At 39.6% G+C, this 144,179-nt stretch overlaps 1 protein-coding gene across 5 annotated transcripts; it reads right to left on the minus strand.

The window, feature by feature from the left end:
* Positions 1 to 16,663: 16,663 nt before the first annotated feature.
* On the minus strand, positions 16,664 to 119,951 carry RBPJ (recombination signal binding protein for immunoglobulin kappa J region). 5 transcript variants are annotated; one of them, XM_042936751.1, is made up of 12 exons: positions 119,565 to 119,785; positions 83,636 to 83,818; positions 58,538 to 58,576; positions 43,792 to 43,887; positions 36,594 to 36,759; positions 31,318 to 31,492; positions 27,426 to 27,563; positions 27,157 to 27,269; positions 22,731 to 22,871; positions 21,523 to 21,678; positions 21,074 to 21,177; positions 16,664 to 20,916 (listed from the first exon to the last, which is right to left on the minus strand). In XM_042936751.1, the coding sequence occupies exons 2-12, from the start codon at positions 83,650 to 83,652 to the stop codon at positions 20,601 to 20,603; spliced, it is 1,461 nt and encodes a 486-aa protein (XP_042792685.1). In that variant the 5' UTR covers positions 83,653 to 83,818; positions 119,565 to 119,785; the 3' UTR covers positions 16,664 to 20,600. The 5 variants fall into 5 exon arrangements, with proteins under 5 accessions (XP_042792685.1, XP_042792688.1, XP_042792689.1 ...); XM_042936754.1 differs by lacking the exons at positions 83,636 to 83,818; positions 119,565 to 119,785 and adding an exon at positions 119,798 to 119,951 and having other exon boundaries at positions 16,664 to 20,787; XM_042936755.1 differs by lacking the exons at positions 83,636 to 83,818; positions 119,565 to 119,785 and adding an exon at positions 119,798 to 119,951.
* Between the last annotated feature and the right edge of the window lie 24,228 nt (positions 119,952 to 144,179).

The following is a 144,179-nucleotide window of genomic DNA, read 5'->3' on the forward strand; positions in this document are numbered from 1 at the left end:
CTTTTCTCAAGATTTCTCTGGCGCTTATCATTCAGTTCAATATCAGCTATCGGTGACCTAGACAGGCAGTCATGAGGCCCTTCAAGAACATAGCACCCGGCACATATTTGATCCTAATCAGAACCGTGCAGGTTTATATAGGTCAGCCTTCTGGGCTAAAGGGGAACATGTTTCTGCTTCTATCCCTCATCACCTTTGACCCGCCGACCAGCTATAGGTTGGGGGTTCCAAGAACTCCGACTTGGGGTTGATTAATTTCCTAGAGCAGCCCACAGAACTCAGAGAATCATTTAATTACTAGCTCACCAGCTTATCATATACAAGGATATAACTCGGGAACAGCCAAATGGGTACAAAGGGTAAGGTATGGGGAAAGGGCTTGGAGCTTCCATATCTGCCCCCACCCTCTCTCTTTCTCTCTCTCTCTCCCGCTCTCTGATTGCACCACTCTCCCCAGATCTCCTTGTATTCACCAACCTGGAAACTCTTTGAACCCCTCCTTGGGGGTTTTTATGGAGTTTTTGTGACATAGGCACGACTGATTAAATCATGGGCCATTGGTGATTGAACTGCACCTCCAGGCCCTCTTCCCTCCCTGGGGGTCCAGACAGGGGGACTGGCAGGGGGGGTGGGGTTGGCTCACACCTGAAGGTTCACAATCACACAGTTGGCTCCACTAGTAACCAGCCCCCGGCCTTAAGTGCCTTCGGAAAGTCATCTCATTAACAGAACAAAAGAAACATTTACTTCTCCTATCATAGGAAATTCCAAGGGTTTTAGGAACTCAGCGCCAGAAATGAGAAGAGGGCCCTTGGGTGGCTGAGTCTGTCAAGCTTTGGACTTTGGCTCAGGTCATGATCTCACGGTTTGTGGGTTTGAGCCCCGTATGGGGTTTGATGTCAGCCCAGAGCCTGCTTTGTCTCTTCTGTCCCCTCCCTCTCTCTGCCCCTCCCCTGCTGGTTCTCTCTCTAAATAAATAGATAAGTAAACTTAAAATACACACATACACACACACACAAATGTCCAGTTAAATTCAAGTTTCACGGAAATGAGGACAAAGACCAGATATATATTTCTTATTATAAATCACAATATCACACATAAGCAAAGACCACATACAAGCCAGGTCTAGAGTCCCAGGGCGAAACTGAGGCATAAAGTACCCATGAGAAGAAATCTGAGCCTAAAGAATCAGTCTAAGACAAGCCAGTCGGCCTCCAAAATTCCGGGAGGGAAGGGCATCGAAGGCCAAATGCGTCTGCCTCACATCCTAGTGGTTGGGGTACGTTCCAGATGAGGCCCCTAATGTTTGACCTGGAGCCCAGTGTTTCCAAGGGAGATAGCATCCCATGGGAGTCCGTGGACGTGACCCACAGCCCCCCTAGCAGCCCTCCAGCAAGGTCCTGTGACAGAGCAGGGGGGTCACAAGGCCATTCACCCCAAGTCTCATTGCCACAGATTTAGACTTCCAACGTGACTCCACAAAAAGCTGTATGCTATCATTGTTTTTATGCTGGGTGTGACAAAAGCGTTGATTTGATCCGTGCAAACACTCTAAATACACCACAGTTTTGAGGGGCGCCTGGATGACTCGGTCGGTTAAGCGTCCGACTCTCGATTTCGGCTCAGGTCATGATCTCGTGGTTCATGAGATGGAACCCCGCGTCGGGTTCTGCACCGACATTGCGGAGCCTGCTTGGGATTCTCTCTCTCCCTCTGGCCCTCCCCGGCTCACGAGGGCATGCGTGTGCTCTCTGTCTCTCTGTCTCTCTCTCTCAAAATAAATAATCATTTAGAAATAAAATTAAAATAAACCACGATTTTGAGAACGGTATTGTAGCATTCCTTCACTTTTTAAAAAATTAGATGTACTGAGGTAACATTTACATTCAGTGAGATTCAATCTTTTTATGTGCATAGTTCTATGGGTTGGATGAAGAGATGTGTTCCCCTGCTCATGCTCTGTCTCTGTCTCAAAAATAAGTAAGACATTTTAAAAAATTAAAAAAAAAAAAGCGGGGGGGGGGGTGCCTGGGTGGCTCAGTCAGTTAAGCATCTGACTTCGTCTCAGGTCACGATCTCGCAGTTTGTGAGTTCGAGTCCCGCGTCGGGCTCTGTGCTGACAGCTCAGAGCCTGGAGCCTGCTTTGAATTCTGTGTCTCCCTCTCTCTCTGCCCCTCCCCTGCTCATGCTCTGTCTCTGTTTCAAAAATAAATAAAACATTAAAAAAATTTTTTAAAAATAAGGTTATCTGTGACCACAATCAAGATGTGGAGTATTTCCTTTACCCCCCTACGTTCTCTGGACCCCCTCAGTCCCCAACAGCCACTGCTTTGATGTCTGTCCCCAAAGTTTTGTCTTTTCTAGGTCATACGATGGAATCAGAGTCTGTAGCCTTTTGTGAATGGCTTCCCTCACTTAGCAAGGGGCATTTGAGATCAATCCAATTATTTTATGTTATCAGTAGTTTGTTCCTAAGTAATCAGTATGATTGGTTAGTATGATCTGATTAGTATGATCTGTTTATTTCTTATAAAGTTTTTTACAAGAATTTATTCTTTCACAATTCTGGAGGCCTCTGGGAGATTCAGTTTTGTTTTGTTTTTCAGTGTTTATTTATTTTTGAGAGAAAGAGAGAGAATAAGCGGGGGAGGGGCATGAAGGGAGGGGGTCGGAGAAATCCGAAGCAGGCTCCATGCTGACAGCAGCCAGCCAGATGTGGGGCTCGAACTCACAAACTGTGAGATCATGACCTGAGCCCAAGTCTGATGCTTAACCGACTGAGCCACCCAGGCACCCAGGGAGGTTCAGTGTCTTACCTCCTCTGGCTTCTGGTGGCTCTCGGCCTTCCAGGGCTGGAACCTGCATCACTCCAATCTCTGCCCCGTCCCCACACGGCCGTCTCCTCCCTCTGTGTGTCACTTTCAAGTGTCTTTGATTTGGGGACCCAATTCGGATCACCCAGGATGATCTCAACTCGAGACCCTTATTTAATTACATCTGCAAGGACCCTTTCTCCAACAAAAGGTCTCATTCACAAGGTTCCAAGGATTAGCGTGTGGATGTAAGTTGGGGGTGGGGGGAGGGGCACCATTCAACCTACTACCTATGGACAGACCACTTTGTTTATTCTTTCGCCAGATGATGGGCATCCGGGTTGTTTCCAGTGTGGGGACATAAACGCAACTGCTCTAAACCCCCACAGGTCTTTGCACAGAGCTCTGCTTTCATTTCCTCGGGCGTGGGATTAGGGGGTCATTCCTTCACCTTGTAAGGCAGGAGCTGCTTCAAGAAGAGAGGTGGCCCATCTCTCTGTCCACCTCTGGGTGGCCATGCCCAGAGGCCCCGGGCCCCAGCTCTCACCAGTCTTCTTCTCTGCCCCGGCCTCATGCCAGTTCAGGTTTGGTCTACCTGCCCCGTCCCCTGACCCCAGGCCCCTGTCCTCCCAGAGTCAGGACATGTATATAAATGGGCTTTTAGAGAGGAAGGAGCCCGAGCAGGGCCCTGGACGGAATCTCATTCCCCCAGGGCCTGCTTCTTCTTGCGCCGGGCTCCCGGCTCAGATGTGACAGTTTCTCTTTCTGTCACAGGGCCTGGCTGGCGAGTCCACAGGCAGATGGGTCCTCGGCTGTGCGCGCCTTAGCCAGCCGTCCCCCGGATCACAGCCGGGCGGGCCCAGACAGACCCGCGGAGATGCCCTTCTACAATCCACCTGTAATCGCCTTGTCTCAAAAAGTAAGTGAACAGTCCATAGCGCCAGTCCCCTCGGCCTCCCCCGCCGACACAGGAACTCAAACAGCCCGGCCTGTTGGACTACACGTGTCCTCCTGTCGCTTCAAAGGAGTCTTCTGTTTAACGTCAACATTTGCTCTTGCAACTTTTTTTGGTTTGTTTAACTATTTGCTTCTGCTTTGTCCTTGCCCGGCGTGGGAACAGCCGGATGCCGGGGCCCTAAGCCGGTCCGCGTCTGTGAGGTCCTGCACACCTGTGTGACCCTCAAACAGCCGCTTATCTCACACTGACGAGGGGACCTTCGAACGGCCGGAGTTGTAAGAGCCAATGGATTGGTTGGAAAAATGGCTTTGCTGGGGACTTACCTGCTCTCCGGGGAAGGCAGCCTCCTACCCTGCAGGTGAGGAAGCTCTCACCGCGGAGCCCCATACGGTCTCCACCTGCTGCTCCCATTGTTGGCTCAGAGGCTCTGTGATTCCCACGTCCTTGACCTCCTGGCTACACCGCGGCGCTAACTCAGCCCGTCACTGCTGTGCAGTGGTCACGACGTTCCCCTGGATCCTTTCCCTCCAGGACTCCTTCTTTCCCTTTAAAAAGCGCCTTGCTGGGGTCACCTGGGTGGCTCAGTGGGTTGTCTGACTCCTGACTTCCGCTCAGGTGATGATCTCATGATTATGGGTTCGAGCCCCACTACGGGCTCTGTGCTGCCAGCGCGGAGCCTGCTTGGGATTCTCTGTCTCCTCTCTCTCTGCTCCTCTCCACTCGGGCGCGCGCGCTCTCTCTCCCAAAAATAATAAACTTAAAAAAATAAATAAATAAACACTAAGAACCATCTGTGGGCCGAAGTGCCTCCGTGTTTACAGGAATTCAAAATCCTAACAGAAGGTCTGTTTCCACAGCAGAGACGGAGAGGTCTGCCGAATTTCCTCCCAGATCCGCGTCTCTATTCTCTGCGCCTCTGAATCGCGTGCAGCCGAATTCAGGATGACAGACGTGGTTTCTGGGAGGCTGAGAACAGGGAGCATTGGCCCTTCCTCCCAGAGAATTCACAAGGCTGTTCCGACACAGGTAACTCCCTCCCCCGCGCCCCCACCAGCTGATAAATCTCAGTGGGAGGAAAATCCAGTCGGCTTCAAACATAATGTAGGTCTGTCTTTTTTCTTCCAAGCGGCCTGCCTTCCACCTAAAAGCGTGGCTGTTTCTACGTGACCCAAATCAAATGTGGCATCACCCGAATGCCTCCTTTATGCCAACCACTTTGCATAGTCAGCTGCAATTTCACGTGTATCAAGAGCCTCAGGGAGGCAGCTCTCGTTATCCTCATTTTAGAGACGAGGAAACTGAGGCTCAAAGAAATCAAGTGAGGTGTTCAAGGCTGTAAGCTAAAAAAGGACACGGAGCCTGAGTCTGAGCGCAAGCCTGTGCTCCTGTCCTCACCGTGCTTCCTTCCCCAGCTCTGACATAATTGACCACCTGCTCTCGGACATTCAGCGTCCTCATCTATGAAATGGGAATCGTAAGTCCTCTGCCCAGAGTTGTCGCGCGCTTTAAACAGAAGACCGGGCAGGAAAAGCGCTTGGGGCAGTTTATGGCGCAGGAGTGTTCAGCAAAGAGTGCTGACGTCTGATGCCCGGTGGCAGCATTTCCAGCTTCTGGTGATAGTCAGGCCATGGAGTCTTCCAGCCAGAAGCACCTTCAAGACCACCTATTGCAACCCCCCGCTCTACAGCGGAGGGGACAGAGGCCACAGAGTTTAGGGGAACTTCCTGGGGTCAGCCGATGTATGAGCGACAGACTGGGACTGACAGTGCAGGTCTCCTGAATCCGTGTTCGTGCTTTCAGCTACAGGTTCGAGTTCATCAAAGCCCACTTTTGGAAGAAAGGAAGGTTTTATGTCTTGGCCTCTAAGCTTCTTAGATGCGTTCCAGGTCACTCCCTCCCTAACCCTTCCTTTCTTTGGTACCAAATGGAGATTGAGGAAAAATTACAACGGAAAGACAGATGTGGCCGATACCTCTTGACCTTTGGTTCCAAATATGGGGTCCCTGGATCCTATCAGCATCACCCAGAGACTTCTTAGAAATGCAATTTCTTGGGCTCAACCGAGACTTCTGGAGTCAGGAGCTCTTTTAAAATTGACCTTATAATAAATACTTCAGAGAGATTAAAAAAAATATATTGTACCCATCAAATGCACTACGAAAAGGATGTTATGAAAAAACAAGAAAGAGCTTTTGAAAATGGGAAAAAAGCAAAGAGTTAAGTAAGAACATAGAGGAGAGCTAAAAGAAAAAGTAAAGGAAGTCTCTCTGAAAAATGAAACAAAAAGACAAAGGAATAAAAAAAGATAAAGGATAAGAAAATTAAAGAACGAATGGGGGTGGTGGGGTTGGGAGGGTCATCTGACTGGATCTGTCTGACTGGTAGGAATTCTGGAAAGAGAGAACAAGAGACAATGGAGGGGAAGGAACTTTCAAAGAAATCACACTGGAGAAAATTCCACCAAAGCACCAAAGCTCTTAAGTCTTGCCCACTTCTTTTTACCGAATAAGGAACTCTTCACTGAAAAAGCAAACAAACAACAACAACAAAAAACCCACACAAAAACACTATATCCGTCTTTTACCATCCCGTGTTCTCGACTGCCCAGAATCTCTTCACTCCCACTGTTTATATTCTTGTCTCTGGTCTTGAGCATGTCCTGTCACATCTAGATACTCTGTCACTGCAGCAGTCCAGAGTAAGTCATTCTTTATCAAGCTTCGGAATTAAAGCGTAAGTCTGGGTTTTCAAGGTAGATCGGACGCACCATCCCAACGGTGTGACGAAGAAACACTTCATCATCCATTCAGCAAATATTTATTGAGCACCTACTATGGGCCAGGCACTGTGCTAGGGCCTGGGGAGCACAGCAAGGAACAAAACACAGCTCCCGGTCTCAAGGAATTCTCATGCTGGCTGGAGGGCAGAAATGAACCAGCTGACAAGGAAATTAATCCACAAAGTGCCAGGTGATGACAAGCACTGTGAATACAAAACAGGTCAGAGGTACTGAGGGGCGGTGGGAATAGAAGCACAATTTGCATAAGTAACCTGCAGACAGTGAAGGTGGAGATCCTGGGGACAACAGAGGAAGAGTGTTCCAGAAGGAAGGTTTGCGGTAGCTTCACTGCTAGGCGTCTTTGCCGCAAGCGTTTTTGCCACAGAGCTAATGGCCGTAAGGCAGTTTTGACAGAAGAGATAAAATCATGAAAAATCAGAGAGGGACATTCATTAAAAAAAACCAAAATGAAACGTGAAAAGTGAACAAGGCAAAAAACTTCATTGCAAAATACAAAAGACGGGAGTACATTTAAAATGTGTGCGGGTTCATGGCAATACCACACGAAAATCAGATTTTATGCTGTGGGTTCTGCCTAAGCACTTGTCTTCGAAGCCTTTTGTTCATCGCACGTTGCTTTTTGTTTGTTGATTCATCTCATTCAGTATTGCACTTTCTTTTCCCCATTAAAGTTCCTTCCTTCATTAAGAGAGATACCAGTTCAAATACTAGGATGCATGTTTGTAACTGGTTTTGTATGGCATTGTGAAAACTCTCTACACTGTTTTGTTCTTGGTGTACTGTCGTATGTCCCAAAGATTTATGGGAAATGCGGGTTCAAAACTCTGTGCCACTGTATAGACCATTATGAGTGCTAAGATTTATATAATATAAAAATGGGAGTCAGGGCGCCTGGGTGGCTCAGTCAGTTAAACATCTGACTCTCGGTTTTTGACTCAGGTCATGATCTCACTGTTTGTGAGTTCAAGCCCTGTGTCAGGCTCTGTGCTACCAGCCCAGTGCCTGCTTGGGATCCTCTCTCTCTCTCTTTCTGCTCCTCCCCTACTCTCTCTCTCTCTCTCTCCCTCTCTCAATCAAAATAAATAAATAAATTTAATTTTTTTTTAAACGGGAGTACTAAGTCAATGGGGAAATGAAACCAAACTGTCGAACCAAACTGTCAGCCACTTATTAATTTTTTTTTGGAAATTTATGGCAAAATTGCTTTACAGCCAATTAATTGTGCAGCAAAGACATAAGGGCCGCTTTCTGGACCTCTCCTACTTGGCTGCTCTCTGCTCAGCTTGAGCCTCCAATTCTCTCCCCTACGGGGAACTTGCGTACGTCTATGGCAAAGATATTTATGGCAAAAATACCAGATACTGTTCCAGACATGGGAACGGCCAATGCAAAGGCCCTGAGGTGAGGGCCCATTTGGTGAAATCTAGGAATGAATGATGAGGAAGTCAGTGTGCCTGGAACACAGAGGACCCAGGACCAAGAGGTGGCAAGGCTGGTGAGGGTCATGGGGAGGGCTTTGGGTTTTGCTCTGAGCAAGATGGGAAGTCAATGGGCGGCTTTAGGCAGCAAAGGGACACATTTTTCAAAGACTCACTCTAAGAGGGCCGGGGAGGAAGCAGGAGGAGCAGTCAGAACGTGACTGTAACAACCCGCTTGACAGCCAATGGCGGCTTGGCTCACAGAGGTAGTGGTAGGAGGTGATGAGAAGTGGTCAGAGTTGGGATACATTTGGAAGGAGCTGTTGACTGGCTTTACTGATGGACTGAATGTGGGATGGGAGAGAAAGAAACGCATCAAGATGGACTTCCAGGTTTTTCCCTCAGCGGTTGGAAGAATGGAGGCACCATTTACTGAAAGGACAAGACGGGCTGGGGAAGCGGGGGAGAGGTTTGGGATTGGGGCAGGGAGGAAATCACGAGTTAAGCCTTCAGATGCCAAGGAAGCAGTTACATCTACAACTCTGGAGTGCAGGCAAGAAGTCTGGGCAGGACACAGGAATTGGGAAGTCATGTCCACATAGATGTGAGATGGGGAGATATCACCATAGCCGGGCATGTAGCTGGGGAAGAGGAGGGGACAGGACTTCGTGCTGGCGCTGCCCCAGGTTTGAAGGCCGAGGGGGGGGGGGGGGGGGGCGGAGCCGAGGAGGAATTAGTGGTGCAGACTGACAGAGAGCTGCTGGAAAGCTTGAGTCCCGGAAGCCAAGTGAAAGAGGGTTTCTGAAACCAGAGCCATCGTCAGCCGTGTCAAGGAAGTGAGTAAAAAGTTGCGCAATACCTTAAGGCCACACCGTAAGGAGGCACCTTCCATCCAGCTCAAAAGAGGTGGGTTTGCAAACGTTCTTCAAGAGCTCAGAAGACAAAGGGTTTCGGATGCCTCAGTCTTTTGCAACAGCTCCCCTTCGGTGACAAGGCTTAGAAAGGAGGGCATCGAAAAGCAGAGAGCTCCAGGGCACGCGGGGCTCCCGCCTGCCGTGCGGCCGTTCTCCGTTCTCCGCTTTGGCCGGGGAGCCACCCTCCAGCCCGGGCCCGAAGCTCCGCCCCTCACACGCTTAGCCAGCGCTTGGGTCACGTGACAGCAAACGTCACCCATCACCTTCCAGAGACTCCTGGTCTCGTAACGCATTCGGAGCAGGGCTGTGGGGACAGTGGTGGCCCACCCTGGCTGGGTGTGCGTGGGTCTGCCTTTGGGCCGCCTTCTGGACCTCTCCTATTGGCTTCTCCCTGCTCGGCTTGCGCCTCCAATTCCCTTCCCTACCGGGAACTTGCGCATTGTCGGTTTCGCTGGGATCTGCAATCACAGTGGGAAGAAAACGCGGCCTTCTGAGAGCCAGGCCGTCAAGTTCCCGCGCGGAGCCGCTTGGCCACTTTGGGTGAGGATGCCGCTCAGGTAGGTTTTTGTCGTAACGTAGTCGGCCTCAACTCGCAGAACTGCTCTCACGAGTCAAGGAGCTTAGAAGTGAAGGGTGTTGGCCTTTTTTCAAACCAAAGATTTTTTTTTTTTTTTAAGTTTATGTATTTATATTGAAAGAGAGAGCAAGAGCGGGGAAGGGGCAGAGCGAGAGGGAGAGAAAGAATCTCAAGCAGGCTCCGCACTGTCAGCACAGAGCCCGACGCGGGGCTGGAACTCACGAAGTCATGAAGCCGTGACCTGAGCGGAAAGCAAAAGTCGGCCGCTTAGCCGACTGAGCCACCCAGGTGCCCCCCGAACGGATTTTTTTGTTTGTTTGTTTAAACTCAGGGTTGTTCCAATTTCCTCTAACTTCTGGGTACAGCGGTTTCATCTTGGGCGTTTCAAGGCTTCTGACACAGGGTTAGGTGATGAAGTCTTCTGTGCATCCTGACCATGCCTGCGTGAGAACATTTCCATTTTTAGACAGGCCCCACTGGCAGCCCTGTAACAAGCATCTGCCTTTTGGTACAGAACAACTTCTCAAGTGTAAAGAGAGATTTTAATTCTGCGTAAAAATCAGCAAGGCTTGGGGCCCGTGGCCGGCTCAGTTGGTAGAGTGTGTGACTCCTGATCTTGGGGTTGAGCTCAAGCCCCACGTTGGGTGTGAAGCTTACTTAAGAAGAGACGCCAGTAAGGCTTATTCTCAAACCATTACGAGTTCATAATGAGTTGAGAAACGATGATGTTAAACAACCACTGTTACGGAGTAAAGAGGCACTTGAGTCTTTCCGTCAGTCACTCCCATTTCTGTCTGGGGATAAGGCCCTTGCTACTCAAAGTGGGGTCCCTAGACAGCGTCCTGGGCCCGGGTGCAGAGCCGCATCGGGGTCCTCACAGGCCTCAAGCCCCCCTCAGTCTCGGCCTCCATCCCTGCCTCCAGCTGGGTCGGCTCTTCCCTAAGGAGGGGCGCTCTGTCTGCAAAGTCAGGGTCCCAGGCTGCTTCCTGACGGGCTTCTCACACCCCTCTCTCCCCATTCCCCTGCAGTCCCCCTGCACCTCCCCCTGCCCAACCAACAGCACCCCGGGGGCCACCTCAACGTGGCCGAGACAAACCCTAAGACCGGCGGGAGAAGCACAGGTTCCTCAGGCGGCTTCCCATGACTGTGGTGCATGCACAGCACCCCGCTGCGGTCCAAAGTCAAGTACTCATCGAAGACCACAGATCTTTACAGTGCACGGAACTCAGTACCTCTAGGATACAACAGTGATTCTCACCCGTACATACCCCTGGACGCTGCTGGGCTCTTCTGATGGTCAGTTTCCATGACCTCTGAGCAATAAATGAGTGACATTTTCAGTATGAGTCCTTATTAGGCAAATATGTGTGTGTGAATAGATTTTTATATATACATCTAGCCTCTCTCCACTAGCCTTTCTTCCACATAGAGAAGGAAAGCTCTATGGAAGCGGAGCTTTATTTGTTGCCATATCTGCGGTGCCCGGCTATATAGAGCAAACTTAACTAATTCAGCACAATTATTAAAGCTGAGTAAGGGACAGAGGCCAAGGATACTAACAACTTACTCATGGAAGGTCACTCCACCCCACAAGGGGAGACATGAGGCACAGAGATCTGTTTTTCCCCTAACAGACATAGTTGGGAGATTCTACCCATCTGACCCTGGGAACCTGTTATATTTATACAATTATATTTATACAATATCACGTACTAACCAATTCCCAGTGGTCCAGTAAGTACCCTGTGGTCCCATTACACTGAAGGACCTGCCCTTGACCCAGACATACCAGACCCAGGAAATACCCAGACCCTCCCAGCTCCTTGCCTTCTTCCATTAGTCCAAACCCCAGCGTGTTTTTACCCGTTGAAATCCTCAATGTCCTCATTCTCTGAAGCACTAACGAAATGCTACCTTCTCGACGCTCTCCTTGATGTTCGTACTGCCTCCAAGCCCTTAACTCCCCCAACTAATACAAATCCAGTGGGCCTGGGTTTGAACCATGGCTTTGCCACTTTACACTGTGGAGTCCTGGAAATGAAAATTGCCTTCCTTTTTCTTAATTTCTTCATCGGTGCAATTAAGGTAACAACAGCAACACTTACCTGTTAGGACGCCAGTTACAAGTAATAAAATCCTATTCAAATTAACTCTGGCACTGAAGGGAAATGGTAAGGATAATGGGTTGCTTCTAGGAACCCAAGGGCAGGAATCTAGTTGAGCATCAGTAAGGGGTTAGAAATGGGAGTGCTCTCATTTTAATGGGGGTGTCTGTTTCGTTCTCCCTGCAAACCAGTTCACGTCGCAGGTCAGTTCCTATGTGAAAACAAGGCCCACGTGATCTCCTATTTCCTTCCTGCGCAACTTGACAGGAAGCTTTTTCAGTGGTCCTATCAGCTACCATGGGGGTAAAAACAAGCACACAGCTCCCAAGAGCCCATCTCATGGAAGGCGCTTTTGTCAAGAAGGCTAAAAGGCCAGAGATGGGAGGGCTTTTCATAATGTGGCTCATGATCTGAGCATCCTTCTCAAAACTGCCTATTAAATGGGCTCATAGGAATTTGAGGAATAAGAAATGTTTGCATGTAAACGCCTTGGCACATAGAATACACTTAATACGTTTTATTCCAGAATTTATGGTTTGTAGCCCCCTAGAGTGACTTGCCTAGCGTCTGTTCCCCATCGTAGCAACCTCAATTTCCTTTGTGGGTAATGATCTCTTTCCCTATTGGTTGTCAATTCAGGCCTCAGCACAGGAACCAAAAAGCCCCGAGAGGTTCCTTTTAACCGACACTTCCTGTAAATGCAGGGAGTGGTAGCGGGCTAGGCTCCCATGACCAGTTGCTGTTATCCGCAAAACCGAATCTGGAGCAGGTGACTTAGGGATAAGAGAGGGAATGCACAAGGGTAGGCGCTCCCTGAGCAGACCGCTCTTCCGAAGGAGGCTCCTTAATCCATAGGGTTCTAGTCCTAAACATGATTCTGGCTTCCCTTCAATCCTGTGGGCTTCCGCTTTTCTTGCCAAATCCCCTTTCCCTAGTAACCAGCCTTGCTTCCTGACTTTAAAACCTATTTTAACTCCAATAATGACGATCACAGTGAAGGTGTACATTTCTAAATCTTTGTGGTATTATATGCAAAACAGTCACATCACTGTTTTCTTGAATGAATAAGCAAAAACCAGGCTTGAGGACTAAAGTCACACTGACCCAGAAAGACCAAGCTAAATGGGCTCCTGAACCCGACTGAGGACACCAAAGCACGTATCTGGGTTTTGAGGTTAAACAGAGCCAGGACCACAGCTAAGGGCTTTTCCTTAGTGGCTTCCTAATAACTATGTTATTTCCCCCACCTACAAATGGGACAGAGGAAGAGTGGAGAGCTGCAGAATCCACCACCCAGATAAATCCATGGCAGAATGGGGTTTACGATTTGAGCGCCACTCAGGTCATTATTTCACACCCTGGTCTCTGAGCCCTGGTCTTCCTAACGCTCACATAGAAGGTCCAGAAACTCCTGAAGCTACAATTGGCCCTAAACCTATGAAGAAGACTCATTATCTTCATCTGGAACATGGAAAATGTTTTGAAGTTTACAGGATCATTCCCTCCAGGATTATGAAATGTAGCGCATCATTTACATGGAAGGCTTGGCTAGGGGGACTAGCCAGGAGATATTAACATGATAATAACAGCAATAATAAATAGTGACAATAATTAATACCTAGCAACGGAATAGCACTTTGGAGTTCATAAAGCATTTTCAACCTAGAACTACATTTGGACTTTTCACCTTCTCTAGGGCTGTTTTTCTCAACTGGAAAATGTGAGGATTGAAATGGAAGGGCTTATGCCCCATAAAGTTCCTTAAGACAGAACGTGTCACAGAAGCACTCCCTAGTAACCGGTGTCCCTCAGATCCTTTGGTGACTGTGACTTGGGAATTCTAGTGTGGCACTCAGAAGCAGAATCCTGGGCCCCTGAGGCCGCATCTAAATGGCAGCTCTGCTAAATTTCACATGACTTTGGGCACATCCGGGCCTGTCTCTTCATCTCTAAAACAGGCATGAGCTCATAGGGTTGTGGTGAGGATTAGACAGTGCCCATCGAACAACTTAGAAGTGGCCAGAGTGACTTCTCCCACAATCTTGCCTCACCTCTTGTCCCTCAGTCCAGTCCATTCATCATCTTCGCTAACTATTGAGAAACCCCAACCGGGACTTACAACGATGTAAACCCAAATACCATCACATAGGTGGACATCCGCAGGTCATTTACACTACAGCCTGGAAGGTTTTTAGGATGAGCTTTGCTATGGACTGAATTGTGCCCCTACTCCAGTCACGTTGAAATCTTAAGTCCCAGGGTGACTCCATCTGGAGATGGCACCTTCAGGGGGTTCATTAAGGTTAAATGAGGTCCTGAGGGTGGGGCCCAAGTCAGATAGGACTGTGGCCTTTGAAAAGACCCAGCTCTCTTTCTCTTGTTCTCTCTCTTTCTCTGGGCCATGTGAGACCACAGCGAGGGTGGCTGTCTGCAAGTCAGGAAGAGTTCTCACCTGAACCTGACCAGGCTGGCTGGTGCCCTGATCTGACTTCCAGCTTCCAGGACTGTGATTAAGTTCATTTCTGTTGTTGAAACCACTCAGTCCATGGTATTTTCTTATGGCAGTTGGAGCACACTAAGACAAGCCCTTAGTGGAAATTTTCAGAAATAGCCACACCCTGACTGAGCTCAGAGCCTAGAATGTTCCTGGCCATTTAAAAATTCCCACTTATGTCCTAACAAATTCTAACTTCCGGCATTACCCAGAAATAAGGATGGGTATTCATGTTTCCAAGCAAATAGCCGCATATACCATTATTCTTCAGCTGAAGTTCTTCCCCCCAATCACACCATTTGCACCTTTGGAATCTACCAGCAAATTCTCAGCTTGTGAAATCTCTAGGACATTTGGTGATTAAAATAATCATCACTGTCCGCCAAGTCACAATTATTTTTCCCCAAAACTTTTGTTGTATCGTCTAACCATCTGAATGCCACATGAAGAACAATAGCCAAATTATGGAAAGAGCCTAAATGTCCATCAGCTGATGAATGGATAAAGAAACTGTGGTTTATATACACAATGGGATAGTACTTGGCAATGAGAAAGAATGAAATATGGCCTTTTGTAGCAACGTGGATGGAACTGTAGGGTATTATGCTAAGTGAAATAAGTCATAAAGAGAAAAACAGATACCATGTTTTCACTCTTATGTGGATCCTGAGAAACTTAACAGAAGACCATGGGGGAGGGGAAGGGGGAAAAAAAGGTTAGAAAGGGAGGGAGCCAAACCCTAAGAGACTCTTAAAAACGGAGAACAAACTGAGGGTTGATGGATGGGAGGGAGAGCGTGGGTGGGTGATGGGCACCTGTTGGGATGAGCACTGGGTGTTGTATGGAAACCAACTTGACAATAAATTTTATATATAAAAAACAACAACAACAAAAAAGAACTTAGTCATCATTACTCTGTGCTGTGCGGTGAGAAGAACAGAGAGGAGGCGTGCAAGGAGAAGCCAGTTCTAGGTAAAAGGAACCCCTGTCAAGTCACCGAAGAGGCCACCGTGGAGACCACCCAGTCACGCTATTTCCTCCTTTTCGTGACGAAGGTGGGTGCTTCTAGGTCGACAGTGTGGGATTTAAATACATACCAATAACCCTACTTGTCCAGCCCCAGCAGAAATTATCAACCAGGTAAAGGTGCCAGAAATGACTGACCTACGTGTCTGTACTAAAGTGAGGTGGGCAGAATGTAAGGAAATGAAAAGCAGGGACTACAGTCATAATGCCAGAATGAACTTGACACACACCCAAGCTTCATACTTACCTTGAGACATTTTTTCATAGAACAGCACAGTTTAAAGTGCACTTCCTCAAAGCAAACCATTCTGTAAGTTCCAATAGTTATAACCTATTTGTGTTTGGTATGGATGTTTCTTGTAGTTTAAACCCTCTCCCTCTCTGTAGTCGAGAGTATTTATCCGCCTTTTCAATGAACTCCACATGTGTGAGAGTAACAGCTTTGTGCCAGGCACTCAAGCAAGTTTATCCTGAACACAAAAAACTACATGTATAAAGTACATTCTTACAGGTTCTGACTGGGCCTGTGACTTACAGGGCCATCACTTGACCTTATGCTTTAGGCTCTAACCCTTAGGTCAAGGTGAATAACCTCTTTATATACATCAGCTACATCGGTCTCCTTCATGATTTCCTAGCACTGAACTTTTTTTAAGGATTTCTTTTTAGTCTAACATTCTAGATTTTTTTTTTTTTTTTAAAGGGAAAGACTCCCTTCTGTGACCACTTACTGCTAGAACCTGATGTCGCCTGCCCTTTCCATCCCCGTAAATGGCAATCATCTGGAGGTGCCGTGACAAAAAGAGTAAGATACACTTAATGGATCTTTGGTAAGATTGCTTGGAAAGGGCTCACATACTGTTTATGGCAAGGAATACACATTTATTATTCTCTTCTGAACTCTAAATCAAGTAATCACTATCAATCTCGAGCCTTAAAAGCTTCCGACTTAAATTGTCTCTTATTTAACAATCACTATTTTTAGAGCAAGATGTCTTTAGAAAAATTCTGATAACATGTTTTTCTTGGAAGGGGGGAGAAGTCAGATAAAAAACAAACTTGCTAGGATTTAAAAAATATGTAACGTCCCCTTTAACTCTGTTTCAGTACTAAACACAGAATCTTTTCTCTCCATATCAGGAGGCCCCACTAAAAAGCACAAACCATCATTGTATGTTCTTTTGTGCATCAAACCAAATACCAACTTTATATTGGAAAAGCAAGCTGCTGTTAAATAATACTCGTTAATCTTGTTGAGATTAGCTTGAAATGCTCCTGGATTGGGAGATCTGCCCCGTGGGTGACAAAGCCCCTTTCCTTATTTATTATGTACATGGAGAAAACCCCCAAAACTATCTCTCTGGAAAGCATTACACAGTTACAAATACTGAATAGGAAATGAGCATAGCTATCGCTTTGACGTGATATAGACAGCAAGGTAAGATTTTTAATACGCAAACTGTGATACGTAATTTAATTCTACTTCATGAACTATTCAGAGAGCCAAGACGCAAAGACGTGCATCAGGCACAGCCAACAGAAGACTTTACAATGGTTTGCGTTTCCTTTTTTATTTATTCCTTGAAACTGCCCGTATTGCAGGTTTCTCATGGGCGAAATATGGAACTGAGCAGATTCTTTTTTCTACAAAATTATGGTATAAACTTGCTCAATTTTCTATCTTATTGCTAATAAACCTTACAGGCGCACAGTTTGTAAAATAAACCCCTTAAGGACTGAATGCGTACAGCATGCTGCAAGGTACAAGAAATAAGCTAAAAATGAGCATATAAACCTACGTCTGGACCAACACAGTACTGAATGCCGGCAAACATTTATCACGACACAGGGAAAAATTAATAGGAGATACAGTTCAGTCCTGAAAGGGTTAAATAGAAACCCTAATATATTATTGTTTCTAATCATCCAGCCCACATTACAGTGCTTGAAAACAAAATCAGAAGTACCGAACACACATTTGTTCAGCACTCATTAGAAAACACAGCTGCTTTTGAAATCAAAAGTAAGTAACTTGGTTAATAATTGAATAGCATTTTGTTTAAAAAAGGAACCCCCTCCCCCACCCTGTGGATTATCTGGTTAAACAGGACGAGTTTAGTTCTCAAAAACTGCATGGGGAATATTCTGTGAGGGCACAGATGGTACCAGTTTCATTAAAAACAAAAACAAAAACGAAAACTAACCAGTTATGATCGCAAATAAGTCTGTGCAGAAGAGGGATAAATATTTCACTAACACATATATGAGGATGCCTTTAGTTGCCACAGCTGAAGAAAAGTCAGCAGCAGGTTAAATATTATACTAGTGTTCGATTCTGAAATCATTCAAAATCAAAAGGGCATTCTGCATTTAAAGCCTTTAACTTGCCTTCCCAATCTATGTGATCAATTCGATGGAACTAAAAAACAGACTGGATCATGGACTCAGCTTCTAGCATATTTTTAGAAATTGCGTAGCTCACGAGAGCACAAGATACCCTTCTAAAACAGAATTTTAAAAAACCAGAAACAACCCAAAACTCGAATGTTTTCTAACTGAAGTGGTCACCATTCTAAGAAGAGCATCTAGCATCTCTAATAATGCCATCGGAGGAGGGGCTGTATTCTACTATAACCAGAGGACAAGGCTCCTATAAATTATACACTGAAAATGATTTACAAATCCATAAAGATTTTTTTTTAAAGCAGCTGACAAAAGAACTACTGATAAAAAAAATAAGCTACAACAGAAATCATTTCAGTCTTTAGTTTGTGGTATGCAGAATGGCATAAAATAGCAAGGGAAATGTCTGTAGAAGTACATTCTTGGACTTTTCAAACAAACAAAAAACAAACAGGAAAAGGCTTTACAGTCTAGTATTTCAAAATTATCTTATTAAAAGAAACAAACAGCCAAAATAAGGTATAATTAAATAGTAAAAAAGCAAAGTTCATTTTAACAAAGCCATAAACTTGAAGAATTAATTTGAGCTGCAAAGCTACGTAAGGAATAGTCTGTTCTTCAAAAGTATCTCATCTGTTATCGGTTAATTTAACATAGTTTTGTATGTAACTAAACACCAAACCTGGGAAGTGGAGGAAACTTGTGGCCCATTGGAAGTAAAGCGGCACTGAAAATATATTTCCACGCTCCGAACCAAAAGCAGTGTAAAGATTACTTCCATGACTCAACAGAGAAGAATAAATACTACTCAGAAATAAGCAAGTTTGCAAGAAAGAGCTAGTAAACAGTTAAAACAAAGAAAGGTAAGGCCACAATTCTGCCCTTGATCACTGGATCAGATTTGAAGTGTGAGGCAGGGTCAGCTTACAAGAGAAGCTAGTGACTGGAGCAGATCTGAAGAGAAGGCTATACATATAGAATAATGCAGCCTGTGAGTAATTAAAAAGGCTTGCAGTACGATAAAACCACAATAACTCTGATTTAACCAGTAATGTGTTTTACAAGTGACTTCCTCCTTGAAAACTGAGGAAAAGGTGATTTAGAGAAGTTAGGAATTGTATTTACAATGACACAGTCTGAGCAAAAGAATGAGTTGACGAAGATAACAAAGCTGGGGAGAGGGGGAAAGCTACTAATGTTTACAAAGTCTACCGATGAAGACGTTTTCAAAACAGCCCATGACACCAGAAAGACAATGTTCTGTATGGCAACACTGTGGGAAGTTAGTTTTGCATTCATAAGGTACTTGTGGCTCCTGTTTTATGGGACAGTAAAAGCTTACCACACTCTAGAGGTAGTTTTGAACTCTAGAAAGAATGATTGTAGTACTAGACTGTGTCCAGAACATCACACACATGGTTCCTGTACTAAATGTAGCCCAGTGAGTCAGCTGCAATTTCTAAGAAACTGAACAAAGGCCTGACCAGAGTGCAGGAATGGAAGCAAGGAAAAACCGGTGAGCCTATAGCATGGAAGGGCCAACACACAACCCGAATGCAACGAAATCTTAACTGAATGGAAAAGAAATGTCTTCTGAGTAGGAGACATCTGTGGAGACACTCAGCACTGGGGAAGAGAAGACAGAGAAGTCAGGAGAGAGATGAAAAGATTAATTGCATTTGCAGTTTTACAATCTCACAACTATCTGTTCTAAAGTACTGTCTTCCAAGCTATTTGAGTTGGTCATCTAATAAAAGCATCTTGTTTCAAGGTTACAATGATGTTTTGACCTAGGCTACCAAAAAAATAATAATAATAATAAAATAAAAAAAAATAAGTAAACAAACACATGCTTTTGCTGAGATTTTCTCATTATACAATAAGGGCACCATCTACCAGCTGGTAGCAAATACTTCTCATGATATTTTTTTTTTTTTTTTGTCCTATGCTAACAAGGCGGAAAACACCCTGCTGAAGGAGATCACTGGGAACATTCCAAGTTCAAAATAAAATGTTTAACTTACACATAATACAAGTTATGTACAAGATTAGGAGTGGGGCGGGGGACCTGAACGAATCTGGAACATGTAGATACATTTACACATGGGCAAAGGGGAGAGAACACTTCAAATACCAACATGTTCTGCACCATGAATTCATTAATGACTAAATGGCCACATTTAATTCCACGGAAATTTTAGAACCTCTTGGAATACCACTATAAATACATTTAGAACAACAACAACAAAAAAAGGAAAACAAGGAAAGAACTACCAACAGTGTCTGAGAATAGAGACTAAGTTAACATACATTGCATGTACTGCAGGCAAGGCAGAGGCATTTTTTTTAAAGCTTTTGCACAGACTTCATATAATCTTAAAAAAAAAAAAAAAAATAGGCGGGCCTTTACAAGATTTGACTTGCTGAAATCAGAACAATTTTGACTCGTGAAAAGTCATAAGACATCAGCTTTAAAAAAATAAAATAAAATAAAAAGATCAGTTCCAGCCTTAAACCAAACAAAAAAAACCTGGAAGAATATGGTAATTAGGTTAAACAAGCATGGTCAGGCTTGGAACTTGAATGTACTGTAGAGCAAAAGCTCAGACGGGGTGGGGAGGAGAGGGACCTATTTGGTAACAAAGGTGTACTATATACTGTGATATAAAAAAAGGTATGGTGAAAATGTACCTTTTGCTAAAGCTTATACAAGTTCCTTGGTCCGTAAAAACTATGTTAGATTTGTGTCTTCTAGTTTGATTAACTTTTATTCCAGCCACATCTCTATTTCTTGCCCATTTAAACAAAACCAAACAAAAACCAACCAAACAAGAGTAACAGCCGAAAACAATCGATTCCCAATAGTTTGTACATTTCGACGTTTTGTTTGTTTGCTTTACTGCGGCTTCTGCACTTCAGATCAGCACTTGTAGGTAATGGGGTTTCTGAACAGTATCACCTGGTATGAAAAGTTTTCCCAAGAAACCACAAAAGATTGTTCATTTTTTTTTCTTTCTTTCTTTTTTTTTTTTTTTTGTCAACATTTTGCCGCACTCAAGTCAGTTTAAGTCCCAGCAAGAAGCCGGTAGTTAGGACACCACTGTTGCTGCAGATGATGTGACACTGGTAGAATTTGTGCTGACATTTGTGTAACTTCCCTCGCTGTTTGTGTTTGATTCATTAGGGGGCACTTGGCTTGAACTGGCTCGAAGGATTGCTCCTGCCGCACTGCAGTGTGGCCGTGGCCCTGGTTCCGGTGTGTAGGTAAAGGTAAGGCTGGTGGAATAAATGATTCCATCATTACGGACCAAAGTTACTGGAACCTGGACTGGCTGCCGGACCCATCGCCAGCCCTCCCGGAATGCAGAAATGTCTGGGACAACACAGAGCATACTCTCTCCACATCTGAGGAGGAAATATAAAGCACTTAAAAGGAAGGTAAATTTTAGAACTGGAACTTAAAACAAGGTTGCTCGATACATTACGATCAGTATTAGGAAAGAATCTCATGTACCCAACCCCATCAAAAACTCTGGATGACGTAAAAAGTTTCATTAAGTACCTGTACATAGTTTCAGCTTCTACATCCCCAAACCACACTCGTAAATTTGGAGTGAAATTCTGTCCTGTAAGTTCAAGCATTGCTACGTCCCCACCGCCATTCAACTGAAATTCACAGAAAATCAGAACAATGTTGAGAAAACTTTTCATTTTCCATTAAAGTACACATATTAGTTTTTCATTTGACTATGATTTGTGAAAAAAATGGAAAAATAAAACTCTTCTTTTAAATAATATGATTATAAGGACAAAATGAGCTAAAAAACATCTCAAGATAATATAGTTAAACTTAAATTTTCTTATATAAAAAGTATGCTTTTATTTTTTTTAATCAACAAACAATGTATTAAAATCTCCAAATCTTATGATTAATTGTGAATAAAATCATGCTAAGTCAGAGCAGAGAAAGCAACTGCAAAGAGCTAAAAGTCAACTTGTAAGGGGTCTCACCTGAAGACTTTCTACGACAGGCACAGGGGTGACTGGGGCAAGGACAGGGCCCATCCCCTCGTAAAATGTATACTCTGCCTTATCCGTACTAATGATTGTCCAGGAAGCTCCATCATTTATCATCTCTTTATTTGGTTCTTTTGGGCATGGAGTGGCCTGATGAAGAAAGAAATGTTTAGAAATGGAAGTTTACATACACTGCAGTATAAAGACAATTTTAACAAGGTAACATTCATAGACTGGAGTTAACAGGCAGACAATTTACTACAAATTTCTGAACTTTCCAAACATGGCGCTCTGCCAATCCCTAACTAAACACAGAGCATCAATATGACAACCTCACATCCAGTAGTTTTTTATACCATGAAATATTTCAGGGACATATTAAAAATAATACCTTTCAGAATACCCATTTAAGAGCACACCAGTACCTGCATAATTTCTTTAATAAAAGATAGTATTCGTGATGTAAATAGCTACTTAAAACTCTTTATGGGTCCCTAAGAGAATAAGAGCCCTTCAAGCGTCGAGAGCAGTTAAACCTAGGTACTCCCAGCAGGAGGAAACCAAGATGTGAACTGGCAACCCCCCACCCCTACCTTCAAACACCCAGGCCAGTCCAGCAGTTCTGGGCTGAGGAGGACGGCTGTATGTGGCCATCTCTCTGAAACAGGGTCTTCAGGTGTTTACAAGTGCGTTTCACACGAAGTGTTAACCATCCCATTAAATCATCTGCCCATGTCATAGACGTCTTCGTGAAAGACTTCTAGTAAACGCAGTTAAAAATCAGCTTTCGAAACATTTCCTCATTACTATCTAGGAAGACCTCGACGTAAATCTGATAATTATGAACCCTCCCCAGAAATGTGTGTGCATCTATATACAACATCTTCACACAGTTTCAGAGGACTCAATGAACACCCAAAATCTACTTTTGGATGATCTGAGAACCTTTTTTGATTCCCAGAAATCGATATTAACTGTCTCTCCAAGAACATGTTTATGGATTTGAGTTCTTCCTTGAGGTGGGATGACTGCCATGTCTCAGGATCAAGTAGGTTAAGAACTTTCAGACTTGAGAAAAATACCTGAAAACGGCTTTGTGTCTTTGGGTACAATTAACATTAAACAAGAGTTTTAGGTTTCTGTATGCTGCTAACCGAATAGCTGACACTTTTTTTTTTTTTATCAGTAATTTAAAAACATACCTGAAACTGGATTATTCTTTCTTGAGAAAGGCACAAGTACATTCTTTCTGTATCCTTAAGGTAAAATGCACATTTATGGAGTTGTGATACAGGATCATCTGCATCCAGTAATGCGGTTTGCTTATCCACTTTCCTAATTATCTATAGTTCAATAATTAAGAAAGAAAAGGTCATCACATATGGAGAGCTTTCATTCTGGACACTGCCAAGGGCACACGGAAAGAATATGCTATAACAACACATCACAGTGTATATACAAAAACATTTACAAACACTAAGGCTAGGTATAAAAAATACTTTCAGATCACAAGCATGGCAGGATGTGGAAATGGTTACCTTCTTCTGGGAATACCTGAAAAACAGGGCAGGCAAGATACTCATTTTCTAGATCACTGCCTTTCAAGCTTTACTGTGCATACAAATCATCTGGGGTTTTTGTTAAAAACACATCTGTTCTAATCCCACAGATTTCACGTGGGCCTAATAGTCTGCATTTCTAACAAGCTGACAGCTGGTGTTAACCCTGCTGGCCAATGGACCGTATTTTATGTAGCAAGTTCAGTTGACTTTTCCAATGATATACAATCACATCAGAAGAAAATCTCTGAAGACTACTCTCCCTCCCCGCTCCCTCCCTCTCCGTGTGTGTGTGTGTGTGTGTGTGTGTGTGTGTGTGTGTGTGTACATATACATATAATTAAAAACCTGGGGCACCTGGGTGGCTCATTCGGTTGGGCGTCCGACTTCGGCTCAAGGTCATGATCTCACCGTTTGAGTTCAAGCCCCGCGTCAGGCTCTGTGCTGACCGCTCAGAGCCTGGAGCCTGCTTCAGATTCTATGTCTCCCTCTCTCTCTGCCCCTCCCCTGCTCATGCTCTGTCTCTCTCTCTCAAAAATAAACATTAAAAAAAAATTAAAAAAAAAAAATAAAACCTAAGATAAGTATCATTTTGTAGATTAGGAAACTGGCTCAGAGAAGTCAGGTAACTTGCTCAAAATCACCTGGTTAGAAGCTGAATGACCAGAATGTGATTCCAGGGCTGGCTGCCTGCCCAGACTGAACTCCATTACATTTTATAATCCAAATATTTCACAAAATATGTATAGGTGTCTGAAAGATAATCCTATCAAGTGTGAGAAGTCCCTTAGCCCATTGGAGGTAATCACTACGTGTTTGATGATTATGAAGATCACCTCCAACAGCATACAAACATGTTACAGAACTATTTCTCATCTAAAATCAAAAGTAAAGAAATTCCTTCCTCGACGGTATGTCACTCTCCCTTCCTCTCCACTCCACGGGTCCCCTTTATACCAAACTCTTCTTCCTCACTGCACAGTCCCCTTAAGTAACTCCAGACTTTTGTCTCTAAGTCTCCACCAAATTGCCCCTGTCGAGGGCCACCAAGGACATCCAGAGAGATGAATCCATGGGCATCACGAGGCATCTGTCCTCACCTTATTAGCTTTCTCAGAAGCACTGACACAGATGTCCTCCTTTTGGGGACAGCCCTGCTCTAACTGGCCTTTAGAGTGTCCCAGAGCTGAGTCCTCTTTTCTCCTCCCTCCATCCTCTTTCCTTTCTGCACTATTTAGAGGTTGGCAATTCCTGAAGTTGTATCTCCAGCCCCAGCCTCTCTCCTCTGGCACGCAACTTGTATATTTAACTACCTACTCAACAGTTCTACTTAAGACATTTAATAGGCTTCTTCAATCTCGATTAAAACCCAAACTTTTAGGGACAGCTGGGTGGCTCGGTTAAGCGCCCGACTTCGGTTGAGGTCATGACCTCACAGTTTGTGAGTTCGAGCCACGCATCAGGCTCTGTGCTGAGAGCTCAGAGCCTGGAGCCTGATTTGGATTCTAGGTCTCCCTCTTTCTCTGCCCTTCCCCCATTCACCCTCTGTCTCTCTCTTCTTTCAAAAGTAAGTAAACATTAAAAAAAAACAAAAAAAACAAAACAACAAAACACCCAAACTTCTAACTTCCTCCAACTCACAGCTCAGTAAATGGCACCACCACTCACTCAAATGCAAAAACTTTGGAGTCAGCCTTGACTCCTTGTTTTCTCTTATACCTAATCATCCAAACTGTCAACAAATTCTATTAAGTCTACTTTCAAATAAATGTGTCATCTCTCATCACCTTACTGCTACCATCCTGAATTATGACCAAAGTCCAACCACTGTCTCTCTGTTCCCACTGCTACACCCCATGTTCTCCTCCTCACAGAGCAGCCAGAATTATCCTCCTAAACATAAATCAGTCATCATGCCCTGGTTAAAACCTTCCAGTGGCCTCCTGGCATATGTAGGTAATATAAAGTCCATACTCTAGACACGGAGAGAGACTGTACAAGATGCCATCACATCTACAAGGCTGACCTTGTAGCCTCATTTCCCACCCCTCCCCAGTTCAGACTACAGCGCCTTCCTCACTAGTCCTCACCACTCCGGTCTGACATTCTGTCTCCACTTGTGCTGTCTGTCTGAAATGCCCTTCACAGTTTGTGGTTCCCACCTTCGTTCTGGTCTCTGTTCAAATATACCCACTTTGAAGATTTCTCCGACCACTCCAAGCACTCCCCAAGGTCTCTAGGTCTTTACCCTGTTTTAACTTACTTTCCTAACATTTGTGTTAACCTTTAATACGTTAATATGGTTATTTCTTTAGCTAATGTTGTCCATCTCCCTAAAACTGCAAGCTCCATGAGGAAAGAAAGCCCATCTTGCTCACCACTGTATCCAGCATCTAGACAGTGTCTGGCACATGGAAGGTTCAGGACTATTTATAGAATGAACCTGTGCACGTAGGACAGTAACACATTGCTCCACAATGAACATCCTTCACAGTAACTACTGAGTTTTATGAGGATTAAATCAATATATGTAAAGTGCTTAGAACAATACTATTAATATCATGCAATAATATTGGCTTTTATTACTTGGTTTACATCTCAATATCCAAAGATTTTTCTTTAACTAAGCTACAATTGTATAAAAGTCCCCATGTTTAAAGTTAGCATTCTTCATGTTTACATTTTTTAGCTCTGCAGGTCATTTAGTCAGAATATCTTCCATTCTACTAACACCACACCCATTTTCGAGTTTAAAGGGAGACAGCACACTTTAGCGATGAGAACTTCTAAGAAGTCTTCGAGACTGACTAAATTCAAGCAAAATGTTTCAGTCTGATGCTAAAGTCTTAGGGCAATATTTAAATTTGAGGAGGTCTGGATTTTAGAGAAATGACTGAGTTTTGAATGACGTAAGCCTTCAGCACTCACTCATCCTTCTCCTCTACGTGAGAGTCATGACTCGTCTGCAGCCCTGTTGTTCGTGCGCCCCACGGTTTCTGCACTAGCTAGTGAGAAGCACATCGTGAACGTGAGCCATGTTTGGTTCCATTTTATCCCCACAACAGTTCTCTGGACAGAGACCCTACTGAACGACCTCTCACCAATAAAGAAACCAAAGATGGCCACTACTATTTGGCATCAGAAACTTGCTTTGGTCATTTCTAATTATCAAGAAAAGGAAAGAAATCTGAGACACCTGGCAATGCAAATGTTACAACCTAAGCCACGTGTGTGGTGAATTCTACATTCCTAAAACATCAGGGAGAACTCCAGCCGGCGCTCTCTCCCGCGCTGGCCCTGTAGCTCGCTGGTACAGTATCTACCGTATTTCTGAGATAAACTGGATACAGCCCAACACTGTGTCCCTACCCCCCAACCCCCGGACCTTGAATCAGACATACTCCTAAATCCCCTCCGCCTTTAACATAACTAACTTTTCTTTCTGAAAAGGAGGGGGAATATAAAGCGGGAGTATAAGGGGCTTTTGCGTTCATTTTGCGAAGAAAAGCAGTTTTTACAGTTTCAAAATCGTCCTAGCGAACAAAAAGTCCTAAACACCGTGCTTCTCTCTCAGAGTATGAAATAACAATTTAATTTTTAATAACTCTATCTTCTTGTTGGAGAGTAAACTAGTAAAAACTATGCTTATATTTTTAAAGAAGTAAGAATTTCTATGCTTCTGAAACTTGGTCCTGTGGTGGGATATAGCAGGTACCACAAAGAATGAATATAGTATATCTGTACTGGTTAAGGAAAGAAATCATAATGCAATTATTTAGTGCCCTCTATTGAACATGTTCAGATATGCAACCAAGAAGCAAAACGCCACCAAAATTTATTAGAAACAGTGTAACAGAAAGTCATTAATAATGCATTCACAAAAATTGGCTGTCTGCCTTAAATCGGTTTTTGAATAAGGTGGGTGTGATTGTCAATAATCAATAGCAGTGATTATTGACACGTCTTCTTAAGTTAAAAAATGAAACCGAAGCATATTTTTACATCTGAACGCTGTGCCTTTTTGGTGTTCTTAATTTTCACCACACACAGCAGCAAGAGCAGAGCATACCAGTCTGGGGAGAGCCATGCCGGTAACCGAGCACACAAGTTTGACTGTCTGTCCATAGTGGATGTAGCCATCACGAACTGTGAATTCTTCTCCTTCTGATTCATCATCATCCACTACAGTGGAATGACAAAAGAGATCGAATTATTATCTTTTAGAATTCTTTAATATACTTAGGAAAATGATAAAACTTAATAGATCTGTGTGTCTTATTATCAAAGAATTTCAACAGCTTCACACTAAAAACATCAAATACACATTTTCATACTCACAGAGATGAATGTAAAATGCTCCCCACTGCTGAGAACTGGCATGGAAATTACCTCCTTCTACATGCAAGTATCTGGTACTAACTGTCTGGGATCGAAGTCGATTAAACAGAGCCACCTTTGTTCCTGAGGCAATGCACACTGCAAAGAAAAAACAGCTTCTATTTATGTGACTGGGGGGAAAGGACCTGTACCTGGCAAGTTATAATTATTCTTTACTATTACTTAATAATTAATAGATTCTGCTAACAAATTGATACCCTAAAAAAAAAAAAAATCAAGGTAACTCTCATTAATGATGTCGGGCTAAAGATGTAAAATACGTCCATAAGATATTTTTTAAATGAGAACTATATAGTATATTTAATGCAGTGCTGTTCAGTAAAGGGATATTCTTAAATATCCAACAATAGGAAAGTGATTAAATACATTATAATATCATTCACCTATTAAATAATGTGTATCAAAATGCACTGGTTAAAAAAAAAAAGTATCTCCCTAGTATATCACTGAGTGGAAAAACGGGCTATAAAACCCTCTCTATACTGTGGTTCCATTATATATGTATTTATGTGGCTGTACGTGTGTGCCCACGTGCTCACATCCAATCCTATGGAATGTACTCAGGAGTCGAGAAGAATGTTTAGCAAAGTTGAGGCCAAATGCCCCTGGATATTGTGATTTTAGAGATTTTGATTTCTTCTAAATACCCTGAAGTATATAGCATTGCATGAAATTTCTTGAAAAACCAACCACATCTATGTAAGCAGGAAAATATTCTGAAAGTGAAATATGTTCTCTGTCAATAAGAAACTTACAATCAACAGAAAAAGTGACTTTAAATAAAATCCTATAATTTGAATTGGAGATGGTGTGAATCCATGACATTAGCAAGAACACCCAACTCCCATTATGAAGTAAGCCTTGTCCTCTAGCAACAACAACAAAAACCAAAGAACAAATTTAAATCTGAGCAAGCATCTAAATGGACTACAAAGATGCTCTCCTTGACCCAACTTAAAAAATTTTTAAGTTTATTTATTTTTGAGAGAGAGAAAGAGAGAGGGAAGGAGGGGGAACATGAGCGGGGGAGGGGCAGAGAGAGGGAGACACAGAATCCAAAGCAGACTCCAAGCTCTGAGCTGTCAGCAGAGCCCGACGCGGGGCTCGAACTCACGAACAGCAAGATCATGACCTGAGCTGAAGTTGGACCCCCAACCGACTGAGCCACCCAGGCGCCCCTCTCCTTGCCCATACTTTAAAGACAGGCTCCTCTTCCCTCTTGGCCTTCCCAGCCCAGTTACTGCAAGATTCCCTAAGTCTTTCTCCCACCCCTGACATCTGATTAAGTTCCTCATGCGCCACCCTGAGTATCTGATCACCAGAGAGAGGCCAGCCTTTAGCAAAAATCCTGTTAAGCTGGCTCCTCTAGAGCCCCTGTACCCTTAATGTTTCCTCTTGGTAATGTTCTATCCACTGCCCCCTCCCCTCACTCTGTTCCTGGACTAACAATCCACTGAGCTCAGCTCCACACTGAAGTCTCTTCTCCCTTCTGTGACAGTACTGAATACAATCTGTCTTTACCACCTTTAACTAGTGTCTGGCTCTACTGTGTTCTCTTTGACACTACCAGTTTGTAAGATACATTAAACTACACCAAGGAAATGAAATTAGCAAAATCCAGTATGTGGTAATCTCTCAGGGCCAAATGACTCAGTCTCTTCAATAAATACATTGCAAGGAGAGAGAGCCACGAAGAGGGAATCCAAAGACAAAGAGTACTCAAGGTGGGGTGCCTGGGTGGCTCAGTTGGCTGAGCATCTCTTGATTTCAGCTCAGGTCACGATCCCAGGGTCAAGGGACAGAGCCCTGCAGGCATCAGGCTCCCTGCTGAGCAAGGAGCCAGCCTATTTGCTGTCTCCCCTACTCCCTCCCTCTGCTCCACTCACTCTCTCTCTCATTCTCTAAAAACTAAATAAAATACAAAAGAAAATAAGTAAGTAGACATGTTTACTTTAAAAAATACTCAAGGACATGTCAATATAATATATAGTGTAAATATCTGATGGGGATTCAAAATTTGAATTCTGATTCAACCAAAGTACTAACAAAATGGCATTTTAGATAATTTTAAACTTGTTTAATTAGACATTTGATAATATGAAGAAATCATTTCTTTTTATACTTGTTTAAGACTGGCCTGCAGTTAAGATCAGTCTTGAAATTAGAGGCTGGACACAGAGCTTTCGTATAATTATGCAACTCTGTCTACTTTACTATGTTTCAAAATTTCCATAATATAAATGGTTATAATAATAATGACTGAGGGAACTAAAACCAACCAATATATAAAAACCGAGTAAGTTCATAATAAAACAAAATAAAAACAAGCAAACTAAACAAAACTCCTAAAACCTTGAGCACTTTCAAAAAATACTACTGCTGTTCTGCAAATTAGTAAGCAAGTGTCTATCCTGCCTTTTCTCTGCAGACTATTATTTGAAACAAAACGCTAACAAGTTCTAAGTAAAAGAATATGAAAAAGCCCTTCATAAAACACTAGATTTAAGCAGCCATCGTCAGTGGCTAATGGTTGCTGAGGAACTCTGTACCGATGGATTAGGCTAGCAACAGCTCAACTTACTATAAACAATCTTAACAGGACAAGACGTGGGTATCATCTCAGGTATCATCTCTGACTTCTGATTAGAAGAAAACAAACATATAGAGGACCAGCTAATTCTAAAATACGTCTTTAGGTCTAACCACCAGTTTATGGAAAATATGAGAGACAGAGGCACAAGTAATCAGCCAGATCCGGAATATGGAAATTCCAAAGGAAAAATTACCCAGTTTCTTCAGCAAATGACATGGAAAGATTGGAGGGGGAGAGAACACACTATTATAGGTTAAAATGTATGGGCCTTATTTGGATCCAAGTTTGAACAGGCCAACTGCTAAGAAAAGAAACACACGCACACACACACACACAACTGTAAAATAACACTTCAGAGACCATGTAATAAGTCTGCACACGGACTGGTTTTTAGATGGCATTAAAGCACTACTGTCAATACTTTTAGGCACCACTACTGCAGAAATGATGGTTGAAAGAACAGGTCATCTGAGATTTCCATTAAAATATTCCAGAAGTCAGAGGAGGAAGGACCATGGAAAAAATGAAACAGAACTGGCAAAACCTGTTGAGGCCAGGGGGCCGGTCACCTTACACAAGTGTCTCCCTTTTAGGTAAGTTTGAAAATTTTCATAATAAAGAGTTAAAAAAAAAGAAAAAGAAAATTGGGTGCAGGGGTTGCAATGTGTAACTCAGTCAGACAGCGTTTATCTTTGGTATTTGGTAGGTCTAAAAATCTGCTCATGAGGCAGCAGTCTTTGCCAGAGCAACTGTGTTAAACATTTTGTTTAGGTTTTCAGGAAGGACTTCCACAGCCCATTTGATAACAGTGTTTCTCAAAGAGGAGCTTTTGATGTTCTTGGGGGATCAATTCTCTGGAATGAGAACGAGGACTTTTAGCGTCACTGGTCTGATGCATCCAATGCCATCAGCACTCCCTGTGGTCACTGACAGCACAAGGAATAAATTCCCACTTCCCATATGCTTCTGGGGAACAGTGCAGAAGCAACTCTGGTTGGGAACCATCTCCGTAGACCGGGCATTGTCCATTTCAATTAAAAAAAAAAAAAAAAAAAAAAGATGACCATAAAATGGCAATAATACATGTGACGGTTTCAGATTAAGTGGAGGGCCACAAAACCATTACTAACAAATGAATTTGCTATCAAAAAGCAATTTTCAGTTAAAAAAATAGTTGAATTTGTCTTATTAATCCATCAGGGGAATTGGTGACAAAAAAGAAAACTCAAGGATACGTACAGTCAGCATTCTTCAATGACTGCTTCTTTTTGGAAGGTTTGGAGATGACTTTTATCCGCTTGCTGAGGAACACACCAATATCATCGCTGTTGCCATAGAACATCTTTACAGACAACATGAAGTGCTTTCTCTTGTCTGAATCAGATATGTACAAAGTTTTGGCTGTGCAATAGTTCTGTGAAAAAAAGGGAAGTTTCAATAGCACCAAAAGTTTGCTGGTTATGTACTTACAACTCAGTACAGCCATGGCTAGGTTTTCGATGAATGAATTAGATGAATAGCTGAAAAAACCAACTGTAACAATTACTGACATTGATCCTGGAAGACAAAGGACAGTCTTATCAAATCTATGAAATACTACATTACGATCCATTTTATCCATTTTAAAACACAGTTTTTTCTTGTTTTATATAGCTCTATACCAACATAAAAGAATTATAAATGCTGTAACAGTAATTTTTTAAAAATAGAACTTAACAGGGCACCTGGTAGCTCAGTTAGTTAAATGTGTGACCCTTGATCCTGACTCAGGTCCTGATCTCAAGGTTAATGAGTTCGAGCCCTGCGTCAGGCTCTGTGCTGACAGAATCCTGCTTGGGGTTCTCTCTCTCCCTCTCTCTCCCTCTCTGCCCCTCCCCCACTTCTGCTCTCTCTTTCTTTCCTTCTCAGAAATAAACAAATAAACATTAAAAAAAAAAAACCACAGAATTTTACAGTTCAAAAAAAGCCCATGACTGTATTTCTGCAATGAAACAAAATAAATAAAGCTATCAGAATTCAACTGAATCTGTGTAAGATTTTTAGATCCTTTTCAAAATAGTGCACAGTTTTTCTTTACATGGATGAACACTACAGAACCACCTATAAGTCTGATAAAAACAAAGTTAGAGTAACTGGAGAATTATAAAATGTTTTATGCCAGAAAAGGTTAGGAGCATACTTTAAAGAACTCTTTATAAAAAATGGTAAACTTTGCCAAATGGGATAATTCATATTATATCATCAAAAGAACTGATTGAGGGGCCCCCGTTTGGCTTAATCAATGGAGCATATGATTCTTGATCTCAGGGTTGTGAGTTCAAGTCCTACATTGGGGGTTGTGCTTACTTAAAAATAAAAAAAAATATGCAACTGGATTGAAAGGTAATAGAGAAGATAAACATAGCAAGGTGTAATGCCAGTCTACCAGAAAATAAATTCTGGTACCTGAAAAGATAGCATCCAAGAGTTACAGCACTCACAAAGTAGCAGCAACTATCTCAAATATATATGACAATTCTATTATCATTCCTATTCCCCTGATCCCTATGAATTAGGGAAGGAACTATATTATTTTTTTTAAATGTTCATTTATTTTTGAGAGAGAAAAAGAGTGTGAGCAGGGGAGGGGCAGAAAGAGAGGGAGACACAAAATCCAAAGCAGGCTTCAGGCTCTGAGCTGTCAGCACAGAGCCCGACACAGGGCTCGAACCCACAGACCGCGAGATCATGACCCGAGCTGAAATCGGACACTTAACCGACGGAGCCACCCAGGTGCCCCTAAATTATTGATCTCCTTTTCCAGATTGGGTAAATAATGCTCAAACACAGCTTAAGTATTTAAAATATCTAAATTATATTTTGTAGAAGATCAATTCTCTACCTTGTAATTAGGCTACACAAGTTTCCTTGACTACCTCTGTTGTGTGTTTCTTTTAAAAATCAGGAAAAATGCCACTCGTTTAGGAAACAGCTAATGTAGTCTAAGTTTTCAACTTTTTAAATTTTAATCACGTGTAATTTTAGCACAACAAAAATAACGCCAGGGTTTATTTCATTTCTCATAGCAAAGTTATGTAAGACGAAGTAGGTGCCACTGTGAGTATTTTACACTTCATTAGGTCTTCACAAATTCAAAAATGTGGTAAAAGCTTTGAGAAGCTTTGTTCGACAGAAGATAAAATTAAGATAAAGCTAATAACAGTAATAAGAAAAATAAAAACAACCGTTCTTCGTACTCACACAACTCCTTCTACCCAAGGATCTCCAAGCTCAGAGATGCTATGGTGGGAGTGACAGGTCTTCCATACATCAAAAAGCACTGAAGGTCAAATTAAGCCTACACTGATGGAACTGTTCTGCACCATAAAGTCTAGGAAAATGGGTATCGATATACTAACGCAGACGGTTACAAGGAACAAAACGAAACGTGTATCTAAAAGACAAATTCTCATAGGCAAAAGCCTTTCACACAAAGTTTTTGTCTGGAAAAAGCAAACACATATCTCTGGGAAAAAAAGGAAAATGTATCCCTATTTTTATAAAAGTGAGTAGTCTGAATCCACAAGAAAATAATCATGGCTAGGACAACTTTTTTTTTTTTTTTTTAAAGTAGTCTTCACGCCCAGCACGGAGCCCAACATGGGGCTTGAACTCACGACCCTGAGATCAAGCTGAGCTGAGGCGGAGTCAGGCGTTTAAGCAACTGAGCCACCCAGATGCCCCTGGGATAACTTTATTAGAATTATTATTTTTTAAAAAACTAAGACCACTGACTACAAACTCAAATTCCATTTGAAAAAAAAGGGGGGGGGGGGCACCTAGGTGGCTCAGTCGGTTGAGCATCCAACTTCATACTCGGGTCATGATCTTGCGGTTCATGGGTTCAAGCCCCGTATCGGGTTCTATGCTGACAGCTCAGAGCCTGGAGCCTGCTTCAGATTCTGTGTCTCCCTCTCTCTCTCTGTTCCTTCCCCACTCACGTTCTGTCTCTGTCTCTCAAAAATGAATAAATGTAAAAAAAAAAAAAAAAAAAAAAGAGGAAAAAGTCACCACTCAGAAAAAGTACTATTGCTTTAAGAAAATAGAAAATAAATAAAATTTAAAGTTACATTTGTCATACCAAAACGCTAGATTAGCTAACAGAATTCTAGAATAGAAAATGGCATATAATAAACCTTTCTATCAATAATGAACAATTTAACTTAAGAACTTGAAGATCTTCAGGCCATAGTAAAAAATGTGCCCCCAAATGAGAAAGCAATACCAAATACAACACTGCAAAAGTACTGTAGAAATGTCCGCATCATAGAGTCTGAATTATAGAAATGAAAAAGCGCTAGCAAGTGAGGTGTAGGGGATGTAACTTTTAAGTGTAAGAAAAACACAAGTGGGCTAAGTAGAGAATCAATTCATGTTGTATAGCTTACCTAGTTCCAACTATGTAAGATTTAAAATTGAGGAAAAATGAGTATTTAACAAATAAAAACATCATTAAGTGAAATCTCAGGTACAAAATATTATCAACATAGAGTCAAATGTCATGACCATATGAAGTGCCACATAAATTAGAACTTTATTGTAATGAATATTAAGTATAAGTACCCAATAGTGCAAAATAAATAGCCTTTCTTTTCCGATAATGACTAAATTGTACCATTCAATGAGGAGGCTACTAAAAGAAAACAGTGTTACCTTAAGTGAATGGAGGTTAAGAGAGACAGGTGGGAGCAAAGGGTCCCTTTTCTGAGGCTCAGCAGGTCACTACTCAGGACATCTTTGCCTTCCTAGGCTCAAATATATTACGCACGCCTTTAGGCTCCAAGCACATATGATGTTCCTGTTCCACCTGGAATGCCTTCTGCTGACTCCTGACAAGTCTTCCTTTATATAAAGTAAGTAAGACTTCTCTGATAGCATTTTTCATGAAAACTAATATTAATAGCTTTGGCTTACAGACATTATATGTTTTAAATATAACCCATTAGATGTTTTAAATACTAGTTAATGCTCAAGCTTTCAGGTATTCTTTTCTTCTTCTGTGAATCTTTAGGGCTTAGGGAAAGAATATAATGGTATAAGTTGAAGAAAGGTATACTAAGTCACGATGCTGATGCAGGCAAGTGAGGATGCTGTTTGTTTGGTATTACTTCCCTTAAAATGCTGGAAGCTGGAATTGGTTAAAGTAGGCAAAGAAATTCAGTTAACAATTATATACCCTGGTAGCTACAATCCCTGGCTTCTCACTACCTATTTAAGTACTCATTTCATAGTACCAAGTATCTAAATGTACACCTTGGAGACCTATAACTCCGAGACTTTCTACGTAACAGGAAAATAGAGGAGACACAGCTAAGGCCCATCAGATCACCCTATCACTTAAATACATCCTTTACTCCAGTTGTAGGGTCATAATTTAGAAATATTTCTTGCTGCTGTATATTCTTTTAAGATGAAACCACTTTTATTATAATAAGTTTTATTGCAAACTTAATTAAAAATACATAGTTGATAAGTCTTACCAATAAACATTTTAAGGATACAAATGTCATTCATAAAAATATCTGAAGAAGGTTGATATTAAGGCTTCTTAGTGCTCATGCTCCGTATTAGCTATAAAATGGCTAAAACTGAATCGAAATGTACAAATCTCCTAGCTCATCACCTTCAATGTCACTCTGCAGCCCCCATCTGTACTGCCAGCTACAACACAGCAAACACAAAGATATTCAGTGAAGATTTACTGAATGAGGAAACAGCTTTTCATACGCTATTTTAAAGGATATTCACGTGGTTGTTGAGAACTAACCATTTTCCAGATTTTAATATCAAGGGAAAAATAAAATGATAGTTAAATGCTAAGTCATTAAGAACTATTTTTGAATACTAAAGGTATAAAGTGAAATGATTGCTTCATAATTTCATAGAACACAATTAGCAAAACTAATACTTAAATTTCATTCCCTAGCAAATTAATCACAGAAAATCCCTACAAGTTTGAGTGAAGCTAATTGTGGCTGTTTTTGTCTATAGCATAGTTTTGCTTCACAGAGAAGCTACGCAAAACATTTAAGATCTTTATAACCCAGGTAAATCCTTCTAAGAATTTATCTGTGTCACTTTGTTTCTAGTGTAAGACTAAGATTAAGATTAAGATTAAGAGACAGCGCAAAACATTACTGAGCTATACGCGTTCACTGTTACTTGAGTATCATGCCCCCCTGTCAGACACATGAGGGATTAGCCTCTTAAATTTATAACTGGCTTCCAATGGCAATCTGATTCAGACTGTTAAAACTGCTAACAAGCCACCTTTAGATGTCAACAGCTTGTGACTAGACTGCAACTATTTAAGAAGTTTCTCTCTGAGGGATGGACCGGGGAGGGTGTGTTCAGAAAATTGGTACCAAAAGCCATAAAAGAAAAAAAAAATCATCACCACAAAAATAAATAAGGAAACTGCATGCTAATAGGGTACCAGGGTGCCCTTTTAGGAGAACCAACAGAGTTTAATTTACCTTTCCTTCCAAGTTCAGCTGCTGCATTTCTTGGTCACTATTTCCTATTCCAATAAATGCACATGGTTGAGACTCTTGTTCAGAACAACCATCACGTTCCATTTGTTCTTTTTTTTTCTTCCATCCACTGCCCATAAGATACACACAAGGAGGAGGGCAAAAAAACCTAAACAATGGTAGAAACACACACACACACACACATACAAATACAAAACCAAACAATGCAATTAGATTCAAGAAAGCATTACCTTTCTTTGAACATATGAATACAAAATTATACTGAACTATACTAAGTCATCTCCTAATGAACTATTTTGGTGAAGCCTTTTGTCATGCCAATTAATCATGTCCATAGCACAGAAATCAAGGCTTCCACAAAGACATTTGTTTGGGGAAGATTCATCTATACTGGAATTATGCATTCAATAAGATTAGATACTTTTTATTTTTATTAGTTTTTTAATGTTCATTTATTTTTGAGAGAGAGAGAGAAAAAGAGTATGAGTGGGGGAGGGGCAGAGACAGAGAGAGGGAGACACAGAATCCGAAGCAGGCTGCAGGCTCTGAGCTGTCAGCACCGAGCCGGACATAGGGCTCGAACTCATGAACCGTGAGATCATGACCTGAGCCAAAGTTGGACGTTCAACCAACTGAGCCATCCAGGCACTCCAAGATTAGATAGATACTTTTTAGAGGATGGAGTCTCCCTTTAAATTTTCACACAGCTCAGAGTTCTGAACTACTGGAGTTCAGTAATCCAATGATGTCTAACAGGTTACAAAAAATAATATTGCATCGCAGAATCTGCAGTTATTAAGATCTACTCAAAATGATATATTAATTAATGACATTATTGCTATGGCTATTACATTGAATTTATTTGGTAATTAACCTGGAAAATAGAATTAGAGCAATATCCAAAGGAGAAACTTTCAAAATATTAACAAAAGTAGAAGAATTAAAAGCAAATGGGTAAGCGGATTTCTGTGTTTTATGTATATGACACCCCGGACAAGTGGATGTCTGAAAGAACAATCCACTGCACCCTTTCAACTCACAGATCACCAACAGATTTGTCTTGCTAGTTGCCAAAAACCTGCCCTCAAAAATTCTTCCCACCTAGAATAACTTCCTTATACAGTTGACCCTTGAACAATGTGGGGGTGAAGGGTGCCAAATCCCTGTGCAGTCAAAAATCCATGTCTAAATTTGACTCTCCCAAACTTAACTAATAGCCTATTGTTGACCAGGAAGCCTTATCATTAACATAAACAGTCAACACGTATTTTGTACGTTATATGTATTACATACTATATTCTTACAAGAAAGTAAGCTAAAGAAAATATTACTAAGAAAATCATAAGGAAGAAAAAATACATTTATACTATATTGTATTAACTGAAAAAAAATCTGAACATAAGTAGACTCATGCAGATCAAACCCGTGTACTGCAAGAGCCAACTATCTTCTCCTTGACAATTAAAAAATATCAGTTTCAAAGCCTAGTTCAAGCCCCACATTTTATAATTCAGACCATCAATCCAGTCCTTATATACAGGGTAATTTGCTTTTGCTCAATAGTGACACCATGTCTCATCAAGGGGCCTGAAAACTCAAATATCTACCACAAATAGTAGCTAAGTAAACTCAAAGAGTCACCAGGTAAGTAATTTAGTGGGTGAACCAGGTGCACAATAAATAAGGAAGAATATCCTTTAATTATTCAAAGAAGTAGGTTCCCTCTTCTTTCTTGAAACACACAGCCCTCATGGTAATTCTTGCTTTTTATACAGTTATGTGTACAGGAACATTCTTCTTAACTCTTGTAAGCCCACTGTAAGAAGAAGGGCTTAAATGCAATGACAATCAGCCACTGGTTTGTGACTCCGATGATATGGCACGACAGAGAATAGCGAGCCTGTGGCTACACACCCACTCCATCACTTTGCTGAACTACGGCCATGTGGGCCTAGTGTTGGTTACATCCTCCAATTGTTCCACAAACGTTTGAAGCCAAACTTTATATGGGATTTCTAACTTTCAAAGTTAGCAAATATTTATGCTTTTAACACCTTGGAGGCCAACAATGAGCAGACTTAAAAAAAAAAAATGTGCCCCGTACCTATTTGTGCATATGTATGTGACACAGTGACACCACCAGGCTGGATTTGGCCTCAGCTCTTCCTAAAGGTAGTTAGTTAGTATCTACTTCTTGTTTGCTCGCCCCCAGCCCCCAGCATCCAACTACAATATTTATTGAATCGAATCAAACTTGTTGTAACAACTACTTTTTGCTCAATTCTAACTAAAAACTACTTTAATTAATTTATAAGAAGTGAGCTAGGTGTATTTAATATTCATCAATTCATTAAATTATTATACCCCTAATCTGAACCCCTAGTGTAGTGTTGCAGGCATTAGGAATATAGTAGTTAAAAAAAAAAAAAAAAAAAAAAAAGGGCAAATATTCCTGTCCTGATGGAATTCACGAACTCTAATAGGAGAGACAGCTAATTTAAAAAAAAACAAAACAAAACAAAAAAACACTTTACTCATAAAGTTTAGAAAACATTTTACTCATAAATGAGTAAAATGGCTTATAGAAGGCCAGGGTGGCCAGAGAAAGCTTCCTTTAAAAGGTGATGTTGAGTCACAACCTAAAGCCATGGGTGGCTGAGGGAAAAGCAAGTAGGAAGGACCAAAACGGTCTGCGTCAAAACAAACACACACAACTCCAGTGTGGCTGGAGTTGAGAACAGATGAAGCCTAGATAATAGGGAAGTGGACCAAGCAGGACCTAGGGGTCAAGCTGAGTAAGGAGGGAAGCCCTGGAGGCCTTTCAGATTTATGTAAACCAGTAAAAAGGAAGCAGAGCAGCTTTCATGCCTGCATACTCTCACTGTGACCATGGACACAGAGGTCACAGCCGAGGTAGTGGGCTCAGCTCCAGGTCACTCCGAGTTTGGAGGGATGCCTGGATTAGCCGGGCTAGTTCTGGAGTTGGCTCCATTCAAGTCTACCCCCAGGATCTTTCTGGCCTCTGATGCTGGGAGCCACCCAATGCTTACCGTGGCACGGACTCAAATACCTGGCTGGCATACTACTGGGAGGTTGAGAAGGCATCAATTTTGGACACTTGTCTCCCATGAGTGTTTTTTAGTGAACACTGGTATTAAGATTCCTTAATAAGCTGGTATACTAGCTATAAAATTCAAAGAGCCATGCTTTAGTGGACTACACCAGATGCGGGAGTCAAATTTCAACAAGTTTTCATAAAAGACACTTTTATTTCACATCTGAAGAACTATAAAGAAGACTAAAACTGTACAAGATTGGGTAGTGCTCGTTTTCTCAAGAGTACTGGGATAAAATGGCATGAAACAAGGTATAAAATTAGGTTGGCAAGCAATTCTTTAGCACTTAAAACACGGACCAAGACTCTATACTGAAAGTGCTTTCCAAATCATGTAATAAGAAAAATGAAGACGAATCTTCACAAATGCCTCAGAACTAGCCTTGTTTTTTAGTCAACTCTACAACACTTCAAAGAAGTTGTGATGCAAGAAAACAGCAAATCCCGTACAATCTAACCATTGAGACTATTTCTATACAATGTGCTGATTAAATCATATCTTAAATATCCCAATACTGGCACTCCCTAAGAAATAGTTAATGAATCAGGTTTGCATTTCCACAGACTTCAGTAGCAGCATAATCAAATAGAAGATAAGCATACATACAAAAAAGAGCAGATTGAAAAAAAGGAAATTAAAGGGAGTGAGGATTTAAAAAAGGCTACCTAATTAGCAGAAGAAAAATTAAAATACACCTTATAATGCCATGTGCAATCAGTGATTTTTAAATTTGGACAGTTGGTCAATATGTACCAAATACTCAGTGAAAAGTCTGACCAACAAGTGGCCAGCTCACAGTTTAACAGCTGCCGTAAAAGAATATGCAATGAAACAATGTGCCTTTATTTTCTAATATTTCCCATGGCTATATCTAGCAACTATGACAAACAATGCTTTTTTTCTGCCACTTGGTGGCAATATACACACATTTACAATTTTACTCATTTCCTATTTCAAACAATTAGTCTTTATTTTCAGAGGATGATTCAACAACTTTTTCCTCAAACCCTGAGATGAGGTCTGGAAAATACCTTACAGATTCAAAGAAGACTTTTTATTCAGCCCAATATATAAAATAGGTTAGGTTAGACCAAATCCAAACGCGCCATTTACATTATCTGACTACCTTTGCAGAATCATGATCCTTTGAGGATTATCCAATCCAAAAGCACCAAATAGAAACTTTTTGCACACCTCAGTTACCTCTACTAACACACATTCTCAGTATGACTTCAGAAGCATCATCTAATTGTCTAAATGGCTTTACTGTTGTTGTCTCAACAACATCATTATCACCTTTAGTACTGTTTAATGACTTCCCTTGACACGAAATTGAAGGAATACTAACACGTCAGAAGTAATTTCCCTATCTTTAACGAAAATTTTCCTCTAAACAAAACAATCCTTTTAAAAGCTTATTTTTCAACCTGGAATAATCTTCTTTAATGAAAAAGTAAAACTAATCATTAACATCAGTGGGGTACCAGATGTCCAAAAAAAAAAAAAAAAAAAAAAAAAGTTATTAGGTACAAAGTTTTAATACCAAGAACAACTCAAAATTTCAGGATAAATTTTCCTGACCAAATATTTCTAGCATCATTTGCTATAGTTATTTAAGTGCCAAGAAGACTGTGGTCATGTCCCCAGGTGACCTCACGCCTTAGGCCTTGGCAGATTCTCAGAAAGGCCTGAATCTGTATCAACAAGAAAGAAGACAGATCTTTTACTCTTTCCACTCTACTCTCCACCAATGCATAAGGGGCCAGACTGGCTTGCCAGTCGTCCAGGAGGCTGCAGTACACGAGCAGTCCCTTACTACTAATAATCCTTTTTAAAAATCAAGTAATTTTAATAGGTTTCCACCTTTATTGCAAAGCTAGTACTAACACATGTCTACTCTGAAAATGTAATAATACAAATATGTAAAAAATACAGGAAAGAAAAATACAGGACTCAGGCTTTTTCATCATTTTTTCTTCTTCATTCTTTGGAGGCTAGAAGTTTAGATTCTTGAGGCTTTCCTTTACCTGGTGTTTCAGCCTGGCCAGGCCATAGCCAAACAGAGAAGAGCTGAAGATGAAGGCAACCACACACAGGGTAACCTTTAAATCACCAACCTGAGAAGCCACTATAATTTTGTATTCACTTATTTTTGATAGTGACTAACAAACAGGAACCTTATTTGGACTCCTTTCTGCTTCCCCCTCGTGGCCTCAGTTATCTGGTCTTAAAAGACACAGTGACTTTAAAGATCCTTTTGCAAAGTACATGGCACCTAATTTCCTAACCAAAATAAAGAATAAATGAATTAATGAATGAATCCAGTTGTACCAAAATGCACCTTCAAAAATCCAGAGAGAGAACAGCATCGTCGCAATAAACACGTCTATTCCTACTTCCATCAGATCCAGCCCAGCTTCGCTAATGGTGAAGGGACAATCCTAGGCAAAGTTCACAGCTGACGTTCTATAGGCATCTTTACCTCCTCCATCTATCTTTAAGCCCTACTGTGCGCGCGAGCAACACTCAAACACAAAATGGAAAGCTATGAACATTAGGGCGATGGAGAGGATACGAAATTTGGGAGTTATAGTTCCAGGGTTCCAATCCTGGCTCCATCAATTCCTAAACTAAGATGAACCTGGGCATATCTAAAGTCTCTGATCTTTAGTTTTCTCACTCATAGAATGGGGAGTATAGCGTACTGATTAACAAGATTATTCTGAGGATTAAAATTTTAAAATATCTGTAAGGCAGTTATACTCTTGTTCATAACTGGAGCTGAATAAAGGGAAAGTGTTTCCTCTTCAGATTCACGATGAGGTGCAAGCCTGGCCTTCTTTCGACTTACAAGCATGGAGGGTGTTAACTTGCTCTGTTTTGCTTAGGAAAACAAAAACAAAAACAAAAAAACAGACAATGCTCTGCACATACACTCAATTTCACTTGTATAAAGAATATCCAGTATCAACTTCATTAAAAAAAGAGGGTTCCACTATACTGACTTGGTTTCTATGTCCCAAACTGAAGATACCAACTTCTTCCCATATTTAATTCTAAATCAGATGATTACATTTTATTAGTCAATTAAGATAAAATAATCGGAAATGTAGTAAATCTGAATAACGATAAAAAAAGAACACTTTGGCAGTATGAGTCCCAAATATTACTTGCATTTGTTCATCCTATTTGAGGATAAAGTTATCAGTTAAATAGCTTCACCTTCGTCTTGGCTCAGATTTAGAGGACTTTAATAATTCCCTTCTCTGATGCATATGCTAAGGTGTCCTTTACCTCCCACACTCTAAAATATCAGTCATCCCCTTCAACTTAATGTCCAAACCTAAGTTTTCATTCCTTCTCTCACACCAATTTGGTGCCTTTCTTGCCAATCCAAAAAAATCCCGAAGACAAGAAAAAACTCCAGCAACCAGATGAAAAGCAACAAAAGTCCATAATTATACACCCAAGATGCCGAAATTCATAAGATACTGCAACAGATGCTAAATATGAAGATCGTTTTTGTTATAATTTAATTCCGCTAACCTGATCACTAGGTTATTTCTGTAGTGCCCACATGCTGAGTACAAACTTGCCAACTCAATTTTACTATTTTTTCTTAATCTAAATAGACACAGGGTCAAGGTGGAGAGCATTGGGAGCTCTTTTCCTTATAATCACACCATGGTTCAATTCAGGGTTTGGTTAGCCTTCCTCTTTTCAAAATAGTTCTCTGGGCGTCACATGTTTATAAAACTGCATTTTCCACCAAAAGGAAAGCTATTTTTTGAACAAGCTAATGCACCACAGAAATACTTAGGGAACATCATGTAGCCCCCCGCCTGAAATTATGGATTCTTTTATTTTATGACATCAGGGATTTAGCCAGATGATCTTTATTAAATATGCCACAGTTCACTTTGTTTCTCCCCTTCAGTAGGGGCAAATCCCCTATTTTTTATTTTGTACTTACAAATTAACCCAATAAAAGAAACCACCTCTAACCTGTATACTAATACATCATTTGCAAATCCATGCACCTGTCAGAAAACCAATAACCTTACCTTTTTTCATTTCCGTATGACTTCTGTGCAACTTTTGCATGAAGAATAAGTACTGTTTGATCCCCTCGCTCCTTTAAGTAATTTCGCATAGCTTCCCTAAAATAAAATATAAATATTACTATTACGGGGGTGAGATTTAGAATATTACTATGCTGTATGATAAAAAGAATAATTAAAAGTATTTTTATTTTCTAAAAATGAAAACAAAAAAGGAAAACCAACCCAAGAATTAAATTTAAATATTATATAAATACTGTTCATCTTCAACTCTGTATTTTATTCTTTAAAAGAAGAAACTGTTGCCTTGGAATTTATGCTGTAACTCAAATCACAATTACAACTTCTATACGATGATTCTAGTTAGAATCATTATACACACTCCTGATTTATCTTTTAATTGTTTGTAAAATTAATGGTATGCAACACTTTTGTACTTAACAATCTAATTACCCACCAGCGCCACTCCCCCAGCTATTAGAATCAGTATCTTCCAATGAATACAAAGCCATAACTTTTTCACATTAGGTCATTATTACATGTTCTTAAAAAAACAGCCTTACATAAAGATTACACAAGCTGTGAGCTCATGACCTGAGCCCAAGTCGGATGCTTGACTGACTGAGCCACCCAGGCGCCCCTAGAACTTGCAGCACTTAGAAAGTAAGTGGCTTGGGGCAAACATTTAACCTCACCCAGTCAGATAATAATGCAGACCTAACACAGAGCAGTTGTGGGTATTAAATGAGATAATCCAGATGGCAGCATTTGTGGTTACTGACTGAAAACCTGTTGGATGCAAGGCAGGGCAGCTAACACTGGGATCCAATAGCTTGAGAATTAATCCCTATCACTGAAGGGACTTCACCAGGGACTTCACTGAAGTCAAGTGAAGACAAGACTTTGGAAAACAAATTGTAATAAAATACACGACTCAGAGGTATGAACGAAAGTACCACTAAAGGAATGTTTATGTAAAGTTAGGGGTGATGAAGAACTATAAACTCTTGAACAACGTGGGGGTTGGGTGCCAGCACCCTGCACAGTCACAAATCTGCATATAATTTTTGGCTCCCCCCCACCCCCACCAATAGCCGACTGTTGACCAGAAGCCTGGTAACCATAATTGATTAACATATATTCTGTATGTCGTATGTATTATACACTGTATTCTTCTAATACAGTAAGTTAAAGGAAATGTTAAGAAAAATCATATAAGGAAAATCCATTTACAGTACTATACTGCATTTATCAAAAAAATCTGCATATAAGTGGATCCATGCAGTTCAAATCCATGTTGTTGTTCAAGGGTTAACTGTACATGGTAGGAAAAATTTCTTAGAAGAGTTAAATTCCAAAGGAAGAGGGGTAGACACAGGAAGTGGAAGGAGGAAAGAACAGGGCATTCCAGAGTCTGGAGAAGTATGCACAAAGACAAAAAAGATCCGGCACATCTGGGTACACTGAGATTCAGGCTGAGGAATCAGGCAGACACAATAACAAAACGGCAGCTAATATTTCTTGATTACTACGTGCCAGGCCCTGAACCAACCTCTTCATATGCACTGTTTCATTTAATCCTCACAATTCAAAAAGGTAAAAGTATTGTTACTACCACTTTGAATGTCTTGCCCAATGTGTTGCAGTTAATGGCAGCCAGGAACTGAAACAATTCTTTGAGTCTGAAGTGAGCCACTGAAGGGAATAAAGCTGATAAACTGGGTAGAGTAAAACTGTGAGAGGCTTGTCAAACGCCTTGAAAATCTGACATTTGTAAATGTATATACAACGTATGAAAGCTTAAGTTAATTCAAATATCATTCTATGCTAGATGATGATAAAAGTGGTAGCAAGTATTACAAATTTTTTAAGACCTGGATAAAAAATTTAAATGTAACAAAATAAAAAATAAAATCCATCTCTTAAAACACTGTGCTATAGAATCTGGATTTTCAATCTAGACAAAAGGCAATGGGAGATCTTAAGGGTTTTTTTAAAAGTACAATTATTTTTCCGTTTCAGTTAATTTTTTGTGGTGGAATAGGGAAAGGATTAGAAAGTATTGAGACAAAACTTGAAAAAAGGTTGACATATTAAAAAAGTAACAAGATAGTAGGAGGGGAGGTGGAAAAGACTTGATAATTTTTTAGATCTTTTGTTTTGGGAGAAGTAAGTGTATATTAATAGACTCTGTTTGACAAATGTGAATTCTGAAGTATCCCGGACCTCCAAGCTCTAAGTATTCAAAAGGCTGTTGGAAATACTCATCTGTAGTTCCGGAAAGGGGTCAGGGGTGCAAAAATAGGGTCTGCTGGTGTGTAGTTCACACACAAAACCACAGTAGTGAATGCAATCTCGGAAAGAAAGCATAGTGACAGGAGAGTCAAGAAGAAAACGTATAAAAGGAAATGGAGAAGAACCAGTAAGAGAGAGAACTAAGGCTGTTCATTAGATGCTATTGAAGGAGACAACCTTGAAGAGGTAACTATCAAAGGGTGAGATGCTGCAGAGGTCATTTTAATTTTAGCAAGAAGTCTAACAAATGCCAGGTAACAGAAAGGCTTATAAATTATTTGTAAAATGAGAAGCCACTGTAATGTCTAATGGGTAAGAAAGGAGCCATAAATATTGGCAACACCTTCAAAGGAATGGACAATGACCAAAGATCAGTATCAAAGGAATAGCTAATTGTGGAATCCATAAGTGATCGTGCCAAATCCTACTAGCATTTCAAGGGTGGGAATACAGAAAGCATAATCTCAAAACTGCTGGGTAATGGATAAGGGGTACAGTCTGGAAAGGATAACAATAAGGTTTCTGAGTGGTTGCTAAGTCAGATGTCTGATCATAGAGTTCAGGGTACGTAAGAAACCAAGAACAAAGTCAGAAGGCCAGTCAGTATCTTGAGAAAGCTAGCGGAGAAGTCCAGTTCTTAGCATTAAACTTGAAAAAGTGATATATACTTGAAAAGAAAAATTTTAAGTAGCAATTTTAAGTATACTTACTCCTAATACATTATATTTGCATTTATAGTGACAAGCAATACAATGACAAGCATTATATCATTAACCATTATATCATTATAATATCTCTATTGTATCAGTCAGCAGTTACTTCATATGTTTGTCAGATTCCACATCTTTTTTTTTGTCTTCCCAGACTACAAAGTCTCTGAGACATTCTAGTAGGCATATTTTAGAAATGGGGGAGAGGTTAAATAACTTTCGCAAGATGATAAATACCCAGGATTCAAACTTAGGTAGCGCAACTCTCAAGGACAAAATTATACTATCAGATACTTTGCAATCTCTTTGCTGTGACATACACACACACACACACACACACACACACACACACACACACACGCACACACACAGGTCTGAATGTTAACTCTTGTCACCAAGCCTGAGTTTTCTCACCCATAAAACATATGTGTAGATACACGTTTAAAGTTAGCCCCACAAAAGGACATCTACGAAATGTCCGTAAACTCTTCCCATTATTATTGTTGTTGCTATTATTATTATTATTATTATTATTATTATTTTCTTAGAAAGGAGAGGGGCAGGAGGGCAAGGCGTGGCACCACTTCCACTGGAGCTATAGAGCAAACCTGAAAAGGGCCTAGAGGTAAATGTTCAGGCGTATCACCTGACTTGGCACAACAGGTAAGCTGCACATTTACCCATCTTCCCATTCAGGATTTATTGAGAGCCTATTATACCCTGGGCACTGGTCATCATGCTAGTTGCCTATGTTGGAAGTAGCTGTGTACAATTATGATTATAACAAAAGATTTCAGATCTCAAGCTGTTTATGGTGACTGCAGATGACAGCTCCAGTTTTCATCCTTTCCCTTTCTTAAAACAGCAACTAGAACCTTAAGATAATCATTAATAATAGTTGCCTTATAACTAATTCACCATATAGCTTCTTTCAAAAAGGAAAAAAAAACCTGTTTTCTTTTTTTAATTTTTTTTTTTTAACGTTTTATTTATTTTTGAGACAGAGAGAGACAGAGCATGAACAGGGGAGGGGCAGAGAGAGAGGGAGACACAGAATCTGAAGCGGGCTCCAGGCTCTGAGCTGTCAGCACAGAGCCCGACGCGGGGCTCAAACTCACGGACTGCGAGATCGTGACCTGAGCCGAAGTCGGCCGCTTAACCGATTGAGCCACCCAGGCGCCCCAAAAAACCTGTTTTCTTAACAGAACATCGAACACATTAAAAATTATGTTCTCTGGTAATTACAGCTTGATCATTTCCTCCAGCATCTTAAGTAGCCATAACCAACAATCAAAGATATATTCTGAAGAAACACAATTAAATAATAAAGCCCACAGAATGCAGCCCATGTGCCTTTCATCCAGACAGAGTAGGGTTTCACCAACAGAATGGGGTTTCAATTTCAGTACTATTGACATCCTGGGCAAAATAATCCTTTGCTGTGAGGGACTATCCTGTGCCCTGTAGGGTGTTCAGCAACATTTCTATCTACGTATTTGAAGCCCGTAGCACCCTTCCTCAAACTAGGACAACCAACACCGTCTCTAGATAATGGTAAATGTGAAGGGAGTTGAAGGACAAAATCACCTGGGTTGAAAACCACTGGGTTAGAGAAAAGCCAAAAGTAGTCCAACAAGATGGCAAAATCATCCATTGTCTTTTTAAAAAGAATAAGGGAAATTTTAGCATTGGAAAGCATAATGTAGGTATCGTTAAGAATCTTACTAGAATTACTACTTTGTATTAGTGAATTCTGAAAAAGAATGACAAAGTTAAATCCCAGTTTCTTGGAATAGTTACTATTCTAACAAGTCTGAAGTATATTTTTTGTTAATTTCATTTAACGATTCCTTAGAACGTAAAAATTATTTGATGGGGCATCTAGGTGGCTCAGTTGGTTAAGCGTCAGACTCAGGATTTCCGCTCAGGTCATGATCTCATGGTTCCCCCTCCCAAATAGACAAAGGCCACCATATTGTAAGGATTGGGTCATCATCACTTCTGTATTCTATGAAGTTTATTTTGGAAATAAACCATTTCACTACTTCTTTAAGGCTTTACCCGTGTAGAGAAAAATCGGGAGACTTGAGGATTTTGAGAACATGTAACAGTAGGGAGTGCTGACACTCAAAGGTTAAGTCATCACCTTGGTTCTTACATATCTAGGCCTGGTTGATCCAAACTTGGCTCCTCGAATCCCAAGGACCACGCAGACCCTTCCTATTCCAGCTCATTTTCTTCTTCCCCCAAAATGTCCTATAAACATATGACTGGCCTAAGGTGAATATTAGTTGCAACCATTTTTATATGAATTATTTACCACTTATAAACTAACTACCTAATAACCATACAGAGCAAAGATCACACGTTACTATCAATGTATATTCAACTTTATAGTTTTATTTTTATTTTTTTAATTTTTTTTTTTTTAACGTTTATTTATTTTTGAGACAGAGAGAGACAGAGCATGAACGGGGGAGGGTCAGAGACAGGGAGACACAGAATCCGAAACAGGTTCCAGGCTCCGAGCTGTCAGCACAGAGCCCGACGCGGGGCTCGAACTCACGGACTGCGAGATCATGACCTGAGCCGAAGTAGGCCGCTCAACCGACTGAGCCACCCAGGCGCCCCTAGTTTTATTTTACTATAAATCTAAATTCATCTCATTTCTACTTACTTTATATGGTGTTTGCTACCCATGGTTCTTATGATAAAGTAAAATCCATAATTAGGTTAAAACATGAATAATGTACTCTGTAATATAAAACACTTAGTAACATCTGAATACGAATAAAGAACCAAAAGAGACATTAATCTGACCTAAGTTAATAAAGAATGGAGGATTCTCTTGTCACAAATCGAAGAGGGTGGATCATAAATAGACATAGCAAACAGTAACTTTAGCTATAATCCAGGGTAGGTGAGAATACATTGCTATAAGAGTTTCTCAGCAGGCACTAGTAAAATGCTTCTCAAAACTGCATGCTATGGACAAGAAAGAAAAGAGATCCAAAAAGAAAAAATAGGGGCTCACTGAAAGGCAATGGAATCCCAAAATTAATACACAGATATTGACAAAATATATACAACCTGTGAAGTAGAAAACAGATACAGAGGTTAAATCTTAACTATCATCTTAGAATGTTATTACTTACTCTGGAGCAACCTCGAAAACAAACCAAGAAATAGCTTCAGATACTGAGTTTTTGGTGACCAGGAAAGTAATGGAGGTTTGTACATGTACAATGAGAACAGAGGGGTGGCAGTGAGACCAACAGAGAATGGGGCTTCAGAAAAAATCCAAAACAAAACAACAGTGTTAGTCCAAGTGATAGAAAACAGGTTTTCAGAGTAAATAACATAAAATAGTGCCAACAATTACAATTACAGCAAACCCAAAGCGGGGGCGGGGAAGAACCTTACAAAAGAAGTCCTGGTACTAAATTATTTCAAGCAAATGCATGAATTAGTGGGTACCAGTCCACAGTGTCACAAAGGGGAAGAAAGTTAAGAGTACATGCCTTTAAAGGTTACCCAGAACACAAGTATATTCAAAATTCCAGTTCTAACCTGATTGTTGACAATAGGGCAAAGTCTCTTAGTACAAGGGGGTATTAGGTTGAGTAATATCTATGTTTTCTAAAAGTATGTGTTACAGTGCTGTTGCCGGTCATAACTCCAGAGTTCAGACATACTCTCACATAAGGGATAGGCACACATTCCTGGAGATTGACGCCTAACTGCATTGCAACTAATATTTTTAATGATGGCCCCAGGCTCTAAATGACAAAATGAGAAGCCTCCACAATAAAAGAACAACTGTTTCTATATATTAATATAAGGTCTGGGCATTCGGTTTTATTTTTGAATCCACACTCTGCTGTACCCATAAGCCACATTACAGGGACTATTTCAGGAGAGTAGGATGCCCTTGTAAGTTAGTACTCAATTGATTCTATTTGTATTTCTGAAAGAATGCAATTATTTAAAAGGAAAAAAAAGTGAATCTATAATAACACTGAATAGTAAGTACATAGTGTTAACTATCCTTAATCAAAAATTTAAATTTTGAGGAGGTAGAATTGTGTTTTGAACACTACCCAAAATATCATCCTCTAAATAAAAAGGCTTTTTTTTCCCCCAATATTTCTTAATTTGGAAGATGAGGGTACAGACAGAGTAGGGTAGGTTTAGAAGATTTATTTCTTAAGGGACCTTCTCTGAATTAAACTCCCTATTTCCCCATACCCCAATAAAAGAGATATAAAATTCCTTTAAAAAATATTTTTGATAGAATAAAAGACACTAAAGTTTTCCTAACAGAAAACTCTTTAAAGGAAAAATGGGAAAATATGATTAAAAGGAACCAGAGGAAACCTAAATTTGCTATACTATCAAAAGGGAAAACTTCCTAATTTTTAATTTTGGGTTTAAAATTAAATTTTTATCATAGAATTGGTCACTGATTTTTACATTCCAATTTTCTGTTTTATACAAACCATTTTGCTAAATTTGCTTTATATTAGCTTTGATAATAAAGAATAAAAATCTGTAAGCTTGCCATCTTTAAAAAAGATTTAAAAAGAAATAAAACTTAACTGAATTCTCCCCTTGAAGATATATTAATTCCTTTTAGGGTATTTTTAAAGGATAAAAGCAAATAAAATCTTTTACAACTTTATTTAGATTTTTTTAAAATGTTTATTTACTTTTGAGAGAGAGACAGAGTGTGAGTGGGGGAGGGGCAGCGAGCGAGAGAGACACAGAATGTCAAGCAGGCTCCAGGCTCCTAGCTGTCAGCACAGAGTCTGACGCGGGGCTTGAACTCACAGACCGTGAGATCGTGACCTGAGCCAAAGTCGGATGCTCGGATGCTTAACCGACTGAGCCACCCATATGCCCCTAGATTTAACTGAAACACAGTAAAATGTAAGTGTACAGTGGGTTGTTTTGGTATATGTATACACCATCACCACATTACAAAGACAGTCCTCATTCCCAAGTTTCTCTTCTGCCTCTAATCCCTCCTCCTGTCTCTCCCTGTCCCCGGGAAACCACTGATCTGCTTTGCCATTATAGATTCGTTTCCATTTTCTAGAATTTTGTGTAAATGAAATCATGCAGTATGTATCCATTTTTTTCTGACTTCTTTTGAAAACAGAGCATAATTATCATAGGATTTTATCTATGTTGTTGCATGTATCAACAGTTTATTCCTTTTATTGCTGAATAGAAATCCTCTGTAGAATATATCACAATTTGTTGATTCACTCACCTGTTGGTAGATGTTTGGGTTATGCCTGTTTGGCTATTATAACTGACACTACCACAAACACCTGTGATCAAGCCTTTGTATTCACATTATGTTTTAATTTCTCTTGACTAAATATGTAAAAATGGAATGGCTGCACCATATGGTAGGAGTGTACTTAACTTTTTCAGAAAGTGCCAGATTATTTTCCTAAATTGTTGTATTACTTTACCTACCACCAGAGTATAAGAGTATCAGTTCTTCCTACTAGATATCTCATTGTGGTCTTAATTTGCATTTCTTTAGTGGTTATTTGCCACAGTGTCTGGAGAAGTACCTGTCTCAATCATTTTCCTATTTAAAAAATGGGTTATTTCCTTGTTATTGACTTTTTATTATTTTCATAATCTGGAAACAAATGTTTTACTCATAATTTTGAAGAAGTAAAATTTATTCATTTCTTTCTTCCAGAGTTAGTGCTTTCGTGTTATATCTAGGAAATATGTGCTTAACCCAAGGTCACAAAGATATTCTCCTGTATTTTCTTCTAAAATATATATAATTTGAAGTTTTACATTTAGGTATATTTTAAGCTAATCTTTGCATATGGTTCTAGCCACGGATCATAGTTATTTTGTGTCTATGTATATAAATGACAGGGGCATATGGACATACAAATGTTCCAGAATCTTTAAAGACCCTTTAACTAAATTGCCTTTGCACCTTGAATGAAGAACATATACCTCAAAAACTTCCTCTGGCCACTCTTCTGTTAGGGTGATTTACCTGGTTGTCTTTACACCAATACCATCCATGATTACTGAATGTAGCTTAAGGTTGTTTGCATTTCCATATAAATTTCACAGTTTGTCAACTGTTACAAAAAGTCCACTGGGATTTTGACAAGTATTAAGTTGAATCCATAGATCAATTTGGCAAGAAGTGACATCTTAACAATATTGAGTCTTCTGTCCCAAGAATATTTACTCAGGACTTCAAGCTCTCTCAACAATATTTTAAAGATTCAAGTGCACAGTGCTTTTACATCTCGTGTCAGATTTTCCCCTAAGAATTACATACTTTTGATGTGATTATATATAGTATTGTTTATTAAATTTCAATTTCCCACCGTTCACATAAAAAAACAATTCATTTTTATGTTGATCATGTATCCTACTATCTTGACAAAACTCACCTATTAGTTTTAGCAGCTTTTTAAGATTCCATAGGATTTTCCATATAGATGATCATGTCTGCAAATAAAGACAGTTTTACTTCTTTCTTTCCAATCTGGATGGCGTCCTTTTCTTTCCTGAACTGACTGTACTAACTAGAACTTCAAGTACAATGTTAAATGGAAGCGGTGAAAGCAGACAATCTTGCATTGTTCCTGATCTTGAGGGAAAACATTCAGTCTTTTCACAGTTAAGTATTGTGTTAAACATAGTTTTTTTGTAGGTACACTTTTTTTAGGAGGAAATACCCTTCTGTTCCTAGTTTGATGAAAATTATGATCAAGGATGAATGTCAAAAGCTTTTCTAAATCTCTTGAGGTGACCACATGATTTTCCTTTTTGTTCTGTTAATATAATGAATTACATTGATTTCCATTTGTGAGATAAAGCCACATTGTTGTTTTCATTTTGAAAATTTAAGACTTTTTGCATCTGTGTTTGTAAGGGATACTGGTCTATTGTTTTATTTTCTTGAAATGTCTTTGCCCTGCTTTTAAAACAGGGCAATGCTGTCCTCACAGAATGTACTGTGAAGTACATCCTACTCTCCAATTTTCTGGAAGAGTGTATATAGAACTGGTATGATTTACTTCTCAAACGTCTGGAAGACCTCAAGAGCCCGTAGTTTTCTTTGTGGGAAGGTTTATAATTACAAATTCGATTTCTTTAGACATTAGGGCTATTCAGGTTATGTTTCTTCTTGAGTAAGCTTTGGTAGTTTGCTAATTTCAAGAAATGTGTGCATTTCTTCAAAAGTTGTTGAATTATTAACAGAAACTTATTTATAATATTTGCTTGTTATCCTTTATATATCAGTAGAATCTGTAGTGATGTCACCTTTCTTTCTTCATAGTAATTTGTACAGAATCTGATTTCTATCTGCTATGACTGTCCTGCTTGAAAGATTTCTTTAACATTTCTAGTAGTTCAGGCCTGCATATGATAAATTCTTTTCCATTTTTTTTATGTCTAGAAAGGTCTTTATTTTGTCTTGCCCAGGGACAGAATCCCAGGTTGCTGACTTTTTTCCCCCTTTGAGTACTTTAAAGCTCTTGTCTCATTGTCTTCTCCTTAGGAAGATTTCAGATGAAAAGTCTCTCATCATCCTCATCTGTCTTCATTCCTTTGTACACATCTTTTTTCTCTGTTGCTTTTAACATTTTCTCTTTATCACCAACTTTAAGCAACTTGATTATAATATGCTCCAGTGTAGTTTTTGCGCTTGGGTTCACTGAGTTCTCAGAACTATGGTTTTACAATTTTCACCAAGTTAAGGAAAATTTCAGCCATTATTTCTTCATCTATTCTTTTAACCGTATCTCCCCCTTGGCTGACTCCAATTACTTGGATATTAGCCCACTTGAACGTAAACCACAGCTCCCTTACAGATTGAGTTATTTTACCCCGAGAACTTTTTCTGTGTTCTTCATTTTGGATACTTTCTATTGTTATGTCTTCAAGTTCATTAGTCTCTTCTTCAGCAGTATGTACCTATAATTAATCCCATCAACTGTATTTCTTCATCTTAAATATTGTAATTTTCCTCTCTATGAAATCTGATTTAGATACCTTTTAAAATCTTCCATGTCCTCTATTTAACTTGTTCAATCTCTTCTCTAGCTCAGGGATCTGCAATTACAATCATAAAGCAAATCTGATGCACCCCCTCTTTGTGACAGAAAATTGTACTCCAGCATACAGACATGCCCATTTGTTTACACATCGTCTGTGGCTATTTTTTTACAAAAGAGCTGAGTAGTTATAACAGAGGATACATGGGCCACAAAAACTAAAATGTTTACCACCTGATCCTTTAACAAAAAAAAAATCTCAAACTCCTGGTCTTAGCACACTGAACACATAGAAGACAAATACAATAACTGCTTTAATGTCTTTGTCTAATTCCATCAGATGTCGTCACTGCTGGGTTGGTTTTAATTGACTGAATTTTTCCCTCATTATGGATCATATTTTCCTGCTTTTTTGTATGACTGGTATATTTTAATTATATGTTAAGACACAATAAATCTGACTTCTGAGTATTTGATACTTTTCTATTCCTGTAAATATTCTTGACCTTTGTCTTGGTATATATTTAAGTTACTTGGAAAGAATTTGATCCTTTCAATCTTGTTTTTGAGTTTTTTAACAAAACTTTTACCTAACAGTAAAATCAGCAGCATTTGGTGTTGGCCAAATTTTGCACCATTATTGAAGGAAAATCCTGCTCTGCAGTACTGTAGTAGATGCATCATGAATTATATTTTTCCACTTTAGCTAGTGGGAACAGGCAAGTTTGTAGTATGAGCTTCAGGATGTTTTTCCCCTCTAAATCTTTAGCTTGATTTTTATCCCCCAGCCTTGGGTAGTTTCCTCACACTTGTGTGTTGATCGATACTCAGCTGAAGATAAGAAGGGACCTTCTGCAGATCTCCGGAACTACGTAGCTCTTTCCTCTCCAGCTCTCTGCCTGGGAACTCTAGCCACCGTGGGCCCCCGGATTCCCAGCTCCATCTCCTTGGTTCCAGGTGCTTCCTAGGCTCCACACCTGGATTCCTTCTCCCTACATCATGTCCTAGAAACTCTCTAGGTACTAAGTTGGGGCAACTGTGGAGCTCACCTCACGGGTCTCCTGTCTCTCAAGGCTCACTGTCCTTTCTTGCCTGCCATCTGGTATCTTGAAAAACATTGTTTTAATATATTTTGTCCAGGTTTTTTCAGTTGTTTCAGTTTGGAGTAATTCCAGTCCCTGTTACTCCATTTTGGCCAAAAGCAGAAGGCTTAAAAGCTTACAAAAATTTTCCAAACAGGGAAAACCGCTTAAAGAGTAAACGGAAAATCATGATAAAGTAAACGGGGCCTAATTATATTATTGTATATATTTAAGGAAAGGAAAATTTCCTTATGATATTTATTACCATCACAGTGACTGCTATTTTTACAGAGGTATCCCCATTAAAAGCAAGTGATTTATTCACCAAAATATATTCTATGGTTAGGAGTCATTGCAATCTATTACTACTGGTAATAAAATAAAATAATCTATTAAACTATAAATTTCAAAATGTCCATAAATGTGAATTAAAAAATTCTGCTTCGAATTTTTTCCTGGTATATACAAACAAGTAATTGTATATGTCTTTAGAGAAAAAAAAACCTTTCTAATTTAAGTAATTTCAGACTTCTAGGAAAGTGGCCAAAGTAGGCAAAGAACTGTACTAGTCCCCTTTCCTCCAGGCTCCCCAAATATCAGTATTTTGCCATATTTGCATATTATGTTTTTAAACAATTTAAGAGCTCATTGTAGATACACAGCCCCTGAACCCAAATACTTCAGTGTTCATTTCCCCAAAACAAAGACATGCCCATATACAAGCATAATGCAATTATCACTGATACAATACTTGTATATACAGATTTTATTCAAATGTTGCCAACTGTCCCACAAATGTCCTTTATTTGGAGTATGGAAGGCAGTGTTGAGAAACTAATGCCCTTGGACCAAATCAGAACAGCCACCAATTTTTCTAAATTAATTTGAGCTCAAATACAGACATTCCATTCATTTATATATTGATATCTATGGCTGATTTGGGGATGTAAGAAGAGATGAGAAGTCACAACAGCCTCAGTGTGGCTAAGTCTAATATGTTTATTATCTGGCCCATCATAGAAAAGTTTGCTAACTCCAGCTTTAAAACAAAAGACAATTTTTTTCCTGGTCCAGAATTTAGGTGAATTTAGTTGTCATGATTTTTTTGGTCTCCACTAGTCTGCTATTCCTCAGTCTTTGTTTCTCGTCGTCTTGATAAGTCTGAAGAGTAAATGTTGTTTACTTTATAGAATGTTCCTCATTTGTGTCTGTTTCCTCAGGCTTAGACATAGCTTGTGCATTTTTGGCAGGAACATCACAAAAGTGACATGATGTCATCCTCCTGAGGATGCACATGATGTTTATTTGTCCACTACTAGTGATGTTAAATTTCAATCACTTCATTAAGGTGATATCTGCCAAGTTTCTTCACTGTCATGCTCCTTTTGTTCCCTTTATAATTAATACATACTTTGTGAGGATACACTTAGAGACTAAGTAAATGTTTGTTTCTCATCAAACTTTAAACCGATAGTTTTTCTGCCTGAAACAATTATTACTGTAGTGGTTGCCAAAGTGTGATTTCCTAGTTCCATCATTCCTTCTACATTTATTAGATGGAATTCTGCTATAAGAAAAATTCCTAGCCTCCACTACAGAGTCATTTCTTTAACTCAGTGTAGACTTTTAAACTATATTTTATTCTGTGGGTTCTATTACTATCATTATTTATTTTGAAGATTAAAGTGCTCATGATTTGGCTAAGGAGAACCTATTTAAACTGGCTCCCTTTCTGTGTCCTCGCAGCATGTCTCCATCATTCTTTGAGTACAGCATTTTTTTTAATAATAACAATAATGTGGAAATAACCCAAATGGCCATCAATGTGAAATATTAAAGAAGGAGCAGTGTGAAGGCAATAAAAGACTACGGAGATATGAAAGAGAACAAGGTAGAAGATGTACAGTTAGGTGGAGTTACAAGGTCCAGAGCGATGGTAGAGTATGATGCCAGACTTAAGAAAAGAAAAAGAAGAAATGACAATGATATGCTTATACATGCATATAATATTCTTGAAAGATACTAACAATGCAGGATTAGCATTAACTCTAGGGCTGTAACTGTGCAACAGGTATCTTTTTTATTTACAAATGCTGATTGAAAAAATTTTAAATCATTTAAGACTAATCCTTTCAACCTTAACATTTGTAATTAAAACGTATATTGTAAAATTAATTCGCATAATTAGAACACAATGTAGTATTTATAGTCTCCTTAAAATGATTAAAATCTTATATTTCTTTAAATTTTTTTAAAGCATTTATCTTTCAAGTTTCACTTATAATCAATAAATTATGATTAGCTAAATGCAGCTAGATTGGCCGGATATCGGAAGCTATCTTTACATTGTTGCCTTTGTTATGTTCACTATATCATACTCAAGATTACTTCTTAAAAGGTTTCATTTTTCCCCTTTGAACTATACCCAATTAGCCTGGTTTTGGGGGGTGGAAGGTGGGGGGAGGACGTAGGGAAGGATGGGAAGAAGCTTACGATCTAGATACCAGTATCTGAATCACTTCAAGAGCACCTAATATCATTTTTAAGATGACAGGATCTGGTATTTTCATTTAACGTTTGGGTGAAAGACTAATATAATGCTTACCTAGTGAGTCGTTTAGGTGGAGGCCGCTCACCAAATTTTCTGGAAAAAATAAGAAAAATAAATAAATATATATAGGCTGTTATTCCACAGGAAGCTTTTTAGGCACCATGAAATCTCCTTTGCGACGTATACTTCAACTCTACTAAGAACAGCACAAAGGAACGTCCTTTAGCAACCATCCTTACCCAGAAATAACAAAATACATACTTTAAAAATGGTTTCTAAACAAAAACAACACACCCTAAGTATGCCTTACATACCTACTCTGAGCATGTAGCACAATGATCAGAGGAGTGTGACCAATACCTCCTAGAGACACCTTGCAAAAAAACCCCACAACTAACCAAAGACACCCAGTCTCACACACTCTGCAGCACTCAGAAAAATCCTCACAGCCCAAGAGGTGGTATAGAGTTTACCAGTGTCTGTCATGTGCCAGGCACTTTGCTATACATATTTTATACATTACTCTTTTTAATTAATATAAAACAATTCTGTAAAGCACATATTGGCCCATTTAAAAAATGCAGAAAGCAACTTGCCCACTAAGTAAGTTAACTGGCAGGCAGAGTTGAAATTTAAACCCAGCTGTTGACAAATAATACCAAAGTTTGTATGGAACCATAAAAGACCAAGAATAGCCAAAGTTACCTTGAAAAAGGAGAACAAAGCTAAGGGTCTCACAATTCCAAATTTCAAGATATACTACACAAAGCTGTAGTAATCAAAACAGTATGGTACTGGCACAAAAACAGACACATAAATCAATGGAACAGAAAACCCTGAAATAAACCCGTGTTTATATGGTCAATTAATCTATGACAAAGAAAACAAGAATATTCAATGGAGAAAAGGGTCTCTTCAGTAAGTGGTGCTGGGAAAGCTGGGCTAGTACACGCAAAAGAACGAAACTACACCACTTTTTAACAATATATACAAAAATAAACTCAAAATGGATTAAAGACATAAATGGGAAACCTGAAGGCATAAAAATCCTAAAAGAGAAGTAGGTAGTAACGTCTCTGACAGTGGCCACAGCAATATTTTTCTAGGTAGGTCTCCTAAGGCAAGGGAAACACAAAAGCAAAAATAAACTATTATGACCACACCAAAATAAAATCCTTTTGCACAGTGAAAGAAACCATCAACAAAACAAAAAGGCAACTTACTGAATGGGTGAAAATATTTGCAAATGATATATTTAATAAGGACTTAATATCTAAAATACATAAAGAACTTCTACAACTCAACACCCAAAATAATCTGATTAAAAATGGGCAGAGGACCTGAATAGATATTTTTCCAGACATACAAATGGCCAACAGACACATGAGAAGATGCTCAACAACACTAATCATTAGGGAAATGCAAATCAAAGCCACGAGACAGCACCTTAACACCTGTAAGAATGGCTAAAGTAAACAACACAAAAGATAACAAGTGTTGGCGAGGATATGGAGAAAAAGGAACCCTGCGCACTGCTGGTAGGAATGTAAACTGGTACAGTCACTGTGGAAAACAGTATAGAGGTTCCTCAAAAATTAAAAACAGAAATACCTTATGACCCAGTAATTCCACTACTGAGTACTTAACCAAAGAAAATGAAAACACGAATTCAAAATGATATATGTCCCTTGTGTTTATTGCAGCATTATTTACAAGAGCCAAGATATCAAAGCAACCTAAGGACCATTGATAGACAAATGGATAAGGAAAATATGGTGGGTACACACACACACACACACACACACACACACACACACACACACAGAATATCATGAAGACATTAAAAAAAGGGGGGGGGGGGAGATCTTGCCATTTGAGAAAACATGGATGAACCTAGAGGGTATTACACTATGTGAAGTAAGTCAGATTGAAAAAGACAAATACCCCATGATTTCATTCATATGTGAAGTTAAAAAAATAAAAAATCAGAATCAGACTTATAAATACAGAGAATAAACTCATGGCTGCCAGAGGGAAGGGAGTGGGCGGTGGGCAAAACGGGTGAGAGGGAGCAGGAGACACAGGCTTTCAGTTATAGAATGAGTAAGTCACAGGAATAAAAGGCACAGCATAGGGAATATAGTCAACAACACTGTAATAGTGTTGTATGGTGTCAGAATGTAACTACACTTATGGTGAGCACAGCAGAACACAGAGAAAAGTTGAATCACTATGCTATACAGGAAACTAATGTAACACTGTGTCAATTATATGCAAACTAAATTAAAAAAAAAAAAAAACAAACCTAGATGTTACTACTCAAGAAACTTATAGTACATGGCCCTTCAGAAAGAAATAGGCTAAGTGGACAAACAAAAGCATTTCAACTGGTTGTAAGAGGGCAAGGAGAAAAGCTTGAACAAGGGTCAAGAAAGCACAATTTAGGCTGTAATTAGAATACAGCACGGAGGTTAAGAAAAACTCTCTAGAGTAAAATTAGCTGAGTTCAAATCCATGATTTAGTATTTTCCTATTGTGTAACTTTGAAGTTACCTGACTCTCCAGACCTTAGTTTCCTCACATGTGAAGAGGGCACCGTGACTACATTTACCTCAAAGAGGTGTTGAAGGGATTAAATATGTTAATATTTAGAAACACATAAAACAGTGCCTGGTATGCAGTAAGTGCTCAACAAATGTTATACACTTTTGTTATAAATTGGCAAGCCAAAATTATGAAATAAGGAACTAAGCGTGATGTTAATAAGAATAAATAAGTATAGAGGAAGAAGAAACGAACTTCTACGTGATGACCTATTTCCACTGCGAGGTTCTCTAAGAGATGGTGGAAGCACAACACTTGAAAATGGACCAATAGAATTGTTTTCAAGCAGACTGAAGTTACAAACAGGCTAAGTGACTTGCTCATAATCAGTTACAGGTTGCAAAGCCTAATTTGACTTAAGAGTTCTCTACCGTACTTCATGTCCCACAAAATTATTAACTTTGATGATAAAAGCCTTAGCATCTGATGTAGTACATTTTGTTGTGTAATTTAATGCTATATGACATTGTTTATGAACTCAGGATTTATAAACAATGGGTATCTGTGGCTACATTTTTGTTAATCCTGAAATACTGAAATAGTATTCTAACTCAAATAGTACAAAAATATGAGTAAACAATCTAAGTTTCTGAAGTTTCTTTTTTGTTAACCCTGAAATACTGAAATAGTATGCTAACTCAAATAGTACACAAATATGAGTAAACAATCTAAGTTTCTGAAGTTTCTTTTTTGTTAACCCTGAAATACTGAAATAGTATGCTAACTCAAATAGTACACAAATATGAATAAACAATCTAAGTTTCTGAAGTTTCTTTTTTGTTAACCCTGAAATACTGAAATAGTATTCTAACTCAAATAGTACACAAATATGAGTAAACAATCTAAGTTTCTGTTGGAAGAATTACTTATTAATTCTTTGATTTTACCCTGCAGGATATTCAATTTTAAAAACCAAGAAACAAAACACAATGTTTTAGCAGCAACATCAGCAGGGCCACTGAAGACCACAGGTTCTAAACCACTGAACTACTGAAAAACAAAAAACAACAACAAACACTCACTGAACTACTGGCTCATCTGTAAATTTCAGTTCTGGAATTAAAGCTGAAAATCTACTCCTGAATCTTTTTCCAAACGGAAGACTTTGTTGAATTTTTCAAACTGATTACACGTACCATTAAACTGCCTTACTATGTTAGATATAGTTTACAAAAACCAAGAAGTTTAAGACAGCCTTTAAAATGTTTCTTTGCATATACTGTATATGTAAGAAAGAGCACAGTTGCACTTTATAAAGACAAGCAAAGTGAGGTGGTTAAAATGGTGAAAATTTTACAGAGACACAGCTAACGAAATCAATAAAACTTTCCAATGGAGATCATGACATGGTACCCTTCATACTAGCATTCCATACTAATATTCCAACCATCAGGCACCTTTTGGATTTGACACAGCTTTATTACAGGACGAGTAAGAGATCCACTGTACTCACAATTGAAACATAAATTTTGTTTCTCGGTGCTCTGAAATGTTTTCAAAATCAGATTAACAACTAAGTGTTAATTAAAATATCTGTCTCTATTCCTTTTTGGAAATACCCCTTGGATGAAATCAACAATTACACAACATTCTCATGCAGAATCCCTCCTGCCCCTACAGAAAACATGAGCAAGAGAACTCAGCAAGTCTGCACCGTTGAGCTTGGAACAGCACTTCAAAATTTAGCAACATTCTATCCAGGCGCCATCCTAAGGTGAGCAATCTGTTAATAAAATTAAATTGCTTCTTCAGTAGATAATAAAGCACCTCCATTAACTGTTGCGAGCGATCCCAGTCCTTTCTTTAATGCATACGCCATCACACTATCTCATTAAAACTAATGGTTACTGTATTTACTGCAATAGGGGAAGAATAAGAAAATGGGTTTTGTAAGAAAAGTCATGAAAGCATTTACTAGGTTCACAGTGAAGTATTCTGAAGCTTGCAGCTGAACTAAATCCTAATTATTTAATAAAATTTATAGGTCCACATATTTTAAAATGTCAAGTTACATAATAAGGTGCATTATGGATCCTGTAATTTTCACTACTAATCTGATATACAATATATACAACTTCAAGAATTATCTACTGCAAAAAAGAAGGTCCATTTTTAAACATGAATGACTCAAAAAAATTCATGATGCAATATTTGTATCATGCAGTCAAAATATTCACCTTTCAGCAGAAAGGACTACAGTCCATTATCAATTTCTCATAGACTGATTATAATTTAAAGATTAAACTCTATCTCTCACTCTTATAATAGGGAATGGTAAGATAGGCATAAACTTTTATCTTTATTTGCAATCTATTTTAAAAACAAGGTGTCAAAAATAAAAAATAAAAAAATAAAAACAAGGTGTCTATTCACATGATCTGTGTTAACAAGTGAACCAGAAATAAGTTGAACCAACCAAGTTTAGACCACTCTCATGTAAAATGCTTTTCATAATAGGTGTATGGCGTATTTAACAATAAAAAATAATCTAAATCCCTAAGTACTCTAAGGATGCTTTTAATTTTATAAAATACGGAATTAATTCTTCATTGTGACAAAGAATCACTGCTATCCAATTATCTTTTTGATAGTATAGATTGTCGATATCTCATCGGCAAGAAGTTTCTCAAATTATATGCATGCTGTATTATATAAAATGTAGTTCTGACTAAATGTAATAATATATAATAATCTGCTTATATATCTAAGGGGGAAAGTTATGATTCTGGCTTTTTTTTAATGTTTATTTATTTTTGAGAGAGAGACAGAGAGAGGCAGAGAGAGAGGGAAACACAGAGCCTGATGCAGGGCTCGAACCCATGAACCATGAGATCATGACTTGATCGTAACACATTGCTACAAAAAGTCCCCAAAACCTGATGTTATCTAGAGTAACAATATTAGAACATCAGTTTTAAAAACAGATGTGGCTGGAAAACAAGCTCAAGTCTTTGGGAAACTCTTGTGCCCCTGGGTTGTGGAACTAAAAGCAACTGCCTCTATTTTACTGTATTTCACAAATTTTCTGCTTTAACAGAAATGAGAATAAAATAAAGGCAAGAAACATTGGTGTAGTATTTGCAGGAAATAAGTAGAAAAGAAAGCATGAACAATCCAAACTCATAAACTAAATTTTATACCAAATTTGCTGTAAACAGCATATTAATTTTATACAGTTGGAAAGTACTGGGATTCCCATGATTTAAGACAGTGAAATAAAATAGCACTTGATTGAGGAAAAATTAGTAATGTTGACTCATATCCTCAAGAATGCACACCTGGCCATGCCATCAGAAGGAAACAAATAGGTAATACACATTATTATTCTATTTTATGATAATGTATAATATGAAAAGAAAGCAAAATATACTAGGAAGCTGTTTGATAATTTACTCACAAAAAAATATAAGAGGCTAATTAGAAAAGGCTACATATAACATTCTGTCCTTGCCTCCAGATTCATTCATTCACCTAGTAGAAATCAAGTATAGATATATAGAATACATCAGTGAACAAATCTATGTCTTTATGGAACGTATATGCTATTAGGACACATGGACAGTGAAATATATGCAAAGATGTTCTTCTATGTAATTAACAAAAGTAAAATTTTAGAAACTACATATTGTACCTATTGGATAGAACTGGAGATTAATATTTAACCAATTGAAATTTTTTAAAAAATAAATATGTAATTTATCTCTACTGTAAAAAGCTCATCCATTCTCTGTCTGTGGCAGAAAACAGCCTATTAAGTCACACAACTTTGAGCAAAACATGTCTGCCTTTGTTCTACTTTAATTTCTAGTTTTGAACTTGCTCTTCCCTCAAGAATCACATTTGGTAACAATACTGCTCAAAACCTGTTGAGGTGCAACCAGTGGTCCTTGGCACCACGTGCCCTCCTGGCCATCACATGTATTAAATGTGTTTCTATGAGAACAAATATCCTACGGGGTAGATTTCAAAGACAAGCCATGCTTGCAGCTGGCCCCATCAGGTGGAGAAACGTGCTTCCCCCAATTCCCTGTACTGGTAGAACATCTGAAAAGCACGGTTTCTTTAATTTTTATTCTACCTTTTCTTTACAATAAAAGAAAAATATCAAAGTTATCTTTGTAACAATGTGGCAGCAGTTTGTGAAAAGCAACAGGAAAAGCAGAAAGACATAACTGAAGGGTGACTGAGACCATCATCTCCAGCTATTCTCAGTATCTGCCTTCTTAGATATTTCCAATATTATTACTGGGATAAGGGGGTGCCTTTCCAAAAATGCATTACCTGGGGAAGGGCTTTCCCGGGTTAAATCTGCAAGAGCCATAAGCCTTACTATCCAGATAGCATAACTGAGTTGCGAGAACACTGGCATCCATTAACACTGCAGATGAGATCTTATATGAAAAGTATGCATCTTATAATCTATGGCTTCTAGAAGAGGGGGCAACTGGACACTGGGCAAACTATGCTAATTTCACATATCAAAAGACTGAATGGGACAAACTGACAATGCTTCCTAATATAATGCATTAAGTAGAGTACATTATCACTTCTGTGATGTTACTGACAAAAAAATGTAGAAACTGAAGCTGAACACGAGAAAATTTAAACCTAAAGCATGGATTAGTCAACAAAATAACTGAGCTATACTTTAATTACTTAAAAATTTTTTTTTCAATATTTATTTTTGAGAGACAAAGAGTGTGAGCGGGCAGAGGGGCAGAGAGAGGAGGACACAGAATCCGAGGCAGGTTCCAGGCTCTGAGCTGTCGGCACACAGCCAGACATGGGGCTCAAACTCATGAACCGTGAGATCATGACCTGAGCCAAAGTCAGATGCTTAACCGACTGAGCCACCCAGGTGCCCAGTATCTGAACTATACTCTTAAAAGCATCAAGGTTACCATTAAAAAAAAAAAAAAAATTAAAAAAAATTAAAAAAAAATTGGGGGCACCTGGGTAGCTCAGTCGGTTAAGTGCCCGACTTCGGCTCAGGTCATGATCTCGAGGTTTGTGAGTTCGAGCCCTGCGTCAGGCTCTGTGCTGACAGCTCAGAGCCTGGAGCCTGCTTCAGAATCTGTGTCTCCCCTTTTCTCTGCCCCTCCCCTGTTCATGCTCTGTCTCTGTCTCAAAAATAAATAAAAAACGTTAAAAATTAAAAAAATAAAATAAAATAAAAAGCATCAAGGTTATGAAAGATAAAAAACTGAGGAACTGGCCAGATTAAAAGAGACTAAAGACACATGATAACTGAGTGCAACATACTATCCAGAATTTACTTCTGCTATAAAGGACATTATTCAGACAACTGACAAAATCTGAATAGAGCTAGCAGAGTGGACAACAGGATTATATCAATCTTAACATCCTAGCTGTGATAATTGTACAGGGGTTATGTAAGGGACTGTTCTTATTTTTATTAGAAACAACCACCACAATATTTAGGGAAACTAAAGGAAAGTTGTCTACTTCTTACCTTCAAATGGTCTACAGAAAATAAATTGTGTGCGTGCGTGCGTGTGTATAGACATACAGAAGAATAGAGCAAATGTGGTAAAATGTTAACACTTGAGATACCTGGCATTTTCCTTGTAGTATTTTTGTAATTCTTCTGTAAACTGAAATTGTATCAGAATAAAAAGGCCACACTCTGAGAAACACTAATCTCTCGATCAAGTTGCTGGCCTGACCCTGCTTTGCCACAGAAACTGGTGGTGACAAACCTATCAAAAAACATTCAGGGGAGGTATCATATAAAAGACTATGGCCAGCTTCCTGATATAGCTTTTATGTTCTCTTGACAATTATGCAAGATTCGCTTATAGATGTAAAGTTTTGCTAATACTCTGTGCTAGTGCACGAGTGGACAAACAAATCTCACACACTGTCGGGAGTTTAAATTTGTGCAATCTTTTTGGAACACATTTTAACAATGTCTATTAATAATTCAAGAAATTTATTATATAGGTAGACAATTTGTGACTGTGGAAAAATATGCATACGAAGAAACATGATGAATAAAGCATCATTTGTATTAACAACAACAAAAAAAGTAAATGTCATGTGTACAATTAGGAATCACTTTCTGACTATATACCACCTCCCAGTCGCGGCCATATATACCTAAAAAAGCAAACCAGTTAGGGGCGCCTGGGTGGCTCAGTCAGTTAAGCATCCGATTTCAGCTAAAGTCATGATCTCACAGTCCATGAGTTTGAGCCCCATGTCAGGCTCTGTGCTGACAGCTTCAGAGCCTGGAGCCTGCTTTGGATTCTGTGTCCCCTTCTCTCTCTGCCCCTCCCCTGCTCATGCTCTGTGTCTCTCTGTGTCTCAAAAATAAAGACATTAAATAAAAAAAATAAATAAATAAAATAAAAAAAAAAAAGCAAACCAGTTAGCAGCATTCATTTTGAATGAGAAAATAAGATCTACATTTTCATCTCCCCCAAGTGCACGTATAAAAAAATACATACACCTTATACACAATTATTTGTGATAATTACAGGCAGCAGCAAGAATTCCAATTTGTTCTAGAATGTGTTATACAATTTAACAGGTGCCTTATTCTTTACTAATTAAGTCTGGTTTAGGTAAACAGCAAAATAAAATTACATTCTCTAGAAATCAACTCACACACCAAGGGTACAACACAGGTAGCTTAAAGTAAAAACAGATAAAGGCATACGAGTTAAGAATTTGCTCAAAAAACAGTCTCAGCAAATTTCCCTGGGAAAGCTACTTTAGAAAAACATATGCCCAATTCAAATAAAGAAATTCACACCCTTAAGGAAAACATATACCTCCACAAAGGGAAATACAATGCAACTTAAAGAGCTTTAAATAGGTTCCAATCTTAGCTATCTGCTTAATTTTTGTTAAGAACTCCTTCAGATGCCTCACTTGACCTTATGAACTGCCTTTTAAGGCCGCGTTCCAGAGGTGCAAAGTGTCACCTGATGAGAACACAGAGTATCACACGTGGGAATGGTAGACAAGTGCTGTGGTAAGTACCTGGACTCCAGAGCTACATTGCTTAAATTCAAATCCCAGATTTAATGCCACAAGTGGAAGTTACTTAAATTCTATGTCTCATTTTCCTCAGCTGAAAACACAGATAACAGTACTTCCATATGAGTCTCACGAGAATTTAAAATGTTGATCTATGTATAGCACCTAAAGAGTACCTGGTACGAATACGCACTCAGTAAAACACCACTACTCCTTCAAGGCTGGATTACTCAATGATATTTACTCTAACAAATATGGTAAAACTGAAATAGACCCTTCAAACCAAATACACATTTATATTGTTTTAGAAATACATGTAATTAACCATGTATCTCATAGGGATTAACATCCAGAATATATAAAAAACTCCTCTAACTCAACAACAAAAAACCTGATTTAAAAATAGGTACAGGAGAAGAAAATAGGAAAGAGACTTGAACAGATATATTTGTCCGAGAAGATAAACAAATGGCAAATAAGCACGTGAAAAGATACTCAACATCACTAGTCATTAGGAAAATGCAAATCAAAACCATAAAGAAATACCGCTTCACATCCATTAGGATGGTGATTATCAAAAATAACAGAAAATAACAAGTGTTGGTGAGGATATGGGAAAATTAAAACCTCTGTACCTTACTGTGGGAATGTACAATGGTGCGGCCACTATAGAAAGCAGTGTGGTGGCTCCTCCAAAAATTATACATACAGTTACTGCATGACCAATCAAATTCAAGTCTGGGTGTAAACCCAAAAGAAGTGAAAGCAGGGACTCAAACAGATACTTGTGCACCATTGCTCACAGCAGCATTATTTACAACAGCCCAAAGGTGGAAACAACCCAAATGCCTACTAATGAATGAAGAAATGAACAAATGTGGTATACACATATAATATTATTCTGCCTTAAAAAGGAAATTCTGACACATGCTACGACGTGGATGAACCTTGAAAACTTTATGCTGAGAGAAATAAGCCAGACACGAAAGGGCACATGTTCTAGGATTGCACTTATATAAGGTACCTAGAGTGGCCACATTCACAGAGCCAGAAAAGTAGAATGCTGGTTGCCAGGAGCTGGGGCTGGCGATAGGGGTCAGGGAGCAGAGAGAGTACAGAGTTTCAGTTTGGGAAGATAAAAAGCTTTGGAGACAGATGGAGATAGTTGTACGATAACGTAAAGGTACTTAATGCAACTACGATAACGTAAAGGTACTTAATGCAACTGAACTGTACATTTAAAAATGGTTAAAATGATACATTTTATGTCATCATATATAATTTACCACACACAAAAACACATTTAGTTTTGCCTTAAACTACGGCTCAGAGAGAGATAAGGGCTCAGCTTTACGGGGTCCTAAGTTACTACCAGGTCAAGTATCAGCAGCTGCGCAGTAACTTAAACACCAACAAGCAGGTGCCAAAACAAACAAATGAGGAGTATATGAACATATAAATAGAAATAGCACATGTGTATCCACATGTACACAGACACACACACAAACGGTTCCTACCACCATCAAGGCAAAGATACGAAAGGAGAAAGAGAGGTTTGCCCTAGAATTTATACCTTCCAAGGAAGGGCAGCCCAGACAGAACACAAGTAACCCATCAAAAACTGTTTAGGACTAAACACCTTTCATAGAAAATCCACAAGTGATCATGGACAACTGGCTTATATATGAGATGAAGTCACAAAGTTTTCTCCCACGCATGTCCCCTCTTATTTTTCATGCCCACCTCAAGTTACAAGCAGTGAAGATTTTTTTCCTCCCTACAAATTTTCTGTCAGAGATGTTAAGGTTGTCAGTTCTTTAAAGGCTAAGCAGCCACTTGGAATTTCTTTGCAGGAAGAAATAAATCTGATTATTAATCAGAAGAGGTATTAACTTTTTTCTCATCCTTAAATATTCTAACCTTAGTGAGTCAAAAAAAAAAAAAAAAAAAAAAAAAAAAAAGGAAGGAAGGGAGGGAGGGGTTGAAAAGAAAAAAGAAGGCAGCAAAAGACATTTTTCTCCCTACAGAAAATTTAGAAGGCCATAACAGTATAACCATCCACAATGGGATTTTTTTTTCCCACCTGTTCTTCGTGGGTTCTACTCTTGCAAATACATGCAACATTTAGTGTATAAAACATCTGTCTGGGAAGGGCTCCAGTTACCTGTTAACCACTGCCTCGGACAAGTGAACAAGAAACGTCTGACACTGAGATAGGTCAGAACCCCAAGAAGTGGCCATCAATGATTTCTGAGATGGAAGCTTACCCTACAGTACAAAGGGCCAAGGAGATTTTTAGTAGGAAAGGATATGAGAAAAATGGTTACATCAGAAGTTCCTGCCTCCAAAGAATAAGTTATGGAAAAATAAGTAATTTTCAGTGAAAAAAACCCACACAACTATTAAGCCAAAAGAACTTGAAATTTTAAAGCCACACTCTATATTGAGTCCTAACGCTCTAAAAATAAAATGTTCCACACACCTGGTATGTGGAGACAGGCCAAGCATCATACATCACATAGGTCCCATCACACGGAAGGAAATGGGAGGAGTAGAAAAAGCATGTTTCCCTTTCAAAGTTAGGTTCAGTGGGTGTCTCCCTACTTAGTCCTGACTCAGCCTATGCAACAGAAAAGCCTGAGAAGCAGTATCATGCAATTAGGCAGGACATGGAGGCCTGTGACTCTTCCTTAAGGCAAGTACACCTGAGAACGTAGTGATACCGCTAGCCCATTGACAACAGTTTAAAATATATTGCTTGCTGACTTGAGATTATTATTGCCGATGAAATTCCAAAGTAGTAAAAATACTCTCCCCACATTATGTGTATAAATGGATACCAAAAGACATGTACAAGAACATCTGTAGCATCAGACATAAGCCAGAACTAGAAACAACCCAAAAGACCAGTGTCAAGGATCAGATAAATTAAGGAATAATCATACAATAGAGTGCTATTCAGTAACCAAAGTGAACAAGCTATCACCATATATGTGATATGCTGATCGCGAGCAAAAGAAGCCAGACTCAAAAAGGCACAAAATTATATAAATCTGTTTATAGGAAATTCAAAAACAAGCCACACTAATGTGCAGTGTTCATCGGGATACGGGTTACCTGTGGGAGAGTAGCAGAGAGACCAGAAGGGGCAACAAGAAGGGCTTCCAGGGAGCTGGTAACATTCTTGCTTCATGCGTGTGATGGTCACACATGTATATTCACTTTGTGAAGATTCACTTTACTGTACGTTTACAATTTGTGTGCTTTGTTTCTGTAGGTTTATGACATTAATTTAGAAATATATATGTGTGTATGTGGGTATTATGCATATTTTTCTTAATTGTTTTTTGAATGAATGGCTGGTTGGGGCGGGGGGTGGAGAGAAAGAGTTCTTTCCTGGAATTCATTCCTATTGCCTTCAAATTTTATTTTAACATCAAAATTTTATAAGGCAGTGATTTTCTTTTTTTTTTTTTTTTTTTTTTTTTTTTTTTTAACGTTTATTTATTTTTGAGACAGAGAGAGACAGAGCATGAATGGGGGAGGGTCAGAGAGAGAGGGAGACACAGAATCAGAAACAGGCTCCAGGCTCTGAGCGGTCAGCACAGAGCCCGACGCGGGGCTCGAACTCACGGACCGTGAGATCATGACCTGAGCCGAAGTCAGCCGCTCAACCAACTGAGCCACCCAGGCGCCCCAAGGCAGTGATCTTCTAGTCCTGGGCTACACCATCCCAGGATGATATATTTCATATTAAGAAAAGTTAAATATCATGTCAACAGGCATGTTAAGTCCTAACAAAATTGGTCTTCCTCCCTCTCCATCCAAATTGTAGATCAGATATTCCCACAATCTTCTCTCCTATTTAGTAGGCAAAATATCAGGATCATCTGTGGCAAATCATCTACCACAAGATTATGTATTTTTAAAAAATCACTAACTATGAAATGTCATGGAAAAAATGCTGAATATGTACTAGGATTAAAATGTTCCCATTATTAATCTTAAAACTGGCTTCCTTTGCCTATCTAATCTAAAACTGAGAAAAGGAAGGAGACAGAAAATGGTTTAATTGTTTTCCTATATTCTGGTTATTTTTATCTTAATCATTTAACACACATTTAAGTGCCTATTGTGTGTTAAGCACTGCACTAGACTTGGAACATGTGGCAACAAATAAGACACACTGTCCCTATCCGTACAGACTACACTGTAACAGCAGCTACTAGAGGGCTGGCATAAGGCTAGTCCTGTGCCTGCATATCTCAACTGCATACACTTATCAGTCCTATAAGGTGGGTGCTATTATCCTCATTATGCAGATGCGGAAATTAGCTCAGAAAACTACCTTGCCCAGGCACCTGGGTGGCTCAGTTAAAGTGTTGGACTTTGGCTCAGGTCATGATCTCATGGTTCCTGAGTTCAAGCCCCAGGCTCCCATGCTGACAGCTGGGAGCCGGGAGCCTGGAGCCTGCTTCGGATTCTGTGTCTCCCTCTCTCTCTGCCCCTCCCCCGCTCGCACTCAGTCTCTGTCCCTCTCAAAATTAATAAAACATTAAAAACAAACCAACAAAAAAACCAGAGCTAAAGTATAATGTTCATGGTTTTCCATATACTCTGCATTAAGATGGAATTTAGCTAACATGCGAACATGGGGCCAGGGATATGAATTTTATGCTAGAATTGTAAAGTGCAGTAACTGATCCTAAAACTTTCTACGATACAAGCACAGATGTGGTTTGCTTCAGTGAGGGGTCCACAAAAAACCAAAAAGGAAACCTTCTTTACCCTCCCAATGCTTCAGCTACTGACTAAATCTTAAAGGTAAAGGGTAAAATTTTCTTCGAATACTAGAAAGTGAAAAAAATGCTGTTTAAAGCTATCAATACATAAAATTCAGTAAATCTAAAGACAATTGCCAGAGGAGCCACACCTTGGCTACCACACACATATGCATACAGACACGTGTGTGCCCACAAATGTATGTCATAAATTTGACATTTACTCTTACATTTTCCTCGCACAAGGAAAAATGTTACAATTGTAGTGGGAACTGTGTCTTATGACTTTACTATTTACACTATCGATCATAATTCTGCAAAGTACATTTTCTTCTGAGTTGAAAGGAACCAAGAATCTACACAAAACATCTTCAGTAAACAAAGAGGTTTTACATTCTTCTTTTTTATGGTGATAGAAATTATACAAACACAGTACCAGCCCAACTTCCATCAAACCATGTTTGGCCAATTTCTTACATAGCCAAATCTCTAACACAGTTTGGTATTCTCAAGTATCTGAATTCAGCAGTGCATCCGCCTTTTATTTTCCTTGAAAAAACACGGACCAGAACATTTATGGATAGGGTAGCCAGAATAAGGTCTAATGAATAAAGGTAAGGCTAGGACTCGGGTTTATAAAGGAGTTAAGCAGTTTCAAAGAATCCTGTTCCTGAGGGCATAATAAACGATGCCAATCATAGGACACTGAATTAAAATGGAGAATTTTAATAAACAAAAATAATAAAATGATCAAAATTCATATGATCAGAATGGGAAAGAGACTTCCAAAATGTTTTTTATAATACCATTGCATGAATAAGGAAATGCCTTTCAGCGTTGAGTGTTAATGCCCAAAACAATGCATTTCTTCTGAATTACAACAGGCCATAATATAATAAACCTGCATTTGTGGTAATGCCTAAACCACTCTGAAGAAGTGGTCTTAACCACAATTCAAAGCTTAAAAGATGGCTTTCTGCCAAAGTCTATCCGAGCCAGTAACTTGTCACGCTGCCTTCATGCACCACTAGGACCAAAAACACGGACCCAGCAGCTAGTATCTGCTTCCTCAAGCCTCACAGGAGTCCCAGGACTCTGAAAGGTAATACGCAAGACAGCGGCACAGAAGTTGAGAGTGCAATCTGACGGCAAACTGCTTTGCCCTGGGTGGTAGGAAAAGCAGCCGAATACTCGAATCATCTGAGGACCTCCGCTCAGCATAAAGGAAAGGTTCTGAACTGGGAACGACCATGAAGTGATTAAAAGTATAGATCATCAGAAACTGATGGTGTCGAAGCACTAACACAGGAGCAAAAGCTGGGAAGCAACAAAGAAAACGAGAATAACCACCTTTAATAGGAAGAGGTTTCACTCACCATCTGAGTCATTCACGTATGTATGTACTTAGTGTTTTGCTGTGCTATGAATTTAAATTATGCAAACTGCAAAGCTGTGTTGTCAGAGTTAATTTACTGTCTAGTCGACGGCCCAACATCAAACTGTCTAACTAGAAAACAGGAGGATAGGTCTTCCTTAAAGATAAACTCTACTGCAGCCACTTAATTCTTAACATTCCTTTTACCAACTTCTACACCTGCATGCTCCCTGAAGACATGTCGTTTCTCTACAGTAGTAGTCTTACTGACCTCTTCTCATTCTTTCCTTCTGTCATAAACAAATCATTGACTAATGCTGCCAACTGTATCTCAAATTATCTTCTATATTTCCATTCCCCGATTCCACAAGGCTAAAGGAAGCTCTCATTACTACTTCTATCCACAGCTTCCTAAACTGGCCTCATATAGCAGAACAGAGAAGTATGTAACAACAAATAGCATGTATCTCCTTATATATGCTGTCACTTAATTCTCATTCATAGCCCTGACCTGTAGGCATTATTTCAAACTTAGAAAGAAAATTGAGCTCAGAAAGTCACAAGGCAGGACTTTCTCCTACCTCTGACTATGCATCGACCATACTAAGGTCAAGATAATGAGACCCACACATAAATACATAAGGAAGCCATACTCTGGTCCTTAAACTGCTTCTTTATCTTCCCAAAATAAGGACGTTTTTCTCCCTAATTCACTGATAAATTAATGTCTATTTTCTTTTTTCATTAAACAAACCACCCATCATATGAAAATTTAATGTTTCAGAAAAATCGTTTTTTAACTTGTAAACTATTTCTCAGCAAACAAAAACTGTTGAATCTCAAGAATGAAATGCTGTAGTAATCAAACTAGAAAATATGAAACAATGCCACTAGGTTAAATAAACCAGGGAAATCTGATGTGTTAATAGCTGTAGGGATTACTGGAATCCAGAGCCTTTAAAGAGCTATAGGAGAAAAAAAAATGCCAACCTGTTTCCTCAATAAATCAGATAGGCACAGTGGATTTTTTTAGGCCATAACTTTTATGCTGAACAACCTTTTTTTTTTTTTTTTTTTTTTTAAATAGAAGTGTGCATAAGAGAAATATGGCCAAACCTATAAGCTTATATTATTCACATTAAAGTTGGCTCAAGTGTGTATAGTGTTAACATCAAGTTTTCAAACATAAGCCTGTAGACAGTATGTGTTCACTAACCCAATAAACCAGAATAATAGCAAGTCATATGTTAAAAAAGAAAAAAAGGTGGCAAAACCAAAAAAAATTATGGAATAGTAGCTCTTAAGCTATAATATTATTTAGATGAACTATTCTGAATTAAAAATAATCATGAACAAATTGATCTGAAATTAGAACACTATTTTCCACATTGGAGAAAAAAATTATAGTCTCCCAAATAAGTCAATTATTAAATTTACAAGTTTTATAAAGGAGAGAAAGGAACTATTTTACCAAGTCCAAAAACCTAAAACGATGACTAATTTCCTCATGTTAATTAAACTATCTACTTTTCCTAAGGAGAATGTCCTGCTATAGTTTACTATTATTACTTGCTCAACAATACCAATGTTCCTTAATGAGCCATGTTGACATCTTCAAAAAAGTATTAATCCATGTTTTTGATAGATTCTTATCAAGATCTAAATGGGGCTATAAACAATACTCCTGAAACAAGGTACTTAGAAGTCCATGTTCCTTTACACAGTTTTGAGGAATCTAACTGATAGGAAAACTTACATATACCAGGTATAGGTCTCCAGCAATTTCACCCAGGCAATTTTTCATTGTAGTTTCAATAATCAAATACTAATATAAGATCCATTATGTATAAGCCAATAATATTGATGCAACTGACAAATTAACTTCCTGGGCTTTTTTCTTCGTAATGTTTATTTATTTTTGAGAGAGAGAGCAAGTGAGCGAGGAGGGTAAGGGCAGAGACAAAGGGAGACACAAAATCCAAAGCAGGCTCCAGGCTCTGAGCTGTCAGCGCAGAGCCTGACATGGGGTTCGAACCCACAAACCACAAAATCATGACCTGAGCCGAAGTCGGGACACCCAACCAACTGAGCCACCCAGGCGCCCTTAACTTTCTGGGCTTTTTAAATGATGGTGGTTCCTAGGTATGAAGGAAAGTTTAAGACTAAAATTAGATCCTTAATTCTAAGTATAAATTTGAACTTTGGAATGAAAATCAAAGTTAAAGGGGAGTCACAGTTCTAATTGTTGATTTTTTTTTTTTCCTGGTTATCCCTCAATGCCTTGGTTTGGTTCCAGTATTCCTCAAGAATTAATCCGACCAGTCTGGTCATTATACTCAACAAATCTTTTAATCTGACAGAGGAATACTACTTGTCCTGGGGTCAACCCTTTTGACTTCTGGACAACTTGCTAGGACCTACATTTTATACTATTTTTATAACATCCTCCTTTCTCTCACTTGGTCTGCCCAGTTCTCACACTCAAAAGCACTGTTCACACATTATTTTAAACAGGAAGACTGCAGAGCAAATATTCCTGTTTGTTAAGGCTGCATGTAAAACAGAGAGGAGGTTGTGGGGTAGGAAGAGAAGAAAGGATACAGAGAACACTGGGATGCAACAGAGCAGTGAAAAAGAAGAGAAAAGGATTGCCTGAGGAAGTGTCAGAGCCACCAAGCCGAAGAGAAATAAAGCAGTAATGGAGTGTCTCGCGGCCATAAAAGGGCAATTGTCCACCTCCTAACAAACTAAATCTGGTCAATCCCAAATATGGAAATGTTTTAGTTCAAATACAGAGCTTTTCTTCTGTGGGATACGAGCAGAGATCACAATCATTCTTTCCCTATTAAAAAAAAAAAACAAAAAACTCACACTTGGAGATCTACCATTGTGAGAAAAATCTGTTGAATTATTGTATAAACTATTTCCAAGACTTGTTCCCCCAAAGTCCTGGTCTTTCTAACAAAAAACCACTCTAGCCCTTTCACAGTTATTCGAGGGCTTCAGTCTCCGCACTGTAAAATACAAACGTTAATTGTAACAACCTGGAGAGCTGGAGGGGGCATTCTGTTAAGTCCAACGCTCCTTAAATACTAGCTATTATGCGCTCAAGATTTTCTCGGTCTTTAATACAAATTCTAACTCAGAGTTCAGTGACGATAAAACTGAAGAAATTAAAATCATTTCAAAATGTGATTACTTCCTTATATATCCACTCATTCTCTCCGTTTGTAAATTAAGAAGTTGGCACATAAGAAATGGTCTGTCCTGCCATGACAGGTCAAATGCATGTTAATAACCTCTATTACCAAAAGTTCGTTCACTTAACAAGTATTTACTAAGTACCCGCTATGACTAGTCACTGTCTGGGGGCAGGGGATACAGGAGTCCACAAAACACAGTGTGACTTCCGGGGGTAGAGAGAGTGGCATTGAAAACTGGTTCTCGGCGGGCGGAGCCACAGCTTTCACTTCAAAAGTCAATGTTCCCAAAGGATTTTACCTGCTCCAAGTCACCACCCGTACCTGCCTTGTCCCTGCCCCAGGCCACAATTTCCCACTCACAGATTACTTTGTCCACAGGAATTTTAACCAAAAAGGAATTTTCACAAAGGTAAATTTCATGCAGACTTGATTAATCTAGCCGCTTAGCTGCTACTATCAGCACTTGCAGCACATTTTTAATCACCTTGGTCCTCCCATTGTTGTAACGAAACACAAAAGCACTCCACCAAAGTAAATGCTCTGAAAACATACTTTGTCCTAACGACCACCCCAAGAGTTCCTCCCCAGGATTCCTTATAACAAATAATCACAGAGCGCAAGCGTGTGAGCGAGGGGCGGGCAGGGTGGGGGAGTGGAAGAAGGCAGCTGTCCTTTCCGATCGCTATTTTCCAAAGTTCCAGTCATTATTTTTAAAGAGTATATGCTGATGTGACGGTTGTTAAAGCAACACCTGACGACTTGTGGGCGTCATCTAAAGCTGCCATTATTTTATTTGCAGTTCACTCGCTCTGATGTGTAAGAACCTGGCCACATGGCTGATAAGGTCTCCATAACGAAAACCGTACCCCTCATTTAAGCAACAGGTTTGGGATGTGTGCACATTTCTGGCTCACCTACGCACTAGTCTCCCCATACTCGCCTAGCAGTTCAATATTACAAGATAAACTGATTTCTTTTTTTTTTTTTCACAAGCAAGATATTCCCCAATTTTCATGACAATTACTGACCTAGTATATTCCACTTCAGTTAGGTTCATGCTTGAGATAGGGTTCTAAAGTATTCTTTTAATAGATATCCCAGATTCCAGAAACAGGCAAAATGGCAATGTTTTTCAAAGTACTATAAATTAGCTTGAGAAAGTGCCTAATGCTAACAATGTTATTTATACAAAAGATTTTTAAAACTTTGTTATTTTCATAATCTAAAACATTTTTTTATTTTTTTTTCATTTTTTTTTTTTTAACGTTTATTTATTTTTGAGACAGAGAGAGACAGAGCATGAACGGGGGAGGGGCAGAGAGAGAGGGAAGCACAGAATCGGAAGCAGGCTCCAGGCTCTGAGCCATCAGCCCAGAGCCCGACGCGGGGCTCGAACTCGCGGACCGCGAGATCGTGACCTGAGCTGAAGCCGGACACTTAACCGACTGAGCCACCCAGGCGCCCCTAAAACATTTTTTTAAAACACTCTCAAAGCAGCTAATCTTCATTCTTAAGAGAGTTTTTGACTTGTTTTTAGTAACCAAAAGTATCCTGGAACCATATCTAATAATTAACAGTAATTTATGAAATGTTCTTTCTTCTAATCCTAGATATGTGGTTGGGGCCATCTGTGGCCACTGCTCTCAGTTCGAGGCCAACTAAACTAGAATACAGTTTAGTTTCTTTCTAAACTACATGTTAGGAGGAAAAATCTACCAAAGACAAAGGATACAAGTTGCTGTCATTCTCATGCATGCTGGTAACTAAAGTAAAGGGACATAGTTGTGAAGAAGAAATAAATGCCAGGAAGCAACACCATGAAACTTTGCAGTCTCAACAGGAGAAGCAGCATGAGGAAGAGAGAGGAGGTTGGGAATAAACCGGACTAAAATAATGATGAAGAGCCAAGCGATGCTGTTGATGAGGGTAGGAAGAACTGAACAATCTGGGAGAAGGCAAGGTCGGGTGGGGAGTGGGAGGTTTTGGGGAAATGGAGTAATGGAAAAACGGGATTAATTTTCCCATTCTCTGAATCCACAGGCTGTTTTCTGCCTCACCGCTAGCAATTTACCCCTGCACACACTGGTGCAAAGACAACCTACCATCAACGGCGTACTTAATCCCCTGGTTGCGGGGGTGGGGGGGTGGGGGAGGGTGGTGGTTACTACTTTATCTTCTGTAATTTCAAAACATGATTTCTAAGTTTAGTATATCGTACCCAATTCAGAGCAGGAACTATGTATGTCTGACTCAAATTCCAAGAACTTGCAAAGAAAGATGAATTGTGCTTATCATCTTTTGGCCTCCTATTCTGGCAAAGATTTCTTCCATTTTTCAACTCCCAAGTGGAGAAAGCTAATATACAAATTCCATTGCTATGAAACCATTTACCAGAAGTCTTCATTCTCTTATTGTTTTCTAGAGAGAAACTGTATTTTAGACACAATCCTAAAACATACACATGCTGATATTGTCCTACTTTGAAGCTTTATTTTAAAATATTCACTAGAAACTCTGTGATCACCTTCAACAAATATATAAAACAAATATCTGCCTGTTAGCAGGACACTGCAGTGGACACAGGCACATATACAAAAAAATAAAAGGTCTAACATTTAACTACACTAAATATTATAATCTATCTGATTTATGCTTAATCTTTTTGCAACATTAAACTTATGTCTATCTTCTGAATTGAAGCAGCACCTGTTTTTTACATGCAAAGTCCTAACATATAAGGAATGAGAAAATGAACTGGGTGGGTTTTAGTATCTATCATCAGGTGTTTGGGTTTGTTTTTTTTTTTTTAATTGTATGGGCCACTTTCATCAATGTAAAGTAAGAGTAAATTCGTCCTCAAGCAGTATATATTATAAATTTCTTACCTAGGAGACTTTAAATACTTACCAGGGCAAGCTCACACCTGTTCACACATACCAATAACATGACAAAAAACAAAAACAAAGGGGCACCTGAATGGCTCTTGATTTCGGCTCAGGTCATGATACTGGGGGTCATGGGACCAAGCCCCACATAGGGCTCTGTGAGGAACATGGAACCTGCTTGAGATTCTCTCTCACTCCCTCTTTCCCCTGCATATGCACCGTCTCTCTTAAAAACAACAACAACAACAACAACAAAAATGTTTCACAGCTCATTAACTATAACCTACCATCAGAGATAAGACCACCGACTGAACTGATAATCCTGTTTTAGATATCTGAAGTCTTCTGGCCGGGGTCAGTTTGGCAATCTAGATTTGTAAGACTGAGCTTCATACAATTTCCCAATTGATCTTTACCAGTACTTAGGTCTCTGCAATCTGGCACATATACATGCCCCTAAAACAAAAGTTTTACAAAGCCATATTGTGGGATACATTAAGACATTTGCTATTCTGTTCTTTTCCGCTTCATTTAATTAAGGGGGAAAGGCAGTAACTTATTAATTTGACTCCAGAATAGGCTACTACTGGCAGTTTGAAGATCACTGATCTATAGATGATAAATACCAGAATGTATGCCAAGGGGCAGTATACTTGATCACTCTACTTGATAAAACACCCTTGATTAATGCCACTCAAAAGCCATTATGTTCTCCTATTCTCCTCTACTCCTTAGATACTCTCCTATAATAACCTTCACTTCAAATGAAAGGGATCGTAAGGGGATCCTTGAAGGTAATATAGAGCACGACATACCATTACAAGCCACAGACTGGAACGTATCCTGGTTATTTCTTAACAAGGTGAAACAAGACAGACCAATAGCATCTGTGACCATGGTAGGCACACTTAAAGCAATCCAATCAACATAAATGTGTATACATTTTATTTCAGCATTTTAAAAACCTGAAACAAAATATTTTTTAAATAGCCTTTTCTATAGCCCATGCTCTCTGATATTTTATTTTCTATTCTAATATGTGTCTTAATGCTGATCATAACCCATTAAATCAATTTCTTGACCCGCTAATGAATGGGTTGAAACCTGCAATTTGAAAAACATAGCTTTAGGGGCGCCTGGGTGGCGCAGTCGGTTAAGCGTCCGACTTCAGCCAGGTCACGATCTCGCGGTCCGTGAGTTCGAGCCCCGCGTCAGGCTCTGGGCTGATGGCTCGGAGCCTGGAGCCTGTTTCCGATTCTGTGTCTCCCTCTCTCTCTGCCCCTCCCCCGTTCATGCTCTGTCTCTCTCTGTCCCAAAAATAAATAAAAAAAAAAAAAAAAAAAAAAAAAACGTTGAAAAACATAGCTTTAGAGAATGCTCTACTTGGGCAGAATTAGAGGACCATAGATAAATTACCAGTCTCTAGTGACCACCTTTCACTGATGAGAAAAAGCCCAAAGAATTGAAAGCATCAGTCAAATAGTGATTGTGCATTTAGCTCTAGGAAGATCATGTGAGAAAGTGTAAAAACTCAAGGCAAGAAAAATATGTTAATAGCATTCCCCCCCCTCCCAAACCAGGTTCCTGATCTGGCATTTGATAATCATCTGTTACTCAACAATGGCTTCCTACCCAGCACTGTGTGTATAATTTATTTATATAGATATATAACCTATATACGGATATGTACATGTACATACACACACACACACACACACACACACATATATACACACACATATAAAATGCACTAACATAAATTATATAATTATGTGTACTTATGTTACTATATTTTTAATATATAAACCTTTTTTCCATATCATTTTTACAACCTGTCAAAATAATAAACTAAGTGTTAGATCTGAAACATAGGTCAGTTGGCACTAGAGTGTAAGCTCTTAACCACTAAGTTACAAACTTTTCCAAAGGGTTCCCAACTCTGGTCTCTGCATCAAGAATCCTCTGTGGAGTTAAAACAAAACAAAACAAAACAAAAAACAAAAAACAGATGCCCCATGTACTACCCCACAAAAAGAGATTTTTAAAGCTGAAATAGCAAATATTATAAAGAAATACATTTTATAAACAATGTATTCAATATCATCTCCAACCCATGTCAGAAAAGATCTTTTTAGAGAGTAGATACTATTGAACTGAATGATTGCCTTGGTTAATAAGCAGCCGACCTTACCTCAAAACTTGATTACACTGCTGTCATTATAGGCTAGAATTTAATATAAAGCCCTTTTGTCTTATGTTTAATAACTAAATTCCACCTAGAATTTAACTGCTAACTTGTCAAAAGATCTTAACATAAGGTAGCCCAACTGATAAAAATTACAGACTGCTCTAGTATATTTCTATTAAATTTACCTATCAATGATTTAAACTGTTACCTTCCCAAATACTTTCCTTCATTACCTAAGAGATGAAGAATTCTGAACCCAGTACAACAGTAATAAACTCTGCGTTCTTCCTGGGTTTATTCACTTCCACCATCCCTAAGCAAACATTTAGCAGGAAGCACGCCATACAAAAGTAGGAGGTTTCCAAGGTTTCAAATAATTAAAAAGTAGTTTTGACTACATCAGTCAAATAAAATGTATGAACACAAAAACCCTAACAATTTTTGATGGTTAAGTGGGTAATATGAAACCTAGAATTACCACTATTAGCAACCACAAATAACAGTGGGACTACATACCACAAACACGTGAATGATTAATTAGAGAAGCAGTAACAATCACTGTTAATAAGAAGACACTCCTTTTCCTCTCAGGAAAAATTATTTGTAAAAGACAAAAACAAGCATGAACTATAAATGGTCCAAGTAAGAATGATTTTGTTTAGTCAAATTAAGGCTCCAACTAAAGCATTTAACCAACTATTTCCTGTTCAGGCCATGAAATGACAGCACGGCAGACAAACTAGTCTACGATGCAGACCACAGAGCTTATTACAGACTAATACATGAATAATTCCTAAACTATTTGGTAAAAGAAATTACAGCCCATCACTATTCAAATCCAGGGAAAATATCTATCCCAGTGTCTTCTATAACCATTTCTTGGGCCGGGGGTGGGGGTGGGGTGGGGAGGGGAGGGAATCATTCATCAAGCTGGTAATAGATACATGGGGTTTTTTTTTAACAAAAGAAAAAATACTATCACCATAAATCCATAACCGCATCTATAATCTAAGTATTAAAATCTCTTTAACTATGTGACAATTAAATATAGAATCACGAGCGTTCATTCTATCCATGACCCTGGGGTCACTGGGAGATTTCTAAAGCATACCTTTTAATCCACGCCATGGTACTTCAAGAACATGTTAAGGTAAGTCACAGCTTGGAACACTTCGATGCACCTCAAAACACCTCAGCCAGTGTATCTGTATCATTCTCCTTTCCTTTTGAGATCATAATGGTTCCGAAGAACTATAACGCTTCCATTTGAATGATAGTCTCATAATTTCAATGACTTAAAAACAAAAACAAAAAATAAGGACTTAAGTGTTGGTATGTTAAGCCACTGGTGCACTGTTAACTGCTGCCACGACTAACAAAAACAAAGCTGCTGCTGCTACCACGGAAGTCATTTTTTAACGTGAGGCCTCATTATGGATGAGAAGGAATACATGCTTAGCAGTTGGCGCGACAGCTCTGGCTTTATGGAGATCCAACAAAACCCCACCAAATCTCTTTGCCCCAAGTGATTCTTCAGTGTTCTTTTCACGAAATGAAAATAATCTAAAAGACAGATCTGAACACTTGGTGGGTGCCTCTGATTGACCAGCTCTTCTATTCTGTGTTAAGAGAGAGCTGAAAATAACCCACACAACCTGTATAAAAGGGAACTCATTAGTAAGTACAGCAGAGGGTCCTGTCCCACCTGATGCTAACATCGCTAAATCTTTTTAATTCCATGGAAGTCATTACGCTGAAAAGAGCTCCAGTTCGTAAAGCTTACTTTTATAAGAGTATGCACGTATCAATGAACAACACATGGCTAACTACCAACTGGTACTGCTGCTCTGTGGCTGCCCTGGCAGGCTTCCGTCCCGCGGTCCTCACTCCCACCCACCTTTCTTATATAAAATACTTAAAACACTTCATTATTCAAGTGATACGATAAGTTTATATGCCACATTGTAAATCTAAGAATTCACTCTACTTTTGCCTCAGGTTTGGCAATCTGTAACAGTCACCAGAAGGAGTACTCAAGCTACACAGAGAAAGTAAAACTAACTGACAATCAATACGCATTTGTCATAAAGCAATTAAAATTACTTTAGGATGACTGAAATAAAAGCAAGCCATAAAAAGGGCTTCCAAAGAAAAAGAGTCACCGGAACTGGTCTGTGATGCTCTGGGTCTACAGAACAGCTCGTGTGAAGGTAAAAGACAAGAAATGGAAAATGACAAAATTTCCCAGCCAGCACTAAAAAGTCTGTGTTAAGGAAAAACTGGAACTATTTCCTTTTTGCAAAAGTAGATTCAATTGATGAAAACCTTTCAAAGTCCGATGTCAGAAAATTACATATTTTTGAGATTTAGATTTATTGCAGGTTGTGGACAACGCAGATAACAAAATACAGGTCTCTGTTCAGAAAGCTGATTAACAGTGACAAAACTGCATAGAGGAAAGAACTCTACCAGCGTAGGCAGGAAGAAGCTAATGAAGAACACAATCAAGGGACCCGGTCCAGTGAAATCACTAGAGCCACGGTAGTCTTTCTGAACAGATTGTTTTACCACGCAGTGGAACCCCCCTGCCCCTTCTCACTTCACCTCAAGGCCTCCTGACGGGCCAATAGATGTTACAACTCCCTGGAAGGGCGCTCGCGCTGCTTCCTATACCCTGCTCCTCCAAGTAAATGCGTCCTACACACAACTACTAGCTTGATATTCCTGAAGGACAGCTCCTCCCTTGCACGTAAAAATTAATGCCAACTATTGGGAAGTAGGGCAAAATATAAATACATTAGATAAAAAAGAATCAAAGCCTAGGTCCGAAGCTCTTACTCATTACGTCGTTTCATTTTTAGAACCTCATTTTATAGAGGACAAAATGGACACTGTGGCCAACTAACTGACCTAAGAAAGCAAGCAGTAAAAGAACTAGGACCTAAATCTAGACCTTTTAGCTAGAATTTCAGCACTTATCTGTTACGATATTGTTGCAGAATATTGCTGGGGGAGTGGGGGTCCTGAGGCTGACATCCGTTGTCATTATGCCAAGAACCGTGCAAAGCACCACTGCTATTTCATCCTGGTCTACCACGCCCGGACTGAGGAGTTAGTTGCCTCCTTCTGCAGCGGGGAGGTCGGGCTCAGAGATTATTTAAGCAATCTGCTACGCCAATCTATCTTCTAGAGTAAGTCAGAAGAAATCAAGTCCAACACTTACGTTTGTTTTTCAACCTGGCTGATATAATAATTTAATTTTACATTTTTTTTTCAACGTTTTTTATTTATTTTTGGGACAGAGAGAGACAGAGCATGAACGGGGGAGGGGCAGAGAGAGAGGGAGACACAGAATCGGAAACAGGCTCCAGGCTCCGAACCATCAGCCCAGAGCCCGACGCGGGGCTCGAACTCACAGACCGCGAGATCGTGACCTGGCTGAAGTCGGATGCTTAACCGACTGCGCCACCCAGGCGCCCCTAACAATAATTTAATTTTACAAAGACTTCTTCACTCAAAACCCAGTCAAACATACGTAAATAGATCTGTAGCCATGGTTTATATGTACACTTTGTCAAACCACTAAGGATTAGAATCAGACATATACACTAAAATCAGAAACTCCATTTGAGTCCTACAAATGAAATCTAGTATTTCCATGAAGTTATACACTTAAATATCTTTTCAAGAGGACTTGGAAACCACAGTAGTTATCAACATGAATTTTAGATGACCAAAGAAAAATGAGCAACGAAAAGTATTTTCCTTAGGAGGATACATGCCAGGATGCCCGGCTGGCTCAGTCAGCAGAGCATGTGACTCTTGATCTCAGGGTCATGAGTTCAAGCCCCATGTAAGGTGTGGAGCCTACTTAAGAAAAAAAAAAAAAAAAAAAAGAGGGTACACTGCCACATTTTTCCAAACAGGTCCTGTCTCATAAACTGCTACCAGTATTAGCCTCATGGAAAGAGATATTTACTAGCTCAGAGAGGGGAGGCCATTCAGTCAGGTTATCAGTAATTAAAAATACAAACAAAACAAGCCCCCTCCCCAAAAGTAGATGGACAGCTCCCTCCAATACTTCAAAACATTATTAAACTAAAAAAGAAACAAAAAGGACCGAAGAAAAATCCGCCAAGTTAAGGAAAGGAAACTCCTAAACAATTTCAAATTTGAATGGAAACCATGCATCCACACTACATTCCAAAACTAACTGCAGAAGTGATCAACACAACTACTACGGCCACTGTTTGGTAAGTAGTTAGATGACTCAAAGAAACCATTTTATACACTGCTGAAACAAAATCCTGCAGAATTACTACATTTAAGAGTCAAACTATTACAATAAAAAACTTAAAGGTCTTTTTAAAAATATCTTCATCAGGGCGCCTGGGTGGCTCAGTCGGTTGAGCGGCCGACTTCGGCTCAGGTCACGATCTCGCGGTCCGTGAGTTCGAGCCCCACGTCGGGCTCTGTGCTGACCGCTCAGAGCCTGGAGCCTGTTTCAGATTCTGTGTCTCCCTCTCTCTGACCCTCCCCCGTTCATGCTCTGTCTCCCTCTGTCTCAAAAATAAATAAACGTTAAAAAAAAATTAAAAAAAAAATATCTTCATCAATAACACTAACCCTTCTGTATAACTCATTTTACAAGCATTAATATCCAAAATAGTGGATTACAATAGGAATGCCCCTCAGAAATTCTGATGTGCAACTATATACTTTTTAATTGTAAAATTAGTGTTTTAATTAAAGACTCTATCAACTGTCTACAAAATATTTCACTTCTTATAAAAGAGACAAATATATTTCCATGCCAGTCATTACAGCCTCCTTCACTATGCTATGTCCAATAGGGAAACTGTTATCTTTATCTTTTTAAATGTATTATCTAACTACCAAAGACCTGGAACAAACTAGGCACTAATGACCTAAGTATGTGAAAATGTTACGCACCACATTTTGGATACATGATTGACAACTAAACAAAGAATGTTCATGATGGGGGGCATGTCTGATATACTCTAAAACATAGTAAGTATAGAAACATTTGAGGGGCGCCTGGGTGGCTCAGTCAGGCGTCCGACTTCGGCTCAGGTCATGATCTCATGGTTCATGAGTTCAAGCCCCGCGTTGGGCTCTGTGCTGACAGCTCGGAGCCTGGAGCCTGCCTCGGGATCTGTGACTCCCCTTCTCTCTCTGTCCCCTCCCCAACTCATGCTCTGTCTCTGTCTCTCAAAAAATAAAGAAACATTAAAAAAAAAATTAAAAAAAGAAACATCTGGGGGCGCCTGGGTGGCTCAGTCGGTTAAGCGTCCGACTTCGGCTCAGGTCACAATTTCACAGTCTGTGAGTTCGAGCCCCGCGTCGGGCTCTGGGCTGACGGCTCAGAGCCTGGAGCCTGCTTCCGATTCTGTGTCTCCCTCTCTCTCTGCCCCTCCCCCATTCATGCTCTGTCTCTGTCTCAAAAATAAATAAAAACGTTAAAAAAAAAAAATTAAAAAAAAAAAAAAAGAAACATCTGAGTAAATGAAAGAAAATATTTAGGAAGGGCTTATACACTGCAATGACAATATTAAGGACAACAGAGACTTTAAAAGAAGATAGTTTGACATAGGACATTTTTGACTGAATTCTGTTTTGTTTGTAACTACTGAATACAATGCTTATGAAGGTAGATTAGCACTACTGCTAAAGGGTAAACTTCAAAAAATTAGAAACAGATGCCAGTAACTTCAAATTTTTAGGTTTTTGTAAATAGACTCACATAGTAATTTGAAATGACAATAATGAATGCATTCTGATGTTCACTGCAATATTACTTACTAAGAAAGGAATGAGAATTTCTTTCCAACACAGGAATAGTTAAATTATGCCATATCCACACAATGGAAATAACAGTCAATGATACTGAAATTTATAACATGGTAATATGCTAATTATATACAGTTACTTAATTATATATAGTGTTTTCCCACATTGTGTATCTTTTTATATATTTTAACAAATATAGAGAATTATAAATACAACATTTATAAATATCTAAGTTCCATGACATCAAGAACCATTTCAGATGTACCTCTAGCACTTATCACAGTGTCAGAGAAGTGTCTTCACACAGGAGACAATGAAGCGTGGTGGTTAGAAGAACGGGCTCTGAAGAAAAGACTGCCTGGGTCTGAACCTGAATCCCAGATCCACAACTTACGAGCTAGCTATGCAACTTCAAGCAAGTTAATCATCACTAGGCACCTGAGCTTCTCCTTTTGAAAAATTGGGATAAAAATACCATTTGTGTAATGGAAGAAAAAAAAAATGAGTTAATACATGTAAAAGCTTTAGAACAGTATCTGGCACATAATACCGCCCAAATGAAAGGAGACAGAGGATGAGAAAGAGAAGCAGTGGGTTCTCAAATACCTAAGTAAATGAATGGATACTATCTTTACAATATAGATAGAAATGCTAAAAGCATACATAAATATTAAATAAGAGTTTTCCAAACTTTGCTTACCATCACCAAAAGTAGGTTTTTATACATAACCTGATACGCACTCAGAAATATTAACTGTATCCTATTCTGTCATGATTTAATTTAAATGCTAGTTGTAACCCAATAAATTGATTTCATGCCAACTAGCAGGTCACTTTCTAAATCACAGACTCTTAAATTCTCCTTTATTTCTGTCCTTCAACTTTATGTTTCTAAATAAAGGGCAAGAAAATTTACCCATTAAATCAAGAATCTAAGGTCAGAAAATACTCCAAAAAAGTTTTTGATCTGTCACATATTTTTGTCTCCTTCTTTCTCAATTCTACTCTTTACATTTAAATGACGAGAAATCTCAACAGAAAATTTAAGAGATCATTAAAAGGTGATACAGAAATTTGCCAGCTTTTAACATACGGAGGTAGAGTTACTCTTGAAGAAATTAAGTTTGGACGACAAAAGAACATAAAATTAAGAAAGTTATGAAAGAATACAGGTTGCTGCGTTTGGGGTTTAGCTGGACAACTGCATTCCCACAGGGTCTTTTCCTGATCCAGCTTCTTAGCTTCTCCTACCCATACAAATACAATGTACGTTCTAGCCATAGTGGAACTTAGAGATTTCTCAGAACACACAATGGTGTTTCAGATCTCTGGACCTCTTCGCATGACCCCCAAACTGCAGGAGCAGTGTGTGAAATAGACTTTAACATCACAATGACAATATAAGAGTAAAGGAGAGTCTGGGTGGCTCAGAGTGTTAAGCATCCCAACTCTTGATTTCAGCTCAGGTCATGATCTATCTCAAGATCTTGAGATGGGGCCCACATTGGGCTCTGCACTGAGAGTGTGGAGCCTGCTTGGGATTCTCTCTCTCCCTCTTTCTCTGCCCCTCCCTGGCTCATGTGCTCTAAATAAACAAACAAACATACATACATACATACATAAATAAAGGAGACAAAAAAAAAAAAAAAATAGGTGAGACCAGAAGTGAAAAACATGTTTTTTTTTTTTTTAATGTTTTCAGCACCTACAACGTATGACATACTGAGCCAAGTTGGTATTTTTATATAAATCCTCACAAGCTTATTGTATATAAAAATATTTTGAGAAAACATGGTATACTGAGTTGATGAAGCAAAGTCTTTTAAATTATGTAACATAATTTACAGGATGTGTTCTACAGACACTTGAATTTTAAACAATTTCTGTCAACCAAGTCTTGGAAACAATCTTGTTATATAATGACAGAAAATTAACCACTGCTATTATCAAAAGTATGAAAACCACACATTCTAGGAAATTTCAACTTTAGTTTTTGCCAATGCTAAAGAGGATTATAAACCTAAAGTTAAACCTAACTTTGAGTAATTTTCAAAGAATCTTTCCAAGAATCATAAACTCTCACGATTCCCATCCTGATAATAAAACTGTACTTCCTTTTCCAATTAGGGATAAGAGAACATCAGAACCTATAGCTAAGAGGCTAAACTCAAGATCAACAAGGCTCAATAACTAAAAGACATTGTGATACAGCAATTCTGGAAGATGGAATATTCACCTAATTTTACTTTTGAGGAACTCCCAACTAGGAAAACTCTTTTCTTAAAACGTATATCCTAATCTTCGGTAACATTGATAAAAACTTCCATCAAAGTGGCTGAGGCTGCTGCTACTCTTAAAATAGTAAACACCCGGGGCACCTGGGTGCCTTAGTCGGTTGCGTGTCCGACTTCAGCTTAGGTCATCATCTCATAGTTCGTGAGTTTTGAGTCCCACATCAGGCTCTGTGCTGACAACTCAGAGCCTGGAGCCTGCTTTGGATTCTGTGTCTCCCTCTCTCTCTGCCCTCCCCCTGCTCACGCTCATTCTCTCTCTCTCTCAAAAATGAATAAACTTAAAAAAAAAGTTGAATAAACACCCAGGGTTCAACCACGATATGCCCCCATATTTCTGCTAGAATTCTAGATGACACAGTATATATACACAGGTATAATTTAAACATAATTACACACAGGCATGCGCGCGCGCACGCACACACACACACACGCGCACACACACACACACACACACCCCTATCCTTTTTCAAATGGATCGGTGTTAGCAAGTTGTTACCTGTCCCAGAGACCAAAGCTAGGAGTGGGGGGAAAGTGGAGAGGGACATGAAAAACCAGTAGTTCAAAAGTGCTGAGTAAAGGATGTTAGAGAAGCAAAAGCAGTAGCAGCAAACTAAATCAGCTCATAAACACTACTATACACTTATTCAAAACAAGCAAATCAACAGAAGCTTCTTTCCGTTCTAGGACTTGGGAGGAAACTAAGAAATGCTAAAGAGCCTGAGTCAAATTTACCTCTACTTTCTTCGTCCTTTTTATGTACGTACACATTTATGAGTTTACGGGTGAACTGAGCTTCTATTAGCTCCTTCAGCTTAGCTACTTAGGTCCCTTTTTCTTTAAAATAAAATGCAAATTTTGGTGACTTGAAAAGAGCGTGTTGTCATGAGTAACACAAGAATGTGCTGATCAAGTTCTGCAGTCGAGTCAGGAGTCACAGGTTAGACACTTACTGAACACGTGACGTCTCACCCATCACAATCTTGGTGGCTGATACCTGCACAAAACTGCAGTAATAATGCTTCTATAGGAAAGCATTAAAAAACACTGCCTGCCTGTGGAGGCATAAACATTTACGGACTCTGGAAGCACAATTTGGGAATCAGTTACAACGTCTGCCAATGCCACAATTCTAGAATCAAAATAAAACACTTTCCTAGGAATGTTTTAATTTAATGTTCAAGAAGTACTTATGATTTAAGTTTGAAAAAATTTTCACACTTAATGTTTATTCCAATTATGCAGGCGATGATCCAGTCTGTGGCTCTAACTCATCATGCCTTCAAGCATTCTCTCCTTTCTCTTGACAAATTCATTAGCTCAACAAATATTTGAACAACTACAACGTGGCAGCCGTTTTTAAGCACTAAGGATACTTGACTGCACAGATCACACCAAAATCCAGCACAGAGTTAACACTGTAATTAAGAATTCCATATGGTGGTAAATGCTATGGAGAGAAACAGAGAAGAAAAGGACAAGGAAGACAGGATACGGGGTGCAACTTTAACTAAACCCTCACCGAGGTCGTATTTGAGCCAAGACCTGAAGGAGGTGGCGAAAGCGGCAGGTCCAGGACTCCTGAAGCAAGAGACCAGTGTGGCTAGGACACAGAGGCTGCAGGACAATGGATCAGACGAGCCACTGTGTCAGGGTGAGGGAGTATGGGTAGGGGTGCGCATGCACCTGTTCTTGGGGCCACCACGGATCACCAAGGCCTCAGCTTGTTACTCTAAATTTTGAGTCGAGGAAGATTAAGATCTAAGCCAAGGAAGATGAGCATGAGTCTGGCTGGTGAGCAGAGAAAGATGGTGAGACATAAGGGAAGAAGAAGCAGAGACAAATCAGGCAGATACTTAACTATGTAGGTAAAGATGACGGAGCCTGACACCAGGGTGGAAGCAGTGGAAATGTCACACGTGACAAAAACTACAGGCATATTTTACATCTTTTTAGAGAGAAAGAGAGAGAGAACACATGCTCATGTGAGCGGGAGAGGGGCAGGGGGGTGGGGAGAGAGGGAGGGAGAGAGAGGGAGAGAGAGGGAGAGAGGGAGAGAGGGAGAGAGAGGGAGAGAGGGAGAGAGGGAGAGAGGGAGAGAGGGAGAGAGGGAGAGAGGGAGAGAGGGAGAGAGGGAGAGAGGGAGAGAGGGAGAGAGGGAGAGAGGGAGAGGGGGAGGGGGAGGGAATGAATATCTTAAGCAGGTCCACACGGGGCTGGATCCCATGATCCTGGGATTGTGACCTGAGGCTCATCAGCCAACTGAGCCACCCAGGTGCCCCTGGGCATATTTTAAAGACAACACTAACAACATCTGCTGACACACTGGATGGCAGAGTTGGAGGGAAAAAGGAAGAGGCCAATGGTGACTCCAAGGTTTCTTCTAGCCTAAAAAACCAAAGGATGGAGTGAGTTACTGAGCTGGGCAAGACCGCAGATTTGAGGGCGGTTTCAGTAGTCTGATGTGGACATACATAAACTGGATATGCTCAGATATTCTAATAGAGTTTAAAATTACAGTGTATCAGAACTTTCTGCCAAGGGTAGGGAGATGTGACAAGTCAAGTTAGTCTCTTTAGTTCTTCTTGCGGTTGGATTAGAAAAAAAAAAAAAAACAACTGATGAGGTAAAAGTATTCTTTATTAAACAAGTGTTCTGATAATCTTCATATTTTAATTATGCATCCTGGGCCATCTGCAATCGTCAGTATTAAATAAAAGATAAAGTAGCAAGAACATTTAAGAAAATGTCTAATAACAGAGACTAATTTAAGGGAGATAATCCATAGTCAAACACTGTAGATGTTAAACAATAAAGGCAATTTCAGCTAAGAACAGCAACCTATTATCGGATGCTCTCCAGCTACTAAAATGCCTCAGTCTCAAACCCACAGATTAGAAATAATAAGTTTAACAGTAACACGGAGTGCTTTCCACATGCTAAGCATCTCATTTAAATTACCAATTATCTTCCATTAGCTTACCTGTTACAGTGGGACTGAAAGAAATTATTAAAGCTAAGAGCTGTCCTATAACTTTAGCCATCCTAGGAAGAACTAGTTTAAGTCTCCAGACACTCCTTTTAATCTGTTGTCTTAATTTTCCATTTCCCATCTTCATCTATATTTTGTATTCTCTTCATGCTTTTCAATTTTCCAATGCCAAATGCTATGCAAGTTTGACATGCAACAAACAGTATGTGTGGGTGTATGTGTTGATAGGAAAGGAACAGCAAGGAAAAGCATGTGTGAATGAGTTCCAAAACAACACATTTTTCTGAAATGGAGCTACAATGAAATGTATTAATAATTAAGTTATAATTCAGATGGTGAGCCTATAATTACAACTCTGCTACAGAGCAATGGACTGCAGAGAGCTAGGGAAGTAAATACATGTTTTCTAGAGAGTAATGAATAAAAAGAGCAAGGAACCTCCCTCATACACTTATTCTCACTTCTCTGTTCTCATTGTAATTTCAATTAGAAAATTATTATGACAGCCATCAAGATTCTGGAGGCAGTTTCACAATTAACAGGTAACACCTTCTCGGTGTTCACCTCTCTTCTATGAAACCTGTGTCATTTAGGTTATTTCATCAGATGCAGGGAATATTTTATTTCATCTACCTAATAATTCAAAACTCTTTCAAAAACAGTTCCTCGGTTAAACAATAAGCAGGCTAGAACATCTAGTACAATACCTTCTCTGTGTTTTGGGCACTTCAAAGTGTACAAAATTTTGTACGTATTGCCTAATCCTCACAATATTCCAATAATGATATTAAAAGCCTGCGGTCCTCTAATCCAGTTTATGCTATACCTTGGATCATCACAGCGTCTGCCCACTGGTAGGATAAGCATTTGGGGTCATTTTTCCAATAGCCATAATATGCAGGAGTTGTAAAAAAGTGAGATCTTTTGTAATCATCTTTGGCAACAAACACTATTTTCTAGTAGTGGATCTACACAAGAGTACTGTGGTTGTACAGTTTTATGAAACTCAATTTTACTGTATTCACACTCTAATAAAACAAAATAAGACCTATCCCCTCCCCCCAAAAACCTCAACAAAAACAACTCAAGTGTCCACTGGCAGATGGATAGATTTTTTAAATGCATATGCACAAATGGAATACTATTTTGCCATTAAGAAGGAAAGAAATTCTGACGCATGCTATAAAATGGATGCTTGGAGACATTATGCTAAGTGAAATAAGCCAGTCACAGAAGAACAAATAATGTATGACTCTACTTACAGGAGGGACCTGAAGCAGTCAAATTCATAGAGACCAAAAAGCCAAATCATGGTTACCAATTTACTTACCAGGGCTCAGGGTAAGGTGGGAAGGAGACTTATTGTTTAATGGGCTTAGAGCCGCAGTTTAGGAAGACAGAAGAAGTTCTGGAGATAGACGATGGTGATGGTTGTACAACAATATGAATGTACTTAATGACAGTGAACTATACAATTAAAAATGGTTAAAATTTTAAAATTTATGTTACGTATATTTTACCACAATAAAAAAAACTGAACATACCTTATAGAAATATATCAGTGGATAGTAACTTATTTTATTCCTTATATTTTAATAAAAATTTCCCTTATTTTTCCTCAAACCTAGGTTTTTCCCAAACCTATTTCTCATTCTATTTTTGTTATCTTCATAAAAGGTGCCACCTAGGCACTCGGGGAGCCACAACATTCAATCTTTTACCTTCTCATCCTGAGCCACTAAGACTGATTTTAAATCTGCACCACTGCTTGAATCTGATTTTTTCCTCTCGTTTCTAAGGCCGCGACCTTCATTATTGCATATGATCACTGTAACAGCCTCATAGCCAATCTCCCATCCTCAAAAATCTAGCCTTCATAGTTACTGCTCTTAAAATACAGCTCACATGAAAACCTTTTGAAAGGCTTCCATTGTCTACTCAAGTTTAAAGTTCTGAACACATTAAAAAATACTTTGTTATTTGGTCCAGCCTAGGTTTCTGGACTCATCTTCCACAAGCCCTTCTTACTTCCTATATTCTACATCAGATTCTATACTCCTTGTTTCCTCACCATACCAACTAGGCTCTCCTGCCTCCATGCTTTTACTCATGCTTCTTTATCGGTGCAGAATCCCCTTTGTTTCCATTCCCATTGAATTGTATTCACCAACTCTCATATACCGTTATAAATATGGGTGCGAGTAATATAAGCTTTTGGAGAACAATTTTGGCAGCATCTATCAAAACTATAAATGTGTATGTATCCTGGCAATTCCACTTCTAAGTATGTCCTGCAAAAATATTCATGCATATGTGCCACACAAAGATATTTACTACAGTGTTGTTCCTAAAAGAGAAATCTAATTGTACACCGAACGGGAAGTGGCTAAATAAATTCCATTACACCTATATTATGGGTATGGAATACCACACAGATTTAAAACAAGAGTGAAGTAATCCTAAATACATGCCAAGAAAAGAATGCAAGAATTACCATTACATTTTAAAAATAAACATAAGATAGGAATATGAGACCATCTGCCCTGAAGAAAACCCAAACTATATGTATGTACATTAAACGTGTAAGTACACAGAAAATTGTCTGGAGGAATATGTTCTAAATTTTTAACAGTGGTTACCTCTGAGGAAGAGAGCAGCATTGGAGACTTCTCAACTATCATCATAATGACATAGGAATATATTCTTGTATTAACTGTGTTACACTTCAATAGGTTACAAATAAGCAGGAAGCACCTACACAGACAGGTAAGACAGACTCTCCTGATCTATCTGGCCTGATTTAGCTCCTACTCTATTTAGCCAACGGTACCAAACTTAACCGAATGGCAGTGGCTATCTGGAGAAGGGCAGGCAGCCAACCTTGGCACAGATTAACCTTGGCTCTCACAGCTGTCAGTACCACACTCAGGTTCAGCTCGAGCAGAGTTGAGAAAACAGATGCATTCTCACTGGGCCACTACTCAGGCTGACTTTTCAACTGACTTTCTATTTTCTTCCAGTCAAAGAATGTTTGTAAACACTGGCACTCCTGGCTTTTGAATCAACTTAATCTGTCTCCAAAGAGAACCACATCCCTACTGGGAGGGGCAGAGGACAGAGTCAGTACATAGGTATTCCTGCACAAAATCTGCCTCCAGATTTCCAGAACTCATCTTCCTCTAGCATAATTTAAAAGTTTAAAAATAAGAAGAGGAAGAAGAAATCCTTTGAGTTTTGCTAAAACCCCCAGTCTGAATGAACTTCTCCTGTACCTCAAGGTTCCTTGTGAAATGTCTCTATTATAGGAGCCACTGTATTCTCCTGGCATCCTGCAGTTAGTTATGAGCAATGACAGATTCTGCACTACAGCCCAAACTACTGAGGACGAAACTTTAACTCATCTTTTACAAAACTGAAGGTGTTCAAAATTCTTGCCTGTACCAGGTGTTTAAGAAATGACTGCGAATAGAATTTGCTGAAAACATTTCAGTGCATGATACCAGACAGTTCGCAGATGGGATATTTTTAACTTCAGAAATAAAAATCTCAACAGGCAACATCAATTTTAAAAAGACTGAGTAGTAAGTTTTAAATGGAGCTCCATATCAACTTATCGGGCAAAATGAAAGCTTCGAGTTGGAAGAGAATATAAAACGTTCAATGGCATTTAAATGAAAAAAAGTCCATCCCTATTGTAACCTAAGGAAAAAAACTTGTTTGTAGCCCCTTCACGTCATAAGAGCCTAAATATAGTCACAGCTTCTGCATATTCTGATTATTTTATCAGTTTACTATACAAATCTTTGCCAAAAAATGAAAATACAAATCTCATTTACTACATTTTATATATATCCTTTCCTTGTGACCTACATTTGATGATAAAAACACAATCCTGTCTTCTCTTATTTTATATTAAATAAAACTGATCAAGATGTAAAAATTATTGGAAATGTTAAAACTTGCTGAAAATATTCCTTGGTAGTGGTACGTTAGGTCATGCTCTGAAGAATATTCTGAATTATAACAGCTAACATTTATTAGTAAACTTGGTGTGTAAAAAAGATTGTCTAGTATTATCTCATTTACTTACTACCAACTCTGTGGGTAGTATAATAATTCCATTTTATAAATACAGAAATTGAGGCTTAAAGAAGTCAAGTAACTTGCAGAAAGTGACATTTCAATGGCAGAGCCAGAATTCAAAGTCTGGTCTGATTCCAAAACTAATACTCACCTGCCACTCACCATATGCAATTTTATAAATCCAATCAAAACAAAAATAAACTCTGTTCTGCTACAATGTATCTCCCTTTGCTGTGAATTACTTCTCAGGAGACTAGAAACAGGGAAATAAAGCTAGTATAAAAGGAAGTCATATTGACACTAACATGATTTTTCCCAGCATATTAATGTTTTAAGGCAACTGGAACAAGCTTTTTCACAATTAGAGAGAAAACCTTAGCAAAAGATGAGTATTTTAAGGAAAAAAACCCTGAAAAATCTACAAAAGTACTTTTCTTCCTTGTAAATAGAGGTTGATCTAGTGGCTTCAGGAATTGTTACTCTTTTGGCTAAATTAACCTATTTGGCAAAACAAAGCTGCCTGTGAAGATGAAGAAACTGCAAAAAAATTCCACCTGTATTCAAACAATGGATTGATGAAGAAGGCTACACACCTCGGATTCAATTTTTAATTTTAATGAATGGTCTCTTGGAAGCAATGCCCTTCTAGAACTTACAACTCCTACAACAGGGAGGAGGCTATAGCTCAAGGTATAAGACTCCGAAGACTGATGGTAATACAAGGTACAAAAAGTGTGGTCTTTTGTTTTTTGTTTTTTATTAGAATTGCTACTGTTCTTAGTATTCAAGAGCAGAGTTCCATGGATTTTCAGTAGTCTGCCCCATCCATCCGTTTTGCCCCAATAAGCTTTATTACTTTCACGGCACGATTTTGCAGTCCAAGGTTTGTCAAGATATATATGGCATCGTGGCAGAAACTCCTGTATGTGTTAGACAAAACAATTCCTATGAACCTTCTCCTATATGGACTTACTAAAATGCCGCGGAGAGTTTTTTGTTTGGTTTTGGTTTTTAAAAGCTGTGAGGTCAACTCCAATCCTACAGACAAAACAATGGATGTGTTAAAACTGCTACCATTAGGACAAAAATGCAGAAGTAGAGATTAATGCTACTTTGAATTAAAAACAATTTAAATGACTTTTTATTGATCTTTAATCAAAGATAAACAGTATCGCTATCATAAACAATATCAACTCTTTGTGATCCCAAAGTAGACACGCAACAAACACAAACACACATACACCAAGGCAGCTCTTGGCATACTTCCCTTCTTAACTGGAGAAGCTGCTACTATAGCTTTCCTACTGAGCAACCGACTGTATAAACTAAGGCAGCAGGTTCCATCTAGCATATACATAATTCCAAATATATACATACCATCAAAACAGAAAGCTCATAGAAAAAGACAAAAGTTTGTACAGAAAACAGGCCATATAAAGAAGTTACTCTGACAGACATAGTTGCCTTGAATCAATTGTTTATGTCACAGAGCATTCTCAAAAAAAAAAGTTTAAGCGATGCCTGGAGACCTAAGTATGTGGTTAAATGGGTTCTGGTACCAATTCCAACATGGGGAGGGTATTTCCCACACCAACAAACAATTCTCTGGATACCAGCAGGATGTCCTACAATTCAGCTCAATTCTGACACTACCTGGAGACAGATTCCCCAGATGAAGAGTTCAGTCCCAAAGACTGCCCCCACCCCCACTTCTGATGCTAGTTGCAAGCCCAGTTTATTACCTGTGCTTCTGACAGACCAGCCATAGACTGGAGGTTCCAAGGAGCTTCTTGGGTTTGATTAATTTGCAAGCTCTGCTCACAGAACTGAGGGAAACATTTCACTCACTAGATTTCCAGTTTAGTATAAAAGCATATAACTAAGGAACTGCCTTCCAGTTTAGTATAAAAGGACATAACTAAGGAACTGCCCAATGGAAGAGATGCACAGGGCAAGGTACGAAGATGGGCACAGAGCTTCCATGCCCTTTCCAGGCATACACGACTCTCCCAAGTAAACAACTCCAAGTGTTCGCCAACCTGGAAGTTCTCTGAACCCTGTCCTTTTGGGTTTTAGTGGAGGCTTTATTACAAAGTCATGATTTATTAAATCATTGGGCTTTGGTAATTGGTTCAACCTACAGAGGTGGTGGGGAGGGGCGGGGAATGAAAGTTCCATCCCTCTAATCACAAGGTTGGTTCCCTCCGGCAACCAGCCCCCAACCTAAGGGGCCTTCCAAAAGTCATCTCATTAACGTAAGAAGAGAAACCCTTATCACTCCCATCTCTTAGGAAATCCCAAGGGTTTTAGCAACTGTGAACCATGCCCTGTGGATGAAGACCTATATGAAAAAAGGCAGTGTGGTCATCTGAATAACCAAATATATATTTCTCATAAATCACAGTATCCCAGCAGTCAAATATTTATGTCTTTTTCCCACTGATCTTAACATTAGGCCTTCACACTGTCCTATTTCCCTACTTCTGTCTGAATAGTCTTAGTATTTACGTTTTTCCTAGGTCAGAGATTATATAATAATCTGTATAATGGTGCTATATTTATTGTTAAATCAACAGCATTAGGAGAAACGTTTTGCACCTTAATATAATAAAGCAAAAATCTTCAAGTAATTATTTAGGTAACCCAAATTAATGTATAAAACATGTTAACTCCTGTAAAGTTCCTCTCCTTTACAATTACATTTTGCTCAGGCAAATAAATTTGTTCATCTTCCTTAACTATCAATTTAGAGTAAAACACGTTTCTTACCAAGAGTTAGCCTGACATCTTTTAATCTGTCATCATGCAAATCCAGAAGCCACACTGTCTCTTTCACTAAAACTACCTTTTAGTATGACTTTTTTTTTTTTTTTTTTTTAAGTAAACTTGAACTCAGGACCCCCAAGATCAAGAGTCACAAGCTCAGGGCACCTGGATAGCATTGGGCTGCTGTCAGCATAGAACCCACTTCGGATCCTCTTTCTGCCCCCCTCTTTCTGCCCCTTCCCCACTCATATGCTCTCTCAATAATATTAAAAAAAATTTTTTTAATTACATAGTATAAGAAATCTGCCATATAGTTGGTAGTATAGATGGTTTTTTAATATGCCTTATAGTCTTTTCTGACTTTTTAATGAAATGCAAAATTTTCTAAGAAAATATCTATGTGAAAATATTCTCAATTGCAAATTCATTATACAGTTAAATATTTACTGAGTGTCTTTTACATAACAAGCACTCTTCCAGGTGCAAGTGATAGAGCAATGAACAAAAAGACAAGGTATCTTCAGGAGGGAGCTTTTTTGACTTTAATAAAAAGCATTTTACAGAAAACCAGTGAGAGCATTACCTGCTGTGAGCATGGCTGCTTTAACCAAAATAAAAGCAGATTCCTGTAAAAAGCATACTGAAATCCCATCACACAAGAACTTTCATTTTATCTTTCATTAGCAAGTGACAACAGGATGACAGAAAGGCACAAAGTACTACCAGATGCTATGGATGTGGCTAGTTTTGTAAAACATTGTATCTTCATGAGATAAGAAGTAACCAGGAAAATCTCTCCTACCACACAGAGGTTTGCTTTGCTCTGTAACTAGTGGCAAAGCACTTCAAAGGGCTGTGAAACAAGACAGTTACTCGTTTTTCTTATACAAAAATGTACTGAAATTGATTAGTTTTCTTGTGAAGACAGGCAGCTTCCTGTAGTATGCTATCTACAAGTTATTTTTGTAAAATTAAAATCACTTAAGGTAAACAATGGCTTTTAAGCTAAGAAAAATCACTTGATGTGTATAGAAATAAAATGAACTTGAATCTAGTCCTTTGAATGACCCTATCACAAAAAATTAACCAAGATTTTAAAAAATTAATGAAGTATATATTATGTACACTTTACCACAATTTAAAAAATAGCAAAGTGGTCTTTAAATACAATGCCACCACTAAAAAACATGTGCAAAGATAAAAAAAAAAAAAAGTTTTTTTCCATTCTTTAAAACTTTACTTCATTTTTATCACAGTATTTTTCAACATTTCAAATTTCCGTACATATTTTGCTGTGTTTATTATTAAAGTACAACAGTTCAGCGTAATTGAATACATCATCACATACACTGTGGTACATGTTACCTTTCTATGGATACAGGTGAGCGATCAGAAGTCTAGAAACTATGGCACAGTGCACAGTACAAAACGAACTGCTGCACGTGTCGCACAGCTTTTGCAGTGTGTGCGGATCAAGATTCCAAAGACACGCAACCTTCTTTGGCTTCACAGGAAATGAAAACCACCACTTCACATAATCAGAGAGACACCAAGCAAAAAATATTAAAGAACCAAGCATAAGCGCCACCCCTTCAGGAGGAAAAAAAAGAATCTCAATCTTAACTCGAGACAGTGCACGCGAAAAGACTGAGAAGTTAACAGAAATTCGTGAACTTCCTCACAGTCACAGCATTACTGAATGTGCGCCCGCCTCCCCAACAAAAACCCTTTGTAAAAAGCACCAACAGAGTTTTCAATCTAAGTTTCATCCTCTTCCCTCTCTGTGTTCCTTCCAATCGGCAACTAAACAAGTCCAGCCTACTTCACTTTCAAAAGCTCCATCCCAACACACACAGCACAGCGTCCCTCACACCAAGTTCACAGCCGTCACTCCTGAAAGAGTTGTCTCCGTGCCCTCACCCATGACAATCCCCAGTACAGACCCCACTGCACTGAAACTGTTCTGGTCAAGGTCTTTGAAGTCTTCCATCTGGTGAACACTTGGATTTACAGCATTTGCCCTCTTTCCAATTTGACACAAGTGACTAGTTTCCCTCCTTCTGAAAGTACTCTTTTCATTTTTGTGACATTACACTGCCCAGGTTTCTGTCTCTTTTGCATTAGTTTCCTTTCACTGGTTTCTACATCTCTACTGATTCCTTAAATGTTGGTGCTCACCAGCAGTTCATCCCTGCTTAACGCCAACTCCCAAGGAACGTTGTGCCCACGCCCAAGGTTATAATTACCATCTAACAGCCTTCAGGTGTGTATCTCCAACCTGGCCCTCTCTCCTGAGCTCCAGGAACCACAGACATAACACATATACATACCTGGCCACCAGATGTCCTCATCTGGCTCTCCTACAAGGGCCTCAAACTAAACACACTCAAAACCAGAAACTTCTCCCCCTCAACACTAACTCAACTCCTCTACTGTGCCATTTATCTCTGTGCCATCCCATCTAACAAATGGCACCACTACCCTGCCTCTGACAAGTATAAAGCACCGGAATTTTTTGCCTTGACAAATTTCTGATAGCTCCAAAGTTGAGATCTACCATAACTGTATCTACTCTTACTACTTGCCCCAACCAGTTACATTAAAGATGGAAAGCCCAGCCCCATCTTTCCAAAAGGCAACGTGTCTTCACCAATCTCCAAAATGTCAGTGGCTTTCAGATGCCATTAAGAAATGACTTCAAAGCAAACAAACAAACATTTATTGCTATTGAGTAAATAAAGCCTACAAATGCAAAGTTCTTAGAATCTTAATAGTTGACTATGGTTTTGAAATTTCAGGAGCATAAGCATACATGCAAATCTCCAATACACGTGTGCAAGAGTTTTTAAATTTCCAAACAGAAAGAAAACAGACGTGTTAAAAAGGGATAAGATAATCCCATTAGTAACAAGTAAAATGTCCACAAAAGCTTCACATTAGAGCTGAAAAAAGATGTGATCTTGTAATTGTAAGCCCCTGCATCATTGTATCCTCTGGAAGTCTTCCTCATACACAACGGAAACCTATCCTTAATCCTAACAGAAACTACCAATGCCTCAAAGCACTGGATGGGCTGATCATCTGACCAGACAGAAATGAAAACAGCACACTAATGTCAGAGCTAATGAAAGTCAAAAAGTGGAAGAGGTAGCTAAGGAATCCCTGACAGGACAGCTGAGGCATCACTAGCCACTGCCGATTGCTCTAACACAAACAGATTACCTTCCCCAGGAGCGTGGGAACTATATACACTTCCAACTTTTACAAGTTCTCAAATTCACGAAGTCATTTTATCATCTACATCATATTCTCTTACCAGGTGTGATCTTTCAAAAGGTGTGATTAGGAAATCATCCAACATAAACATCAACCTCAATAGGCACTGTTAGGGACTAGAGCTAGGAAAGCCATCTGTTGGATGGAAAGAATATTTCTAGTTCCCTAGTGATTACAGCTATCAGTGACAACTGTGAAATCCCAAGAGAAGACATTTTAACTGCCTTAAAACTAATTATTCATATAAAACTGGCCAAGAAATTAAATGTTACACAGAGGGCTCTCTAAACCCCTAATATGTTTTGGCTAATTATTCCATTGGTAGTCTACATCTGCTCTGCTAAAACTTGGTTATGAATCAGAGGTAACTCACCGAAAATGCTTTTATAGCTACAAGTGACTATAGACAGTAAGTACAATTCACAAAAATTGTTATTTTTCAATGGGCATAAAATCCTCTTGAAAACATGTCCCATACAATAAAGAGATTACTGTCAAAGTTTAAAATTTACTACTAGGAGGAATGAGACTAAATTTAACAACAAAAAAAAAAAAAGTCAATTTTAACAACTTATTTTTTTATATCCTCAATACTCAACAATTTATGATCAAGAAGCATGTTAAGTACTGTCTACAAAAGCAAAGTGAATCTGGGGCGCCTGGTGGCTCAGTCAGTTAAGCGTCCATCTTCAGTGCAGAGCACGTTCTCACAGTTCGTGGGTTGGAGCCCCGCATCGGGCTCTGCGCAGACATGGAGAGCCTGCTTCAGATTCTGTCTCTCCCTCTCTCTCCCCCTCCCTCACTGGTGTTCTCTTTCTCTCTCTCTCAAAAATAAGTAAACATTTGGAAAAAAAAAAAAGTAAAGTGAATCTATTATGATGATTTAAATACATAAATACAGACATTTGCAATTCTATATTCTAAGACATTCAGAAATACTGGTCATAATTCCACATACACAGTGGTGGGGTTTTTTTGGCCATGGATCCTCATTTGTTCCAACTATCACTTTTCCACCTTTCCTTTTTTTTTAAAAAAACATTTTCTAGAATTCTTTTGAGAAATATATCTCCTAGATATTTTGATAGGAAAAAACCACAGCTCCTCAATATTCCTTGTAGCTCAGCTCTAGATGTGGTATTTCGTATCTTGGAGTAAAACTACTTTTAGTAACTTACAGTTAACTATTTGAACCTGTTCAATAACATGTTAAAACCATATGCTTTTGAAATAAAAATGAATAAATGTGCTGTACCTAAAACTATTGATATGCATGAGCTAATCATACCAAATAGAAAATATTTAGGTCCAAACAGCCCAACACTTAATAGTTTTAGACAGCAGACACAGGTTAAGTATCATTCACAAGAGCTATTATACACAGTAGTTGCTGAGAGTAAAAATATTCGATGACAGAAACTAGGTCCACAGAACATCGTAGTATTACAATTTACCTTTACATATATCCAAATAATACATATAGAGAAAGAATCATCAAAGAGGTCAAGCAAAATATTCCAAATTCCTTCAGCCACAGGAAAGAGCAGTAGCAGAAATGACTCCAAAGATTACCAGAACAGAAACACTTTCTCAGTCTGTACTATCCTAACTCACCCCCCTCAAAACACATTTACCCTTAGGGATTCACAAATAACAAACACAGAATTCATTTCAACTGTGGCTACAATTTGTGAGCAGCCTTTCATTGCTCCATAAAGGCTCATCATTGTAGATGCTCATCAGTTTTTAAGCCACATCCACAGCTGCTGTCTTAGAAAAACAACATTTGCAGCAAAAACTTTAAAATTACATTTATAAAACAGTTTGACATAAAACAAAATCAAAAGTACTCCAGTGTAATACAAAAAAAAACAAACGTATCTAGAGCACCAAAAACACGTGACTCAAGTCATTCTTAATAGTACTACCTTTCGTTTACACAGTATAAGAATTATTTTCTAAGTTCTCTGACACGTATAATATCCTGTTTAACTTACAGCCTAAATCACAGGTATTATTCACACACACAAACAAAAGGGGAAGCAGAGCATCAAATTAGTTAGTAGTAGTGAAAAGAATGTGTTTCATGACCTTCAGCCTGTGTTCTTTCCACAACCTTTCTTCCAAAATCATACACTGAAATGCAGAGACCAAAATCCCACATAAACCAAATTCCTGTTGAACTTCATCCTCCTGCCTCAGATCTTCACTCTGGCTGGAGTTAGGGAAGGGGCTCTTCTATTCAGTGAGCCACCCAATCCTGTAGATAGAGGACTAAAGGTTATTAATCTCAAATTTGAGGAGGAGGGTGTGGAGAGGAAGAGTGCCCAGTAGCATCATCACATACTAGATTCCACAATCCTTAGCGACAGGAGTCTGAATTTCAACTCTTCCACCAACCAGCAGGTAAACCTGGGTTAAATCTGTATCAAACACGACTGCTACTTTCCACACCAGACAATGGCAAAAGCTAAATTTAACAACAGATCTCAAGGCTACTGAGCATCACATTCAGATAACAGATTACATTTAAAACACATTAGATGAATCTGTATTAATACCAGGAAGCCCCTTAGGGATGCCTGGGTGGTTCAGTTGGTTAAGCATCCAACTCTTGATTTGGGCTCAGGTCATGATCTCACAGGAGTGAGATCAAGCCCCGCATCAGGTTCCGCACTGGGAGTAGAACCTGCTTGAATTCTCCCTCTCTCTTTCTCTCCCCCTACCCTGCTTGCGTGTTCTCTCCCTCAAAATACATATATATTTTTTAAAAACCTTGATAACATATGGTAGTAGAAGTAGGGTTTTAAATCAGTGAGAAGAAAACAGAGCATTCAAAAAGTGATGTTGCTAGAACACTTCATCGGTTCGTTCATTCAACAAATACTTACTGAGTACCTTCTATGTACCAAGCACTCTATTTTAGTAGGGCAGAGAAACACAAAATCAAAAGGCAAATAATAAATAGTCAGAAATTGATATATGCGAGTGAGAAAAATAAAACAGGAAGGAGTACAGAGTGTGGGATAAAAAGCAGGATAAATGTGGTAAAATGAGAACGTACTAGAGACCAAGAAAAAGGTGACAGCAAGGTGGAAAACCAAGAGTGTGGTATCCTACAAGCCAAATGAAAAAAAAAATGTTTGAGCAAGAAAGGAGTGATCAAAGATATCAAATGTTCATCAACTCAGATAACATCTGAAAAAACTGACCACTACAATAACCTGCAGGGTAACGGGTAACTGGTAACTGGAGAGGAGCAGGTTTGCTGGAGTGGTGGAGATAAAAGCCTGGCTGAAGTCGCTTTAGGGAGAATGAAGAGTAACTGGAGATAGAAGAACTCTCCACAGGAAGTTTGCTGCAAAGGGCAAAAGAGAAATCGAGGACTAAAGCAGAGTCCAGAGAAATAACAGCATGTTTGTATACTGTCAAGCATGCTTCAGCAGAAAGGTAAAAACAGACCAGAGACAGGGGAGACTAGCTGGCTGTCCAAATGTTCTAGAGTAGCTGAGAAGAGATGGGATCTTGAGCACAGAGGGCCTGCCCTTCCTTAAAGAGTTCTCACAGTGTTTTACAAACTCCAACTGGCACCAGAACCACCTGGAGGGAAACAGACTGCTGGACTCCTCACCTCTAGAGCTTCAGACATAGGAGGTCTGGGGTAGAGTGGGAAAGAATGTGCATTTCTTACAAGTTCCCAGATTATCCCATTGCTGCTGGTCCAAAGACCTCATTTTAAGAGCCACAACCCTTTAAAACAGAAGACAGAAAAAAATGAGTATATGAAAACAAGGCTGTACATTTGGTTATACATTTGGAAAAAATAAGGTCAGCCTCTACATCACATAACACAGCAAAAAAACCAACCAACCAAACAACCAAACAAAAACGTCCCAGAAAGGTTAAAGGGATAAATCATTTCTTAAATTGTAAAAGGACATTTATAAGAAAAACATAAGAATGCCTTCATAATCTTAGGGGTGAGGAAGACAAGCAAAACACAAAGCAAAAGGACAAACTACAAACTGGATTACGTAAAAACTTTTAAACCATTTAAGACAATTAAGTAAGTAAAATTGAATGACAAATGGAAATCTGTGACAAAATACTTTATATAAAGTTGAAAGTATCATCTAAAAAATAAAAACTTGTTACACAAAATAAGAAAAAGACACATTCCATAAGAATACAGTTATAGTCAAATCTAACTTTGACTAAATCTAGATTTAGTCAAATCTAATTTCTAGAACACAGATTTATTTTTAAAGTAATCTCTAACAGAGAGTAATCTAATACTTTACTTGAAGTAATAATCTAATATAATCCCCTTTTCCTTAAAGCCTTTGTTAGACTTCTCTCTGGGATTGCTTGCTTGCAGCTTCCAAGGGGCTTGAAGCTTTCAGGTGATTACCATTTAGGTAGAGAAACAAAAGCTCTACCAATACAGAGGGTACAGTAAATAGCAGAGGCAGAAGTAAAGCTGTGTGAACTTGAATTAAATTACTAAATTCCTGACCCTCAGACTTATCTATAAAATGGAGATACCATCTCCCTCACAACGTAGTTGAGGACTCAGCAGATACTCAACAAAATGTCAACTCCCTAAAACTTCTTAATGTTTGCTAAACTATTGACACGTAATAAACAGAATGTCAGCATTTCCACTTTAAAAGAAAAAGTTGCGGGGCGCCTGGGTGGCTCAGTCGGCTAAGCGTCCGACTTCGGCTCAGGTCACGATCTCGCGGTCCATGAGTTCGAGCCCCGCGTCAGGCTTTGTGCTGACCGCTCAGAGCCTGGAGCCTGCTTCAGATTCTGTCTCCCTCTCTCTCTGACCCTCCCCCGTTCATGCTCTGTCTCTCTCTGTCTCAAAAATAAATAAACGTTAAAAAAATTTTTTTTTTTTTTTTAAATAAAAGAAAAAGTTGAAAACTATACTCCCAGTTGTTCACAGTAGTTAATTTCCTGGTGGAAGACTACCATGGCTGACTTTCCATGACATATTTAAATAACTTTTGAATTTCTTATATGAGTGATTTTTCCAACACAAAAAATAATCAAGGTAACTGTTTACAGATGACACTAATTAACCCTTAAGAAAAACTTCCACATCAACACAGTCACTTCCTTGAAATAATTAGAAAAACAAGCTAAAATGAGATGAAAAAATAAATCAACTGCACATCTAAGCCTCCATGTTAATTTAAATCCTAATGTAATTTAAGATATTTAATTGACCAACTGACAACTTTCAGGAATCGCACCCTGGAAACTAGGCTTATGTCAGTGATATGTATCGTCTAGGTAAAATCCTATATGGAAAAGTATCTCCCCTATATTGGGGGGGGGGGGGGGGAAGGCCAGGATGAAAAATGGCTTGTTTATCAATAATTAGTTAAGAATCTTTGAAAGCTACAGCTACCAAGTTTGTTTTTTAAACATTATAATAGTGAACTGGCAACTCCCACTAATGCAGTGCGATCCATTTAATCAAATAATGGCACTCATTATAAGCTGTAAGTAAATTACTAAAACTATCACTACTACCTCTGGAATGCTGAAATGGATTTAATTCACTTCCTTGACATTTGAATAAGCACAGATGACAGATACAACACACTTAATGAATTCCACAGTCAAGAGAATGATACTGCCTTGAAATACACACTAGAAAACTCACTGTATGAAAATCATTAGGCTCACAAATGAGCCTATCTTTCACTATAAAATTTCAAGTTGTGGCCTCCTTCCCTATATGGCCATCTTCTTTTTCTCAATCTCCTCTTCTGTCCTTCCATTTTCTCTAACAGTGGCTTTGGAAACAACCAGCTGCAATTTAGTGCAAGTGGCAGAACTAAGATGCTAGAGAGGCAAGAGGCAGAGAGGCTGGGCTGAGCCAGGGGTAACTGAACCAAGACAGTTCTTGAGGAAGGATGGCTAAAGCACACTGGGTGAGAAGTATGCATTGAGAAGAAATGTGTTCTAAAAGAGGCCACCCTGGTCAGTCAGAAATACAAGATAAAGAACACAAGCAGCATCAAGAAGGAAGACAGCAGAGGAGGTAAGAACGGCAGGCTCAGAGCTGACCGTTTATTTTGTTTTGTTTATTTTTGAGAGAGTGCAAGCAGGGGAGGAGCAGAGAGAGGAGGACAGAAGATCTGAAGCAGACTCTGTCTGAGCTGACATCACAGTGTCCCATGTGGGGTTCAAACTCACGAACTGCGGGATCATGATCTAAGTCAGAGTCAGAGCCACCCAGGTGCCCCAGAGCTGACCGTTTATTAAGCAACACTGGCAGTATCACTCCAACCAGGCTCGGAGATGAGAGATTTGTATTCTTGGTCGAAGACCGCACTCACAGAAAGAAAAAGAAAGCAAAGTGCATGTGACATTAAAAGGTAGCTGAATGGGGATGCCTGGGTGGCTCAGTCAGTTGCGTATCCAACTTGGGCTCAGGTCACGATCTCACAGCTCATGGGTTTGAGCCCCGTGTCAGGCTCCGTGCTGACAGCTCCGAGCCTGGAGCCTGCTTGGGATTCTGTGTCTCGGTCCCTCTCTGCCCCTCCCCCACCTGCACGCTCGCTTGCTCGCGCTCTCTCTCTCTAAAATAAACATTAAATTTTTTTTTTTAAAGTTAAATTAAAATATTTTTTTTAAAAACGGAGCTGAGTGGTATAAATTGAAGAGAGTAAAAGACCAGCACAAGTCTCTCCCCAAAAAGCATGCTAGAACTAGTCTCAGCTCATTCATTGAATGTGTCTCAGCCATTAGCCAACTGGAAATTATTCAGTCCATCTGTGCCTACGTTTAAATGAGTGGTGACTTTAGAACATATGATTAGAAGATCTTTTCCAGCTCTGAAGTTTCCTGAATGGCATGGATTTAATAATCTGTAACATTTGTCACACAAGATATAATTACATTCTAGGGTATGTTACAGGGAGAATATAATATACCAAAATATAAATAAGAATACAGAATCACAGTCTAGTATCCTTACAAACCACACTTCATCATCTTTCATTAAGTCCAATAAGAAGCAAATTCCCAAAGTCTCCTCCTTTAACCTTAGAAACTATAGCCTAAACTCTAACCACCAGGCTTCACTGTCAATACATTTGGAGATGGAGAGTTTGGTCACTTGTGGCATTTCACTGAGCCTCTCCTTTCAGCTTTTTTCTAGAGGACATGTTGAAATGGCATTATGCTTTTTCTATTTTTCAACACTATGGGTTTTCAGTTTGCTAATGTTTCGTATTCTACTTCAAAAAGTATGGTCCAGAAATGGCAGAAAGCTGAACATAATCCAGGAGGTCAAGTTTCTCCACGGGTTTTTCATAGACCAACTATGCTGAATGTCAGCCTTATCACTTAGACTAAGTGCCACCTAGTGGCAAGCATTATATATAATTAAATCCATTCAAGTCCTATTCATCCAGCACGTAACATTCTAGCTGATAACAGCTGTACCATAATTATACAAGATAAGTAAAATATTGATCCTGTCTTTATGGAGCTCGCTGACAAATCAGAAGAGAGAGGGAGGGATACTCGACACAGATCTATTCATGTAACGCAGAAAGATGTTAAATGTTACCAAAGTATACAAAATTGTTACAGAAATATGCAAAAGTAAGTATTCAGCAGTTGTTTAAAAGCTAAAAGAAACAAAACTCTACCAGGCAGATTCTCCTGTACCTGCTCACATCACTCAGACTTTCCTACTTCTAGTTGCTTTACCCAAGTTTCAATCGTTCCATTTTTTCCTCCCCACTCTCCTTTCCACCCTTGCCCACTCTCCATCCTATCCTTTAAATTCTCCAGAGAGGGGGAAGAGAAGGACGTATTTATTGAGTCCACCTACTACTCCCAGAACTGAGCTAGGCATTTTATATCCCATATCTCATTTAATCTTCACAACAATACCATGAAGTATTATCTTCTCCGATTTTTCAGACAACGGCAAGACAGATTAAGTGAATGCTCATAGCCATAGATCTACAGTGCACAGATTCCAAAGCTTCCTATATCATCCTGTCTCAAAAAGAGCTGCTTTGTTCTTCCCATTGATAAGCCTACTACCATCAAGATCAGACCCTGATTATATTTCTCTTTTGGTCTCCATCCATCCCATTCTATTCTACAGATTACACCCAGCCACACCTCTTCAAAAATGTTCAAGCCTTCCTGCCCCCATCCCTGATTGATATCCAAATCCTTAGCACTCAAGGTCCTCCAAGAAGACCCAAACACTCTTCCAGTTTGATTTCCTAACACCCCCCTATCAACTCTCACCTTTTCTATGAACTCTCCTCCATTTAAGATAATCATTCACACCTCTGTGTTCCCACCATTATACATGTTACAGTACTTATAACTTCCCTTATTATAACGCTCTGTTTGCTTTCCACTAAATCATAAGCTTCACTGGACAACTTCTTTTTAAGACCAATACATGGCAGTCATACCTATTACGTGCTCAACAACTGTTTAAAACATTATTTCTGCAGTTACACTGAAGAACCACCAAAGCATGGTTACACTCATTTCCCTGAATCACCCTCCCCACCCCTTCATGACGGGGGACCTCAATGTTTCCACTTCCTCCAGTTGGTATATGGATCAGGAGCTTTGTACAGAACTATATAATTTTTTGAGCGAAAGATTTTCTCAGACCAAACCAAAGACTTTCTCAAACCAAAAGTTAAATGAATTGAAAAAGTATGCTGGAAACTGTGGAGATAATAAAAAGTTCAGTGGTTGTCAGGAGGTAGGGTTGGGGAGGGGATGAGTAGGCAGAACACAGAGGATTTTTAGGGCAATGAAACTACTGTAGGATTCCACACCGGTAGATACATTTACATTTGTTCAAACCCAAAGAAGTTTAAGGTAAACTACAGACATAGATAATAACGTGTTGATGTTGTTTTTTTTTTTTTTTAATGTTTATTTTTTGAGAAAGAGACAGAGAGTGAGCGGAGGAGGGGCAGAGAGAGAGAGAGGGAGACAGACTCTGAAGCAGGCTCCATGCTCCAAGCTGTCAGCACAGAGCCCAACACGGGGCTTGAACTCCCGAAACATGAGACCATGAACTGAGCCAAAGTCGGACGCTCAACCAACGGAGCCACCCAGGTGCCCCGTAAGTTTATCAATTACAACAAATCTACCACTATGCTGGGGGGTGTTGATAATGAAGGAGGCTATTTATGTACAGGGGCAGGGAGAACATGGGTTATCTCTGTACCTTCCCCTCAATATTGCTGTGAACCTAAAACTGCTCTAAAAAATAAGGTCCATAAAAAAAATAAAATAAAAACAAGGTATGCTAGCAAAATAAGATAAGATCTTAGTGGGTCTGCAGTTTTCCAATGAGGGAACAAATACCCTTCCTTCAATTATGCAAACCAGCCTAAAGCTACTATGTTCTGTCTGGAGCAAGACTAGTTCCAAAATAAATTGTTCATAATAATAAAGAAAAAAACCCACAACACTAGCTCTATACTTTCTGTTATATAACTGCAGTATTAGTTACCTTAGAATCTTTGTCACACTAATAAAAAATAACAGGATTTCATAAAGTGAGCAACGTTTTTCCTGGTTATATAAACTTTTTATGAGAAATACACTCTTATTCATTTATAATTCTATCATCTGATTAATAATGCACAGAAGACACATTAGCTCTAAGGCCAAGTTAAAACTATCAAATATAGGAAAGGAAGCATGGATGAGGAGTTAAAAAGAGGCAATTTGATTTTCTAGCATATTCTAGCTCACATCCAACAGGTGCAGCATTTTCATCTCAAGGCTTTTGCAACTTAGAATACCTAAGAAACAGTGGTTTCTATACTGTTTTGTAAACTTAAAATAGTGCAGATATTTCCAAGACTGCCATGAACATAACCTATCGGACTAAAAAACTGTCGTGCTTATCATTATATACTGTCTCAGCATAACAAACCTACACAAATATTTATGCAGATCGGTAATTACTACCAATTATACAACCCAAGCCACAATGCCTCTAATGCTTGCTTTTCCTCAGAAGTATGTTCAGGAAACACATTATCTTTTTCATACCACTAGGATATCATTTCATCCCCTGAAGCAGAAAAAGGCCTAATGAGGCATAAGTGACACCACGATATTGTGCCAGGCCTAAGGGGCATCCAGAACTGTGGGCAGGGTGTATGAAAGATGGTAGCAGTTGGGCATTCAACATTCCTACATTATTACCACCACTGTCCAGGCAGAGGAAAGCAGTAACAAGGAGACCCCAAAAGTTGGGGGTGACTTAATGGCAACATCCATGGTCAAGCAGTAATTTACCAAATATGTCTGCTCAAAATGCCAAAATACATATTTCAAGGGCTGCGGTCCACTGCACTAAATACACTGCTGCCTTCCTAAAACATGACCCACAAACCACAGGTTACAAAATAAAAAGCCCATCTTGAACCCTGCCTATGAAAGGTTACCAGAAGAAACCAATTGTTACAACTAAAATATTTGTATACAGTGCTTTACTCTTTACAAATCACTTAAACATACATGTTTTTATTTGAACTTTACAATTTCACATATTTGACCTTACTTGATAGCCACGATACCTGTCAGATAAATACAACAAAATTATCATTCCCTTTTATATAGAGGTAGAACATGAAGCTTGGAGAAATCATAGGTAATTTGTCCACAATTCCTGAGGCTTCCTGAAGATTATCAAGTTATTATTTCATTCAGTGGCATGGATCTCCCCCCGCCCCCCCACACACACCCAAAAAAGCAGTCCAGAGAGTCTTAAGTTTCAACATACATCCCTATGCATCTAAGGACTTAAAACATTAAAAAATAATAGAACCTTTTGAGAAACACTCGCCAACCATGCAAAAAACAAAATGTGAAATTTAAGCTTGTCAGTTTTGCACAAACAATACAGTATAATCCAAAAGGAGATTCTAAGATTTTACTATAATGTTCTCATAGGCTATGAGACTGCCTGTAGCTGAAAATATCAATTCCTTTGGGTACCTCAGCAACTAAATTCCCTACAGAATCAATACATTCCCTGTATATATCAAATTCTGCCTACAGGAACCAGTTTGTAACAAGGTTTCAAAGTACGAGTCATTTGTTCAAAAAACCTTTTTACTGAGTCCCTATCATGTACTGGCCACTCTTTTGGGTATAAGAATATATAAATGACCACACACAGACACACACACACACACACACACACACACACACACACAGTATCTGCCACCAGATAACTATAAGCCTTTGAGTGTGACAATTACAACTCAGCACGACACAAGAGAATTATACTGACTCCTTTAAGAACACATGGAAGAGGCAAGGAAGCTAGCCTGTTAGATCCTGGTAGACCATCCTCAGATTTATGTCTTGAATAATAACCCAATACCAGCACTTTTCATGCACATTAAATTGCTAAATCCATCCAGGAAACTACAGATTCTTAAATACAGCTGGAGCACTGATGATGAAGGGAAGTATCAACAGTTCAGATGGAGATAAAGTGAATGAAATAGTTAGAGGACCCTATATGCCACACTAACATTTTTTGAGCACCTGCTATGTGCCAGACATCCTACTAAATGTTTTCTTGCATTTAATCCTCAAGTCCCACTGAACGAAAAATAATTATCTTACAATTGACGGAAAAGGCAAGGAAAGTTAGATCACTTTACAATGTTACAGAGGTTTTAAGAGGCAGAGACAGAATTGGAATCCAGTTCAGATTAAATTCTAAATGTGAACTACAACTCTCTACTCCACTGCCTCTTTAATGAAGACTGCTAGGGGGAGCCATTGAAAGGTTTTTAAACTAAGAAATGAAGTGATCAGATTTGCTCTTTAGACGGTGTGGAACCTGGATGAAGGAGTTGAGTCTACAAACAAAAAGGAAGCTGCCAATGTTTATAGTAATCCAGGTGAGAAAGGAGAACAAGAATTGTGGCAGTAGGGGTGAAGGAGACAGATTCAAGAGATTTTTCAGGAGAGAAAGTTTCAGTTGTAAGTGACTAAATGTGAAGAGTTAGTGTGAGAGAGGAATCCAGAAACCTAGCTTGGGGAACTTAGCTGGGACATGTTATCATCTACCTGGAACAGAGAAGCAACAGTTTTCGTGTGTTCAGTATCTACTGAGCATCTCCCAAATGTGAAACTCTCCTCGACCGAGGGCCAACCCTGAAATTTATGGTCCTGGTTGTTAGAAAATATTCTTTAGAGCAAATAACAAAGCTTTGAAAACTATAAGGTATACTAAAAATCAGTCATTACTATGAACAAATTTGACCTACAGTCTAGTAAAAACATTTTGTGCTACCATTAAAAAATATATATTGCCACATGCATAAAATAAAAACTTGAAAAAATATTACCACATGCAGAAAACAAATCAATAGAGGGAAAACATCCCACAACTTTACAACATATTATTAGGAGTTTGACCGATTTTCAGTTTCTTATACAACACACACGTCACCTGTAATTTGTTATACTTAGCCGTCTCCGTCTAAGCCTATAGGGGGAAAAACGTATTGGTTTTATTTACCCAAGCTATAATGCATATTTTCATTTTTTTTATCCCACTATCACCATTGCAACTTGCCAAGAACTTCGTTCATAACCTCCTACTTGACTTCCTGTAAAATATGACCTACTTCACATCAGCTTATTTTGGTAACAATTCCTAGACTTTACTACACCTTTTATCCAAGGATGCTCTCTGCAAATCCTACGGCACAGCAATCCTGTGCAGATGTGGCAAGTTATTACAATTCCCATTTTACTACATAGTTAGGAAATTGGCCCAGGGGAAGTAGAGTAACTTGGAAATAATCATAAAGCCAGATGCCAAGAATAACAACTTTTAGTCAATCCATGAGAAAATACTGCCCCTAGTTGAAATAACATGAAATTTAGTATTAGGAGGAAGCAAAAAATGTTTTAAAGCCACATCCTAGGTTTTTAAATTTTATTTTTAAAATGACCCAATACTAGAATTAAGATTTGTGAGAACTTTCAAACACACCATTTTTTCACTAACACCTTATCCATCCAGAGTGCCAAAGATTATTTAATAAATTACAGCTGGCAAGAATGGCTTCCCCCCCCCCCACACCCCCACAAACCATTTTTTACCTTACCCCTTTAAAAGACATTGATAGAAATCTGTTATTGGACAATTGGTAACTTTTTAACAAACCTAACTGCTTAAAATCTAATACCTAGAAGCGTATGTTAAAATAGATCTGGAAAGTGAGCACCTTATATTTTTTTCCCTGAAAACACTCTGCAGACCAACTTACAATATGAATGGACAATAAATTTAAAGCTTTTATAGTGAATAATCAGAATGAAAGTTTCCCAACCACAACCCATCCCGTATGTTTCTAAAAATGCTGTTTTTGATATAATTTAGTAAAAGCAACATTTTATTTGATCACAAAATAAAACTCTTATTCAATTCAGAAACAAAAAACAATTTGTGAAAGTAGTTTTTATGATGTTTGTGTGATCATTCTTACACGTACAAGTCAGAACAAAATACCTCCCATTATTACACCATATTTATACTTTGCTTACTGTCAGAAAAAGCGCACTCAAGATTTTACCTGCAACAGAATGGTTATGCCCAAAGAACAAGTATGGGAGACAAATGATTACTGGTAAAATCCGCTCATGGAACCCAGACTGAAAACAAAGTTTCACAAAACCCTCACGTATCAATTATGAAACGTCATTTTCCATTAATTAAAACTCAAACTACTAATTCTAATCACAGCCTTCAAAAAAAAAAAAAAAAAAAAAAAAAGGATTTCTACTGCACCAACATTCCCCACACTAAATCTTGTACATCCTCTACTAAGCATCACTTTACGTGGAATTTTAGTTTATAAAGGAAATGACACTCCAAATGATTTTGTGGGTAACACAACTTCTAAAAATAGTGATCCACTAGTAGGGGGAAAAAACTTGTGAACAGTATATTCAGTCTAGTAATCCTGGTAAATCAAAAACTTCTTATCCCCAGCACCAGAATATTCAGGCTATTTAAATACACCACACCAACTCTCCCCCACCCCCACACACAACGCCCAGTTTTTACATTACCATAACAATAAGCACTCTGAACAATTTAAAGCTCCTTTAACATTAGAAGTGACTTTACCTAAGACTATTACTTAAATGTCTTTTAATTGCATTTGATTAATGCATTCCACGAAGATTCTAGAAGCAGTATTCATCAACCAGAAACTGCACTCTTAATTAAGCGTGTTCCTCATTTCAACTCCAAAGATGGGACAGAACGGTTGTCACAAATCTACAGAGCAAAAACATACAACTATAAACTATCTAAAGATTAAGAAAAAGTAAAATATTTATATCAAATTCCCAAGCAGGATGCCTCCCTTTTTCCTTAGGCAGGAGTTACTGGTAAAATAAACTCTAGAACTAGAGTCTAGAAAATGCTGACATTTTCAATCCGAATACTCACAAGTCCTTTAACATCAAAATTCACTCTACTACTGTTCACGTACAAAATGAATATTCAGTGTGGATATCTGAAACTAGTCTCACACACCAGCAGGAAAAGGATACCTCGCACCTCTTCTAACCGTCCTACAATACCCTCAGGTAACCCAGAGGCAAAGCTACGACAGCTGCCCTTGGCCTAGGCCGTCAGAAACAGCCTAAGAGCGGGCGGTGGAGGGGGCGGGGGGAGCAATAACCAAGAGACCAGATCTTTTTCCAGGGCTACTGTTTCCAAGCAAAACAACCAGGGCCCAAAGAGACCGCGAAGAGAACTGGAGACACTGTAATCCCGAGAGAAAGGTGGGGGGGGGGGGGGGGGGGGGGGGTTGTGCACGTAATCCCAAGAGAAAAGGGTGCTGAGCGCCGAGGAGGAAACTAAGTATCCCCATGCATCTTTAAGACCCACAGAAACAACAACAAACCGTAGGGTCTGTCTGCTCGCGGGAGCACCAGATGGAGTCCCCGAGGCTGAGACAGTTCAGCCGACATACTCCGTGGGTAGTGGATAAATCAACCGATGATGAGAGGGAAAGGGGGATGCCAAGCGAATAAGCCACTGGATGGGGGAGACAAAGACTCTGGGGGTGATCAAGTGCCAAACGGAAAGGTGAGAGGAAAACAAGTGAGAAAACGGAAGAAAAATTAAAAGGCAGAAATCTGGTGCCTGGGCTATGGCAGGTCACGGAGCTACCGAGTAGAGAAGGGCACAACAAAGGGGCACGGGAGGAAGGACAGCTGAGATGAGGAGATGGAAAAGGGATGCGGGGCGCGACGGGTCGGACAAAGCGCCCAAGGCGGTGAAACAAAGGGCCGGGGGTAGAGAGTCGCGGGGGGCAGCGGGGAAAGACAAAGCGCCCGGGGCCGGGGGCACCGGCCGGGCGAGGAGGCGGTGACCGCCCGGAGGAACAAAGCTGCGCGGGGCCGGGAAGGAGGGCCCGCGGGCGGCGGCGCGAGAGGCGCGCGACGGGCACGGCGGGCACGGCGCCCGCGGGCCCCGCGCGCCCGGCTCCACTCACGCCCGCACCCGCCGGCGTCGCCGCCGCCGCCGCCGCCCGCCCTCACGCGCGAGAGCCCGAGCCACGGCGGCGCAGAGCGGGGAGCGCACGGCCACACGCCGCCGCCGCCGCCGCGCTCGACGCACGCGACGCCGCCCCCGCGGCCCCGGACGCCAAGCGCGCCGCGGCCCCCGAACACGCTGCCCGCCACGGGCTGCGAGACGCCCGCAACTTTCCCGATTCCCAGCGCTCCGATTCCCCCAGACTTACCCTGTCACAACAGGCGCCATCTTCCACAAACTCTCGCCAAAACTCCAACCCTCGCGAGATTCCCCCTGACGCCTTCCCTGGTCCCTCTCCCCCGCCCCTTCCCTTTTCCCTCACTCCTCAATTCCACCCAGCCCCCGCGCTTCTTTTCCCCTCGCAGCCGCCGCGAAGAGCCAGACGCCTCGCGCCGCCCGCGGAGTAGGGGAGCCTGCTCGCTGCCTTCCCTGGAAACCTACCCAAGCGATGGAGCATGCGCAGGCGGCTCCTCCGCGGGCGAGCCCTCAGTGTGGTCCATGGGGAGCGCTCCGGTTATCCGGGTTTTGGGACGCGCCCTGAGGGACGTACGTGGAGACTGAGGAAAACCGGAGGGGATTACAACGGGGACGGGGAATGGAGGGGTCAGGAGGCGGGGCCGAGGGGAAGGGAGGAGGGGTCCTGGGAAAATCTGCCGCGTTTCACAGGCCTAGATGAAACACCTCCTCAAATGGGTGTTTTCCAAGTGGCTTCCCGCTCACTCTGGTTCCCAGCCCTTTTCATTCATTCAGACGTTCATTGGACGCCTCCCTTATGCTAATGTAAGCGTTAGATGCTGGAGCTACAGAGATGCCTGGAGTTCTGCGAGTGACAAACCTAGAACTGTCTTCGCTCATTGGGTCCCCCGTGCTAGCGCATAGACAGACAAGTTACAACGTGGGCTGACCCTCCAGAGCTCTGTAAATGGAAAACTTTTGCAGTTCAGCTCTGTGGACTTAACTTTCTTCTCCTTGGGTGTGAAACGAGGTCAGGCCAAGGCCTCTGGCAAAGACACCCCTCATGTCCACCTCTCTCACGCATGTTAGGGCTCTGCGCAGTTTTCTCCAGAAGTGAAAACTGCGTTGGAATTGAGAGCCAACACTCCCCCACCCCGCACTCAAACCAGGGGTGCCGCTGGGGCGCAGATTGGCCTGCTGTGTGAGCCTTTTTAGCAACTGATCGCAGTCCCGAGCCGTGTGTGAACGCAGGGGTAATGGGGGCAGACCCTGCCCAGGTCCTCCCGTGGGCCTGGCAGAGTGAAGGACGCTGGTCGCTGCCCGAAACGTACTTCAGGCAACCTAACCCTGGAAACACCGGAGCCAACTTGGTCCGTCTGGGCATTTACCAGGAGGAAGAAGGGCCTGAATCCTGACCCCTTCTTCCTACCTGCAACATCCCTTTCTCCACCTCCAACCCACCCCCACCCCCACCCCCGCCCCCGCCAGCCTTGCCCTTTCAATTCCTAGAGATTCCCAGATCGAGCACTGCCTCCTGTAGGGAGCCCCAAAACCCGGAGAACTGGAATCCGCTGCCGGAGACCTGCTGAAGGCGCTGCAGGATTGGCGCGGCACGCGCGAGCGGCACTGCGCATGTGCCCAATGCGGGCAGCCCAGTCTCACGCTACACCTCCTTCCCACCGCCTTCCACTACTCAACTCAGACACAACACGGGCCGTGGGAAATTTCCTAAACCTCGCGAGAACGCGCCCACTGTTGCCTATGCTTTCGCCCCCAAATCTCGCGGAGCCCAGGCGGGACAGGTGTTTGTCTAGTGCAGCTCCAGGCGCTGTTCGTGCCGCGCGTGCCCGGGCGGCGGGCGGGGTGGGAAGGGAGCGGCTCGCCGCGGAGGCGGGGCGGGTGGGCGCGTGGCGGGGAGCGCGGGGCTGAAGGCCGCTGGGAGGGGGCACGACGTGTTGCACACACACGCCGCGTGACACTTTGTGGAAGAAAAATGGGTGGCGGGGTGGGCGGGCTGTAAAGCAAGAAGGGGAAGCCAGGAGATTAGAAACTCCTCTTGGTGCTTTTGGTAAGAGGTCAGACTGTAGGGCAGGAGGAGCCCCAGGCCGATCCCCCGGGGAGGTTTCCTGTCGCCTTCCTCGAGCCGGGTACTTTCCTAAAATGTGTTTGACGCCGCACCCCCGGCCTCCGGGAGCTGACGGCCCCCACTGTCGGGTTTGAGTCATGCCTCTGAGTCACCTAGTCTGGCCACCACTTTACTTGGTTTAAAACAAGTTCAGATTTCCTTAGCTACTCTCTTCTAGCAATTGGTTGTTTTCTTTCTGATCTACCCGCTGGCCTCGCGAGTTGGGTAGGGAAAGAATAGTGCTCTCTGCGCTTCTGCACTGTCGCCCGCCTCGCATTCAAGGACACAATTTAAAAATTTCTTTCCCCTAATCTCTTCCTAGCTTTTCGAAGTAATTCCTATATATCAGTTTCTGTTCTTGTGGGTTTTACTTTCCTTTCCTTCCACTAATAAGAGTTAAACTGTTGGCTTTGCTTTCCTTCACCTTTCTATTTGCTGAAATAGTCATTCCATTTTAGGTATTGTTTCATCAGATGCTTTAGCGATGACTGGTTTCAGTGTATCCCTTCTTTTGAATTATTGGACCAGTGAATTCGTGGTTACATTCTTCAATCAGGCGCGTTTCATATTGTCCTGGTGTGGTTTCTGTACCAGCTTAGCAGGGCATTCTCAGGAACTGGTGGCTTAGTGACATCACGGACCGGCAATTAGTTTTGATTCAGTTAGAATTGAGTTTTGATTTTTGGAGGACAGTGAGTCCTCTGATAGAGGCTCACGTTCTGCTTGTTACATAGTGGACAAGGAATCAAGTTTTTGAGTTGTTTGCAGGATTTTTAGTTATGTGTGATGATGTGTGTGCGGGCATTTTCCTATCCCTTTGACTAAATATTTCACAGAGAAAAAGCTGTAAGAATATTTAATACTATAGCTCAGTGCAAGTCATATTTGGAACGGGATAGCTCTGCCCATGGGCAGATTCGTTGGAGCCTTCATTCCAAGAAGGCATTTCAGTCGTGGTCTAGTCCAGGCCATTTACTTAATTTGGAATCATAGCCATCTGAGAGTCCCAGCCACGGAAAGCCACGGTAACCATAAGCCAAGTCACAAATCATCTTCACCCTAAAACATGCACTGCCTACATTCTTTCCCCATTTCAGTAAGTGACAACTCCAGCCTCCCACTTCTCTAAGCCAAAAACCTTGGAATCATTCTTGCCTCCTTTTCCTCCCACATCCAACATCCAGTCTAACCAAATCATGCCAGCCATTCCTACAAAATAGACCCACAGTCCAAATACTCCCACACCTCCATGGCTACCAACCCGGTGTGACCCATCTCCTTCCTCGCCTTGTTTCTAGAAAGTCTCCTAAGTGGTTCTCCCTTCTTCCATTCTTGCCTCCCGCCCCCAGTCTGTTGTCAATAGAGCATTCAGAGCAACCCTCTGGAGCTCTTTATGGTTTTCCCATTTCACTATAAGGATTTATGCCGTCTGACCTGCTACCCAAATCCCCTGATGTCGCTGACCTCACCTCTTCCTCTTGCCTTTGCTCACTGAGCTCTAACCAGCAGTCTGACTTGCTGTTCCAGGACATACCGGGGACACTATCAACTGCTTTTGGTCTTTCCTTCAGATACCTTGTTCATTTTTTTAACCGCTTTCCAACCTTTGCTGTAACGTCACCTTCTCAGCGAGGCCTTCCCTGACCACCCTTCACAAAAGTGACTCCTCATACTCTCTAGTCCCTTCTTTATTTTTTCCCAAAGCACTTATAACTTAACATACCACATATCATACCTGTGTGTTGTGTTTCCTCTCTACCTTCTCTCGTTATTCTGTAACATTAATAATGACAGGGACTTTTGTCTATTCGTTGTTTAAACCTAAGCCACTAGAACAACGTCTGGTGCGTGATAGTCGCTCAGTGTGTATTTACAGAATGAACAGTATGTCTTCTCTACAGCAGAGGAGAAATGATTCTGGAAGCTCACTAAGCCTCCTAGGGTTGAAAACAGTATTGGGGTTAGACCAACAAGAAATACCCCAGTGCCAGCCTGCCTGGGGAGAAGAGATCCTATAGAGTAATCATCTGTGTTGACTTACTGCAAAAAAAATTTCTTGTTCCTGGGCTAGGCCAGTAGATGAATTCACACTTATTCAAAGGGTTTCCTTTATTCATTTTAGAACCTCAGGAAAGAAAACACTATTGGAAGGATATTAAGAAACAGGTATTTACGTATGTTGCTAATGAGAGTGAAAATACGTATAATCTTTATGAAACCATTTTATACAACTTGTTACTCTGTTAATACTGTTAACCTGTTAATCCTACAGTTGCATTTCTAGAAATCTAGACTACAAATATACTCGCACATGTATGAAATTACCTATATATTGCAGCATTATTGATGGTAGAGAATACTGGTAACAACCTAAATGTCAATCAAGAGGTGTCTTATTTAACAAAAAAAATGGGGGCACCTGGGCGGCTCAGTCCTTATGCATCCGACTTTGGATCATGATCTCATGGTTCGTGAGTTCCAGCCCTGCATCAGGCTCTGTGCTGACAGCTCAGAGCCTGGAGCCTGCTTCAGATTCTATGTCTCCCTCTCTCTCTGCCCCTCCCCTTCTCATGCTCTGCCTCTCTCTCTCAAAAATAAATAAAGTTAAATATATACCTGAAACTAACACTGTATGTTAACTATACTGGACTTAAAATTTAAAACTTAATTTAAAAATCGTGATATATTCAGGGCACATGGATGGTTCATTCGGTTGAGCGACTCTTGATTTCAGCTCAGGTCATGATCTCACAATTTCATGGGTTCCAGCCTCGTGTTGGGTTCCGCACTGACAGCGTGGAGGAGCCTGCTTAACATTCTCTCCCTCTCTCGGCCCCTCCCCTGCTCACACTGTCTGTCTCTCTCAAAATAAATAAACTTAAAACAAAAACAAAAAACCCAGGCACCTGGGTGGCTCAGTCAGTGGAGCATCCGACTTCGGCCTCAGGTCACGATCTCATGGTTCGTGGGTTTCAGCCCCACATCGGGCTCTGTGCTGACAACTCAGAGCCTGGAGCCTGCTTTAGATTCTGTGTCTCCCACTCTCTCCGTCTGTCACCCCTTGCACTCTGTCTCTCTTACAAAAATATTTTTTTTAAAAATCATGATATGTTCATAGAATTGAAGAGTATGCATCTGTTAATAAGCCCAGGCTGCTTTTCATGTACTTATATGGAGCTATCACAAAGTTTAGACTACAAGATACAAAACAATATTAGATAAATACATACCTTTTGCTTCTATGTATCTAAAATGGCTCTGGAATAGAAACTGTAACAATGCCTGCACAGCATAAGGGATTCAACGGTTGGAGTATGTAGGCAAGAAGAGGACTTATCTCACAATCTACTGTCTTGGATACTTTGACTTTTTTTTTTTAATGCTTTGGTTTTTTTGTTTGTTTGTTTGTTTGTTTTTAATTTTTGAGAGTGGGAGCAAGGTAGGGGCAGAGAGAGGGAGACTCAAAATCCAAAGCAGTCTCCAGGCTCTGAGCCGTCAGCACAAAGCCCAACTCTGGGCTCGAACTCACAAACTGTGAGACCGTGACCTGAGCTGAAGTTGGACGCTTCACCGACTGAGCCACTCAGGCACCCTGGATGTTTTGAGTTTGGTACCAAGTGCATATATTGCCTACTCAAAATATAAAACATTAAAAAGGGGGGAAAGAAAAGGGAAAAAATGTGCGAGAATAAAAATAATTGACCAAAGAAAATTATTTCCCTTCTGTTTGCTATTAAAATTATTTTCTAAATTTTTTAACTAATTTATTTATTTAAAGAGAGAGAGAGAAGAAGGGAGAGAGAGAGAGGGAATGAGTGGGGGAGGGGGAGGGAGAGAGAGAGAAGGGGGGAGAGAGAGAGGGAATGAGCAGGGGAGGGGGAGGGAGAGAGAGAGAGAGAGAGAGACAGAGAGAGAATCCCAAGCAGGCTCTGCTCTGCACTGCCAGACCAGAGCCCAACATGGGGCTCGAACCCACAGACTGTGAGATATGACCTGAGCCAAAACCAAGAGTTGGACGCTTAACCAACTGAGCCACCCAGGCACCCCCAAAATTAGTTACTAATAGAAGTTATGTACTTGACCTACCATCTCAGTAGAATTAACTGCAGAATGGTCAGTATTTCACTCCAGCCATCGGGCAACCCTGAACTCATAAGCAAACCCATTCACACAGCAAGTTTAGAGTCCCGACCATCCATGTCAGACATCATCTTTGGTGGTTTAAAAAGCTGGATAATGCAGAGACCTCAGGGGACTCCCTGGCCAACAGAGTACACAGACTGGCTGCTGTGTAATTCTAGGACAGATGTAGTTTAGTGGCATTGGAGTACAATGGAGGAAGCACCTAAGTCTTGACTGATGGACCCTGGGAAACCTTGCAGAGATGACTATTGAACTGACTCTTGATGGAGGGGAGTTCAGAAGACAATCAGAGGAGGAAGAAACATGAGAGGCACAGGAAACAACATGTTCAGGCTCTGAGGTGTGAAAAAGCATCTTGTACTCAGGGGAACTCCAGGTGGGGGGGTTGGTGCATGTAGAAGCAGGGGGCAGGCATCCTAAACAGGGTCATAAGAAGGACCTGCAGAAAGGTCCTCAAAACTTGGCATCGGCATCAGCTGCGTCCCACTCCCTAAGACTCTAAACGAGTTCATCTGGGCTGAAGCCCGCGAACAGGCATTTCTAGCAGGCTGGTCAGGGATTCTGATGCAAATTGTTCATGAGCCAAACTTTGACAATCTTTGTTGTAGGGGGTAGATGTAATCTTTCTTCAAGAGGTTCACGTTTGGGGGCACCTGGGTGGCTCAGTCGGTTGGGCGTCCGACTTCGGCTCAGGTCATGATCTCACAGCTCGGGAGTTCGAGCCCCTTGTCAGGCTCTGTGCTGACAGCTTGGAGCCTGGAGCCTGCCTCGGATTCTGTGTCTCCCTCTCTCTCTTTCTCCTCCTCAGCTCATGCCCTGCCTCTCTCTCTCTCTCAAAAATAAATAAACATTAAAAAAAGAAAAAGGGGATTCACTTTTGGGGCGCCAGGGTGTCTGACTTCAGCTCAGATCATGATCTCACAGTTCATGAGTTCAAGCCCCGAGTGTGGCTCTGTGCTGAGAAGACAGAGCCTGTAGCCCACTTCGAGTTCTGTGTCTCCTCCTCTGCCCCTCCCCCATCATGCTGTGTGTGTGTGTGTGTGTGTGTGTGTGTGTGTGTGTGTGTGTGTCTCAAAACCAAATATTTAAGAAAAAAAAAGTTTCACATTAAAGGGAGTAATCGCATGTAGTTTTCTTTAAAAAACAATAAACACTATCTAATATGAAAAGGCATGAGTTTGGGAGCCCCCGAGTGTATATATCCAATAGGTATGTGAAGCAGTTAGTGGCAGTGACATAAGCACATTCATGAAAGGGGCATGTTTTGCTGTGGTGGTTTAAACCACAGGGACATATTTCAACAATTCTTTTATTCTAACACTAAATTGCACCATCTTCTATTAATGAGGCACAGTGAAACATTGAACATCAGCCTCATGACGGAGAACGTGGGCTCCAACGCCACATCGTATGGATTCTGGCTCTAAGACCTTAGACACGTTACTGCCTATTGTCAGTGCCTCAGTTTCCTCACCTGTAAAATGGAGGTGATAGCACCTAATTCATAGGGTAGTCATGAGAATTCAAAATGTGTATTATGTCATGAGGATTCAAAGTGTTTATTATGTCTAAGTCATACAGAATGACACCCGGGACATAATTGCTATGGTGGTGTCAGTTTGTATCATTATTATTTTTATCCAATAAATCTATGAGTTGCATTCACCTAATGAAAATTATTGCAAAGCATGTGAAAATATCTTTAACACTTCAAAAATCAGTGTTGAAATTGCTGAATATAGGGGTGCCCGGGTTGGTCAGTCGGTTAAGCATCTGATTCTTGATTTCGGCTCAGATCGTGATCTCACAGGCCTCGAGAGCATGCCCTCCTTCGGGCTCGTGCTGACAGCATGGAGGCGGTTTAGGATTCTTTCTCTCTCCCCCTCTCTCTGCCCCTCCCCCGCTCACACATGTGCCACCCTCTCTCTCTCTCAAAAAATAAAAAATAAGTAAATGAATAAACAGCTGACTACAATGGCAATTTTATCCAGATTGGTGTGAGTTCATTTCTTTAGCCTCTCCCACTTAGAAATAGCAGTATCACTATTATTATTTAATTTTCGGAGGTGCACGGGTCCTAAAAGGTTGGAAACCTGTTGTAGATAGGCAACGAGAGCCTCTCAGGATGTAAAGCAGGGTTTGATGCGATGGGATGGCGTGCTTAAGAAAGCCTGACAACTCACATTAGGTATTTGGGACTGTTTACTCCAGAGAAGTTTCTTGTGGTTTTCATTCATCTTTATACCTTTTTTACTTCATACCTTTTTTAATACCAATATTCCCATCACTTTCTACTCCATGCTAATTAAGGTCAATAAAATGTACAGGGGATTGAAAGAGTGTTCAGGATTCCATCAGACTGTGTAACTCTATAAGGAAAACAAGGATTAAAAGAAATAAAGAGAGCATTGGAAATGAGTCACAGATTTGCCTTCAGGAGAACTTGAAAAACAAAAATAAATATTCATTCTTTTCTTTCCAATGTATTTGACTTTCACAGTATTCTTTGGCCCTGGGAATTTGATCTTTTTTTTTTTTTTTTCTTTTTTTGCAGGCCCAAGTTAAGCTTTACATGAGTGGCTAACATGTGCAGCAGTTCAAGAAGGTGAAGTAAGAAAAAGAACGGGCCATTTACTCCAGTGATGTGGAACGTGAGTGGAATCAAATGCACATTTGGTGTGTACAAACCTAATAATTTGTCAAAAGTTTTCATAGCTAATGTAATTGGAAGAAAATGTTTCCACGTGGGATTGATATGCCTTGTTCTTTTTATGATATAAACAAGACAAAGCCAGTTTTACAAACAATGACAAAACGACAACACTTTACAAAACAAGAAAATACCATATGAATCATAAAATACCAGTTATTTGTTGACAAAGGAATATATATATATATATATATATATATATATATATATATATATACACACATGTTGATTTCCTAAACTTTCCACCTGGTCATGTATCACATATTGCACTGGTTTTTGGTTCTGTGTTGAGTCAGTGTTGAACACCATAGTTAAAAAACAGCTGGCAGGGGGCTTCAGCTCAGGTGATGATCTCACTGTTCATGAGTTCGAGCCCCATGGTGGGCTTCGTACCAACAGCCCGGAGTCTGGAGCCTGCTTGGGATTCTGTGCCTCCCTCTCTCTCTGTCCTTCCCCCGCTTGTATTCTGTCTCACTCTCTCTCCAACATAAAATAAAACATTAAAACAAATAAAAAAAAAATAACAACAAATAAAAATTAAAGAAAAAAAAAGAACAGCTGGGATATGAAGGAAAGAGCACCGGACCAGCTCTACCATTGAGTCCCACTACCAGCCAGAAGGCCAACTGTGGGAGCAAGCTAATTTTTCCTCAACTGCTAATGGGGAATGTAGAACCTATTGCTTAGGGAAGTTTCGAGAATTCGTTCAGGTATTACATGAAATAACTATATACATAGTACGTACTCTGTAAATGTTACCTCTTTAGGAAAATCACCCATACTGATGCTGAGTTTTGTTTTGTTTTGTTTTTTCTCTATTAGTTGGACTAAGGCTACCTCAGAGATTCATTGCACAGAACAAACTAGATAATCATGTAGTTGAATAAATGGAAATAATTGTCTCTCAGTAATTTTATTGTATTTGTTTTTGGTTGGCACATTTATTTGTAAAAATTTGACTATGGTTATATAGGAAATCAAGAGAACAGAAAAACACCCCTACATTTTCTCCTCTGGCCTGTGTTACTATTAACCTTGGGCACAGATGGCCTTTACCAGTTTTTCAAAGAAAGCCTTTATTCTTTGCATCTGTGTTACTTTGTGTCATAGATAGTGTAATGATAAGCATCAACTGGTAGATATGACCTTTGTGGCTAGCACCCTTGCCCAAAATAGACTAAGATCAACTTTGGAGCCAGTCTATTCAAGCACTGACAAATAGTGAGAGATATCAGTTCCTGTCTTCTGAAATACCTATGCAGACAGTCGACTAAGAATGCCCTTAAACATCATGATCAAAGTTGTACATTGTCACTTTTAATGATTGCCATTATATCAATATCATCCACATTTCTAATTGTAATTAATTTTTAGAAGTTTAATTATTCAACATGTAGGAATTAAAAAAAAAGATCTTGTGAAATTACTGTAGGAAAAAAGGTATCTAAGATAATTTCTAATTAGGCTATTAATAAATATTGAGTATGGACTTAGTTTTATGCAATAGGCATGTCTGAAAAGTTTCATCTCAATCTCATAATGATTTATTTCATTTCTAAAAGGCTTTAGAGAACCTCTCCATTTAAAGATATCTTTAAAAACCATGTCAGGGACAGCTGACTGGCTCAGTCAGTAGAGCATGAGACCCTTGACCTCAGGGTTGTGAGTTCGAGTCCCACATTGGGCATAGAGTTTACTTAAAAAAATAAATAAATAAAAGTCCATATGTGTTTTTAAAAAACTAAATAAAATCAAATTTTAAAAAAAATGACTCCGTGTTAGACATTATAATTGGTATTATTGTATGTGTAGTTTTTGCTACTTAAATAATTATTTAACTAAATTTGATCATAATTAGAATCCTAGGGGAGGTAAAATAATATATAGTAAGGTGTTATGAATAGCCCACTAGTGGAAAAAACATTTCTCAAGATCTTAACTACAAATCTCCTCCCATCTAAGTACTTTGGAAAGATTTGGAAATTTATGCATGCTTCTTTTTTTTTTTTTCTCCCAGCTTTCCAAACACTTGGCTTAAATTCTACCCTCAGAATCACTCTTGACTTCAGTGAGAGTTATAAACTAACGTCTGAGAGAAGGATTTGGCTCCTACTTTTCAAGTCTAAAGTTCTCCAGAAATGTTCTTATGAAATGCGAATCTGATTTTCATCACACAGTTTTACCTACATAGCATCATATTTTCCTTCACCAGCAAACACTAAGTATTTTATTTTTAACTTAGCAAAGCTATATCTGTATTTGCATGGTACTTTCCAAGTTTCCGAAATAGGCAACAAATCAAAGAATCTAGGCAAAAAAAGGACTTAAGAACTGAAAGATAACTTCTGAAAAACAGATTACATACAGAAGTATTTAGTTTTATGCAATAGAGGGTTTTTGAAGATTTTTATGCCAATCTAACACACAAGCAAGCAGCTTGCTATTTAAAGGGATACTGTGATATGCAATCTGTGAATCAATAGTAAATATAATTGAGTCTACCTTGTCCCAAGCCTTTTTTCACAAATATCATCTCCCTCAGTCCTCAGAACAAGGGGGCAGGTAGGGGCTTTTATTCTTGTTTCTACAGATGAGGCTCAGAAAGCATGACTTATTCAAGTTATACCTCTAGAAGTGGAGTTTCTGATTGTCAGTGAGTTTTGGTCTTTTACTATAGAAATTCCAATGATTTTATTATTACAATCTGATAGAGAATATCTTCTGTCAAGTACTCAGAGTAACTGATTATAATTTTAATAACTTATTTACAAAAATATAAATGGTAAGGAATTTAAAAAGATTTATTTTTAAATAGCTGTTTATATGAACTAGTAACAGTGAGTGGCTAAGGGTGGGTAGCCAAGGCAGGGAGAAGACCTAATACCCTTGTAGATTTTTGGGGGGTATGTTTATTATTTTAAAAAATAATTCACCAAAGACACCACAAGAGAAGAATACTGAAGACTAGTAAATAGAGGCACAAAATCCTCAACAAAATACAGATGGCCCTTAACTTACAATGGTTTGACTTACAATTTATTGACTGTATGATGGTGTGAAAGTGATATGCGTTCAGTAGAAGCCATACTTCAAATTTTGAATTTCGATCTTTTCCCAGGCTAGTGATTTGTGGTACGATCCTCTCTCATGGTGCTGGGCAGTGTAGTAAGCAAGATGCAGCTTCCAATCAACCATGCAATCATGAGGGCAAACAACTGATAGGCTTACAACCATTCTATGCCCATACGATCGTTATGTTCTTCGCTTTTAGTATAGTATTCAATAAATTACATGAGGTACTCAATACTTTATTATAGAGTAGGCTTTGTGTTGGATGATTTTGTCCAGCTTAGGCTAGTGCAAATGTTCTGAGCATGTGTAAAGTAGGCTAGGCTAAGCTGTAATGTTTGGAGAGTTAGGTGTAGTAAGTGCATTTTTGACTTATGATATTTTCAATTTATGTTGGATCTATCTGGACATGACCCCATCATAAGTCAGGTAAGATCTGTACTAGAGAATACCAAACAAACTAGGAATAGAAGGAAACTTCTTCAACCTGATAAAGGGCATCTATGAAAACTCCAGAACCAATATTTAAAGGTAAAAGACTGATGTTTTCCCACTGACATCAGGAAGAAGGCAAAGATTTTCATTCTCACCAATTGTATTCAACATTGTACTGGAGGTTCTAATCAGACAATTTGGCAAGAAAATTAAATAAACGGCATCTAGAGTACAAAGAGGAAAACTATCTCTATTTGCGCATAACATGATCTTGTAGAAAATTCTAAGCACTACACTAAAAAAGTATTATAACTAATATACAAGTTTAGCAAGGTTGTAGAATACAAGGTCAAAATACAAAACGCCTTTATATCACCAAATATTTGCAATGGATGAACCAAAAATAAAATCAGGAAAACAATTCCATTTATAACAGCATAAAAAGAATTAAATACTTAGAAATAAATTTAATAAAAAAGTTTAGTTTTTATATTCTGAAAAATACAAAACATTGTTGAAAGAATTTAAAAAGATCTAAGTAAATGGAAAGACATCCCATGTTCGTGGATTGAAAGATATGATTTTTAAGACGGCAAACTCCCAGATTGATCTGTAGAGTCAACATAATAACTATCAAAGCCCCAACTGTCTACTTTGCAGAAATTGACAAGCTGTTCCTAAAATTCATATGGAAATTCAAGGAAACCAGAATAGCCAAAACGATCTTGAAAAAGGACAAAGTTGGAAGATCTATACTTCTGCTTTTTAAAACTTACTACAAAGCTATAGTAATCAAGACTATATGGTCCTGGAATAAGGTAAACACACAAATCGGTAGAACAGAATGAGAGTCTAGAGGGAGGCCTGGGTGGTTCTGTCAGTTAAACAACTGACTCTTGATTTCAGTTCAGGTAATGATCTCATGGTTCAAGGGATCGAGCTCGCTCTACATCAGGCTCTGTGCTGACAGTGCAGAGCCTGCTTGGGATTCTCTCTCCGAATCTCTCTACCCTGTCCCTGCTGGTGCTGTCTCTCTCTCAAAATAAATAAGTAAACTTTAAAAAAAAAAAGAAAAAAGAATGAGACCCAGATATGAACCCTCACATTTGTGATCAATTAATTTTCCAACAAGAGTGTCAAAACAATTTAATGGGGGAAAAAATAGTCTTCAACAAATGGTGCTGGAACAACTAGACATTCGCATGTAAAAGAATGAACTTGGGCCTGAACTTCATAACATATATAAAAATGACCTTAAAATGGGCCAAAGTCCTAAATGTAATAACTAAAACTGTAAAACTCTTAGAAGAAAGCATTGAAGTAAGTATTCATGATCTTGTACTAACAATGGTTTCTTAGATATGACAACAAAGTACAAGCAACAAAAGGAAAAAAAATGGGTAAATTGGATTTCATCAAAACTAAGCTTTTATGCTCAAGAAAGTGAAAAAGGCACCCCACAGAGTGGAAGAAAATATTTGCAAGTCATATATCTGGCAAGGATCTAGTATCCAGAATATGTAAACACCAATATATAAACAATTCTGAAAACTTGAGTAATAAAAACTACAACCTAATTGAAAAATAGGCAAATGATCTAAATAGACATTTCTTCAGAGAAGATATGTAAATGGTCAATAAGCTCACGGGAAAATAGTCAACATCATTCGCCATCCAGGAAATGCACATCAAAACCACAGTGTGATATCATTTCACACCCACTAGGATGGCAGTAACCAAAAAGACAGATATTGACAAATGTTGGCAAGGATGTAGAAAATCAGAACGCTCACACATTAATGTGATGGAAATAAAAAAATGATGAAGTCACTTTGAAAAGCTGTCTGACAGTTCCCCGAATGGCTAAAGGTAGACCCAGCAACCTCACTCCTGAGTAGATACCCAAGAGAACTGAGAACCTGTGTCCACACAAAAGCATGTACATGAATAAGCATGGCGGCATTATTCATAATAGCCCAAAAGTGGAAACAACCCAAATGTCCATCGACTGATGAACAGGTAAATACAATGTGGCATATCTATAAAATAGAATGTTAGGTCACAAAAAGAAATGAGGTACAGATATATGCTACAACATGGATAAATCTTGAAAACGCACTATATGAAAAGAAGTGAGTCACGAAAAGTCCCATATTGTACGATTCTGCTAATACGAAGTGTCCAGAATAAGTAAACCTATACAGATAGAAATCAGTTAACAGTTGCCCAGGGCTAGAAAGAATGGGAGTGGGGGATGGGAGTGACTGCTAAAGTGTGAAGGACTCTTTCTGGAGTGATGAAATGTTCTAAAATTGTGGTGACGAGGGACACCTGGGTGGCTCAGTCAGTTAAGGGTATGGCTCTTGATTTTGGCTCAGGTCATGATCTCATGGTTTGTGGGATCGAGTCCTGCTATGGGCTCCACACTGAGGGCATGCAGCCTGCTTGAGATTCTCTCTCTCCCTCTCTCTCTGCCTCTCCCCTGCTCGTGCTCTCTCTCTCAAACAAAAAAAAAAAAATAAGTAAACATTAAAAAAAATTTTATGATTGCACAGCTCTGAATACACTCAAAACCACTGAATGTGCAATCATATGGTATGTGAAGTATGTCCTGATAAAGCTGTTAACAACAACAAAAAAAGGTAGAAAAAAATTAAACTGTAACTGTATTCAATTACGTGATATTTTTTGTCTTAGTCATTTGCTGAGATAAATATGTGAGTGTAGGCAAATAAACAATAAACTCCATAGAAAATTAAATAATCATCACTATGTCAGTTGATTTATCCTCTAGTTAGATTTATAGTAAGTTTGAGATTATATTTCTCGCAAGGATAAGATGTCTTTACATTTGAGAAGTGGACTGATCTTATTTTAAGATAAAAGTCATAGTTGAAATGACTGAGATCCCCGAGATCACAAGTCACATGCTCTCCTGACTGAGCCAGCCAGGAAACTCTACTCCCCACTTTTAATAACTAAGGAAGCTGTGGCCCAGAGCAGTTAAGTAACCTTCCTCAGTGCACACTTGGTTACAGACACAGCTAGAATGGGAATACTGCGGGCTCTTCTGACCTTTCCTATAACGTGTCCTCTGCTAGGCCTGCTGGGTCACTTTCTCTTTCATTACCATTGGTAAATTGAGATCCCAAGGCTGGGATCTTAGGGTAGGGTAATTACATAATGGGTATGTTAATGTTACCTTGAGAACCTTAAAAACTGGGACACCATCCCTAGGCCCCTGGTGGGAGCTGGTGATGGGGGTGGAGAGGTGTGGGGGAAGGAACTGGAAATAGAATTTCCTAATTTCCAAATGTGCTGGAAAAGATGAAGTAATTGAAAAGAAAATTCCAAAGTTCCTTCCAGCTCTAAAGTTCAGTCAGTTTAAGGCTCCACCTTAACAGAGCTGAAGGTACCTGGAATTCAGATAACAATTTCTTTCCTCTCCTGACTTAGTCTTGTTCAAGATACACGGACTGACGTGTCTCCCTCAGGGTTCCAATGACTACAGATTCACCAGGAAGTGTGTTTTCAGACTTTTTCCCTTTGGCTGTACCCTGTTGGCAAAATCCATGCCAGAATTATCTTTGCAAATTTCGCTCTTTTATACTTATTTAGAGAAATTATCCTTAGGCCACATATTTAATTTCAGTCTATCCTGTGTCTACTTCTTGTCCTTTGCTAAAATTGCCTTTGAATATGCGACAAACTGCAAAAACCACTTTTTAAAAAATCTAATTATTTTTAGAATGGGGAATATGTACTCATGGAACAAAATTTAAAATGTACAGAAGTGAATGCACATAGAGTTGAGTTGCCAGATCTGGCAAGCAAAAATACAGGACACCAGTTAAAATACAGTTAAATTTCAGATAAACAACAAATACATTTTTAGTATAAATTTGTCCCATCCAGTATTGGGGACATATTTGTACTAAAAATTAATTAGTTGTTTATCTGAAATTCAAATTTAAGTGGGCATCCTGCATTTTAGCTGTTAACACTAAATGGCACAGAAGAGTAAAAATCCCTCTGGTTGCTGTCTCCCAGGGAACCAGTCAGTTACCCTTTCAAAAGAAAATCCTGTAACCAATTTCTTGAGTATCCTTCCAGGGATATTCTATAATTAACTTTCTTTTTGCAGCAAAGTTTTCAAGGCTCAATACAAAATAGATTTTGGAAAAAAAAAAAAAAAAAAGAAGGATCTAAACCAAATATAACAGTGTCAATGTTTTTAATTTGGACTCCTGACAGTTTACTAAAGGCAGTTAACAGAGGCCATGTGATGATACCTCGGGGAGGGATATTAGTTCATACCAACTGGGTAGCCTTGAATGTGTTCCTTAACTTCTGAGATCCTCTACAAAAGGAGGTTAATATTAATACTCACCTCATGCATTTACAGTGAATAATAAGTAACGCATGTAATATGCATGCAAAATGCCTGGCACAAGGTAGGCGTGGGATCAGCAGAGGACTCTCTTCCTGGATATTTTAGGGTATTCATTCATCTGTAACTTTCTTAAGAAGTTCATCATAAAGGCCTCTGTCTGGAAACAAAGGCCAGATGAACTAAGACCGTCTCACTATAACCTTCTAAGTTTGCCACTGGGTAACTCATTAACTCAGTTTTCTCCTTACAACCTCTACTCCACCACATACGTCATTCAGGGTCCTAATGCCTCAATGTATCCTTTCCTACTTTCACTTATTGAATCTATTCCTCTGTCAACCATGGATTCAAAAAAGTATTTACCGAACACCCACTCTGAGCAAGGCATCAATCTAAGTACTGGGGAGACAGGTTTGAGCAGGTAAGACAAGATCATTGCCCTAGTGTTCAGGGATGGAGACAGAGATAATAAAAGGGTAAACAAATAAGTCGGACTATTTTGAATAATGATAGAAATAGTGCAAAAAATTAAACAGGAGTGGAAAACAGTAGGGGGAGAGGGAAGGTGACTTTATTCAGATCAACTGCCCTATTCATAGTAAATTCCTTCCATTGTACTTAAGCTGCTGGAATACTTTAATTGTGTCATTCCTTTAGAAAAGTTTTTGAACAATGCAAGTAGAGAGCAGCAACCTTTACAATTTTAAGTTCCTTAGACTCAGCGGTATGTAGCTACCAAGATCTTTCAAAGGTGTGGACGTGGGTATTTCTACCTTTCTTTGGTAATGTCTCCATGGGAAAACGAAAAGTGATAAGCATTCGAATTCTGAGTGCAGATAATTAATGAGCAAAACCTCAGACCCGTTATTTACATATATAATTCACCCCAGACACACACATGCACCCACGCACACACATCCCCAGTGCTGCAAGTTGGCTATTTTCACACCCAGATCAGAATAGGACAAACCAGATTTGAAGCCATCTTTCTGCCTTTTTATTTATGCCAGTTAACCCATGATTTCATGCCATTTCCACTTCTCCAAAAGCCTCACTTCTTCATTAAGAGGTTTTCATTTAAAAAAAAAAAAAAAAAAAAAAATCACTGTAAAGGAAGTTGGGATATGATGAAGAGGTTTGGCATTAAGTATTTCAACATCGTTAAAAAATCAAAATATAATAACTTCCCACCTCATTTTGCCTGTTAGGTCACATGTTATCAGAGCTCATATTCAGAGATAATTATCTATTTGTAACGGAGTGATCCCTAAATTATTTTTAAAGCAGTTTAACTATCTTTTCTGAGAAGCTCCTTGTTGTTTGCCAGGATAATGCAGTTCCTGTTCGTGCCTTATAACATTAATACAATTCATATGAAGAAAATCTTCTTCCTTTGCTTCTCCCAGTGAAATGATGCATTTTCGTGATGATTGAAAGCAAAACAGCTGAAAATGCTATATTAGTTCACAAAAATTTCTCAGAATAGAGTATTAAAACTGAAACTGACACATTACGGAGGTGGTAAAATCTACTCACATTCAATTATTTATGGACAGAAAAAAAGATTAGATACCATCGGTGTTTGCAGATCTACGTGATGTGTCAACAATGATGTTGAACATAAGCATGAAATTTATCCTCTAAATAAGGATGTTCTTCTAAACCAGGGTTAGAAAACTTGATTCATGATTAGACTCATAAAATTAACTAAGGTATAAAATGAGAAATACTTAAGGTATATTATTATATTGAAACTTAGCTAAGACGATGAGAATCATTTTGAAATGTGACTGCTTTCCAGCTTCTTAGTTGACTCCCCCTCCCCTGCCCTGTCTCTTTTTTTATCTTTTGAGGTATAATGTATATTTATTTCAGGGATGCCTGGGCGGTTTAGTCGGTTAAGCGCCCCCGACTCTAGATTTTGGCCCAGGTCATGATTTCACAGTGCGTGGGACTGAGCCCTATGTCGGGCTCCGGGCTGACAGTACAGAGCCTGCTTGGGATTCTTTTCTCTCTTTCTGCCCCACCCCCACAAGCACAGTTGCTCTCTCTCTCTCTCTCAAATTAAACATTTATCAATAAATAAATAAATAAATAAATGTATATTTATTTCATTGCCTCATTCTTGTTTTAGTCTCTTTCTTTCTTTCGTTCTTCTTTCTTTCTTCTTTCTTTCTTTCTTTCTTTCTTTCTTTCTTTCTTTCTTTCTTTCTTTCTTTCTTTTGAGTGGGAGGGAAATGTGGTATTTCTTCAGGACAGGTTGCATATTTTGTGGCACCAATACAACTTCCGCTGTTCTACCTTTTTTCTTAGACGTCTAGATTTTCAATGCTTCTAAAATGGTTCGTCTCAATTCTACTTAAACTCTTTTTACAAATTTCTTTCTTTTTTTTTGTTTTTTAGGGTTTTGTTTTTGTTTTTTAGGATGATGATGATGATGATGATGATGGTGATGATAGTAATCTTACACCCAACATGGGGCTTGAACTCACAACCCCGAGATCAAGAGTCACAGGCTCTTCCAACTGAGCCACCCGGGTACCCCCAGATTTGCTTCTTTAAAGTGTTTTTTGAGAATATTACTTTGTGTGTCAATAACTCCACCTGTGTCTCTGCCTCTAAAATTCGGATTTTTTTTGACTTGGTGATATCGCTTTTGGTTTTGTCCCTTGTTGTCTTCTCTACCACCTGTTTTCATCCTGAGTCTGTCTCTACAGTTAATAATACCTTAACTAATGTGCTAAAAACAGGCTCATCAAGAATACTGCTTTGAACTTAAGTTTTATAGGAATTTATAAAACCAGAATGCTCCCTCAAATTATGATTATATTGAGCAAATATTAGTTATTAAGAAGATCCTTTAAAACCTCTTCTTCCTCTTCACTCACTGCAAAGGGTTTGGCTTCTTTTGGAGGCACACAGCCAGTATGGAACACGGCTTTGCCCATCTCGTGCACATCCCCTGTAGGGTTTGTAGAACTTCAGCCCATAATCCCCTCTTGAAAAAACACGCTGATTATTTGTGCTTATGTTGGTTCCAAATATTACAATAGTTTCTGGATTTTTGCCACATTCCTCTCTAGATGGTCATTTGGGAGACTTTGTTTATAATGCGTGTTTTGAATGAAATTTTAAAATTCCAAGACCACAGGATGTAAGACTGAATTGTGGGTTAAACTTAATTTTGCATGTTTTCAAAGCGGCCCTCCTTCGATTACAACAATAGCAAACATTGAATAGAAAATCAGAGAGGGCATGTTTCTTCCAAGGATCAGTATATGAAAGAATATGAGAGAAGCATGCTGTTTCCAAGGATTAAGGAATGTTTTCAAAATGGCCTACAATGTTCCGTTGGTGCTTTAGGTAAATTAAAACATTAAGCTGTTTTATGGATATCAGCAGAAACATTTTCTTTATCAATTGTGCTAATTGTGACTTTAAAATCAGAAACAAAACCCTGAGTTTAAAATAGCATCCACCCCCCAAAGAAATTAGTGATGTTCATGAGGATAAACAGCATAATAATATATATATATATTTTTTAATTTAAGGCAATGTTAAAAATATAAAAGCTCCTTGGAGACTTTTTCCTTCTAATAAATTCTGGGGTTTTTTTTTCCCTCTTATACTCTTTGTTTATTTTAGAAGTTGATGCTTGTGAAAGAACCCTCACAGATTTTAGGACAAAATAAGTTGGCTTTAAAAAAAATGTGAATGGAGACTTTTTGCATCTGATTACAACCTTCAGGAAGCTTTTTAACTTTACAAATGATAGATTTAATCAATTGGTATGTCTGACTTTAGTTGTTTGGTGCTCTGGCTCTCTGTTACCACTTGGATGTGTTCTTTTACTCTACTGCTTTTACAAAACAGAAAACAGTGAACACAGCAGACAAATACGTTAAGGCCAACATTCGCTATTGACGTTCTCAGTCACTGTCAACTGATGAATTTCTCCTCAAGAAGTTTCAGTTTATATACTCTCTATAAATCTCTCTCTCTCTCTCTCTCTCTCTCTCTCTCTCTCTCTCACACACACACACACACACACACACACACACACACACACCCCAGTGATTTCTATGACATAACCTTTCTGGAATTCTATAAACACAGGATATGCAACACGGGTTAACCACTTGTCTAGGAAAGAAAGTAAGCAGACAGTTGCCCACAGAACACATCTTACATTTGAGGTTCTATGTATGCCAAGAAAGTGATCCAAGAAAGTGATCACTTTGAGTCCCTGCCTGAGTAACAACAGGACCTTGAGAACACTATTGCTATTTTAAATGGATGTTGCTTGTTAACAGAATGCAGAGTGCAGAATGAATTATGGCCTCTGTGGTAAGCTCTTTCTTCTATTGTTGACCTTGATCTTCAGGGAGGATGTAGGAAGTAGCCAACTATAAAGGTAAAGCTTATATTAGGACTATAGAAAAATATTCTACTTAGAAAGAAAATAGAATATAAGCATTAACACCACTGGTTAAAATAAAATCAATTTGTTACTCATCAATGTGAAGAATAAGATATTACTAGTTCATACATAGCAGCTTCCTTGAAACTTATGAAATGGAGTGGAGAATAAATGAAGGGTAAGTAAATGCCTTCTTTGTTAAGCCACCTGACTGACATTGGACCTGGTTAATATTATCCTAACACAAGGACATCCCCCACAACTTGATGCTTAGCAGCTAATTTTAACAATGGACTTTAGGTCCAAGAATATTCTCAGTGACCTAGGGCTGGGGTAGGGGGGAAGAGCACCGTTAGAGGTTGTATAGAGTGTGTGTGGTAAGTATGACCAACAAACAGCCTTGTGTTCTGTAATTACAGTGAGAGATCACTGTGCAAAATATTAGTAACTTTTCTATTCTACAGAAACAATGACTTCAGGAAGCTACATTGCTGCTGCCAATGACATACACTGCCCATCAAAGAGTCAAATTAGCCCCCCCCCCTGCAAAGTGTCTAAACTCCACTTTAAGACGGATCCCAAGGAAGGCTCTTCAGTGAAGGCCGAGGGAATATTGTTTCTCCATTGCGTCCTTATGAACTCATCTGGGCTCATCAACTGAGGTGCTTTCTTAGCAGTTCTACATGGGAAGAATCTGGGGGCACCTGGATGGCTCAGTCGGTTAAGCGTCCAACTTTGGCTCAGGTCATGATCTCGTGGTTCTTGAATTCGAGGCCCACATTGGTCTCTCTGCTGTTAGCACAGAGCCTGCTTCAGATCCTCTGTCCCCTCCTCTCTCTCTGCCCCCCTGCTTGTGTTCTCTCTCTCTCTCTCTCAAAACTAAATAAACAGTCAAAAAAATAAGTGGGAAGAATCTGTTTCTTAATTATGGGTATAAGTACTGCAGGAGTGAATTGATTTACTGTGGTTGTACAATTATATAATTCCTCTCATTTCACCCTTGGGGCACCTCAACAGCATCACGATCTGAATGTGAACCCAGCAGAAGGGCTCAGACTGTGGAGGCAGTGACTCCCTTAGGAGGCTCCTTTTGTTCCTTCAAACATCCTTGGATTATATGATTATGGGATGAGCAGGAACCAAGTGGCTGAACATCCACAACCATCACCCCTCCTCCAATCTCCAAATCGGCCCTGTGATTGATTCTTTGATGTACCATGGCCAAAAGTGATGGGAGGGGCTGCTAGCAGACTGGCTTTTTTCAAAGAACCAACCCTGAGAACTGGGTGTAGTCAGGGCAAGCACGCCTTGGGGATCCCTACACATTCTTTTACCTCTTTGCGGCTGTCAGCATTTCCCTCTCACACCCACCTCATCAATGGTTTCTGGTCCTGAAGCCATCACCTCACAGCCACTCACTGCTTTCCAAAAAAGACAAGGACTAGCCAGATGAAGCAACCCACACTGTGCGAGAGAGAGAAGCCCTCCTCTTCCCCATGTGAGGGTGCACGCACACACACGCTCACACCCTTTCTTCCTGGATGGCAGCCATGCTTGTCATTTCACCCAACAAAGTCATTCTGCTGGAGGAGATGTAGGCATAATAGAAGAAGAGAAAAATGGTCTTGTCATTTCCCTATTTAAATGTTTTCAATTATTTACAGCATTTCATCCCACAGCCCAAAGCTAGTCAGTCCAGAGGAAATGTCTAGAAGGGATCATTCCTAGGAAGAGCAAAACCTAGTGAACCGGGCGACACTCACCCAGATGCTCAATGGTTCTTCTTTGATACTTCTCTCTCCATCATCAACCCTATCCAGTCCATTGGCAAGTCTCATTATTCTCAAACTATACCCCACATCTAATCATTTTTACCCTCCCCCCATGACATCCTAGTCCAGGGCACCACCGATTCTCTCTAGGTTCCTGAATTACCTTCCTACTTTCTTCTACTTTTACTCTCCGCCCCTCCCCCCCCCCCCCCCAGTCCATTCTCCATGGGATATCCTGGTATGATCTCTTAAAAATGTAAATCAAATCATGTGACTCAGATTTAAAACTTCTCATATACATGTCTATTATTTTTTTGTGATTCTTCAAGTGTTTTGCTATCACACTTAGCACTGAAAATCCTTTAACAAAAAAGCTGTGTGCTGTTTTATAGGAAACAAACTGCAAGCTGAGGGCACCACCTTCCAGATGCAAGAGAAAAGGTGGGCGGTGATAGGTGTCAGAGGAAGGAAAGCTAGAGGGCCCTGGGGGCCTGCAGTTGAGGAAGGAAAAAGGCTACTGAGAGCTGACCTGGGCCGGAGCAGGAGCCTGGGCTGAGTAGTGGAAGGACCCCTCCAGGGTATGGCTCCTGCCAACCCCTCCATCCTCTTCTCTTACCCGCTCTTCCCCCCTCCCCCCCTCCCCTTGTCCTGTGCTCTGACTGCCAGGATGCGTATTTGCCACTCATTTTCTCTGCGTTGAAGAATGGTCTTCACCACCCTTTCTTCCTGATGAATATTTATTCAGTTGCCAGACAATTCCCCAGACTAATGTCCCCCACCATGAGCTGATTTCTTAATTTTTTCCCCTTGCTCTGAAGGTTGTAAAATTGCTAAACCTGTTCTTTTCCTCCAAATGACAACTTTGTCTTTCCGTAGTTTTCCAATGTCTGAAGTTTTCTGTGTGCCATGAAAATGACATTTATAATTCTATTTGATATTTCCAAAAAAAAAAAAGGTGACACTGGACAACGTCCTGTTACTAGGAGGGGCAAATGACCTCACCTGCTACACACAACCCATGGACCTGAAGAGAACGTAAATACACAGTGGTTCTGACAGGTAGCTGTCCTACCTTGTCTGCCTCCTTCTCTGGACTCTGGATTATCGCACAGAGAGTCACCCTCTTTTGTCTCTGCTCTTTCCATGCACACTGATTTTTGTCTCTCTGTAACCCTTCTCACACAGGTATTATAGTAACAGAGATCATTAACAGAAAGCAGAGCTCGTAAGTGAATAAATACTCACTGGCTCAGGGCACATAAACTGTGTTCACAAAGAATGTTTTTAATTTTTTTTAAATGCAGGATTATTTACTTTGTTATCTGTCTACTTCCTTAAAGGAAGACTGACTGGTTTAAAACAGAAGTTAAGGGCTATTCTGGAAGAAGGATCCCCATTAATAAACAGAAGCATTTAGACGTAGTATAATATCTAAATAAAAGCACAATACGGCATCTACTTTTCGGGGAACATTGAGGGTGGTTTTGTTTTTTGTTTTTTGTTTTTTTTTTTTTAGCTAACTGGACAAACCTTGAAAGAACTGGAGTATTTAAAGAAAGCACATTATAGGGGCGCCTGGGTGGCTCAGTCGGTTAAGCGTCCGACTTCAGCTCAGGTCACGATCTCGCGGTCCGTGAGTTCAAGCCCCGCGTCAGGCTCTGGGCTGATGGCTCGGAGCCTGGAGCCTGCTTCCGATTCTGTGTCTCCCTCTCTCTCTGCCCCTCCCCCGTTCATGCTCTGTCTCTCTCTGTCTCAAAAATAAATAAACGTTAAAAAAAAAAAATTAAAAAAAAAAAAAGAA

Source organism: Panthera leo, chromosome B1, assembly GCF_018350215.1.
Source record: "Panthera leo isolate Ple1 chromosome B1, P.leo_Ple1_pat1.1, whole genome shotgun sequence".
In the NCBI taxonomy this organism is placed as follows: domain Eukaryota; kingdom Metazoa; phylum Chordata; class Mammalia; order Carnivora; family Felidae; genus Panthera; species Panthera leo.

Excerpts from the sequence above, each read along its gene's own strand:
- RBPJ (XM_042936755.1), bottom strand. The coding sequence starts at position 119,856 with ATGGACCACACTGAGGGCTCGCCCGCGGAGGAGCCGCCTGCGCATGCT. Across the intron at positions 31,493-36,593 it reads AGCTGAACTTGGAAGGAAAG|AACTATTGCACAGCCAAAAC; the intron begins GTAAATTAAACT and ends TTTTTTTCACAG. Across the intron at positions 21,178-21,522 it reads CTGTCGTAGAAAGTCTTCAG|TTGAATGGCGGTGGGGACGT; the intron begins GTGAGACCCCTT and ends TGTGAATTTCAG.